The 129,045-nt window shown below is 38.9% G+C and overlaps 5 protein-coding genes and 50 non-coding genes across 59 annotated transcripts; 22 read left to right on the top strand and 33 right to left on the bottom strand.

Annotated features, from left to right (window-relative positions):
* Positions 1 to 382: 382 nt before the first annotated feature.
* On the bottom strand, positions 383 to 17,488 carry pdgfba (platelet-derived growth factor beta polypeptide a). Its single transcript, XM_062432021.1, has 7 exons — positions 16,612 to 17,488; positions 8,474 to 8,576; positions 6,525 to 6,590; positions 6,169 to 6,365; positions 3,854 to 5,003; positions 2,092 to 2,227; positions 383 to 1,402 (listed from the first exon to the last, which is right to left on the bottom strand). The coding sequence occupies exons 1-6, from the start codon at positions 16,681 to 16,683 to the stop codon at positions 2,100 to 2,102; spliced, it is 1,716 nt and encodes a 571-aa protein (XP_062288005.1). The 5' UTR covers positions 16,684 to 17,488; the 3' UTR covers positions 383 to 1,402; positions 2,092 to 2,099.
* A 12,160-nt stretch (positions 17,489 to 29,648) lies between these two features.
* trnac-gca (transfer RNA cysteine (anticodon GCA)) lies at positions 29,649 to 29,720 on the top strand. Its single transcript has one exon. It is a non-coding gene; the product is annotated as a tRNA-Cys (tRNA).
* A 544-nt stretch (positions 29,721 to 30,264) lies between these two features.
* trnac-gca (transfer RNA cysteine (anticodon GCA)) lies at positions 30,265 to 30,336 on the top strand. The gene has a single exon. It is a non-coding gene; the product is annotated as a tRNA-Cys (tRNA).
* Positions 30,337 to 30,638: 302 nt separating this feature from the next.
* trnac-gca (transfer RNA cysteine (anticodon GCA)) lies at positions 30,639 to 30,710 on the top strand. Its single transcript has one exon. It is a non-coding gene; the product is annotated as a tRNA-Cys (tRNA).
* A 701-nt stretch (positions 30,711 to 31,411) lies between these two features.
* On the top strand, positions 31,412 to 31,483 carry trnac-gca (transfer RNA cysteine (anticodon GCA)). Its single transcript has one exon. It is a non-coding gene; the product is annotated as a tRNA-Cys (tRNA).
* Positions 31,484 to 32,143: 660 nt separating this feature from the next.
* trnac-gca (transfer RNA cysteine (anticodon GCA)) lies at positions 32,144 to 32,215 on the top strand. Its single transcript has one exon. It is a non-coding gene; the product is annotated as a tRNA-Cys (tRNA).
* A 289-nt stretch (positions 32,216 to 32,504) lies between these two features.
* trnac-gca (transfer RNA cysteine (anticodon GCA)) lies at positions 32,505 to 32,576 on the top strand. Its single transcript has one exon. It is a non-coding gene; the product is annotated as a tRNA-Cys (tRNA).
* Positions 32,577 to 33,127: 551 nt separating this feature from the next.
* On the top strand, positions 33,128 to 33,199 carry trnac-gca (transfer RNA cysteine (anticodon GCA)). Its single transcript has one exon. It is a non-coding gene; the product is annotated as a tRNA-Cys (tRNA).
* Positions 33,200 to 33,472: 273 nt separating this feature from the next.
* On the top strand, positions 33,473 to 33,544 carry trnac-gca (transfer RNA cysteine (anticodon GCA)). Its single transcript has one exon. It is a non-coding gene; the product is annotated as a tRNA-Cys (tRNA).
* Positions 33,545 to 34,051: 507 nt separating this feature from the next.
* trnac-gca (transfer RNA cysteine (anticodon GCA)) lies at positions 34,052 to 34,123 on the top strand. The gene has a single exon. It is a non-coding gene; the product is annotated as a tRNA-Cys (tRNA).
* A 352-nt stretch (positions 34,124 to 34,475) lies between these two features.
* trnac-gca (transfer RNA cysteine (anticodon GCA)) lies at positions 34,476 to 34,547 on the top strand. Its single transcript has one exon. It is a non-coding gene; the product is annotated as a tRNA-Cys (tRNA).
* A 953-nt stretch (positions 34,548 to 35,500) lies between these two features.
* Positions 35,501 to 35,572, top strand: trnac-gca (transfer RNA cysteine (anticodon GCA)). The gene has a single exon. It is a non-coding gene; the product is annotated as a tRNA-Cys (tRNA).
* A 265-nt stretch (positions 35,573 to 35,837) lies between these two features.
* trnac-gca (transfer RNA cysteine (anticodon GCA)) lies at positions 35,838 to 35,909 on the top strand. The gene has a single exon. It is a non-coding gene; the product is annotated as a tRNA-Cys (tRNA).
* A 285-nt stretch (positions 35,910 to 36,194) lies between these two features.
* On the top strand, positions 36,195 to 36,266 carry trnac-gca (transfer RNA cysteine (anticodon GCA)). The gene has a single exon. It is a non-coding gene; the product is annotated as a tRNA-Cys (tRNA).
* Positions 36,267 to 37,700: 1,434 nt separating this feature from the next.
* trnac-gca (transfer RNA cysteine (anticodon GCA)) lies at positions 37,701 to 37,772 on the top strand. Its single transcript has one exon. It is a non-coding gene; the product is annotated as a tRNA-Cys (tRNA).
* A 524-nt stretch (positions 37,773 to 38,296) lies between these two features.
* Positions 38,297 to 38,368, top strand: trnac-gca (transfer RNA cysteine (anticodon GCA)). Its single transcript has one exon. It is a non-coding gene; the product is annotated as a tRNA-Cys (tRNA).
* A 681-nt stretch (positions 38,369 to 39,049) lies between these two features.
* trnac-gca (transfer RNA cysteine (anticodon GCA)) lies at positions 39,050 to 39,121 on the top strand. Its single transcript has one exon. It is a non-coding gene; the product is annotated as a tRNA-Cys (tRNA).
* Positions 39,122 to 39,506: 385 nt separating this feature from the next.
* Positions 39,507 to 39,578, top strand: trnac-gca (transfer RNA cysteine (anticodon GCA)). The gene has a single exon. It is a non-coding gene; the product is annotated as a tRNA-Cys (tRNA).
* Positions 39,579 to 39,878: 300 nt separating this feature from the next.
* trnac-gca (transfer RNA cysteine (anticodon GCA)) lies at positions 39,879 to 39,950 on the top strand. Its single transcript has one exon. It is a non-coding gene; the product is annotated as a tRNA-Cys (tRNA).
* A 341-nt stretch (positions 39,951 to 40,291) lies between these two features.
* trnac-gca (transfer RNA cysteine (anticodon GCA)) lies at positions 40,292 to 40,363 on the top strand. The gene has a single exon. It is a non-coding gene; the product is annotated as a tRNA-Cys (tRNA).
* A 1,280-nt stretch (positions 40,364 to 41,643) lies between these two features.
* Positions 41,644 to 41,715, bottom strand: trnac-gca (transfer RNA cysteine (anticodon GCA)). Its single transcript has one exon. It is a non-coding gene; the product is annotated as a tRNA-Cys (tRNA).
* Positions 41,716 to 42,919: 1,204 nt separating this feature from the next.
* On the bottom strand, positions 42,920 to 42,991 carry trnac-gca (transfer RNA cysteine (anticodon GCA)). Its single transcript has one exon. It is a non-coding gene; the product is annotated as a tRNA-Cys (tRNA).
* Positions 42,992 to 44,400: 1,409 nt separating this feature from the next.
* Positions 44,401 to 44,472, bottom strand: trnac-gca (transfer RNA cysteine (anticodon GCA)). The gene has a single exon. It is a non-coding gene; the product is annotated as a tRNA-Cys (tRNA).
* A 285-nt stretch (positions 44,473 to 44,757) lies between these two features.
* Positions 44,758 to 44,829, bottom strand: trnac-gca (transfer RNA cysteine (anticodon GCA)). Its single transcript has one exon. It is a non-coding gene; the product is annotated as a tRNA-Cys (tRNA).
* Positions 44,830 to 45,252: 423 nt separating this feature from the next.
* Positions 45,253 to 45,324, bottom strand: trnac-gca (transfer RNA cysteine (anticodon GCA)). Its single transcript has one exon. It is a non-coding gene; the product is annotated as a tRNA-Cys (tRNA).
* Positions 45,325 to 46,153: 829 nt separating this feature from the next.
* trnac-gca (transfer RNA cysteine (anticodon GCA)) lies at positions 46,154 to 46,225 on the bottom strand. Its single transcript has one exon. It is a non-coding gene; the product is annotated as a tRNA-Cys (tRNA).
* A 528-nt stretch (positions 46,226 to 46,753) lies between these two features.
* On the bottom strand, positions 46,754 to 46,825 carry trnac-gca (transfer RNA cysteine (anticodon GCA)). Its single transcript has one exon. It is a non-coding gene; the product is annotated as a tRNA-Cys (tRNA).
* A 283-nt stretch (positions 46,826 to 47,108) lies between these two features.
* On the bottom strand, positions 47,109 to 47,180 carry trnac-gca (transfer RNA cysteine (anticodon GCA)). The gene has a single exon. It is a non-coding gene; the product is annotated as a tRNA-Cys (tRNA).
* Positions 47,181 to 47,605: 425 nt separating this feature from the next.
* On the bottom strand, positions 47,606 to 47,677 carry trnac-gca (transfer RNA cysteine (anticodon GCA)). The gene has a single exon. It is a non-coding gene; the product is annotated as a tRNA-Cys (tRNA).
* Positions 47,678 to 49,787: 2,110 nt separating this feature from the next.
* Positions 49,788 to 49,859, bottom strand: trnac-gca (transfer RNA cysteine (anticodon GCA)). The gene has a single exon. It is a non-coding gene; the product is annotated as a tRNA-Cys (tRNA).
* Positions 49,860 to 50,385: 526 nt separating this feature from the next.
* On the bottom strand, positions 50,386 to 50,457 carry trnac-gca (transfer RNA cysteine (anticodon GCA)). Its single transcript has one exon. It is a non-coding gene; the product is annotated as a tRNA-Cys (tRNA).
* Positions 50,458 to 50,740: 283 nt separating this feature from the next.
* Positions 50,741 to 50,812, bottom strand: trnac-gca (transfer RNA cysteine (anticodon GCA)). Its single transcript has one exon. It is a non-coding gene; the product is annotated as a tRNA-Cys (tRNA).
* A 426-nt stretch (positions 50,813 to 51,238) lies between these two features.
* Positions 51,239 to 51,310, bottom strand: trnac-gca (transfer RNA cysteine (anticodon GCA)). Its single transcript has one exon. It is a non-coding gene; the product is annotated as a tRNA-Cys (tRNA).
* A 302-nt stretch (positions 51,311 to 51,612) lies between these two features.
* On the bottom strand, positions 51,613 to 51,684 carry trnac-gca (transfer RNA cysteine (anticodon GCA)). The gene has a single exon. It is a non-coding gene; the product is annotated as a tRNA-Cys (tRNA).
* A 215-nt stretch (positions 51,685 to 51,899) lies between these two features.
* trnac-gca (transfer RNA cysteine (anticodon GCA)) lies at positions 51,900 to 51,971 on the bottom strand. Its single transcript has one exon. It is a non-coding gene; the product is annotated as a tRNA-Cys (tRNA).
* Positions 51,972 to 52,673: 702 nt separating this feature from the next.
* On the bottom strand, positions 52,674 to 52,745 carry trnac-gca (transfer RNA cysteine (anticodon GCA)). The gene has a single exon. It is a non-coding gene; the product is annotated as a tRNA-Cys (tRNA).
* Positions 52,746 to 53,185: 440 nt separating this feature from the next.
* On the bottom strand, positions 53,186 to 53,264 carry trnac-gca (transfer RNA cysteine (anticodon GCA)). Its single transcript has one exon. It is a non-coding gene; the product is annotated as a tRNA-Cys (tRNA).
* A 298-nt stretch (positions 53,265 to 53,562) lies between these two features.
* Positions 53,563 to 53,634, bottom strand: trnac-gca (transfer RNA cysteine (anticodon GCA)). The gene has a single exon. It is a non-coding gene; the product is annotated as a tRNA-Cys (tRNA).
* Positions 53,635 to 54,020: 386 nt separating this feature from the next.
* trnac-gca (transfer RNA cysteine (anticodon GCA)) lies at positions 54,021 to 54,092 on the bottom strand. The gene has a single exon. It is a non-coding gene; the product is annotated as a tRNA-Cys (tRNA).
* A 298-nt stretch (positions 54,093 to 54,390) lies between these two features.
* Positions 54,391 to 54,462, bottom strand: trnac-gca (transfer RNA cysteine (anticodon GCA)). The gene has a single exon. It is a non-coding gene; the product is annotated as a tRNA-Cys (tRNA).
* A 288-nt stretch (positions 54,463 to 54,750) lies between these two features.
* trnac-gca (transfer RNA cysteine (anticodon GCA)) lies at positions 54,751 to 54,822 on the bottom strand. Its single transcript has one exon. It is a non-coding gene; the product is annotated as a tRNA-Cys (tRNA).
* A 684-nt stretch (positions 54,823 to 55,506) lies between these two features.
* On the bottom strand, positions 55,507 to 55,578 carry trnac-gca (transfer RNA cysteine (anticodon GCA)). Its single transcript has one exon. It is a non-coding gene; the product is annotated as a tRNA-Cys (tRNA).
* Positions 55,579 to 55,991: 413 nt separating this feature from the next.
* Positions 55,992 to 56,063, bottom strand: trnac-gca (transfer RNA cysteine (anticodon GCA)). Its single transcript has one exon. It is a non-coding gene; the product is annotated as a tRNA-Cys (tRNA).
* Positions 56,064 to 56,367: 304 nt separating this feature from the next.
* Positions 56,368 to 56,439, bottom strand: trnac-gca (transfer RNA cysteine (anticodon GCA)). Its single transcript has one exon. It is a non-coding gene; the product is annotated as a tRNA-Cys (tRNA).
* A 288-nt stretch (positions 56,440 to 56,727) lies between these two features.
* trnac-gca (transfer RNA cysteine (anticodon GCA)) lies at positions 56,728 to 56,799 on the bottom strand. Its single transcript has one exon. It is a non-coding gene; the product is annotated as a tRNA-Cys (tRNA).
* A 600-nt stretch (positions 56,800 to 57,399) lies between these two features.
* trnac-gca (transfer RNA cysteine (anticodon GCA)) lies at positions 57,400 to 57,471 on the bottom strand. Its single transcript has one exon. It is a non-coding gene; the product is annotated as a tRNA-Cys (tRNA).
* A 414-nt stretch (positions 57,472 to 57,885) lies between these two features.
* Positions 57,886 to 57,957, bottom strand: trnac-gca (transfer RNA cysteine (anticodon GCA)). The gene has a single exon. It is a non-coding gene; the product is annotated as a tRNA-Cys (tRNA).
* A 1,036-nt stretch (positions 57,958 to 58,993) lies between these two features.
* Positions 58,994 to 59,065, bottom strand: trnac-gca (transfer RNA cysteine (anticodon GCA)). The gene has a single exon. It is a non-coding gene; the product is annotated as a tRNA-Cys (tRNA).
* A 346-nt stretch (positions 59,066 to 59,411) lies between these two features.
* trnac-gca (transfer RNA cysteine (anticodon GCA)) lies at positions 59,412 to 59,483 on the bottom strand. Its single transcript has one exon. It is a non-coding gene; the product is annotated as a tRNA-Cys (tRNA).
* Positions 59,484 to 59,976: 493 nt separating this feature from the next.
* On the bottom strand, positions 59,977 to 60,048 carry trnac-gca (transfer RNA cysteine (anticodon GCA)). The gene has a single exon. It is a non-coding gene; the product is annotated as a tRNA-Cys (tRNA).
* Positions 60,049 to 60,390: 342 nt separating this feature from the next.
* On the bottom strand, positions 60,391 to 60,462 carry trnac-gca (transfer RNA cysteine (anticodon GCA)). Its single transcript has one exon. It is a non-coding gene; the product is annotated as a tRNA-Cys (tRNA).
* A 26,862-nt stretch (positions 60,463 to 87,324) lies between these two features.
* Positions 87,325 to 107,626, top strand: LOC133996235 (uncharacterized). Of its 4 annotated transcripts, none has more exons than XM_062435822.1 (17): positions 87,325 to 87,625; positions 98,635 to 98,727; positions 98,942 to 99,050; positions 99,170 to 99,273; positions 99,862 to 100,245; positions 100,411 to 100,470; positions 100,673 to 100,747; positions 100,916 to 101,055; positions 101,584 to 101,634; positions 101,826 to 101,864; positions 102,657 to 102,851; positions 103,016 to 103,144; positions 103,334 to 103,427; positions 103,754 to 103,869; positions 104,289 to 104,462; positions 104,701 to 104,793; positions 105,042 to 107,626. In XM_062435822.1, the coding sequence occupies exons 2-17, from the start codon at positions 98,667 to 98,669 to the stop codon at positions 105,156 to 105,158; spliced, it is 1,941 nt and encodes a 646-aa protein (XP_062291806.1). In that variant the 5' UTR covers positions 87,325 to 87,625; positions 98,635 to 98,666; the 3' UTR covers positions 105,159 to 107,626. The 4 variants fall into 4 exon arrangements, with proteins under 4 accessions (XP_062291806.1, XP_062291822.1, XP_062291829.1 ...); XM_062435830.1 differs by lacking the exon at positions 87,325 to 87,625 and adding an exon at positions 96,557 to 96,688; XM_062435838.1 differs by lacking the exon at positions 98,635 to 98,727.
* Positions 107,627 to 109,469: 1,843 nt separating this feature from the next.
* Positions 109,470 to 111,334, top strand: LOC133986644 (G-protein coupled receptor 4-like). Its single transcript, XM_062426331.1, has 2 exons — positions 109,470 to 109,844; positions 110,807 to 111,334. Exons 1-2 carry the CDS (start codon positions 109,470 to 109,472, stop codon positions 111,332 to 111,334), a joined length of 903 nt encoding a protein of 300 aa, XP_062282315.1.
* A 1,079-nt stretch (positions 111,335 to 112,413) lies between these two features.
* On the bottom strand, positions 112,414 to 116,051 carry LOC133996613 (uncharacterized). 2 transcript variants are annotated; one of them, XM_062436235.1, is made up of 3 exons: positions 115,871 to 116,051; positions 114,392 to 114,656; positions 112,414 to 114,006 (listed from the first exon to the last, which is right to left on the bottom strand). In XM_062436235.1, exons 1-3 carry the CDS (start codon positions 115,897 to 115,899, stop codon positions 113,341 to 113,343), a joined length of 960 nt encoding a protein of 319 aa, XP_062292219.1. In that variant the 5' UTR covers positions 115,900 to 116,051; the 3' UTR covers positions 112,414 to 113,340. The 2 variants fall into 2 exon arrangements, with proteins under 2 accessions (XP_062292219.1, XP_062292212.1); XM_062436228.1 differs by having other exon boundaries at positions 115,928 to 116,047.
* A 1,686-nt stretch (positions 116,052 to 117,737) lies between these two features.
* On the top strand, positions 117,738 to 121,488 carry LOC133986660 (B-cell receptor CD22-like). The gene is made up of 5 exons (XM_062426332.1): positions 117,738 to 117,807; positions 117,947 to 118,180; positions 118,803 to 119,021; positions 121,014 to 121,321; positions 121,459 to 121,488. The coding sequence occupies exons 1-5, from the start codon at positions 117,738 to 117,740 to the stop codon at positions 121,486 to 121,488; spliced, it is 861 nt and encodes a 286-aa protein (XP_062282316.1).
* Positions 121,489 to 129,045: the final 7,557 nt, after the last annotated feature.

The following is a 129,045-nucleotide window of genomic DNA, read 5'->3' on the forward strand; positions in this document are numbered from 1 at the left end:
CTGTCGTTTATCTTCTGTCCATTCCTGGACTCACACCCCCCCTCTCCCTCGTCTCTCTTTCACCATACGATACTTCTCTGTTGACGTGTCCGTCGACTAGTTGCTATAGCAACCAGACATTTCTGCTGACCCCTGCCTTGCCTAGCGTGACAGAGCTGCAGGACATGCAGTCATAGGGCAAAGATTAGCAGATGACTTTACTGTATGAGTGCATTTATACAACTAAACACACATGCACATGCACTGTAAATGCACATGCACGCATATGCATGTAGCCATTAACATAAAATGACATGATATATGATATATACGTGTACATGCACACATACAGAATCTATTACAGACTGAATCACAAGCAGATGACTGTAAACGATTTGTATTTGTTGAACATTTTTATTTTATATTAAAAATAACATTCATTAACAGTGTACAACCAATAATTATAATCTGCAACAATAATTACACTTGAGAACTGGAGGACTTCATATCGTCCTTTTAAATAAGTTAAGAAATAAAGTTTTTTTCTTTTTTCCCCCAGAAATCATTCTCTAAAAGCATTTATACATACAGTGTTGGCTATAACTGGCTCACAGCGATCTCTAAAAGCCAGGTCTTTAAGACTTGTTTTAATGTGGATATTCATAGCATGTTATCTAGGCAGGCATTTGGTTGTTATTCCATTTGATCTGGCAGTAGAACAATATGAGTAGGTTATCAATATTTTCCAGTACGTTAAGCTACAGTACACCATAGAGCACATTTCTAAAGTCAATGTAGTATGATCAGTGAATGGCTACTCCAGTGTTAGATACAGATTTGCAGAATAACAGTAATGTTTGGCATTAAGGTCTGAGCTGCACTTTTCAGTTTCCAGTAATCGTCCCAATGTAGAAATCTAGTTCTCCATATCTCCAGTCTCACTCTCAAGTCAACTTGAGCTCCATATTATGACTTACAAGTCCAAGTCATAATCATGTTCACCAATCAGTAGTTGAGGTGGAAGTCAAAAGTGTTCAAGCAGCCAATCAATGGCTGTCAAAGAGACCACCAGTCTAGCCTTGGGCATCTGATTGACGTCCATCGATCCACAGTAATGGGACTTGTGGTTCATACATATGAATTCCAGTGTTTAGTGTGGCAAATATCCTCCAGTCCAAGGAGTTTATAAGATTACACTCATATTATATCCATGAAGTTGGACAATCGGCGAAAGCCAAACAACATCCGGTCCTCATGAGTGGAGCGGAAGAGGTGATTTGTGCAACTGTCTGTTGAAAACAGCAGCAGTGTCCACCAGGTGTATCGGGTCTTTCCACAGTGAAAAATCCCATTATTCCAGTATCTCCATATCCCTTTGGAGCAGTTTGTTTGGCCTCAAGCTTTTGGTTAGCTTTACAGCTTCCTGTCAGAGAAAGAGAGATTTGTATACATGTTATTTTTCATTTTTTGTCCACATTGACAAATGACTAAATTCTATAGCATGTTACATCTTTCCTCATTCTCTACTCCCAGTGCTTTCATTATTTTCCTTGTCTTAGTGTAATGCCTGTAATGTCTTATTACAAATATCACATTCAAACTTATTGACAACTACTGTAAAGTATCTTTATACTATTATGCACACAATAAATGTGTGTGTGTGCATTTTTTTTGTTCTAAATTGAGGATAGCCACAAAAAGATAAATAAATGTATATTTTTTGCATTCAGTCACAAAGTTTGACAGCAAGATAAAAGCTTTTTGTTTGATCCTGGTATCCAACCTGATCTTGGACTCAGTTTATCATTTCATTGCCGAGGTAAATACTTTAGACAGCTGTAACATCATTCAGGGGTTGGTGATGTTTTTCTTAGTTTCATTTCACTGGTAATAAAATTTAAAATAATATGTTGACCTCTAGAAGGTTTGAGACTCAGCTACATACCAGTGTCCCTGCAGCTTGGTAGAGATTCAAAGGATCAAAGATGCCTCAGCAGGACTTATTTTAATCATCATCCTTCAGATGAAAGTAAACTCCCTCCCTCTGTCTATGTATGCCCCCCTAATGCCTCAGGTTACCAAACCAAATGTATCATCTCTCCCTCCTCTCACCTGCAGCTCTACATGATCATGGCTCTCATGGCTGCTTTGCTGATGCGTTTGCGGTGTTTCCTCCTGCGGCGAGGCGAGGCCGGTCGGAACGGAGCCTGACGGGCTGACAGTGACACAGGAGCCGCAGTAGAGACGACTGGGAGAAAGAGAGAGAGAGAGAGAGAGAGAAAGGGACACAGTGAATACAAATATAAACACCAAATGAGAACCATGTTTGCTCTGATAAATGCCTATCAGTATTTAATATATCACCTGCTTGGATCCTGATATTTTAAGTGTGAGTCATACTTTCTCACATTACTATAAAAATCCAATCAGAGCTGTGCAAGATTAACAAATGACATCATCGATCAATTGTTTAAACAGCTTGAACCAGGTTAATGTTCAACAAAAAAAGCTGAAAGTACTCTGACATAATTACACTGCTATGGAAAGTCTTACAGAGGATGTCAGGGTGGATGGAGGGCCAAACAAAGCATTTCACTTTAACACCGGAGCCTGGGGCTTGTGTCCCATCTGATAGCGACAACCCAAAGTACTTTTAGTTGTCTAAACAACAAATGGCTGGTACAAATCATCAACAAATGCTGGACCTGGCATGGATTGTTTTGGAATACAGTCAGAAACTAATTTGGTATGAGAACTTGATATAATCCTATAAAGACCATAAACACACAGCAAACACAGAGAAAACAATAAAACAAATGAATAACCTGAACAACAATTTCATCATGAAATGAACTGAATATAGCACTGCTGAAGAATAAAACAGGGCGTGGAGCTCTCGTAGTGGCTCTGACTGTACTCCGAAGGGCAACTGATAACCTTGAAGCCTGTGTAACAAAGCCTGCGGGTTTCTGTCAAACATGAAGCAATGGGAAGTCCAGTTCTCTGAGGGGGGTCCGGGAAGAATAGCAGGACACATGTGGGCATGTTGTTTAGTCATACATGTGTAGTGAGCTGTTTCCTGCCTGAGAAACTCTCACACTGATTCTCTACTACATTAGAAACTGGAATTACAATGCATGCCCTAGCACACAGACACTGGATATAGATCCTTATATCTGTCCTGCATTAGATTTGACATTGGCAGCAGAGGTAATACAAGTCCCTCACTCCTGCATTGATGTAACCTGCATGGCTTGAAGTGACAGTAGTGCATCTAGTTTTCTTATTCTGAAATACCGCTTCACCGCTTTTACACATATAGATCACGTTACTTGTCATGAGTGGTGCTAGTTAAGCTGTGAAAACATTTGTATAATATCTTTTTGTTCTGTGGCTCTGAAGGGGAGATTTCTTAAGCCTGAGAAAATGCCGAAGTGATGTCATCAAGGTTATCTCAGACCTCAAATGTTGTACAGAAAGTATTTATTACTAACTTATGATGTGGGTGTTTACTCAGGCAGGGTCGAACAAAAGATGCTATTCAGTTGTGGGTTATGAGAAATGTAGCTCAAAAGAACACTATCTTTTGAGCTAGACCCATATTAGTGACTACAAGTTGTGATATTTTAGCCTCTGCTTCATTTTGAATATTCTTTTTTTTTAAAAGTCTGTGCATTATTAGACTCCAAAACAACAACAACAAAATTAAGAGCAAAGCTGAATCAGTGGAGTGCTCCTTTAACAGCTTCAAGGCCCAGTCATTTCATTTATAGGTATACATGCAATGAGAAAGTGACCACAGACCTAACCAACTAACTTTCATTTACACTAACACACACACACTGTCACACACACATACACACATGACTAGTACCTGTTTTAAATGTGGTTGGCTTTGGTCTTTGCTGAGGATGATGTGGATGAAGATGAGTCTGTGGGTCTGGTTCCCTCTGTACCATCTCCAGAAGTTTCAGCCTCCTCTCCTCTTCTGTTAAATGACCGTCCCCACTGGTCACTTTAGAGTCTTTTTTCTGTCCCTGATTGGCCAGCTCCGCCCCGGCCGAGTCCCCGCTATTGGCTGACCCGCTTTCCTCCCTCTCGTTCCCTTGTTTATGACTAGCTGTTTCAGTCTTCGTCTGTTTTTGATTTGTGACCTCTATATTTTTTTGGCTGGTCACTGAGTCTTTCTGTTTGGTGGGTTCAGGAGAGGTGGGGTTTTGTTCTAATTTGGGCGACTGGGTTGGTTTAACAAGTGCAGAGGCGCTGTCTGATTGGGGAGTATTGAGGTGATAATCCTCTGATCCTCCGCGGTTATATGGCTGAAACGGCGTCTGATGATTGGGCTGTTGGTGATGATATTTCTGCTGATGCTGTAACAACTGCTGCTGCCTCTGTGCATGATCGGGATGATGCACGCCACTGCCGCTGTTTGCTACGCCCACGCTGCCCTCCTCCCTGCTCCCTTCATATCCGCTCCCTTGCCCAACCGGCTGAGCACCTGCCTTAATACTGTGCTCCCCCCTCGCTTCAGATGGCCAGCTGCTGACCGGCCTGAGCACCCCAGTAATTGGCTGGTGCACCCCCGCCTGCACGTGCGTTGGTGCCTGGTGCACCCTAGGTTGCGTCCAGTGCACCAGCTGGGTGTAGCTCCCCTGCTGCCACTGCCTCGCCACCGGCTCACGCTCCTCAGTGCGGTAGTGCTGCTGGTTGTGCTTCAGGTCGTCGTGGCGATGGAGGTCAGCCTTGGAGGTGTGAGTCTTGGTTGGAGCAGGATGGGCGGTCCGTGGGAGGTGGGAGGACGGGGGAGGCTGCTGTGGTGGAGGTGGAGGAGGAGGAGGGGGGTTGGGGTTGCTCTGAGCTGTGGTGTGAGAGATGGGAACACTGGAGGAGGAAGAGGACGAAGAAGATGAAGAAGACGAGGAGGACGATGAAGAAGCTTGACACCTGCAGCTGACGTGGTCTTCCACCGAGATGATGGCTTTGTCGTAGTGGACTTTCCTGTTTATGTACTGGATCTTAAACACCTTGAAAAGAGGCAGATACAAACCAGGAAAATGTTAAACACATAAAAACAAGAAACTCCATTAAACTGTTCTGTTTGACTAAACTAAACATACAGTAGCTGCTCATGTGCAGTGAGGCATGTTATGCAACACATAGCAAAGCTACCAGAGATATATCCAGGCAAGCTAATCATTTCAACAAAATTTGGTGGTTCATGCCAAGACTTCCCAAGCTGTGTCATTTCCTAAAAATAGATATGTCAGCATACCTGTTCAAAGTTCAAAGTTATATCATGCATGGATTCAGGTTCTGCATGTCATCCTGCAACATCATGCAATTCATCACTTGATGCAATGAAATGAAACTACAACCCAAAGCCTTTTGGAGACTCAGAGTCTTTGTGTTCCTCTGACCTGACTGTCAAAATGTATGAAAAGTTGACATTTTAATATGAATATTTTACTGGATTCAATATGCAGCGATGGATAAATAGATATTACATAAAACTGATGTTAATTTTATTTATTTAAGATGAATTTGGTAGGGACAGTACACATCCATCAACATTTAAGTTCACACCACAATGTACAGCAATGAACTGTGTGTCAGTCTGTATCAGAAACGACTCTTCACATGAATAGAACAAAAAACTCAATTACTCATCTTGATAGTTTTTTAATTATAATTTGCTCTGAATCATAAAAGGAGCAGAAGCTCTATGTAAAGTTAATAAACTTTGCCTTCCAGCACCCCTAAAAGGCAAGCTCACTGATTAACATGATTTTTTTTTTACAAGGCTTCATGTGCCTGACTTTTTCTTACCCAGCAGTGTTAACAAATTACATTTTAAAACTTTGGAAAGAGCCAGGTTAGTTGTTTTTTTCTTCTTTATGCTAAAATAAGTTGGCTCACGCTACGCATTTACCAATATGATCATATCATTATGATATAATTCTAGTGAAAATCTATATATGTCAAGTAATACTGCAAATAAACAGGAAACTAAAAATAAAGCATGACGAATGACTCTAGATTTAGTTGCCAAAGGGGAAGTTTACCAGCATTTATATTTCATATAGTACGTTGCTAATTTAATTTTAGTCATCGCCACAGAGAGGAAATGCCCCACAGTTATTTCTAAACCATGACATCGTTTTTGTTATGGTAACTGTATGCACTGTGTACCTGTAGGTATCTGCTGGAGGTGACAGTGGGGACGCACTGCAGCAGCCTGCTGTTGCAGCAGCCCGAACATCGTTGCACCTCCACGCAGAGCGGCCACAGCAGGAAGTTGGCGTTACGGCGGTCCAGCATGGACCTCGTCACCTCCATCACCTCGGTCCTAACTTTACACGCCGCCTGCTGAGCTTGCGGTGCATCCACTGGTGGAGGAAGTGAGAGAGAAATAATGAGAATAAGAGGGGGATTTTTTTAGTAAGAATAGCATAAAATGTGATACGAGATGCAGATGGAAGAAAGAGGTGATAGAAAAAGACACAAAATGCAGAGAGGAAGAGACACAAATAGACGTGGAAACCTACCAAGACTTCTAGTGTATCGGCCGTGGGTGTGGTTTGTGAGAATATCATGCTCGTCTTCTTCCTCTTCTATAGAAAAAGAGGAGGAAGGAGGTGAGATATAAAGGGAGAGAAGGAGACAAAAACACAAACATTGAGTTAAGATAAGTCGACTTGATATTTTCCAGCTTTTATATTAAAACAAGGCAACATAGTGCCAGCCCTTTTCAAGCGATGACAGAAATCTGTAAAACATGTGAGGCTGTAAGGGCTCATTGTTCAGAGCACAAAGGAAACCATTTTTTCTCCTCCCCTAAAACAATTAGGCTATTTTCTGCCTTCAATTTGTCTCCCCGCCGTCAAGAAATACTGTTGAGAAGCGATATGAATCGTTAAATATAGCTCATGTGTAGATGTGTTACTGTGTGTGTTTGCACTCTCACATATGTCGTCACACTGTAGCCCCTTAGTCCTAATTATATCCCTGGTGTAGATTGCTTTTGGTCACTGTCCATGTGTGTGTGTGTGTGTGTGTGTGTGTGTGTGTGTGTGTGTGTGTGTGTGTGTGTGTGTGTGTGTGTGTGTGTGTGTGTGTGTTAGTGTCTTGTTTGGTTGCCTGTTAACCATAATTAACTGCCTGGTACAGAAAGAGAACAGTTTCTTATTTTTCTAAGAAACTGCTTTCTAAATTTATCCGTGCAATTATCTGCGTGTAAATGTTTTGTAAGACTGATTTCTTTCTTCCCCTTTCATGTGCAAACATGTGACCCATTTAATTCTGTTAAAGCCAGAAGGCCAATCAGAATCAGCGTACACCGTCTGCATGCTGATGCTGATATAATAGTGATATATTAAAGCTTTCTTTTTCCCACATGGTGCTCAAAGTTTAGATGGTCATTGTCTTATTTGCATGGTGATAAAGCCACTGTGCATCCCCTCCCACCCAGAAATTAACCCATGGCTGCAGGGGGGAATGGACGTCAAATGGAAGAAACAAACTGAACTGAAAACCCAAAAATTGACGTGAAGCAACAAAATCTGAATTGAAAAACAAACATAAGATGTATGAAATTAATCTTTTGTTTACACCAACAACACCAAAATTCAACTCAGGCCTTTGCTAAACTCGCTATAACTCTATAGACTAAAACTGATGCTGAAACAGTTCACAGGCTTCAGTGAAAGAGAAAAGTTAATTCCAGATAAAAACACGCACTTTGAGTCACTTCCTCGTGCCCCGTTTCAGAGCATCCTTCCCTCTCTTGGTTCCTCTCTGTGGTTGCTTGTTATGTCACTGTTTTTATTTATGCATTATGGAATGATCAAAGGATTGTCTATTAATATATGTATGTGTGACTTGGTTTCTCCGAAGGATAAGATTTAATTAATATTTCACCCGCCGAGCTGCGTGCGCACTTGTGTCTGTGACTGTGTGTACGAGTTTGTTTGGACTGTGGAGGCATAGAGGAGGGGAAGGTGGTCTGTTTCTGTCACACAAACACACAGATTCATATTTCAAAACCTGCAGGAATCCAGCGCAGGAGAACAATGCGGTGACCTTGTGCTGTAAGTTTCTCTCTCTGTCGCTCTCTCTCTCTCTCTCTCTCTGTCTCTCTCTGTGTCTCAGTTTGTCCAACACACACCCAGCAAGGTCACTCTTGGTCTCTATCTCTCTTTCTCTCTCTCTCTCTCATCAAGCTGGCTCATCAGTTTTGCTGCTGTCGAGTAAATATTGTCTTAACATGGTGCTTGGCATGAACACTGATACTCTCTCTGTCTCTCTTTCACTGCATTCCTATGTCTTCAGGCCTCTGTAGACACACCCACACGCTTACCTCCTCCGTGTCTGCGTTATTAGAGTGCTGTGTGTGTGTGCATGCCTGTCTGTGTGTGTGTGTGTGTGTGTGTGTGTGTGTGTGTGTGTGTGTGTGTGTGTGTGTGTGTGTGTGTGTGTGTGTTGTGGTCATTAGTACCTATTGCATTAGTCTCCTGCTGCAGCAACAGCTTGAGGTCATCCACAGAGGAGATGGGAGAGTTCCTCACCAGGTCGACCAGCGACGTAGGGAGCGGATCGCCCTGTACAAACACACAAGAGATGGTTGTGAGGTATGCCAACAAAGATTTGGATGTTAGATTATTTTAAATTCAGGAGTTAGTTCCTCAGAAATCCACATTTCTACACCTGATCAGGCATAACAGACTGACAAAGCCTGCCATAAGTGGGCCAACAAATGCAGCCCTTTTCTGGCTGAATCTCAACACAACCAATCGTTGAAGTTCATCCATTTACAAGTCTCGAGGATCAATAGAGAAAGAGTGAGTATGAGTGAGAGAAAAGTGTCATATTGTAGACCAACAGAAAGAGGTACAGAAAAAGAGAAACATGCTGATGTATAATATCTCATTCCCTCATCTCCAGTCAACACTCGCTCCAGTTTCACTTCCTCCTGCAGAGGAAATGATGGTTGTGATGGTGTTTGTTGCTGCTGTTGTCACTCTCCCTGTCTGTTTACCCACAAACACTGTAGTTGCTCCCAGTGTAACAAAGGAAATTAGCCTCCCTATTTCTCTTGTTTAACACTACAGCACCAAAATATCAAGTAGTTCCAGGATTTGTTCTTAAATGTCAAGGAAAGTTGTACAACGCTAAAACATGTAGTCCTTACAATGTTATGTATGTAATTGAATTACCACTGAAGACAAGAAGATGAATGTGATATTTAATGAAATTTTAATGAACGTCATTCCAGGATTTTATTATGGATTGTGGCTGTCTTTAAGGAAAGACTCCTGCGGTTCCTTTATCAAGATCAAAGACTGATTACTCAGTGTTCTATGTCACATTTTGCTTTGGTTGGCTGTAAGTCGATAGTATCTCAGAGCAGTTGGAACAACATTTGATACAGCCACATGCCAGAAAGATGCCAAAACAAATTAAGCAGTGTTAAGAATATGAGATGAAAATATTTAAGATAACTCCCTGAGATACCAGCAGAGAAAATGTAAAGATATTTATCTTCTCGCTGTTTTTTTAATGATACAAAATGTACGACTGTGTTTATACCGTGTTTATAGAATCTACAAGTAAACATGTCGCCTCCACTAATGGTGTAGCAGGGCACACTCCCAAATTATGGGGATAAAACGGGTCTGTGTAAACATGGCTGCTCAGAGGAATTACGCAGTGTTTTCTTTGCCTTTTTATCAAAGTTGTGTAGAAACGTGTGATATTCTAACAGTATGTGTCAGGGCTCGTCTACTCCTCTTACTCCTCTTGAGGCTTTATGAGCCATATTCATGAATACAAATGTCCCAGCACTGTGGATGCTCCTATAAAGTTTGATATGTAAGGCTTGCACTCTATTGATTGACATGAGTTAGCATTAAAATGATAAGGAGTCAGTTTTCTGGTACGTGCATGTAATTTGTATTTTGCCTGTTTTCCTCATTCAACTCAACATCTACAGCATCTATGATACCAAACCCAAACTCCTCCTATTCTCTAACATTCAACACAGGTTTCTACCTCAATCACTCATCCTGATGTGATACCACGAACCATAGTTACTGTTTATCTTGTGTGGGTTGCGCTACAGGTTGACCTCAACTGAACTCATTTTGCCTAGGCTGTTACACTGACATTAATCTTTGAAAGGTAAATCGAGGTATAAAGAGGTATAAAGCGGAGCGTGATGACAAGAAGTAGGTGAGGATGAGATTAAAGAGATCTGCAGCACCTGCATTCAATACTGTATTAAAAAAACCTTAAAGAGCTACTCAACAGTCTAAAATAAGGGAAGAAACATCTTAGTATAATGTAAAGGACAGTTTCATTGTCTTATGTTGTTACTAATACTTAAAAAGATTTTACAAGCTACATAACAGCTTTTCTGGGAGAAGAGACACTGATGCAGCACATTTTTTGTCATGAAGGTACCAAGAATATCACACAGTAGTAAAAGTTTCTCAACTATTTTGGATGCTTTCTTAATGTACAAACTTTGACTTTAAGTGCATTTCTGGCTCCATCAGTTGTAGTGTGACTTGATGAATGTCCTTTATTAACATTTTCTACAGTTCAGTTCATTTTCCATCTATCTTTCTCTCACTCTCCCTCTCTTTCCCTCTCTCTGTCTGCTTTGTGGGCGGTGGCGGCGGCGGCTCAGGACACCTGGATGACTTTCACGAGCCATTGGCTGACCTAGTTGAGCAAACACACACACATATACACACGCACACTCGCCCCCACTTTTCCAGTTCACATACAGATGCTTAACCACTTAACTGTCTGCCCAATTTGTCCAGTGAGCCTCACACACACACACACACACACACACACACACACACACACACACACACACACAGTCTCTCTCTCTCTCTGTCTGACACACACAGTCTCTCTCTCTCTGTCTCACACACACACACACACACACACACACACACACACACACACACACACACACACACACACACACACACACACACACACACACACACACACACACACGGACAGTTTTCTCTGTAAGTGACAAGCTATCATTACAATGACAGTGTTAATCACAAACATACATGCTCAAACACACACACACAGATTAGAGAGTGGAAATAGACAGAGACAGGCAGGAAATAGCGCTTCATGGCCAAACAACAAACCACTGGTTAAAAAAAGGCCATGAAGTGGACAACAAGCTAATAATAGCAATTTTAGCAAAGGACCTAAATTAACCAGAGTGGGCATGACTCAAGTTCCTTATTTGCCATCTAACACACACACACACACACACACACACACACACACACGCATGCATGCATACACACAAAAATAGCACTATCTCATTGTTTTTCAGTTTTCTATGAAGTCCGTACATGCCTTTTCTTGTCATTTTTCATATTTTAGATTGCATGAATGTTTATCTGAGTTCATGGGTCAAGAAGATCGTCAGATCATAAGATGGCATGATCTAAAAGCAGGTCGTACACTCACTCAACGAAAACATAACACACACACACACACAGAGAGCACGGGGCCTTAGAGGAAGCCTGCAAGGCAAAGGGATTGTATGGAATGTTTGAGGAGAAAGGTGAGGTGTAATGGAATGTAATTATGGGGCCAGCTGACGGCACGCACACACACATACACACAAATACACACACACACAAACATGCAATCAAACAAAAAAGTAAACACACACACGCACACACATAAAACCACTGAATCAGAAAGTGTATGATGAGTGACTCAAAATCAGTCGCGCTGTCTCACCACATGCCTTCCACTAACAGAGATATGGCAAATGGCCAACATACTGTCGCATAAATTCAATAGACACACAGTACTCAGTGGGTACTCTCTCTCTTACACACACGCATACATGCCAGCAGACAGACTACCCCACCCCCCGTTAGCTGCGGACATGAAGGTACAGATGATGGATGGATTGATGACAGAGGAGAAGAGCATGAGACAGAGGAGAGAAGAAAGGATAGCAGTTTGAGGGCTGGATAAACTGTTACGACAACTATTTGATCATCACATTAACAAGTTACTACAGCTCTGATGTTAGAGCCCCTCCAGCAAAGCAGCAAACCCTCAGAAATGCTCTAAAAACCCGCCAGAATTCTTATGCAGGTGTATCATTAACTGCAATCTGAATTTCCACAGTGAACTAGAGCTGAAATGATTATTCCATTAGTTATTTAGCAGAAATTAAATCTGTAAATATTTTAATAATTAATAAATTAAAGTCACTTAAAGCAAAAAATCTCCACTTAAAGCTTCTAAATTTTGAGGATCTGCTGCTTTTATTTGTGTTTTGACAGTAAACTGCATATCATTGGACTGTTAGTCAAACAAAACAAGCAAATTAGATGGGATCACCTTGGGCTCACAGAGAGTATGCTGCACCTTTTTTCGATAGTTTACAGACCTAACCAATCAATTAATAAATTGCAGTAGTGCAACATTACAATCTACAAATGGTTTCCGCTCACCGTGTTAAAATCTTGTCCACCTGTACAAATTTTTAAACTGATGCTCAATCAAAAAAGTACTAAAAAAGGTGAATTAACAACAGTCCTTTGAGTAACTAGTTAGTATTACACGCTAGCTGATACTGTTAGCTGTACGACTGCAGCTGCTTTAAAGTAAAAATCTTCCAGCTGCGAGTTGAGTTCGCTGGACTGCTTTAAGTGTGAAGCAGATGCAGCTGAGTTAGCCTTGGGTGCTGTCTCACTGCGTGATCAAAGGACTAGTGTGCAGGATTGACTCGCATCTAGCGGTGAGGTTGCAGTTTGCAAACAACTAAATACCTATTCCCTTCCAAGCACGAAGGAGAACTTACACTGGCTGTAAAACACATGAAAAGGCCCTCTTTAGAGCCACTGTTTGTCCATTCTGGGCTATTGTAGAAACATGGCGGTGCAACATGGCAGCCTCTGTGGAAGGGAACCTGCTCCATATGTAGATATAAAGGGCTCAATCAAAAGTAACAGAAGCACAATGATTCTTATTTTCAGGCGATTGCACACTAATGGAAACATACTTCTCTTTACCTCTAGATGCCACTACAGTTTGCACACTGCACCTTTAAAGTTAGTCTAAATTTAATTTATATTTGCAGTTTTTTGTGCTTTCTTCACATAATTTTTATTCTTGCTGTTACTAAGCGTTACAGAAAGAAGAAAACAAGTTAATATTATATTGATTCCAGCAGTCATTTTAATTTGGGGTCTACATTAGCAGCATGTACAAGCAAAGACACAATCACATACACACTGCATACATTTTGGATTTACCCCATCTCACTTCATCAACACAATATCTAAAAGGTTTGACACAAATTGCACATTTTCTCCTCTTCTATATATTGATTCTAACATAATGTTTATATCTCTAACCTTTTCCCTGATGAGTTCACCTACTATGATCCTTTAAAACATTTTGTAACTGTGACTTTTCTCATTCGTTGTTGCTATTCATCTTATTTCCAACTATCCATGACTCTACGTGTAGATTTTTCCTGTAATACTGCACCACTCAGGGCTTACAAACAAATACTCTTATGTGCCACTGCGCTTTTCCATCTGACACACATGCACGCACAGAGGCACAACCCCCCCCCTCACCCCCCGACACACACACACAAACACGAGCACATATGTCCACTGACACATGTGCAGTTACACCCGGTCATGCACCCAGATGTGCATCCACACACACACACATACAAATACACACACTGCTACACGGCACACAAAGTCTGTGAAATCCCTGGCAGATTAGTTGTTGTTCTTATGTAAAATGGATCAAGCCAGGCAGCAGCAAATCATCCAAGCTAGCCCTCAGAGACAATAGTCAGACAACAACCTGTTCAAAGGCCACCAATCAGCTATGTGTGTGTGTGAGTGTCACTGTGAGTGTTACTGTTGATGTAACAGTTGTGATTTGAACAGCAGATGATAAAGGAATTGCGATATGACCTGGTGCATGAGTGCATTTGTGTTTCCATCTGACTCCACTCCTGTTTAAATGGATTTAAAAATGAACCGTAACAACTCTGTGCATGTGCGTGTGTGTGTGTGCGTGTGTGACAATATATTGTATAAGCAGCTACGTTTGATTGGATTGCTCATAGACAAAGAAGCAACCCAGTAAATCAAAAATGATCTTTCCCTCATAAGTGATGATAATATTTTCTGCAGGTACTAATCACTTCAGCCTCAGTGAACCTGTAGTGACTTTGCTGAATAATCTGTGTGTGTGTGCGTGTGACTGCGCCTATGTGACTGGGTGACGGTGCAAACTGAAGTATTTTCCACAGACAGATGTGGCAGACCTAAGACGTCAAAGATGTCTCCATTTTTTCCATCGCTGGACTAAACATTGTGACAAGATAAGGATTAAAGTGTCACAGAGTCTGGGTTGGACACACGTCAACCTGATGCCACCTCACACTCAGATCACATGGCAGTTTAGTGATCATTTGAACAGGAAAAAAAAGTCAGATGCCTAAAGAGATCCATAAGCTGTACTCATCATGCACATGATATGGAGCATGCTAATAGTTTCAGTGATTATCCAATATTAAAGGGTCGCAGGCTTAACCCCAATAACAGCCAGTTTCCACCCAATCACCAAAGTACCCTTCTGCCAAGCATGGAGCCTCTTTCTGATAAAGCTCATTGAAATCTGTGGAGTTTTGCAGCTTTTACTGTCTGAATTATGATATTCTGAATGTCAAGTATCAGGATGCTGTGAATTTGACGAGGACATGCTGTGAGAATCCTGCTTTGTTACCATGATATAAAGTGGTAATTAACAAAAGTGCAAAAAGCTAAATGTGCAACGGAGCACATGTGTTCACAAACAAAGGTTAACTGGTTCTGCCTTTGCAAACTGGCGTCACATCGATGGAAAAGAAAGAGAAACATTTACATGTTCAACCATTAAAGCCACAAATCAGCAAAAGCAGAAGTGGTGTGCCAAGGCCGAGTGTAAAAAATGTGAAACACTGCAGAATGTGGATCGCATCCATCCAGACCTTCACCACCACAGAGGTGGGGCATCAGAAAATGCTCAGAGATGTCTTCGGCTTCGGAAACATCAACAATATTTTGTGATATTTCCTTTAGATGTGAGGACAGCTCGCTATGCAACAAGCTATCACTGTTTTACACAGATCATCTGACAGCTCATCCACATGACTGAACAGTGTTGGAGAGAGAACACGACCAAATGAAGGAGGGGAGCAGGACTTCTGAAACATTTTGATGCCTCAGGAAAAAGTTACATATTTAAGCTTTTGAAAATTTGAGCATGTGAAATGTTTAATATACATGTGAAGATTATGTGGTGAAGTAGAATCGGCATGAGTAAAACCCAAGTAGTTGCACATCCATTCAAAATGATGCTGTCTGGACATTTCGACCAGTTTTTATATGACAGATTGCCATAGGGGTTATGTGCAGACTCTTTCTTCTCTATTGTAATGTTTATTTGAATACCTGAAAGCTTGTGTTTACTGGCTGCCAGCTGAAGAAACAGGTGTTTGAATAAGTTAACAACTCAAACAGCACTGGAGGAATGCATTAAAGAGAAAATGATTTCAGCAGTTAAGTGACAACAGGACCTCGTTTTTTTTGGTGTGACCGTGACAACAGCAGCTGGGCTGACGGATGGATTCTGGCTCAAGCTTCGTACTGTAGGTTATCTCCTGCTGCTGGGCCATGAGCCAAGGCCCTGCCTCACCCTCTCTCTGCCTCTCTCTCTATGACTCTGTGAGTCTTGCATGCAACACTGGCAGAATCACGCATGAAAAGGAACCACAGAGACTGGATGCACACACACAACAGTGCATTGTTTCATTTTTTTCACCTAATAATTAAATAAATTAAACTGTTACAGAAAACATTCATCAGAGGACGATGATGATGATGATGATGATGGTGGTGGTGGTGGTGGTGGTGGTGGTGACAATGTAGCCAATGCTCCATACAAGTGAAGAAAAAACCTCACCAGTCAAGGTCTAATCTTGTCTCATGTATCCAAGTCAGAAAATGAACTCATCCTTTTCTCCTGTTCAGTTTGTTGGATATCAGAGCTACTCGTTTTCAGTATAATGACAAGATAAGAGCAGGGATCCTAGTAAAATAATACGATAAGGAGAGACCAACAACCCCTCAATCAAGAGCATTTAGATGGTAACTTAATGGCCCCAATATAATGATCTTTCTGTGTGAGCCTGTATCACTCAAACTGATATCCCCTTCGAAATTAGGTTGTGCCAAGGATGTAACGAACCTTATGGGGAGCTTAATAGAGTTGACACAGATATAAATCTCTTTAAATTGCTCGCTATGAATCACAATGGACAAAAGTTGCCTGAAAAGAGCATAAAAATGCATGTCTGATACTTAACTCTATTTTCTGGTGGTCTTATAGTGATGACCACATCTGTAATTACTACAACATAATGAATCATTTAGCCTAAAATCTGTCACTAAGTAGGCCTACAACTCTGCATTTGTGTATGACAGTAATCCAATTTAGTTTGGTTAGTATCACCTTTCACTAGAGGTCAAAATCTGTTAACCGGTACATCACCGGTCTTACCTCAGCGCTGCCAAGCCGCAGACGGGCCGCTGAAAGCGCAGCCAGTAGCAGCAGCAGGACCCAGGATCTCATGTTGCCGCCCAGCCTGAAGAGCCGCAAGCGACCGGCTGGGCATTTAGCACCTCGGTGTCCAATCCCCCGGCAGCACCGAGCCTCGTCCCGGTGTTGTTGTGAGCTGCCCGCTTGTGCAAGGCACGCACTGTTATATATCCCAAATGTGTCACTGCCTATGTGCGCCGCTTGTCCAAATGTTTGCTCACGCTGACTCACACGCAGGCTAGACGTCTGAATCTGTCTATACTCGTGTTTTGAAAACTCTCAAAAGGAGACGTCAAGGGTACTCTAGGACAGGTGCGTAATGCAAGGTGTTATGATACACGAAAGCTTCAGCCACTCAGTTCCTATTATATCAATCTGCGGTGTAAGAGACAGTCCCAATAAGCTCCTGCTGCGAATCCAAAAACGTCTCCAAATGTATAATTAAAGATAAATTGACATGTGTCCACTCTTCAGTCAAAGCTCCACTCAAAGATGATCAGACTCCGAGCTCTGGTCCTTAAATCGCAGTCAAATTGTTCAACAATGCAGCAGTCTCCTCATAAGTGACACCCCTCATCTCCAAAGATCCGTGCGTAAAAGTTGGTTCACCCTCGAATGCGTAATTCTCTGGACGCTCAACTGTCAAAATTCAGATTATTCTCACTACAGCGCGATTCACTTGACTGGAAATATGGATTTTTTATCTTAAGCGTGTCTCTATTCTCATGCACCTCCCTGTCGGTCTCTCTGTTCTCTCTCTTGGCGTTTCTCCGTTTTCAGCCTCCCTGGATCAGGTTGTTCTCGCCTCACGCGCTTCTGCTCTCTGGTTGCGTCTTGAGCGGTGGGCAGCTTTTGCAAATAGCAGCAGGGCCTCTCCTCCTGAAGTTTTAGCGCGTCAAGTTTGAGATATCCACAACGACGACGGAAACGGGGCGACCATACTTTCAAAATAAAATAATATAATCGCTTTGTTAAAGTCTGTTTTATGGCATCAGCAGAGATATTAGATATGTGTGATGAATAAATACATCTGATGATAATAATAACAAGTAATTATACTAAATGGACTTAGTTTAAATCTTTACTTAAGAGGAAAAAGTACTGTAAAAGTAGCTCTTAGTATAAGTTGTAAAAGTCATGTTGTATGTGTGAAAAGATAATAACAGTACTCCAGTTTATCGCCTACTGCTCCTCAGATATTTGAGTATTTTCTCCTTGGTTTGTGTAGTTTGGTTTCAGCAATGACATAGACAATCCGAGTGACTGTGGGGTTTTACTTTGAAAGTTCGAGACCGGAAGTCTTAAATAATGTGGCTGTGGTCCTCAAGTTTGCTTCAGGGGCCCTGTTCCTCACCTCATGAAGGCAGGGTTTACCACCACCTTATTAGGAGCAAGCAGACCTGGGAGTCTGCTGGTGCTCTTAAAGGGAAAGTTTGGTGGCGTCATATCAGAGCAGTGATTCCCAACCTGTATGTCTTGTGACCCCATAAAATACACATTAGATTATAATGAAAGAGGAGTTATTTTGTTTTCATTTTAATAACTTTTACAGGCTTTTTAGAGGAGATAAAATACACTAATTATCTTTTTTGTGTCAGAAATGTTCTTTTTTGTTTTGTTCCTATTGTCCTATCATCTCATGACCCCTTAGATTAATCCAACAACCCCTTGTTAGGGTCTCCACCCTTAGATTGAGAACCACTGTATTAGAGGATTACTAATCTCTGCTTTATAAAGATGAAATAAACTCATAGAACATGCAGACCTAAATATTTCACCAGGATAAAAGAGACGAACAGGAGAGACTATTAACATATATAATCAAATAGTTTGAGTTACAATATAAATAATTCTGTTAAATTCCACAAACATTGGTTAAGTATACCTGACCACACTTCTTTAGAGAAATATACTGGTGTCTGTGTGATACACGTCAATTGAGCATCGGTCATTTTGTGGTTCTGTGTCCATGATTAAACTGTATGATGATGAACTGTTCCCTGTAGAGCTTCTGCTACCAAGAATCTGCTCCCTACAGACATGATACACTTTAAAAGTAGATTTCCTTTAAATAAAAAAAACACCACATCTAAATCTGATGAATCTTGTCATTCTTACATAGATGTAACTTTACTTATTGTGGTTTTGGGATCATTTTTACTTTATTTCCTATTTTTGTATTGTCCTTTTCAGGCTCGACCTGAGGTATTTAACGTATTTTGTGATCCCTATATTTGGCTTGTTTTGCTTTTTCTTGTTTTATAGATTAACATAATTTTAAATTGCTGTTTGTTTTATTGTTGGTCGTGTTATGTGGACCCCATGAAGACTAGCGATCCCTTTGTAGAAACCAACAGGGATCTAAATAAAGAATAAAGAATCCAAACTTTTCACAGCACCAGAAACCTTTTAAAATGAGATCTAGTCTAATTTTTTAAAGACCAATTCCAGTCTGTTTGATTTACATTTGGATCAAGGGTTGCACATTTAAAATATGATGTCATCACTGTACTGTTACAATGAGCAACAGGACCTGGAGAATTAATATTTATTCAGGACTCGGGACTCAGTAACCAAGAGCGCAGGCAAAGTAAAGCAGATCAGATGATTCATCAAAGCCTGAACTGAACAACAGGACTGAAATACAAACTGTACAAATAAGGTAATGATAGGGAACAGGTGACTGGACAGGAGAGCAGGCAAGGAGCTGATTGGCTGGGGGCAGGGCAGGGCTGACGAGGCTGAGGCAGGGCAGGTGTGGTGAGAAAAGCATGCCATTAATCTTAATTTAATTATAATACAATATTACTAGGCATAAGAACTTTCAGCGCCTAATGGAAAAACAATTGGGCACATTTTTTTGTTTCTCTCCCTCTAATGTAACAAACAGAAAGCGCATTACATCATCGTGAGTAAATTCCCACTAGGTCTTTTTTTAAATCATGGGTCAGATATGGTGCAAATGGTTTTCCATAAAAACTCTTAGCGTTTGTTGTAATCTGCTTGGATTATTGTTTGGATGGACAGACGGGGTTTGTCAAACAGGGCAAAAACAAAGAGGACCAGAAAGTTTGGACTATCCGGGGAATATGTTTTAAAATCACTCTGAAATTTCCTCTGCAGCTGCTTCAGTTCAACAAGATATTCTCCAAATGTCACAAGCCCAAAATAGATGATTTGGCTGTTTGATGTCAAATACATTAGGATGCCACACATAAGTAATACCCAAAGAGTTTAGGATAATGAGAAACAAAGAATTGCTTTAAAAACACAATCTAGGTTACCATATAAACACATCTAAAGGATACAGATGGCCATTTTCTGTATCTCATGTGCAGTTCCAGACCAACAACTGATCTACCTACAAGTATTGTGTGTGTATCCAAAGTCTGATATTTCAATCAGGAGACAAGTGAATGATGAGTTGGATGAGCGTGATTGGACTGTTGATCCTGCGGAGTCTGGGCGGAGATGGGGAGGTGGGGGGGGCACACATAACAGCTGTATGGCAGACTAGAGCAGAGAGAGAGAGAGAGACATTTTAAAAAGACCACAGCTAGATGATAGGCTAACGATGAAGCTGTAACATTGTGCTGTTGGTTAGTGTGAGTGACAGGTGACAACTGAAACTCAGAATACACCCCTTAACGTTGACAACCAGGAAATAAGTGAGCCTGTATGAGAGAGAGCTGTAATACTGAAAGGAGTTAGTACCACCTTCACTAAGCTTCATATCTTTTTCCTCTGTCCTCTATCTTATTTAACAACGTGAATGACACGTCTGAATAACACTTCAACAGCGTATTGATGACCATGTAGCAGGCCAACGCTTGGCCAGTCTGTAGCTTTGTCGCTCCTAGTGTTGACACTCCATTATCCTTTAAGACAAGCAACAATCCTCTGCACTGAAGGCAAGGCAAGGCAAATTTATTTGTAAAGCACATTTCAACAACAAGCCAATTCAAAGTGCAAAGGACAGAATGCAAAAGCGACACCTGGCAAAATAAAAAGACATTTAAACATGAGTAAAAGTGTTAGATTGGAAATTGAATTAAGTTAAAATAGAGTTACACAGATAAAAAAAACAAGAGAATAAAAAGTTACAGTGCAGTGTAAGATATTAATCCTAGAATGTGGATTCAATAAAAAGCAGTCGCGAACGGAAAAGTCTTCAAAAGAACGGAGAGTTGGAGCAGACCTGCAATCTTCTGGAACTGAAGCATAAAAACTGAACGCTGCCTCTTCATGTTTAGTTTTGACTCTGTGAACAGAAAGCAGACCTGTCCCAGATGACCTGAGAGTTCTGGGTGGTTCATAACATCACCGCAGATCAGAAATGAATTTTTTGGCTCTAAACCATTCAGCACTTTAATAACCAACAGCAGTATTTTAAAGTCTGCTCTTTGACAGACAGGAAGCCGGTGAAAAGATCTGAGAACTGGAGTGATATGAAAAATATTTTGTCCAATATGAGTTTTCAATGTTCAAAAAGCTACGAAGTTCAAAAACAGACCTCCTGCTTCATAGAGAATTTCAGAATATGTAAATATGGATGCCTCGCGTTGCAACCGCCGCCGCCGCTGCTGATCTCATAACACGATAACTAATACAAACACTACATCAAGCTGTTTCTGTTTCATGTCATGCTCTGAAATAATTTGGATTGCAAAGGGAATGGCTGGTGTTGGACGCAAAGTACGCTCACACAGTTTGAAAGTACTTTTATGGTATTATTAGATTCACTAGTATAATATTTTAACTATAACATCTTAAAAATACATGTCAAATGAAATCTGTGTAAAGCCTTCTCCTGAGTAGCTAACTGCACATGTAGTACATCAGTCTGTATCCTAAAAGTAAAACATGCCACACAAGTAAACACTGACAAGAGATGATCGCTGACAAGAGGACGGGCCAGCTTGAGACTGTTTTCCAGGAAGCTCAGTGTTTCGTTTAGGGGTCAGGGCTGGATGGGTCGCCATGGAAGCCAGGGGTCATGGTAGATTCTTCCTCCCTGCAGAAGGAAGACACAGGAAGCAGGCATCCCCGTGTGGCTATTCCTGGACTACATACACACATGCACGCGCGCACACACACACACACACACACACACACACACATATCTACCAGTGTAAATGCTAACCTTTCACCTTTATGCACCGTGTACAGAGTGACTGACATACTGAGGGGACATGCTGCTCTCCATGACAGGATGAAGTACTACCCCTCATCTAGTTAATGCCCACAGTGTACATGTACAGTATCTATATGTGTGTGTGTGTGTGTGTGTGTGTGTGTGTGTGTGTGTGTGTGTGTGTGTGTGTGTGTGTGTGTGTGTGTGTGTGTGTGTGTGTGTGTGCGTGCGTGTGTGTGTGTGTGTGTGTGTCTGCATGTGTGTGACAACTTGAAAGGGTATCAGGTTTACCGTGTTGCTTGCCCTCAATGTTCAACATGGAATTCCCGGTACAGTATGTCAGACAGGAAGGAGATTTACTGTGTACGTATGTGCGAGTGAGTGTTTGAGCAGGTGAAATAATGTCAAACATATCCGCAGCTTGCACAGCTGTCTGTGACACTGGAAGTCACAGGTGTGTGATATCACTACACGTGAAAACTCTATTTTTGTGTCATTGCGAAGTTAGCGGTAGCACAGAGGCAACACAGCTGCAATGCCATGTTCACCAGGTGTAAGTCATGACTTTTCTGTTACAAACTTAAACAAAAAAGGTACACATAGAACATCACTGCCATACGAAAACTAGTATCCGTGTTTGTTTGGCAGTGATTTGAGAAACTCTGTTTTGTGTGATTGCAAGTAGATTCTTCAAATAAAGAGGAATACCAGCACAACATATTTGTACCTTCTGGGTTGGAGGGAAGAAAAAGTCACTATGGTATGTATTGTGCAACTGAAAATTGTTGGCATTCCTCTTTAACCTATAACCTAATTCTCACTTTGATATTAACCCTTAACTCATGGCCCTTGAGTAAAAAATGTCTGTTTAAAAAAAAAAAAAAAAGTGTGCTTAGAAACATAGGTCTTTCTCGTTGTAATCATTCCTCTTGTTCATGCTGATAATTCCCCTCTGAATGTACAATGTAAGTGATGGGGGACAAAATCTACCATCCTTATTTTGGGCAAAAATGTATTTAAAAGTTTATCTGAGAATAATATGAGGCTACAGGCATCTGAGTCAGTCAACTAAAATGGATATATTTCACAGTTACAGGCTTTTAAGTAAACATTTTCACTCCTTGGGAGCACTTGGGTAGTTGAGTGGTTGGGGCGCGTGCTGCATGATGGCAGTATCCCTGGTTCAAAGCCGCCAAGGGACCTTTGCTGCAGGTGTTTCCCTGCTTCCTGTCGGCCTCTGTGCCATTACTGTAATTATAAATAAATGCAAAAATGGCCCTGCTTGTATCTCAATGGACAGTGTTTTTTACTGTTCGGGTACAGATCATAAAAAACGAGGGACTTGATTTGACTAATTTGAATGGCTGGAGCCCTTATATCAGCTTTTAAATAATTTGTGGATTTAGTCTCCCATCACTTGATTTACTTACCTCTCTTTCTACATTTGAATATATCACCCAATGTGAATCTTTTTATGTGACTCTGTGCACGTGTTAACATGGGACACAGATAATAGTTTTAATTTGTTCCAGACTCACCTCATTTCAAAATCTATAATGAGTTTAGAACGACAAAGACAAACTGTTTGCCCCAGACCAGACACCAAATACAGGAGTAATGAAAGGAGGTTTCAGACAGTCACGTTTAGTTAAAAGAGTTAAATTCAGACTATGGGTCCGTCTGCCTCAGATCCTTTTCATTTCACTTATGTGGTTCAGCGTTTTCACTCATGTCTTCTTTCTCTTTCTTCTCTTCAATTCCCCTAACTTGCTGTGCATGTGTGTCTGTGTGAGAGTGTTAATTAACTTCCAGTCCAATATCCTGATCTAATTAATGGAGTAAATTTCTTTCCTCCTCTCCTCTTGCCAACTTCCTCTGTCACCACAGCCTGTTGCAGGATGAGGCAAACAGCCGCTGTACTCCCACCAGAGTTCAAACTCAGGTCATAGACTCAACATACGACCTCCGCAGCTCGTTCTGCTGGTGTCTCGCCAATCTGTCTGTATCAAGACATGTTGGATCGGCAGTGAATCTTCTAGCAAAGATTATCCCGGATAAATCTGACAGGATCAATAGCAGAGAAACAAGGGTTTATTTTTACACTCTGGCAGCCTATTTGGCAGGAAAACTGTTGTCATTTTTTAAAATCTATCAAATTTACACCGAGTATTTTTAGCCCAGTAGTGTCATAGTACATAAAATCACGGGGAAAATGAAGAAATATGACCCAAACAACCATCTTAGCTGTATTTAAAAAGTCAGAAACACATTTTCCGTTAATTTTCAAACATTATAAATATTATGTACTCATTGTTTATGATGATATTGTTCCAGTGGAGGTGAATTCAGTCACTGTAAACTACTTAGGACAAAAACATCTGCCAAATGACTGTAATGTAATGTAATAATTTATTGATGCTGACGGAGGGTTACTGAAAGAATCATGAAAGTTTGGCTTTATTTATAATTCTGATCATCTGAGAAAGAACCAGCAGTACATCAGTCAATCTTAGTTCCTACTGATGATATTTCAGTCAGTAACCCTTTATCAGGTAAAAATCACTGAATGTTGGTGAGACGCACCTTTCATTAAGGCTTTATGGTATGCAAGAACTTAATTGAAATTCTGATGTTTATGACATTGCATTTATTTGGAAAATGCTTTGGTCCAATTTCCTTTTTCCATTTTTGGAACAATTTGGGGTTGGGTGTCTCTCTTGAGGTAATTTTGACATGAAAAGCCAGTAATGATGAAACCACCATTCTTAAAATAAACCATTTTAACAAGTTAAAAATATCTAGTACCTCTAGTGAACCTGCCCCAGTTCTACAACTTTGACTTCATTTTTTACATTTCTTCCTCATCCTGAACCCCTTCCGTGAGATTTAACCAAGCCCTTACAGGTTGTTTACACTGTTTGCACATGAGCCACATTCTCAGCAGTTTTCACATTAGTCTGACAGAACAGATACGCTTCATTTTTAATCAATACAGCTGCAGGCCCCAAAAAAGGCTCCTCAGGCATTTTAATATCACCTGAAGTGTCTTTTTATACTTCAGGTCTATTTTCCTCTTACTTGCATGCGTAACTAAGTGATTGTGTACTGGACTGTGTGTGCTGTCAAAACACATATGAAAGCACAGCAGTGTTGAGGTTGACTGCATCCATTGTAGTGTAGAAACTGACAGAAAATTGAAGTCACTGCTCATGTGTTGCTTTTGATTTGTGGACAGTGTGGACAAGGTGTTGCACTAAAATATGCACAGACTACCTTTCACACTATCTTTAACTTGTAGTCATGGTCTACAGTAAGAGTATAAGCAATGCATTGTCCATATTATGTGACAAGAAAAATCTATTGTACTGTATTTACACTGTGTGGCTTTTACACTTGTCATGTCATTTTAGTTGATGTCTTTGAAGGCTGCAACTGCTAAAACATTTAGACTGCAGTAATGAGTTTGGGGCCAAAAATTCAACATCTTTCGAGCAAACAATGTTCATGAAACGCCATGTATTCTCTTCAGTCTCGTAGGGAATGTGAAGCGACATTTAAAGGACAATAGTGTACACACACGCTGAAACCCATACTACCAAAATTCTTAGACGGTTAACAGCTGAAAATTGCAGACACCAACGCTAATTGAAACACAAACACTGAATAGCCAGTGTTTGAAATACAGTTGGCCTTTACAGCGAAAGGTTAACACATTCATGAGAAAGAAAACATGATTTTATTATGAATAGCTGAACAAAGAAAAGACAAACTTTCCGTCCCAGAGTCTGGACTGTTGGAGAGGAACTTTATCATCATCACGGCAGCAAAGACGACTCTCACAACTGTTTTGGTTTATTTAAAGTAAGACATCAATAATAATATATCCTGTATAATCTATAAATAATGTATTGCATGAATTTATGCCACAAAGTTATGTAAGTTGGGTAAACTTAGATCAAACATACTTTTTTACTTCCATCATCCCATTTAATCCCTGGCAGGTCTCTGATAAATCACATAAGGACTATCCTGGAGAGGCTGTGTGATGTTGAGAGATCCCCAAAACCCACTGATCCAACATCAATCAGCAATTTTAACATGTGTGTATGAAGTTTTAAAGATAATAAGTGAGCACTAAGCTCCTCCAGCAAATAGGACCAAAGGAAAAAAATAGCTGTACTAGAACCTGAATGAAACAATGGCACCATAAAAGTAGAGTACAAGCAAAAAACTTCAATTTCTTGTAATGTTTCCCTCCCACGTCTTTATTTAGATTTTATAGGCTCATATTCCATTTTGGTCATTCGTATTGTATTTGAACTGGTGTTGACCAAATGTTAAGTGTGATCCGGAAAAACATGGCTGCCCCTCGGCATTGTTGTGGCTCTGTGAATCACATTGCAGTTTCTTTCTCAACAAAACCTTTGATTAAAAAAAACAGAGAGCTAGTAGGGGAGCACCGAATCAAGGGAAGGCGTGAGGGAGGAAAAGGGGAGGAGGGGGAAAGGATGCTGAGAAGAAGAGGAAAGGAGAGGGAGGGGTGGGTGCAGAATCACGGCTGTATTGTTGTGTGTTTTCCCAACGTGGAAGAAAGAGGAAGTGGAACGGTGCAGCTAAATATACAAACAGCACAATGAGGCAGCGAGCGTGGAGCAGCTGTGGAACATGGCTGTCACCAGGATCAGGAGTGTGAAACAGTGAGGGTTGTTTTTTATTCATACAGGAGGAGCTGACTGTGTGCGCGCGCCTTTTTTCTGATACACCCCCGAATCAAGACATTCAACACAGGCTCATAAACATCTACACAGCATGAGCATGAGTCACATACAATACTGTCTACCACCTCAGTTCACTATGAAAATAAACAAGTCCAAAAGTTCCAGTAGTCCAATCCAATAGTGGAAGATAACATTACAAACATCTTTAAACAACAGCTAACATTCACACAGGCAAATACAATATAGGGCACTCAATACATCTCTAAACTATTTTCACATTATCGTCCATCTAGCTGATGAAGTAGAGTGGCACCTGTAATCTCATATTTTGTTAAATATAATGACAATAAAGCTTTCAATTTTATTCTATTGTATTCTATTGTATTCTATTCTATTCTATTCTATTCTATTCTATTCCATTCCATTCTATTATATTCTATTCTATTCTATTCTAAGTGAGTTATGCAAGTAAGTGAATTTGTTGTTGTTGGGAAAAACTGCATTATGATTGTTTGGTAATGGACCACCTGTTATAAAATATCTTCCTTGTCTAGTGCTGAAATACAACATTCATAAAACATCTGCCAAAGATAGGGCTATAACTAATGATTTTTTTCATTATTGGTTAATCCGTTGATTATTATCTGATGATACTTTTTATCAATATGATTGATTGATTAGTCAGACAATGCTGAAAAAAATAAGTCTTCTAATATTAAGTCGAAAAGCTAAACAGACTTGTAAACTGACATCACTATAAACTGTTGAGAAAAGTCTTCAAAGCCCAGAGTTCAACACACAAATTGTGGAGTAACAGGGAGCTGATGAGCTCAGATGAGATAAACTAGCTGGTCTGGTCTAATAGCCTCCTAGCTTACTGGTCTTGTGTGGCTGGACAGTGATAGCATGTTTACGGTTAGCTCACCACAGCAAGTAGTCACTACGTCGCCACAATTCCAACACCACCTATTTCAAAGGTTTATGTGCAAGGTTCTTGTAAGACGAGATACTTAGCAACTATACTATCTAAAATCAAACCCTTATTAACCCCAAACTAATTCGACAGGATGTACAATAACACAGATCCTCAGTTTGACACATTTCCATTCTGTTCATGATTCAGATACATCCAGAAACCTTCAGTATTTACTGTGATGTTACATGTGAAAAAATAACTTACAATGTGCATGTGAAACATCATTTTACATGTCATGCATTCATCTATTAGTTTATGTGTTGTTTAAAAAATGTAATGAAAGACACACTCAGTTTTCAGGGACATGCGTGCCACTTTTTTATAGATACACTTGTTCTACTCGACGTGAATCCCTGTGAAGACGAGAGAGGATGCTTTGCACCGTATGACAGCTGGATACGTCTAGACTTCATGTAAAGTACCTACACTGATGTGACGTTATGTAGCACTGGTATGTTATATGCGTGCGTGTCTCTGTGTGTGTGTGCGTGTCCGGTTTCCCCCCTGTTCAGGTCATGTGGGAATTGAACCACTTGGCCACAGGGAAGAAAACAGGAAGATATGCAGCAGACGTTTTTTCCTCATTACTGTGGCAATAGCGGATGTAGTTGTTATGACTTTATATGGACCTGCTGCATGACATGAATTAGTGATAAACACATGACAACCTGACTGGACAGCATCATCATCTTCTGTATTGACTTATATTTGCCATGACAACCTGACTGGACAGCATCATCATCTTCTGTATTGACTTATATTTGCCATTCAGGGCAAATATTATTATACTTCTTTTCCAGAGCACCTGACTGCAGCATGAGTGCTTACAGTTTCCAAAACAGGAGGCTTAGGACAATCGGTCCACTTCACCATCAGCACATAATCACCATAATCATCATCCAGGTTTAAAAACAATCTAAAGTCTACTTCACCACCAGGGACATGGAACATCATGGCACCTCTTTTAAAATTTTAAATTCTACATTAAATTATAATTGAACAGTTAGTTGAAGAAATGAAATGTTTTAAAAGTGGAAGTAAGAGATCTTCGCGTTGGCTTCTAGGCAAATAATTTTGTGGTGTGTGGTGAGGGTGGTTTTTTGTTCGACTACTCATGACCTCAGTATTTCGGAAAGTCACGCCATGACCCTGCTCACTCTTCCTCTTTCTCTCCATCCAAATCTCTCTCTCCTCCACTTCCTCTTCTGCATCACTTGCTTCTTGCTTCTCCTCTTCTTCCTCTTAAAACCATTGAACAGGAAAAAAGCAGGACAGGATGACAACAACAATGGACACTCATTCAGAATAGGCTGAAAGAAGACAGGAAAGTACAAAAGTATCAATATTTAAGTATGAGTAAAATACTCCAGATAGCTGACCTGCAGTGACTTAGTTTTTACATATGCTTCATATACTGTATTTTCGCTCTTTATCAGTTTACTTGGCATGTTGACACTGTCAGCATTATATTAAAACTAATATTACTCCTACTATTATTTTACCGTCTATCTACATTACTGTTGTGTTAGCTCCATGCTACATTGGGGTATCGTTACTGAGATAACAAATGACCTCCAACTCAGTTTCCTCTCTGAAGCCTGTTATCGGTGTAAAAACCTAATGCCGTTATTGGAATCATATGAGTCTGAATCACAAACAATCATGAGGTGACGTCATGTGGTGATAACTTGTCAAATGTCGTATCTTTTCTGCTCCTCCTGCTCCTTATAAAAACCAAAACCTGCCTGATGACCAAATTACTCCCAGCAGGATTATCAGTGGATACATGTGTCACTTAATTTGCTCACTGCTGATGTTTCCACTGTGCTGAGCTAATGAGCTATTGTGCTAATCTTCACATAATAGTTCTGCCTGTTTGTATAATCATATTCACTTTAGCTGAACATAGTCTTCTTTAGGGCTACCACAAAAATGCATGTGAGCCTTTACAAGCATCCATTCAAAGAAATTGTTGACATTTTTGTCTTAATTTCATTTTAAATAGTCAAGGAACAGATTCTGTGATGAATGTTTTGCTGACAAGTCCCTTGGCCTTGAAATGTAGCTTGATTTACCCAAACAGAGAACACATTTATTTTATTGTGTTAACCATCACACTGTAACTGATGTTTTGTTGTTCAATAATAGTCATTATGGGACCCTTGTTGATGGGGGTATAGCTCAGTGGTAGAGCATTTGACTGCAGATCAAGAGGTCCCCAGTTCAAATCTGGGTGCCCCCTTCAGTTGGTGTTATCCTATAAGCAATAGTGTCTCTACAAGTTTGTGTGTGTTGAGGGAAAATGGCACCTGTGGTACTTTTATAAGAGGTGCTATTGAGCATTTCACTTCAGATCAAAAGACTCCCAGTTCAACTCTGGGTGCCCCCTTAAAATGGTCCATGTAAACAGTTGTGTCTTAACAAGTTGACTCCATTGCTTTAAAAGGAAATGATCATCTGTGACATGCTGACCCTTTTCTATGAAGAGTGTTTCACTTCAGATCATGAGCGCCCCCGGATCATATTTGAGTGCCTCTTAAATATGTGAGTCGAATTTCTTCATTGGTATGGTTTTCAATAGAATTCACACTTCTCACAAAAAGGTTCGCTTTCATCCATAAGCACAATGATGGCTCTTGAGCTTCCCTGATTGACAAGCAATATTACCATATAGTGTGATTGTATGGAACATTTTATGACATTTCCCCTGATCAAATCTGGCTTAACCGTCACTCAGTGAATGATTTGTTGTTCAATAATGGTCATTATTACAGTCTTGTCATAAAGGGGGTATAGCTCAGTGGTAGAGCATTTGACTGCAGATCAAGAGGTCCCCAGTTCAAATCTGAGTGCCCCCTCTCCTATAATTATAGCCTTACTTACTTAATACTTGCTGACATAGAGAACAGGAAAAAAGCACTAATGTACAGGTTAATCCAAAGGTTGAGATTGGCAGCATAATGTACATTTGGAGCACTGTCACCGAAATGGCCACATCCTTGATAACATTTCTCCCAGTATTGTCATGATTGCAACCTGCCAAAACTACAAATGCAGACATTTGAATCACATATGATAAGGGACCTTAATTGTGTGTTAACATAACAGCCATCTATGTATCGTTAAGTCCTTTCATTGGTGTTATGGAGCATTTCTTGTTCGGGGTATAGCTCAGTGGTAGAGCATTTGACTGCAAATCAAGAGGTCCCCAGTTCAAATCTGGGTGCCCCCTCTAGTTGGTGCTGTCCTATAAGCAATAGTGCATATACAAGTGTGTCTCTTTGTTGAGGGAAAATGGCACCCGTGGCACTTTTATAAGAGGTGCTATTGAGCATTTCCCGTCAGATCAAAAGTTCCCAAAGTTTAAATCTGGGTGCCTCTTCAATGTGTCATTGAAATGTATCTCCTTATTTGAAATGGTCATGAATTCAACCTGCCAACAACTTCTGTTAAACTACAAATGCAGCCACCTTGCAGATCTGAGTCAGATTTCGAAAGGCACCTTAATTGTCAGATAAATGAACTGCCATCTATTTATCATTCACACCTTTCATTAGTGTTATGCTGATCAATAATTGTGATAATAGACTGCAGATTAAGAGGTCCCCAGTTCAACTCTGGGTGCCCCCTTAAAATGGTCCATGCAAACAGTTGTGTCTTAACAAGTTGACTCGATTGCTTCAAAAGGATATGATCAGTTGTGATATGCTGGCCTTTTTCTATGAAGGTTTACTAAGTGTTTCACTTCAGATCATGACTCCCTCATTCATATTTTCCATGCCTGATATTACCATATAGTGTGATTGCATGGAACATTTTATGACATTTCCGCTCATCAAATCGCGCTTTTACTGTGTTAACCATCATTCAAACAGTCAGTAAGTAATGAACGATTTGTTGTTCAATAATAGTCATTATTACAGTTTAGTGAAAGGGGGTATAGCTCAGTGGTAGAGCATTTGACTGCAGATCAAGAGGTCTCCAGTTCAAATCTGGGTGCCCCCTTTCCTATAATTATAGCCTTACTTACTTAATACTTGCTGACATAGAAAAAAGGAAAGAAGCACTGATGTACAGGTTAGTCCAATGGTTGAGATTGGCAGGATAAGGTATATTTGGAGCACTGTCACCGAAACGGCCACATCCTTGATGACATTTCTCCCAGTATTGTCATGAATGCAACCTGCCAAAACTATAAACGCGGACACCTGAATCACATATGATAAGGGATCTTAACATAACAGCCGTCTATGTATCATTCAGTCCTTCCATTAGTGTTATGCTGATCAGTAATTGTTCAGGCAATCTGAAAAAAGGGGTTATATCTCAGTGGTAGAACTGGGGATCAAGAGGTCCCCTCTTCAAATCTGGGTGCCTCCTTAAACAGTTGTGCTTTAACAAATTAATGTGGATGCTATAAAAAGAAATGATCAGTTGTGATATGCTGGCACTTTCATATGAAGAGTCATTGAGTGTTTCACCTCAGATCATGAGACCCTTTGTTCAAATCAAACCTTGGCCTTGAAATGTGGCTTGATTTACCCACATAGAGAACAGGGAACACCTTTATTTCATTGTGTTAACCATCACTCAAATACATGAAATACACATTCTGTAACTGATGTTTGGATGTTGAATAATGGCCATCATGTTGCACTTGTTGCAGGGGGTGTAGCTCAGTGGTAGAGCATTTGACTGCAGATCAAGAGGTCCCCAGTTCAAATCTGGGTGCCCCCTTCTGTTGGTGTTGTCCTGTAAGCAATAGTGTCTCTACAAGTGTGTTGAGGGGAAATGCAGGCCCTTTTCTAATAAGTGCTATTGAGCATTTCCCTTCATATCAAAAGACCCCCAGTTCAACTCTGGGTACCCCCTATACAATACTCTCTGACAAGGCCATTCAACCTCCTGGTGGAAGTGATGTAGGCAGCAACAAAACCTTGACACAAGTGGTCAGCTTGTGACTGCTGGAGGATGTATAATATATACAGGTGTTAACAGCAATGGTCTTTGTTGAAAGTTCAACAATGGGGGTATAGCTCAATGGTAGAGCATTTGACTGCAGATCAAGAGGTCCCCAGTTCAAATCTGGGTGCCCCCTCGACTGGTGGTGTGTCTGTTAACAAGTTGGCATAGCTGCTTCTAGCACATGTGAAATTGTCATGAATGCAACCTGCCAAAACTACAAACACAGACACCTGAATCACATATGATGAAGGACCATAAATGTGGGTTAACTTAACTGCCATCTATGTATCATTCAGTCCTTTCCGTAGTGTTATGCTGATCAGTAATTGTTCAGGCTATCTGAAAAGAGAGGGTACAGTTCAATGGTAGAGCATTTGAACTGGGGATCAAGAGGTCTTTAACAAATTAACATGGATGCTATAAAAGGAAATGATCAGTTGTGATATGCTGGCACATTCATATGAAGAATCATTGAGTGTTTCACCTCAGATCATGAGACCCTCTGTTCAAATCTTGGTGTACCTTGGCTGTGAAACGTGGCTTTATTCACCCATGATTTACCCACATAGAGAACAAGGAACACATTTATTTCATTATGTTAACCATCACTCAAATACCTGAAATACACATTCTGTAACTGATGTTTGGATGTTCAATAATGGCCATTATGGTACACTTGTTATAGGGGGTATAGCTCAGTGGTAGAGCATTTGACTGCAGATCAAGAGGTCCCCAGTTCAAATCTGGGTGCCCCCTCTATTTCAGTTGTCCCTGTAGCCTTAACAGGTTCATATGGCAACTGTAGGAAAAGCATCTTCTGTTATATGCTGACCATTTTATATGAGGGGTTTCTGTTCAGATCCAGACGCCCCCTGTTCTTCTGTCAAAACAGATGCAGTCACCTGGCAGAAATGAGTCAGAAGTGTAAAGGGCTCTTAAGTCTGGGTTAAATCAACAGCCAACAATCTATTATTGGATCCTATTATTAGTGTTATGCCTATCAATAATTGTGATACCAAGTCTAAAAGTGGGGGTATAGCTCAGTGGTAGAGCATTTGACTGCAGATCAAGAGGTCCCCAGTTCAAATCTGGGTGCCCCCTCAACTGGTGGTGTGTCTGTTAACAGGGTTATTTTAACAAGTTGGTAAAGCTGCTTCTAGCACATGTGAAATTGTCATGAATGCAACCTGCCAAAACTACAAACGCAGACATCTGAATCACATATGATGAGGGAACTTAATAGTTGGTTCACTTAACAGCCATCTATGTATCATGTATTCAGTCCTTTCTTTAGTGTTATGCTGATCAATAATTGTGATAATAGACTGCAGATTAAGAGGTCCCTAGTTCAACTCTGGGTGCCCCCTTAAAATGGTACATTTAAACAGTTGTGTCTTAACAAGTTGACTCGGTTGCTTTAAAAGGATATGATCAGTTGTGACATGCTGGCCTTTGCCTGATATTACCATATAGTGTGATTGCATGGAACATTTTATGACATTTCCGCTGATCAAATCTGGCTTTTACTGTGTTAACCATCACTCAAACAGTCAGTAAGTAATGAACGATTTGTTGTTCAATAATAGTCATTATTACAGTCTAGTGAAAGGGGGTATAGCTCAGTGGTAGAGCATTTGACTGCAGATCAAGAGGTCCCCAGTTCAAATCTGGGTGCCCCCTTTCCTATAATTATAGCCTTACTTACTTAATACTTGCTGACATAGGGAACAGGAAAGAAGCACAGATTAAATATGTGAAACGTACAGGCTACTCCAAAGGTTGAGATTGGCATGATGAAGTACATTTGGAGCACTGTCACCAAAACTACCACATCATTAATGACATTTCTCCCAGTAATGTCTTTGTCTGAGATGCATCACCTTTTACACTACAAATGATACATGGCCAAATGTATGTTGAGTGTTGTGAGTAATTGGATTACAATGTTTACACTTGTATTAGGTGCTTTCATTTTGGGCGCCAATCCAGAGACATTTTATAACCATCTGGTCTTTGATAATGTCACATAGAAGGGGGTATAGCTCAGTGGTAGAGCATTTGACTGCAGATCAAGAGGTCCCCAGTTCAATTCTGGGTGCCCCCTCTTCTATAATTATAGCCTTACTTACTTAATACTTGCTGACATAGAGAAGAGGAAAGAAGCACAGGTTAAAAATGTGAAATGTAGAGGTTACTCCAAAGGTTGAGATTGGTAGGGTGAAGTACATTTGGAGCACTGTCACCAAAACTGCCATATCCCCGATGACATTTCTCCCAGTTATGTCCTCGTCTTAGAAGCATTACCATTTGACTGCAGATCAAGGGGTCCCCAATTCAACTCTGGATTCCCCCTTAATATGGTCCATGCAAACAGTTGTTTCTTAACAAGTTGACTCGAATGCTTTAACATGAAATGATCATTTGTGACATGCTGGCCTTTTTCTATGAAGGGTTACTGAGTGTTTCACTTCAGATCATGAGCCCCCCCAGATCATATTTGGGTGCCTCTTAAATATGTGAGTCGAATTTCTTTATTGGTATGGTTTTCAATAGAATTTGCACTTCTCACAAAAAGGTTTGCTTTCATCCATAAGTACAAGGATGGCTATTGAGCTTCCCAGATTGACAGGCAATATTACCATATAATGTGATTGTATGGAACATTTGATGACATTTCACCTGATCAAATCTGGCTTTTACTGTGTTAACCATCACTCAAACAGTCAATATTTAATTAAAGATTTGTTGTTCAATAATGATCATTATTACAGTTTTGTCAAAGGGGGTATAGCTCAGTGGTAGAGCATTTGACTGCAGATCAAGAGGTCCCCAGTTAAACTCCTTAAACAGTTGTGCTTCAACAAATGAACACGGATGCTATAAAAAGAAATGATCAGTTGTGATATGCTGGCACTTTCATATGAAGAGTCATTGATTTACCCACATAGAGAACAGGGAACACCTTTATTTCATTGTGTTAACCATCACTCAAATACATGAAATACACATTCTGTAACTGATGTTTTCAATAATGGCCATTATGGTGCACCTGTTGTAGGGGGTATAGCTCAGTGGTAGAGCATTTGACTGCAGATCAAGAGGTCCCCAGTTCAACTCTGGGTGCCCCCTATACAATACTCTCTGACAAGGCCATTCAACCTCCTGGTGCAAGTGATGTACATGTAACTTGACGCAAGTCGTCAGCTTGTGACTGCTGGAGGATGTATAATACAGCAATTTGTCCAGCTTTGAAGCCTTATATTTGCCCACATTGAGAACAAGAGAAAACACTTATAATGACAGTTTTTAAACTGCCTTAATTATCAGCTAAATTCGTTAAGAAACAGAGTCTTTGTTTCTTTGTTTGTTGACCCTTTATGATATCTACATGTAAGGGGGTATAGCTCAGTGGTAGAGCATTTGACTGCAGATCAAGAGGCCCCCAGTTCAAATCTGGGTACCCCCTGATTGGTGTGGTTCCCTAAGTACAAGGATGACTCATTAAGAAGCCTGACTTGCAGGGAATCTTGCCATGTGCTGTGATTGTATGGAACATTTTCATGACATTTACCTTGTTCAAATCTGGATGTACCCTGGCTTCCAATTGGCATTCTTCACCCATGATTTCCCCACATAGAGAACAGAAAGCACCTTATCTTTTATTGTGAGCCATCAGTCAAATACATCACAGACATAGTCTGTAATGAATGATTTCTTGTTCAATAATGGTCATTTTGAACAGTCATTATGAGGGGGTATAGCTCAGTGGTAGAGCATTTGACTGCAGATCAAGAGGTCCCCAGTTCAAATCCGGGTGCCCCCTCAACTAGTGGTGTGTCTGTTAACAGGGTTATTTTAACAAGTTGTTATAGCAACTTCTAGCACATGTGAATTGTCAGTGAAATTGTCATGAATGCAACCTGCCAAAACTACAAACACAGACACCTGAATCACATATGATAAAGGACCATAATTCTACATCCTTGATGACATTTCTTCCAGTTATGTATTTTTCTGAGATGCATTACCTTTTACACTACAAAAGATACATGGCCAAATGTGTGTTGAGTGTTGTGAGTAATTGGATTACAATGTTTACATTTGTATTAGGAACTTTCTTCTTGGGAGCCAATCCAGCGACATTTTATAACCATCTGGTCTTTGATAATGAAACACAAAAGGGGTTCTAGTTCAGTGGTAGAGCATTTGACTGCAGATTAAGAGGTCCTTAATTCAACTCTGAATGCCCCCTTAAAATGGTCCATGTAAACAGTTGTGTCTTAACAATTTCCCTCAATTGCTTTAAAAGGATATAATCAGTTGTGACATGCTGGCCTTTTTCTATGAAGGGTTTCATAGAAGCTGACACAAGTGGTCAGCTTGTGACTGCTGGAGGATATATAATATGTGGGGTCAATGACGTATAAGGATTTAGAACAACTCAATTGTAGAATAATAAAAACAAGCATATCTAATGCAGTAGTTCAAACATTCAGAATGTTGTGTACCTGAAGCTCCATATTATACATTTGAAATTAAGTGATTTTAGTGGTTTTTTTCAAGATTAATTGGCACTGGCCTTAAAAAGAGTCATGTGGTGCGACCATGATTCATCTTGAAATAAATCAATTTACTTAACACGCTTCACATCTTTTTTTTACAAGTTTTCAGTAATATAAAGTGTTTGGAAACAAAGTATTCAAATTTTTTTTAAATTTTTGTAAATGATGATCTTTTATTTAGATAAGATATTTCAAGATGAATCATGGTCGCACCAAATGACTTTTTTTTCCAGGCCAGTGCCAATTAATCTTGAAAAACCCACTAAAATCACTTTCAAATGTATAATATGAATTGTCAGGTACACAACATTCTGAATGTTTGAACTACTGCATTAGATATGCTTGTTTTTTTATTCTAAAATTGAGTTGTTGAAAATCCTTATACGTCATTGACCCACATACAGGTGTTAACAGCAATGTGTCCAGCTGTGAAGCCTTATATTTGCCCACATGGAGAACAAAAGAAAATTTACACTCACAAAAAGGTTTGCTTTGATCGACTTTCATTCAAGTACAATGATGGCTCTTGAGTTTCCCTGACAGGCAATATTACCATATAGTGTGATTGTATGGAACATTTTATGACATTTCCGCTGATCATATCTGGCTTTTACTGTGTTAACCTTCACTCAGTCTGTTAGTAAGTAATGAACGATTTGTTGTTCAATAATGGTCATTATTACAGTCTAGTGAAAGGGGGTATAGCTCAGTGGTAGAGCATTTGACTGCAGATCAAGAGGTCCCCAGTTCAAATCTGGGTGCCCCCTTCAGTTGGTGTTGTCCTGTAAGCAATAGTGTCTCTACGAGTGTGTCTGTGTGTTGAGGGAAAATGCCACCTGTGAAATCCTGGCACTTTTATAATAGGTGCTATTGAGCATTTCCCTTCATATCAAAAGACCCCCAGTTCAACTCTGGGTGCCCCCTTAAAATGGTCCATGCAAACAGTCTTAACAAATTGACACCATTGCTTTAAAAGGAAATGATCAGCTATGACATGCTGACCCTTTTCTATGAAGAGTGTTTCACTTCAGATCATGAGCCCCCCCGGATCATATTTGGGTGCCTCTTAAATATGTGAGTCGAATTTCTTTATTGGTATGGTTTTCCATAGAATTCACACTTCTCACAAAAAGCTTTGCTTTCATCCATAAGTACAATGATGGCTGTTGAGCTTCCCTGATTGACAGGCAATATTACCATATAGTGTGATTGTATGGAACATTTTATGACATTTCCCCTGATCAAATCTGGCTTACCGTCACTCAGTGAACGATTTGTCTGTCTTTTCTAAGGGGGTATAGCTCAGTGGTAGAGCATTTGACTGCAGATCAAGAGGTCCCCAGTTCAAATCTGGGTGCCCCCTCTCCTATAATTATACTTACTTATTTAATACTTAATACTTGCTGACATAGAGAACAGGAAATAAGCACTAATGTACAGGTTACTCCATAGGTTGAGATTGGCAGGATAAAGTACATTTGGAGTACTGTCACCGAAACGGCCACATCCTTGATGACATTTCTCCCAGTATTGTCATGAATGCAACCTGCCATAACTACAAACGCACACAGCTGAATCACATATGATAAGGGACCTTAATTGTGGGTTAACATAACAGCCATCTATGTATCATTCAGTCCTTTCATTAGTGTTATGCTGATTAGTAATTGTTCAGGCAATCTGAAAAAAGGGGGTATATCTCAGTGGTAGAACTGGGGATCTAGAGGGGATCAAGAGGTCCCCTCTTAAAATCTTGTAGCCTCCTTAAACAGTTGTGCTTCAACAAATGAACATGGATGCTATAAAAATAAATGATCAGTTGTGATATGCTGGCACTTTCATATAAAGAGTCATTGAGTGTTTCACCTCAGATCATGAGACCCTCTGTTCAAATCAAACCTTGGCCTTGGAATGTGGCTTGATTTACCCACATAGAGAACAGGGAACACCTTTATTTCATTGTGTTAACCATCACTCAAATACATGAAATACACATTCTGTAACTGATGTTTTCAATAATGGCCATTATGGTTCACTTGTTGTAGGGGGTATAGCTCAGTGGTAGAGCATTTGACTGCAGATCAAGAGGTCCCCAGTTCAACTCTGGGTGCCCCCTTCTTTTGGTGTGGTCCTGTAAGCAATAGTGTCTCAACAAGTGTGTCTCTGTGTTGAGGGAAATGGCACCTGTGGCACTTTTATAAGAGGTGAATGGTCCATGTAAACAGTTTTGTCTTAACAAGTTGACTCGATTGCTTTAAAAGGAAATGATCAGTTGTGACATGCTGACCCTTTTTAATGAAGGGTTACTGAGTGTTTCACTTGAGATCATGAGCCCCTCATTCATATTATCCATTCCTGATATTACCATAGTGTGATTGCATAGAGAATGTAATGACATTTCCGCTGATCAAATCTTGCTTTAACTGTGTTAACCCTCACTCAGTCGGTAAGTAATGAACGATTTGTTGTTCAATAATGGTCATTTTTACAGTTTTGTCAAAGGGGGTGTAGCTCAGTGGTAGAGCATTTGACTGCAGATCAAGAGGTCCCCAGTTCAACTCTGGGTGCCCCCTTTGTTAGTATATCAGACAAAGGTAGCTTGCATTCAAGGATGACTCTAAAACTAGTCAGGTATGGACACAATCGTACGTGGTATGATTGGGGAGTTTTCATGGCGTTACTTTCATCCATAAGTACAAGGATGGTTCTTTAGCTTCCCAGATTGACAGGCAATATTACCATATTGTATGAAACATTTTATGACATTTCTGCTGATCAAATCTGGCGTTTACTGTGTTAACCATCACTCAAACAGTCAATATTTAATTAAAGATTTGTTGTTCAATAATGATCATTATTACAGTTTTGTCAAAGGGGGTATAGCTCAGTGGTAGAGCATTTGACTGCAGATCAAGAGGTCCCCAGTTCAAATCTGGGTGCCCCCTCTCCTATAATTATACAGTTACTTACTTAATACTTGCTGACATAGAGAACAGGAAAGAAGCACTAATGTACAGGTTACTCCAAAGGTTGAGATTGGCAGGATAATGTATATTGCAGCACTGTCACCAAAACTGCCATATCCTTGATGACATTTCTCCCAGTTATGTTTTTGTCTGCGATGCATCACCTTTTACACTACAAAAGATTCACGGTCAAATGTGTCCCTTGCAAGTTTTTTGAGTAATTGGATAACAGTGTTTACACTTGTATTAGGCGCTTTCTGCTTATGATCAAATCCAAAGACATTTTATAACCAACTGGTCTTTAGTGAAGATTCAACGAAGGGGGTATAGCTCAGTGGTAGAGCATTTAACTGCAGATCAAGAGGTCCTCAGTTCAACTCTGGGTGCCCCCTTCAAATAAGAATGTTTATTTATATATTTTTACATATAATTTGCCTAATCAGACAATGGTAGCTTTGATCCATAGGTGCAAGGATAGCTCTTACACTGGTCTAATTAGAAGGCAATGTCCCCATAATAATCTGGTACACATTAATCCAATAATGACCCCTTATAACATGCTTATATGAGGGGGTATAGCTCAAGGATGACTCTTAAACTAATTTGATTAGGAGGCAAAATTACAAAACGGTGTGATTGTTTGGAACATGTTGAACCACAACAGCTAAAAGCTGTGTGAAGTGGATGTTTTTGCCTAGAGAAGAAGAAACTGAACAGCGTACTGTAAATGTAGTCAATCCCAGTCTGTCATCAATGCTTTGCTTATTGATTAAACAATGTCACTCTTGTGACTGGCTCTAGCTTAGTGGTAGAACATTTGACTACAGATCAATAGGTCCTCACTTCATCTCTAAGTGCCCCTTAGGGTGCTGGTGTTGTTGACTTGCTTTTTTGTTGGTCAGGAAGTGTCAGCTTTGATCCCAATATTCAAGCATGCATTTTGAACTCAGCTGACTTGCCCAGATGTGTCCATGGGCCTCCTGCTCTGTGGGTTTCACAAAAGCATAACTGAATACACAGAATTTACTAGTTCATACCAACTCCTCTGCAGCTAGTTGAAGTGAGCTGGACTTGAATGATGGCTTTATAGGTTTATCTGTTTGTCCTTTCAGAAAAATAACAGCTGTTGGCAGCTGGAATTAACAACTACAATGGACTCCTTTGATAGTTTTTCAGAAAGTAAAATGTCATCATTATAACACTGTCAGAGGTGATTCACAGAAAACAATTTTAACACCAACTATTTGATGATGAAAAGTTAAATCAAACAGATTTTTGACTATAGGATTCAAATATATTATATACTGAGAAATAGTCTAATAACCCATATGGGGGTGTTCAGATTTGGAGAATTGGGGACCTCTTGATCTACAGTCAAATGCTCTACCATTGAGCTATACCCCGGCATGTAAAGAGGCCAAAGGGTCATTTTTGAACAACAAAGAAATGCATTTTGCACTTTTCTAGTCATTAAACAGACTTGTACTGTGGTAATAGAGGTCCTGTTTATTGGATCAACCCAGACACATTCATGCCAGGTGTAAGCAGGATGAGAGTAACAAAAAGTATTTTTTCCTTAATTCTGTCTAGGCAACAGCACCCACTATGTGGTTAAAATTCTGACCTGTTACCATATATGGTCAAAGGTTTATTTTTTGGTCATTGTAGATGTAGGGGACACCCAGATTTGAACTGGGGACCTCTTGATCTGCAGTCAAATGCTCTACCACTGAGCTATACCCCCTTGTTCAGTGTCTATTGTTGCGCATAACCATAGACCGCAGAGCCAGACAAATTGTTACACAACTCATTTAACCAGCAATAAAGATAGTAACAGAGTAACCTGACTGTTTGCAAAAGCATCGACCTGGTGATTAAAACTGAAGCATTCTTAAAGCATGAGTCACTTCTCTGTTTTTTATGTCTATGAGCAATATGTTTATGTCATAGTTTCCCCAGATCTCATTTTCAAGGGGGTCCTCTGAAACAAGAAATAATTAAACGTATACATTCAAAAGCGTTAAACAAACAATGCAAAACAAACAGGGCTCTCACAAAATCCCATTCCACTGAGTCATCTGTACAGGCTAAGAAGAAATTAATGTTTAATGTTTATGTTAAGTTATGCTGAATTCATGGCACTTTCCCTTGAGTAAAGAAAGATTAATGTTGAGCTACAGTCAAACATTCTTCCACTGAAGCCCTCATATAGAAAAATAAATACACTTATTAAACCATTAAACATTGAGCTTGGCAAGCAATTTCACTATTCATTTAACCAGCGATAAATTTGTGCTCTGAACAGAACTGATTCAACTGCCGTCTGTCAAAAGGAAGCCAAAGAGTTTTTTTGCCCATCCTGCTTCTTATTTATAACCTTTATTAAATCATCCCATTGAGCTCAAGCTCCCTTTTGTGAGAGCGACCTGAGTACCGCACAGACAAAGAAAACAAGCATAGCCAACTATAACAAAAGGACAAAAGCATACAGTACACAAAGCCAGACGAACAAACGCACATTCAGCATTTAGCTCAGTATGTGCCCCAGCTTGCATAATAAACATTCTTTCTAACAAACTCTGGTTGGTCTAACACAGAAGTCATTGGATTAGAAAATGTGGGTATACCTTTTTTGAACAAGGAAAATAAAAAGATCACTGGAATCTTCTCAAAGTTTCGACACCAATTCTGGAGGCACCAAGGTTTGAGCTGGGTACCTTCTGATCTGCAGTAAAGTCCTCTGCCACTGAGCTATAATTCCCAAATGTGTACTGTTGTTTAACCAATTTAAGTATTTTAGCTGTTTTATGTCAACACATTCCTTTTGTATTCTTCAGGCAACAACACCATGAAATCTACCCAATCATACCATGTACCATTGTGTCCATACCTGACCAGTTTTAGAGTCATCCTTGAGTGCAAGCTACCTTTGTCTGATACACTAATAAAGGGGGCACCCAGATTTGAACTGGGGACCTCTTGATCTGCAGTCAAATGCTCTACCACTGAGCTATACCCCCTCATGTATACAACCCATAAGGGGTTATTTTTGAACAACAAATCATTCATTTCAATATCTATCTGGCTTCTCATCAGAGCAGTTAATAAAAAAGTGAACATAGCCATTATTTGAGGACAGGGGGCTATCATAGTTGCTCAGTTTGCTGCTCTATTGGCAAAACATTGATCATGGTGCCACCATGCAAGTAAAACTGATTTGAACCGAGGACCTCTAAATCAGAAGTGAAATGGTCAATAACCCCTCATACAAAAGTGTCAACACCATTTTCACACAAAACAAGGATCACTTAAGCTTGATTTATGTTTCTGCGTCGGAACGACAGCGAGCTATGCTGGTGCCCCAATGACGTCGTGCACCTTTCGAAGTTCTGCGTCGAGCGAACGCGTTGCTCTGCAATTCACCGCCATGCCGCTAGTGGGTGTGACTGTGTGTGTGTGGTATCCGTATCCTTGTTTATCCTCCGGTCACAACAGACAATGGCGACCGAGGTACAGCCGGTGTGTTTGGAGTTGGAGCTCATCAATATTGAAGAACAAATGATTTTATTGCAAATGTTGAAGAGCAGGCGGCAAAAAAGACGTTTGCGGAGGTGGTCTGTAGAAAAAAAATGTCAAAAGCAACTGCCGGAGGAACTGACGTTTTGAGCGGACCAATCACAGCCCTTGCGGTCTGCGCTGCCATGACCCATAGTTAGGATTTTTTGGAGGTGCATGTCAGGCTACGGCGTAGGGGTCCACGTCGACGCAGAGGGCTAAAGGTAGCTACGCAGTCGACATGACACAGAAGTATAAATCAAGATTTACACATCACACATTTACGAGGCAACCATATTTGAAAAGGGGGGCCTCTTGATCTGCAGTCAAATGCTCTACCACTGAGCTATACCCCCACTCACAAACCTGTTATCACAATTATTGATATGCATAACACTAATAATATGATCCAAAAATATTGATTTAAGCCACAATTAAGAGCCCTTTCCATGCGTGACTCAGGTCTGCAAGGTGGCTGCATCTGTTTTTACAGAAGAACAGGGGGCCTCTTGTTCTGAACAGAAACACTCATATAAAATGGTCAGCATGTCACAGAAGATGCTTTTCCTACAGTTGCCATATGAACATGTTAAGGTTACAGGAACAACTGAAACTGAGGGGGGCACTCAGAGTTGAACTGGGTACCCTTTGATCTGCTGTAAAGTCCTCTGCCACTGAGCTATACTTCCCAAATGTGTACTGTTGTTTAACCAATTTAAGTATTTTAGCTGTTTTATGTCAACACATTCCCTTTGTATTCTTTAGGCAACAACACCATGAAAACTACCCAATCATTCCATGTACCACTGTTTCCATACCTGAGCAGTTTTAGAGTCATCCTTGAATGCAAGCTACCTTTGTCTGATATTAATAAAGGGGGCACCCAGATTTGAACTGGGGACCTCTTGATCTGCAGTCAAATGCTCTACCACTGAGCTATACCCCCTCATGTACACATCCCATAAGGGGTCATTTTTGAACAACATAATTAATTCCAATATCTATCTGGCTTCTCATCAGAGCAGTTAATAAAAAAGTGAACACAGCCATTATTTGAGGACAGGGGACGGTCATAGTTGCTCAGTTTTCTGCTCTATGGGCAAAACATTGATCAAGGTGCCACCATGCAAGTAAAACTGATTTGAACCGAGGACCTCTCAATCAGAAGTGAAATGGTCAATAACCCCTCATACAAAAGTGTCAACACCATTTTCACACAAAACAACAATAAAGGGAGCACCCAGATTTGAACTGGGGACCTCTTGATCTGCAGTCAAATGCTCTACCACTGAGCTATACCCCCTTATTTAATATGCAAATGTATTAAGACAATAAACCAAAATATTTCACTACTCATTTAACTAGAAATGAATGTATCAAAAGCATTTCTAGAAAAGGCATCAGCAAATGACTACAACCCAGTGGTCTAACCACATCTTATTCAGTGAAAAATGGGATAAATAGCTTTGGTTTCTTCTTGGTTCTTAGATAATTAAATGTGTATAATAAAAATCTTTTTATTGTTCAAAACACTGACTATGTAATTCATCTCATTTGAAATGAGTAACGAGGGCAAAATTGTTGGGTGCTATTAGGTTCGTTTATTTCATGTTGGGTACATTTTTTTCCATTACAGTTATCTGAGAAATTAAGAAAATGATATCAATGTTTGCCCATATGTTTAGTAAAAAACACATGGAAAATATACACAATTTCATGTGCTTGAAGGGGGCACCCAGAATTGAACTAGGGACCTCTTGATCTGCAGTCAAATGCTCTACCACTGAGCTACACCCCCTCTGGTTGAACGGTTATCACAATTATTGATCAACATAAAACTAGTGCTAGGACTGCATGCTAGATAGGCGGCTGCAAGTTGGTTGAATTTGCGGTTTTGTCAGAAGTTGTGTACAAGTTGCATATCGACTTCAAATGAGGATCACTTAAGCTTGATTTATGTTTCTGCGTCGGAACGACAGCGTAGCTATGCCGGTGCCCCTATGCCGTCGTGCACCTTTCGAAGTTCTGCGTCGAGCGAACGCGTTGCTCTGCAATTCACCGCCATGCCGCTAGTGGGTGTGACTGTGTGTGTGTGGTATCCGTATCCTTATTTATCCTCTGTTCACAACAGACAATGGCGACCGAGGTACAGCGGGTGTGTTTGGAGTTAGAGCTCATCAATATTGAAGAACAAATGATTTTATTGCAAATGTTGAAGAGCAGGCGGCAAAAAAGACGTTTGCGGAGGTGGTGTGTAGAAAAAAATTGTCAAAAGCAACTGCCGGAGGAACTGACGTTTTGAGCGGACCAATCACAGCCCTTGCGGTCTGCGCTGCCATGACCCATAGTTAGGATTTTTTGGAGGTGCATGTCAGGCTACGGCGTAGGGGTCCACGTCGACGCAGAGGGCTAAAGGTAGCTACGCAGTCGACATGACGCAGAAGTATAAATCAAGATTTACACATTACACATTTACGAGGCACCCATATTTGAACAGGGGGGACTCTTGATCTTAAGTAAAGAGCTCAATAATCCCTCAGATCAGAAGCATCAGCAGGTCTTTTCCTCTTACAGCTACCACAGTAATGTGCTAAGGCACTGCTACCTTCAGGTATAAGACCACTTTTAGGGGGCACCCAGATTTGAACTGGGGACCTCTTGATCTGCAGTCAAATGCTCTACCACTGAGCTATACCCCCACTCTCAAACCTGTTATCACAATTATTGATATGCATAACACTAATAATATGATCCAAAAATATTGATTTAAGCCACAATTAAGAGCCCTTTCCACGTGTGACTCAGGTCTGCAAGGTGGCTGCATCTGTTTTGACAGAAGAACAGGGGCCTCTTGTTCTGAACAGAAACACTCAAAAAACCCTCATATAAAATGGTCAGCATGTCACAGAAGATGCTTTTCCTACAGTTGCCATATGAACATGTTAAGGTTACAGGAACAACTCAAACTGAGGGGGGCACTCAGAGTTGAACTGGGTACCCTTTGATGTGCGGTAAAGTCCTCTGCCACTGAGCTATACTTCCCAAATGTGTACTGTTGTTTAACCAATTTAAGTATTTTAGCTGTTTTATGTCAACACATTCCCTTTGTATTCTTTAGGCAACAACACCATGAAAACTACCCAATCATACCATGTACCACTGTTTCCATACCTGAGCAGTTTTAGAGTCATCCTTGAATGCAAGCTACCTTTGTCTGATACTAATAAAGGGGGCACCCAGATTTGAACTGGGGACCTCTTGATCTGCAGTCAAATGCTCTACCACTGAGCTATACCCCCTCATGTACACATCCCATAAGGGGTCATTTTTGAACAACAGAATTAATTCCAATATCTATCTGGCTTCATCAGAGCAGTTAATAAAAAAGTGAACATAGCCATTATTTGAGGACAGGGGGCATTCATAGTTGCTCAGTTTGCTGCTCTGTGGGCAAAACATTGATCATGGTGCGACCATGCAAGTAAAACTGATTTGAACCGAGGACCTCTCAATCAGAAGTGAAATGGTCAATAACCCCTCATACAAAAGTGTCAACACCATTTTCAAACAAAACAACAACAAAGGGAGCACCCAGATTTGAACTGGGGACCTCTTGATCTGCAGTCAAATGCTTTACCACTGAGCTATACCCCCTTATTTAATATGCAAATGTATTAAGACAATAAACCAAAATATTTCACTACTCATTTAACTAGAAATGAATGTATCAAAAGCAACATTTCTAGAAAAGGCATCAGCAAATGACTACAACCCAGTGGTCTAACCACATCTTATTCAGTGAAAAATGGGATGAATAGCTTTGGTTTCTTCTTGGTTCTTAGATAATTAAGTGTGTATAATAAAAACCTTTTTATTGTTCAAACACTAACTATGTAATTCATCTCATTTTAAATGAGTAATGAGGGCAAAATTGTTGGCTGCTATAAGGTTCGTTTATTTCATGTTGGGTACAATTTTTTCCATTACAGTTATCTGAGAAATTAAGAAAATGATATCAATGTTTGCCCATATGTTTAGTAAAAAACACATAGAAAATATACACAATTTCATATGCTTGAAGGGGGCACCCAGAATTGAACTAGGGACCTCTTGATCTGCAGTCAAATGCTCTACCACTGAGCTACACCCCCTCTGGTTGAACTGTTATCACAATTATTGATCAGCATACAACTAGTGCTAGGACTGCATGCTAGATAGGCAGCTGCAAGTTGGTTGAATTTGTAGTTTTGTCAGAAGTTGTGTACAAGTTGCATATCGACTTCAAATGAGGATCACTTAAGCTTGATTTATGTTTCTGCGTCGGAACGACAGCGTAGCTATGCCGGTGCCCCGATGCCGTCATGCACCTTTCGAAGTTCTGCGCCGGGCGAACGCGTTGCTCTGCAATTCACCGCCATGCCGCTAGTGGGTGTGACTGTGTGTGTGTGGTATTCGTATCCTTGTTTATCCTCCGGTCACAACAGACAATGGCGACCGAGGTACAGCGGGTGTGTTTGGAGTTGGAGCTCATCGATATTGAAGAACAAATGATTTTATTGCAAATGTTCAGGAGCAGGCGGCAGAAAAGACGTTTGCGGAGGTGGTGTGTAGAAAAAAAATGGCAAAAGCAACTGCCGCAGTAACTGACGTTTTGAGCGGACCAATCACAGCCCTTGCGGTCTGCGCTGCCATGACCCATAGTTAGGATTTTTTGGAGGTGCATGTCAGGCTACGGCGTAGGGGTCCGCGTCGACGCAGAGGGCTACAGCTAGCTACGCAGTCGACATGACACAGAAGTATAAATCAAGATTTACACATCACACATTTACGAGGCAACCATATTTGAAAAGGGGGCCCTCTTGATCTGAAGTGAATCAATCAATCAATCAATCAATCTTTATTTGTATAGCGCCAAATCACAACAAAGTTATCTCAAGGCACTTTACACATAGAGCAGGTTCTAAACCGTACTCTTCAAGTTTTAATTTATAAAGAGACCCAACATTCCCACATGAGCAAGCATTTAGCGACAATGGCAAGAAAAAACTCCCTTTTAACAGGAAGAAACCTCAGGCAGAACCAGTCTCAAAGTGGGCGGCCATCTGCCTCGACCGGTTGGGGTAGAGGGGAGAGAGAGGAAGAATAGGAGAGAGAGAGAAGCACATAGAAAATAAACATTGAAGCTAGAAGGTCCGGGACTGGAATCTGTCATCCGGACGTCTACAGGCCCAGATTGCCTGTGAGATGAGAAAGCACAGACAACTCCGGGGAAGAAGTGTAGGTTACTGAATGCATTAATAGTACATGAATGTTATTGGATATAGATGGATGGATAGAGAGAGAGAGAGGAGGAGAGAGGAGCTCAGTGCATCATGGAGGTAGGAGTCCCCCGGCAGTCTATGCCTATAGCAGCATAAACTAGGAGCTTGCTAACTATAAGCTCTATCAAAAAGGAAAGTTTTAAGCCTACTCTTAAAAGTAGAGAGGGTGTCTGCCCTCCGGACCGAATCTGGGAGATGGTTCCACAGGAGAGGAGCCTGATAACTGAAGGCTCTGCCTCCCATTCTACTTTTAGAGATACTAGGTACCACAAGTAGGCCTGCGTTCTGGGAGCGCAGTGTTCTGGTAGGTACATAAGGTACTATGAGCTCTTTAAGGTATGATGGAGCCTGACCAGTAAGAGCTTTAAAAGTGAGGAGAAGGATTTTAAATTCTATTCTTGATTTTATGGGAAGCCAATGCAGTGAAGCTAAAATAGGAGTAATGTGATCTCTCTTTCTAGTTTTTGTCAGAACGCGTGCAGCTGCATTCTGGACCAGTTGGAGAGTCTTTAGAGACTTGTTAGGGCAGCCTGATAATAATGAATTACAATAATCCAGCCTAGAAGTAACAAATGCATGGATTAGTTTTTCAGCATCATTTTGTGACAGAATATGTCTGATTTTTGAAATGTTACGCAGATGAAAATAGGCAGACCTTGAAATTTGTTTTATGTGGGAATTAAAGGACAGATCCTGGTCAAATATAACTCCTAGGTTCCTTACAGTAGTACTGGAGGCCAAAGTAATGCCATCCAGAGTAGTTATATCATTGGATAATGTGTTTCTAAGGTGTTTAGGGCCAAGCACAATAACTTCAGTTTTTTCTGAAGTGAAGAGCTCAATAACCCCTTAGATCAAAAGCATCAGCAGGTCTTTTCCTTTTACAGCTACCACATTAATGTGCTATGGCACTGCTACCTTCAGGGATAAGACAACTTTTAGGGGGCACCCAGATTTGAACTGGGGACCTCTTGATCTGCAGTCAAATGCTCTACCACTGAGCTATACCCCCACTCACAAACCAGTTATCACAATTATTGATATGCATAACACTAATAATATCATCCAAAAATATTGATGTAAGCCACAATTAAGAGCCCTTTCCACGTGTGACTCAGATCTACAAGGTGGCTGCATCTGTTTTGACAGAAGAACAGCCTCTTGTTCTGAACAGAAACACTCAAAAAACCCTCATATAAAATGGTCAGCATGTCACAGAAGATGCTTTTCCTACAGTTAGCCATATGAACATGTTAAAGTTACAGGAACAACTCAAGCTGAAGGGGCACCCAGAGTTGAACTGGGTACCCTTGTGATCTGCGGAAAAGTCCTCTGCCACTGAGCTATACTTCCCAAATGTGTACTGTTGTTTAACCAATTTAAGTATTTTAGCTGTTTTATGTCAACACATTCCCTTTGTATTCTTTAGGCAACAACACCATGAAAACTACCCAATCATACCATGTACCACTGTTTCCATAACTGAGCAGTTTTAGAGTCATCCTTGAATGCAAGCTACCTTTGTCTGATACTAATAAAGGGGCCACCCAGATTTGAACTGGGGACCTCTTGATCTGCAGTCAAATGCTCTACCACTGAGCTATACCCCCTCATGTACACATCCCATAAGGGGTCATTTTTGAACAACAGAATTAATTCCAATATCTATCTGGCTTCATCAGAGCAGTTAATAAAAAAGTGAACATAGCCATTATTTGAGGACAGGGGGCATTCATAGTTGCTCAGTTTGCTGCTCTGTGGGCAAAACATTGATCATGGTGCGACCATGCAAGTAAAACTGATTTGAACCGAGGACCTCTCAATCAGAAGTGAAATGGTCAATAACCCCTCATACAAAAGTGTCAACACCATTTTCACACAAAACAACAATAAAGGGAGCACCCAGATTTGAACTGGGGACCTCTTGATCTGCAGTCAAATGCTCTACCACTGAGCTATACCCCCTTATTTAATATGTAAATGTATTAGGACAATAAACCAAAATATTTCACTACTCATTTAACTAGAAATGAATGTATCAAAAGCAACATTTCTAGAAAAGGCATCAGCAAATGACTACAACCCAGTGGTCTATCCACATCTTATTCAGTGAAAAATGGGATAAATAGCTTTGGTTTCTTCTTGGTTCTTAGATAATTAAGTGTGTATAATAAAAATATTTTTATTGTTCAAACACTAACTATGTAATTCATCTCATTTGAAATGAGTAACGAGGGCAAAATTGTTGGGTGCTATAAGGTTCCTTTATTTCATGTTGGGTACAATTTTTTCCATTACAGTTATCTGAGAAATTAAGAAAACTATATCAATGTTTGCCAATATGTTTAGTAAAAAAACACAGAGAAAATATACACAATTTCATGTGCTTGAAGGGGGCACCCAGAATTGAACTAGGGACCTCTTGATCTGCAGTCAAATGCTCTACCACTGAGCTACACCCCCTCTGGTTGAATTGTTATCACAATTATTAATCAACATAAAACTAGTGATAGGTTGGCGGCTGCAAGTTGGTTGAATTTGTAGTTTTGTCAGAAGTTGTGTATAAGTTGCATATCGACTTCAAATGAGGACAACTTACACATCACATATTTACGAGGCACTCATATTTGAACAGGGGGGCCTCTTGATCTGAAGTGAAAAGCTCAATAACCCCTCAGATAAAAAGAATCAGCAGGTGTTTTTCTTTTACAGCTACTACACTAACGTGTTACAGTACTGCTACCTTCAGGGATAAGACCACTTTTAGGGGGCACCCAGAGTTGAACTGGGGACCTCTTGATCTGCAGTCAAATGCTCTACCACTGAGCTATACCCCCACTTTCAAACTTGTTATCACAATTATCGATATGCATAACACTAATAATTAAGGGCCCTTTCCACATCTGACTCAGGTCTGCATCTGTTTTGACAGAACAGGGGGCCTCTTGATCTGAACATAAACACTCAAATAAAGTGGTCAGCATGTCACAGAATATGCTTTACCTACAGTTGCCATATGAATCGGTTAAGGATACAGGGACAACTGAAACTAAGGGGGCACCCAGAGTTGAACTGGGGACCTCTTGATCTGCAGTCAAATGCTCTACCACTGAGCTATACCCCCTACAACAAGTGCAACATAATGGCCATTATTGAACATCAAAACATCAGTTACAGAATGTGTCTTTCATGTATTTGAGTGATGGTTAACACAATGAAATAAAGGTGTTCCCTGTTCTCTATGTGGGTAAATAAAGGTTGAATAAAGCAACATTTCAAGGCCTAAGGACCCCAAGATTTGAACAGAGGGTCTCATGATCTGAGGTGAAACACTCAATGATTCTTCATATGAAAGTGCCAGCATATCACAACTGATCATTTCCTTTTATAGCAACCATGTTAATGTGTTAAAGACCTCTTGATCCCCAGTTCAAATGCTCTACCACTGAGCTATAGACCCTGTTTTCAGATTGTCTGAATAATTACTGATCAGCATAACACTAATGAAAGGACTGAATGATACATGGATGGAAGTTAAGTTAACCCACAATTAAGGTGCCTTCTCATATGTCATTCAGGTGTCTGCGTTTGTAGTTTTGGCCGGTTGCATTCATGACAATTTCACTGACACTTCATATGTGCTAGAAGCAGCTTCACCAACTTGTTAAAGTAACTTGTTAACAGACACACCACCAGTTGAGGGGGCACCCAGGTTGTTAGGTTAATTCGATTCATGTTGTGTACAATTATTTCCATTACAGTTATCTGTCAAAATGAAGTTGAGACAATTCATGTTACAGATTTACTCAATTTTCTTTGTGGTTTCAGGGGGCACCCAGATTTGAACTGGGGACCTCTTGATCTGCAGTCAAATGCTCTACCACTGAGCTATACCCCCTCTTTTAGGCCACTTATCACAATTATTGATCATCGTTTCCAAATCTGATTCAGGCAAGGTGGCTGCACTTGTAGTTTGACAGAAGTTGTTGGCAGGTTGAATTCATGACAATTTCAAATCTTTTCTGGCAAAAAACATCAGCAAATGATTACAACCCAAGGCGCTGACCACATTTAATTTGGTGAAAAGGGGGTTTAGGTGCCTTGGTCTCATTTTGGTTCTCAGTTAATTGTGCTTAAACAATAAACACCATTTATTGTTCAAACAATAACTATAATAACTGTGTGTCTGGATGTTTTTGGCCTTTTAATTGTTACTGGGTACAATTCATTCTGTTACAAATATCTGTTAAAGTAAATTCTCACAAAGTTTTAATTATCACATTAATGATTACTCTGTTCATCAATATGTTTAGTGAAGATGCAGGTTATGGAGACATGTGGTTGAAGGGGGCACCCAGAATTGAACTAGGGACCTCTTGATCTGCAGTCAAATGCTCTACCACTGAGCTACACAGCCTCACTTAGTCTATTATCACAACTACTGATCACCATAACACTAATGATTGGACTGAATGATAAATGGATGGCTGTTAATTTAAAGGTTCTTTCCAAATCTGATTTAAGTGTCCAAAGTGGCTACATTTGTAGTTTGACAGAAGTTGTTAGTAGGTTACAAATTCACATCACATATTTAAGATGTACCCAGATTTGAACAGGGTTCATCTGAAGTGAAACACTCAGTTACCCCTCAGATAAAACTGATGTTTTCCTTTAACAACAACCATGTGAACTTGTTATGGAACCACAGGAATTGAAGGGGGCACCCAGATTTGAACTGGGGACCTCTTGATCTGCAGTCAAATGCTCTACCACTGAGCTATACCCCCTACATCAAGTGAACCATAATGGCCATTATTGAACATCAAAACATCAGTTACAGAATGTGTCTTTTCTGGCAAAAACATCAGCAAATCAGCAAAAATGTAATTGGTGAATAGGGGGTTTAGGTGCTTTGGTCTCATCTTGGTTCTCAGTTAATTATGCTTAAACAATAAACACATTTTATTGTTCAAACAATAACTAAAATAACTGTGTGATGTGGTATAGTTTGTGGATGTTTTTGTTAGGCCCTTTAATTGGTACTGGGTACAATTATTTCTGTTACAGTTATCTGTTAAAATAAATTTAAGTTACATTAATGATTACTCTGTTCATCAATATGTTTAGTAAAAATGCAGTTTATGGAGACATGGCCATCATGCAATGTGGTTGAAGGGGGCACCAAGAATTGAACTAGGGACCTCTTGATCTGCAGTCAAATGCTCTACCACTGAGCTACACCCCCTCTGTTTGGTCTATTATTACAACTACTGATCACCATAACACTAATGATTGGACTAAACCATAATGGATGGCTGTTCATTTAAAGGTTCTTTCTTAATCTCATTCTGACTGCATTTGTAGTTTGACAGAAGTTGTTGGCAGGTTACAAATTCACATCACATATTTAATATATACCCAGGTTTGAACAGGGTGCCACTTGATCTGAAGTGAAACACTCAGTTAAAAGAGTCAGCATGTCACAACTGATGTTTTCCTTTAACAACAACCATGTCAACTTATTACAGAACCACAGGAATTGAAGGGAGCACCCAGATTTGAACTGGGGACCTCTTGATCTGCAGTCAAATGCTCTACCACTGAGCTATACCCCCTGTTATTAAGGCATTGTTGGTCAGCATAATATTAATGATAGGACTGACTGACGGCTATTTATTCAAAGGACAACTAAGGGGACTTTCAACAACGGATTCAGGTCTGCAAAGTGGCTTCATATGTAGTTTTGACAGAAGTTGTCGACAGGTGCATTCATGACATAAAGGTGAAAAGATTTGCAAAAACATCACATATTTTAGAAGCACTAATGCTTTTATAATATTTGATATCCACTTGTTGAAATACCCCTTATTACAGAGACAACACCACTGTTTAAATGTCAATTGAGGGGGCACCCAGATTTGAACGGGGGACCTCTTGATCTGCAGTCAAATGCTCTACCACTGAGCTATACCCCCTACAGTAAAACATGAAAGTATTGATAACTGCAAATCTTCCTCTGAAGAGTTGAGTTGTTATCAAAATCAACTAAATTCTCAGCCATGCCTTTGAAAATCTCTTTCGATAACATGAAGGTAAACTTTCTCCCAACCAAAACAACAAACACCTCCAAGCACTCCTCTCAACAACTCTGTCACAGCTGAATACTTATAACCCTAACCCTAACCCTAACCCTGACCCTAACCCTAACCCTAACCCTAACCCGTCAACAACACTCAACTACCCAACTACCATAAGATGTCAGAATGAGACTCTTTAGCAAGCCTTGGTTAGATACAGTATCAAACACACCGGATCAAGAGAAAGGAAGAGAACAACTTGTTTTTCTTTGTATGACCCTCTTCATATTGTTGTCAGACAATTATTATAATGATGTGGTGCTCTCACTCAATACTGGACATATTTCAAAACTTGTTGTCCCCCTTAGTGTCTTAGACACAAAATGATGTGAAAGTACGGACCAGGTTGAAAACTAACAGAGTTTCTACTTAAAGGACCTTTCCACAACTGATTCAAGGTATCTGCATTGTGTAGTTCTGACAGCAGTTGTGGGCAGGATGCATTAATGACAATTTAGGAGTATCAAAGTGAACAAATAGAGACAATTAATGTGACAGATTCACTCAACTTCTTGTGGTTGCAGGGGGCACCCAGATTTGAACTGGGGACCTCTTGATCTGCAGTCAAATGCTCTACCACTGAGCTATACCCCCTCTTTTAGGTCCTTTATCACAATTATTGATGATCCTTTCCAAATCTGATTCAGGCAAGGTGGCTGCACTTGTAGTTTGACAGAAGTTGTTGGCAGGTTGAATTTATGACAATTTCAAATCTTTTCTGGCAAAAAACATCAGCAAATGATTACAACCAAAGGCTCTGACCACATTTAATTTGGTAAAAAGGGGGTTTAGGTGCTTGGTCTCATCTTGGTTCTCAGTTAATTATGCTTAAACAATAAACACCTTTTATTTTTCAAACAATAACTATAATAATGGTGTGATGTGGTATAGTTTCTGGATGTTTTTGTTAGGCCCTTTTAATTATCACATTAATGATTACTCTGTTCATCGATATGTTTAGTAAAAATGCAGTTTATGGAGACATGGCCATCATGTATTGTGGTTGAAGGGGGCACCCAGAATTGAACTAGGGACCTCTTGATCTGCAGTCAAATGCTCTACCACTGAGCTACACCCCCTCTGTTTGGTCTATTATTACAACTACTGATCACCATAACACTAATGATTGGACTAAACCATAAATGGATGGCTGTTCATTTAAAGGTTCTTTCTTAATCTGATTCTGGGTGCATTTGTAGTTTAACAGAAGTTGTTGGCAGGTTACAAATTCACATCACATATTTAAGATGTACCCAGATTTGAACAGGGTACCACTTGATCTGAAGTGAAGTGAAACACTCAGTTCAAAGAGTCAGCATGTCACAACTGATGTTTTCCTTTAACAACAACCACGTCAACTTATTATGGAACCACAGGAATTGAAGGGGGCACCCAGATTTGAACTGGGGACCTCTTGATCTGCAGTCAAATGCTCTACCACTGAGCTATACCCCCTGTTATTAAGGCATTGTTGGTCAGCATAACATTAATGATAGGACTGACTTATGGCTATTTATTCAAAGGACAACTAAGGGGCCTTTCAACAACAGATTCAGGTCTGCAAAGTGGCTTCATATGTAGTTTTGACAGAAGTTGTCGACAGGTGCATTCATGACATAAAGGTGAAAAGTTTTGCAAACACATCACATATTTTAGAAGCACTAATGCTTTTATAATATTTGATATCCACTTGTTGAAATACCCCTCATTACAGAGACAACACCACTGTTTAAATGTCAATTGAGGGGGCACCCAGATTTGAACGAGGGACCTCTTGATCTGCAGTCAAATGCTCTACCACTGAGCTATACCCCCTACAGTAAAACATGAAAGTATTGATAACTGCAAATCTTCCTCTGAAGAGTTGAGTTGTTATCAAAATCAACTAAATTCTCAGCCATGCCTTTGAAAATCTCTTTTGATGACATGAAGGTAAACTTTCTCCCAACCAAAACAAAAAAACACCTCCAAGCACTCCTCTCAACAACTCTGTCACAGCTGAATACTTATAACCCTAACCCTGACCCTAACCCTAACCCTAACCCTTCAGCAACAACTCAACTACCCAACTACCATAAGATGTCAGAATGAGACTCTTTAGCAAGCCTTGGTTAGATACAGTATCAAACACACCGGATCAAGAGAAAGGAAGAGAACAACTTTTTTTTCTTTGTATGACCCAAACTTGTTGTCCCCCTTAGTGTCTTAGACACAAAATGATGTGAAAGTACGGACCAGGTTGAAAACTAACAGAGTTTCTCCTTAAAGGACCTTTACACAACTGATTCAAGGTATCTGCATTGTGTAGTTCTGACAGCAGTTGTGGGCAGGATGCATTAATGACAATTTAGGAGTATCAAAGTGAACAAATAGAGACAATTAATGTGACAGATTCACTCAACTTCTTGTGGTTGCAGGGGGCACCCAGATTTGAACTGGGGACCTCTTGATCTGCAGTCAAATGCTCTACCACTGAGCTATACCCCCTCTTTTAGGTCCTTTATCACAATTATTGATCATCCTTTCCAAATCTGATTCAGGCAAGGTGGCTGCACTTGTAGTTTGACAGAAGTTGTTGGCAGGTTGAATTCATGACAATTTCAAATCTTTTCTGGCAAAAAACATCAGCAAATGATTACAACCAAAGGCTCTGACCACATTTAATTTGGTAAAAAGGGGGTTTAGGTGCTTTGGTCTCATCTTGGTTCTCAGTTAATTATGCTTAAACAATAAACACCTTTTATTTTTCAAACAATAACTATAATAATGGTGTGATGTGGTATAGTTTCTGGATGTTTTTGTTAGGCCCTTTTAATTATCACATTAATGATTACTCTGTTCATCAATATGTTTAGTAAAAATGCAGTTTATGGAGACATGGCCATCATTTCATGTGGTTGAAGGGAGCACCCAGAATTGAACTGGGGACCTCTTGATCTGCAGTCAAATGCTCTACCACTGAGCTACACCCCCTGTGGTTGAACTGTTATCACAATTATTGATCAGCATAACACTAATGATTGGACTGTTCATTTAAAGGTTCTTTCTTAATCTCATTCTGACTGCATTTGTAGTTTGACAGAAGTTGTTGGCAGGTTACAAATTCACATCACATATTTAAGATATACCCAGATTTGAACAGGGTGCCACTTGATCTGCAGTCAAATGCTCTACCACTGAGCTATACCCCCTACAGTAAAACATGAAAGTATTGATAACTGCAAATCTTCCTCTGAGGAGTTGAGTTGTTATCAAAATCAACTAAATTCTCAGCCATGCCTTTGAAAATCTCTTTCGATAACATGAAGGTAAACTTTCTCCCAACCAAAACAACAAACACCTCCAAGCACTCCTCTCAACAACTCTGTCACAGCTGAATACTTATAACCCTAACCCTAACCCTAACCCTAACCCCAACCCTAACCCTAACCCTTCAACAACAACTCAACTACCCAACTACCATAAGATGTCAGAATGAGACTCTTTAGCAAGCCTTGGTTAGATACAGTATCAAACACACCGGATTAAGAGAAAGGAAGAGAAAAACTTTTTTTCTTTGTATGACCCTCTTCATATTGTTGCCAGACAATTATTATAATGATGTGGTGCTCTCACTCAATACTGGACCAATTTAAAAACTTGTTGTCCCCCTTAGTGTATTAGACACAAAATGATGTGAAAGTAGGGACCAGGTTGAAAACTAACAGAGTTTCTCCTTAAAGGACCTTTCCACAACTGATTCAAGGTATCTGCATTTTGTAGTTCTGACAGCAGTTGTGGGCAGGATGCATTAATGACAATTTAGGAGTATCAAAGTGAACAAATAGAGATGTCAGCACTCTCACATCACTGTACACAGCAGGATAAACAATGGACACATTGCATAGTTAAGAGACATCTAGATTTGAACAAGGGGCCTCTTAAAGTACCTGCCTATCACAGTTCTTCTCTGGTAAACACAACACCTTTAGCTGAAGCGACACTACTGCTTATAGGACAACACCAACTGAGGGGGCACCCAGATTTGAACTGGGGACCTCTTGATCTGCAGTCAAATGCTCTACCACTGAGCTATACCCCCTGTGTAAAGCCACATTGTATTGATCATTGATCCTGGCAAAATGCTTCATTACTCAATTTACTAGGAGTTAATATATCAAAAAAGGCCTCTTTTCTATCAACAATCCGTAAATGACAAACATTGGTCTTATCTTGGCTCTCAGTTAATTATGTTTGTACAATAAATACCATTTGTTGTTCAAACATGTTAAATTGGTAATTAATCTCATTTGAAATTAGTAATGTTGGTATGGTTGTTGGGCGTTCAATTCAATTCATGTTGTGTACAATTATTTCCATTACAGTTATCTGTCAAAATGGAGTTGAGACAATTAATGTGAAGGATTCACTCAAGTTTTTGTGGTTGCAGGGGACACCCAGATTTGAACTGGGGACCTCTTGATCTGCAGTCAAATGCTCTACCACTGAGCTATACCCCCTCTTTTATGTCATTTATCACAATTATTGATCATCCTTTCCAAATCTGATTCAGGCAAGGTGGCTGCACTTGTAGTTTGACAGAAGTTGTTGGCAGGTTGAATTCATGACAATTTCAAATATTTTCTGGCAAAAAACATCAGCAAATGATTACAACCCAAGGCGCTGACCACATTTAATTTGGTGAAAAGGGGGTTTAGGTGCTTTGGTCTCATTTTGGTTCTCAGTTAATTGTGCTTAAACAATAAACACCTTTTATTGTTAAAACAATAACTATAATAATGGTGTGATTTGGTATAGTTTTTGGATGTTTTTGTTACAATTATTTCTTTTACAGTTATCTGTTAAAGTAAATTGTAAGTTGTAATTCTCACATTAATGATTAACACATTAATAACTTAATAACTTCTTCTCTGGTAACCACAACACCTTTAGCTGAAGCGACACTGTGACACACTTGCAGAGATACTATTGCTTATAGGACAACACCAACTGAGGGGGCACCCAGAATTGAACTGGGGACCTCTTGATCTGCAGTCAAATGCTCTACCACTGAGCTACACCCCCTCTGGTTGAAGTGTTCAATTTAACCCACAACAAAGGTTGCTTTTCACGTCTGATTCAGGTCTGCAAGGTGGCTGCATTTGTAGTTTTGACAGAAGTTATGGGCAGGATGCATTCATGACAATTTCAAATGAGGAGAAAAAGTATACCAACACATCACATATTTAAGAGACAACCAGATTAGAACAGGGAAGAGTCGTGATCTGAAATGAAATGCTGAATACTGTCTCATATGAAAGTGTCAACCATATCACATCTGGTTAAATCATAATAAGTATTGCATAAATGGAGGAGAGACATTTCCAACTCTGTTGTTGAACTTCTGTTCTCATACAACAATGCATGAGGGGGCACCCAGAGTTGAACTGGGGACCTCTTGATCTGCAGTCAAATGCTCTACCACTGAGCTATACCCCCTTTGAAATACCTAATTGTTATGCACATTCATCAACAAAGCGTTGAACTTAGAACTTGGAAAAAGTGAGTGTAACCTACAGACATCAATTTAGGGACCTCTGGCTGTTTTATGGCTGCACCGTTGGAGGAAAAAGAGAAACTGACAACAATATGTGTGAGAAAGAGACATTTGACTTTTGACCTCCTTTAGTGTCTGACGTGAGAGAGGAAAAGGACCTGACACACATTACAATGTCAGCAACTCCCACAACAACCACATACAACACAACACAAAAAACTACCAGTAACAAGTGTGTGGTGTACTAAAACAGATACAATGCTAGTATTACTCTCACCCGCAATGCTCATATTTGAATACACATAATGCATGAAGATCTGCAGGGAAAGCATGTGATGCTGACAAACTATGTTGTGTTAAACTGCTTACAGGGTGAGTGTGGGAGTAACAGCGCAGTGTTAGTGCTCCTGAGTCTAGTTAATTAGGTGAAGGTGGGTACTTTCTGTTGTTATATGGGTCAATGATGTTTTTTTGTGTCCATGTGGTTAAGTCAAATGTAAAGGGGTTACAATTTGAAAATAAATGTATGAATAACTTGCACACATTCTTTTTTTTGTGGACCCAGCATAACATTTCTGCTTTTAATCCATTTTGAGAGAATATATTAGAGGATTATGGCAAAAAATGTCTAAGTGGTGTAACCATAGAAACTTTGTACCAAATAATTAAACTTGCCTAAAAATGCTAAATTCTCAATAAAACACCACACCAACTAGTTTGGCATGATCTTACATTATAACTTTTTTATATTAAATAAAGTTAATTTTCAGGAGTATTCAGTCTTACTTTTGGTAAAAAAAAAAATGGCGCAAATGTCATTTCAAACGACATAAAACCAACAAAAATACAAAATGATGCATGCTTTTAAAACTATTTTTTAAGACATTTTTTAAATGCTCATTTGCCAACTCTTATTTGTCACTGACCAATAAAGAGTTAGTGAGAGCATGAAAGAGTTAGTTATTGAATGTGAGAAGTATAATCAGAAATAAAGATGCAACACAAAAGGTTTGCCTCACGTGATTTAATTTGATGCAGTATGATACAATGCATGATATGATTTTGTACAATATAATGCTACACAGCACATGATGGTACTATACAGTATGGTGTGATACAATGTGATATGATAGGATAAGATAATTCATGTAACACAATACTATTTGATGTGATCGGTGGATGTTGAGTATTTCACACAAGAGAGTAAGAAAATGGTCGGGCACCAAGAGATTACCTATTAATCAGTGTGTATGTGAGGGAGTTCTGCCAAGTATAGAGGTGCTAATCCATGGAGAGAACAGCAAATTGTAGTCTGACCTGGATGAAACGAGGAGTCGTTGACATGAGGACAGAATCTATGTGTTCAGATTGTTCAGAGTGTTGGTTCTAGTATATACTGCATTTTTTAGGTGGAGTTTTTTAATGCTGCAGATTATAAAGCCAGAGAAGAGCAGGTTACTACATGCATGAACGAGAATTTCTGTATCTGACTGTGTAACAAATAGGTCAAGGCAGAAGAAAACTGATTTGTTGTTGATGTGCTTCTTGAAAGCAAGAGAGGAGTAAAAGGTTGGTTTTTAAAAAAATAATACTTCTCCAAGGCTGACGGTGGTATTTCACAAATTTGATTTTTTTGGACAATAATCATGATTTCAGGTGAGCCTTTTTCAAGTTGAGAAATGTTCTTACAGCCAAGATCTATGCTTGAAACCAAGCAATGTAAGACAATGCAATAGTAATATACCATGTAATGCAATACAATATAGTGAAACATGATTAAATTCAGTGCATACAGTGTGATGCAATACTATGATTATGATAATATTGTGCAGAGATACACACAGCACAAAAATAGTCTGACTGTTTTCTGCACAGACACTGCTTTAGTATTGAATTACAGTCTGCTGTAACAGGTGTATACAGTATGTCAGCATGTGTGTTATTACTGTGAAAACAAACAGTGTTCAGGTCTGTTAGGTTATGCTGCAACAGGTCAGTGTCATATTTCCAAGCAGTTTTTAAAGCCTGCATTCCTCCCTCACCTTTAAACTCCTCTTCTCCTACTCATCTCTTAAGGTGCGGGTGGCTGTCTTCACACACACACACACACACACACACACACACACACACACACACACACACACACACACACACACACACACACACACACACACACACACACATGCGCACACACACACTTTGATCTTAAGTGTGGTGTTCAATTGATGGGAATTTCCCCTTGTATTGCTGTAGGAGGATCCCCTTCATTTACTCCCAAAAAGAGAAAAAAACCTTCTATTTCTTCTTCCTCCAACTCTTCTGAAGCTTCTTAAGGGCTGCCCTTTGGGGTTGGAAGCCTTGCACACTCCCCCTCCTCTTCCCTGCTACCCTTTTTTCCCTCCTTTCCTCCTCCTCTACCTTCTCCTCCTCTTCCAGCCACACTCAATCCTCCCGTTGTTCGTCGCCCTGTGATCCCATCACAACCAGGCCAACGAGCATTTTCCATAGGTCTCCTATAAGGTCTTGGTGTCACACATCAAACAAATCCTGCATGCACTTTCATAACATGTTCACTGTGTTGACGACAAGAGCTTATAGAAAGAAAGAGAGCTGACAAGTCTGAATGAGGGTCCTTGTCTGTCTGCTCCATCTTTCAAGTGATCGGCAAAAATGAAGAGGGAAAAAAAATTAATAACTGAGGTTTCATTGAAAGAGAGAAGGAAGGGGAACAGCTCAGGTCTAACTTGTCTGCAAATTAGCATAGTGAAGCTTTGACAGAATTTTCCGTTGTAAAAACAAATGATGGCCTTGAAATGGGGAAGCACCTCCTTCTGCCAAGCCCTCCACCCCTCTCCTTCCCTCGGGGAGGAAAGTTCGAATTTTCTGCTCTCATTTCAGACTTTCCTCACACTGAAATGGGGACTGGATGATACAGAAGGAAGAAACAAATTAGATTTCTATAAAAATAAAGCCCCTTTCAAAATGGTGCACACTCCAGCTGCGCTAGCGTCCTTTTTTTTTCAAGTTAATTAGATAAAAGTTCATAGAACAAAGACAGTAATTGTGCATGGAAACATTTGGGAAATGCAAACCCTCATATTTGGATTAAATTGATATCCTGTCGAACATCTCGCCAAGCACTTCCAGAGCAAGACTGCGGGTTAAGATAAGGTGACAGGCTTGTGGTTAGAGAGACTGTTGTGTAACTGAAATGTCACAGGTGCAATCTCTGCAGCAGCCATACAGAGCCAAACTGTCCTGATAAAGACACTATGCATTCATCTGCAAGGTGGTAAAACTTCATTTCAAAGGCGTGAATAGATTTGCATTCGTTGAAATTGGCTGCTAATTGCAGTTAAGTTAATTTCCTCTCCTTATTCTTCACAAAAACGAAATATAAAATCAGAGGGAAAAAAGACTGCAGGCTCAGAGATCTGAAATAACTCAGAACTTTCCTGCACCTGTGTTTCCCATCTCTCCAGCAGTTAACCTTTTGAGATGAACGACTTTCAGTGAAGCACAACCACAGCTCTTTCCAGACGGGGTTATTTTCCTGACACGAGGGCAAACAGACAAAAACGAACTCGGACTCAAGCTCTTAATTTTGGAACAAAGCGTCATAAGTAAAAAAGAAAAGAGAAAAAGCAAGCTGGTGTGAATGATGAGCACACGCGTGCACACGTCAGCCGCTCAAAAAAACAGCATATGCCAGACGCAAATACACATATCACTCATGCTCGAAGGAAAGCCACTTCCCTAAATGTACCATCTTGGGAAGTTTTGGTGGTTTTCTGTGTAAATTTGCACACTTGTGGTTTTGTAGAGCTGCTAAGAAAATGCGTCAGCAGAGGAGGAATACTTCACCTCTTAGGACAAGCTCATCCATTCACACACAGACCATGTTGAGTATGTGTGTGCATGTGTATGTGGGCCACTGTACAGTCATGGATTTTTTATCTTAACGCTTTGAATGTAGACTCAGAAAAAAAGCTGGTAAAGTAGGTTGTCAAAAAATATACTGAACAATCTGAGACTTGACTCCCTGAAGACATAACTCAAATAAACAGCTCCACACTTGGAGAACAGCAAAGGAAAAAGTTTTAGTCATGTCTGAATTTTGACGGGGGATGTGGAACGTTAAGGAGTAACTGATCAGAGGAGGGGTCTAGAAAGTAGAGACTAAGGAGACTGGATATGCAGAGCTTTAGAAACCATATAATCTTTGGGTCATTTCATTCATATGTTGCATTGAAAGGACAGCGTCTAAACTGTGTAGGATTAAAATAGTTGACACAGTTTTGTTAAATTAATGTATCATTTCATACCTGACAGATCTGCATCTTGATTTGCAATTTTCCTGTGAACACTGAAGGAATTGAGAATGTGCTGTGATGTGTCTTAAATAACTTTATATCTGCAAAAATCCCACTAACCCTCCCAACATCCCGTGTCGGTTGTGGCCACAGTTAGCGACTAATCCTTCTGTTTTTAAGTGATCCCCTGACTCTTTATTTGCACCCAACCACCAAGGTTCACAATCTAATGTAAAATATGCATCAATCTACTAGATCTACTGGCACAAATTTTAATTCACATATTCATGTTCCCTACAGGATGACTTTTGTGATCCACTGTCTTTATTATTTTTGTTAAATACTTTGGTTTATGACCAGTTTCCTGCAAAACTAATGACATTTCTATCAGCCTCAGCTTTATTTTGTGTATAGTGCCTTTTAGCTAAATGTCAGCATGCTAACCTATTGAATATCAGCATGTTATCAACAGAGTTTATCTTAAAGCTCTGTTGTTTTGTATGTAGTGTGTAACAGTGAATATATGTGATTTGCTATATTGTGATATGTATCAATACTGGACAAATACCTCTATGAATATCATGATGATTACAAGCATTATGTCCAGCACAATATGCATGTATCTCCAACACTTGTGTATTTTAAATAAAATCCACTGAGTAAGTCTTTCATATCACCAAACTCAGGGAACTCTTACAATTCCTGGAAGGAAGTCGGGAGAGAGAAAAAAAAGTGTCAAAACTGGAAAATGGGCAGGTGAGGGGTTTAATGAAAGATGTACAAAGAGAGCGACAGAGGGATGGAGGAAGGAATGAGAGAAAGAAAGAAAGAAAGAAAGAAAGAAAGAAAGAAAGAAAGAAAGAAAGAAAGAAAGAAAGAAAGAAAGAAAGAAAGACTGAGGGAGAAAATGACTGTGAAGTAGAACTATTTCTGGAATGCACCTTCTCTTAAAGTCTAACCAGGCAACACACACACACAAACACACACACACACACACACACACACACACACGCACGCACACGCACACACACACACACACACACACACACACACACACACACACACACACACACACACACAACCTAACCCATTTCTACAATATATAATAAGGTAATAGGGGGCATTAGGTTTCCACTTCTCTTTCTCCACAAACACTATCTGATTTAGGGGACTTCCTGCTTTTTCTCCCCTCCCTACTCTCTTCATTCTTTGATATTAATACTTCACAGTGCGTGCTGCTTCATGTGTGTGTACTCATGCCAAACAACCATTTACACCTTTTAAATGTGATCCTGCAGTAAGGTGAGTCTGTTTGTGTTTGTGTGTGTAACTCTATGAATGTGTTTGTGTGTATATTTCTGTTTTTTCTCATTCAGATCACAATTTATTTGAAATGCTGTTCATATTGTTTTGTGTATAATGTTATGATTTATATTTATAGTTTTAACATGGAAATAAAAACAAACTCAGTAACTGAGAAGGAGGAGAGATGAGTAAGAAAGCAGGGATGTACAGGAATGAGAGTGGTGTTTTCTAGTTGGATGTGTTTGAGCGTGTTTTTGATGATAGATGTTGGATTGACTTCCATTCCCCACCGTCGCTGTCACATCCACTGTCCTCACCGTTTCCTGTTTACATGAAACGACTTCCTCTGAACTTCGGCGAGACACCAAACATCCACAGGCTCGTCTTCTCTTGCTCTCTCTCTCAAGATAAATCCATAAACAGTGCCAGAAGTATAGAAGATTGTCCTTCTGAAGAAATTGATCAATGGTAGGAAGTAATAGCAGGAAGTTGAAAGTTGAAGCAGCACATTTTCTTTCATCTTTCTCCCTTTCAAGGCGGTTTAGTGCATGATACGTGTAAACACACACCTACAAACTCAAACACACACACACGCCGTCCTCAGAGCTGACTTAAGTCCTTCCATGCAGGTGTGTGTTAATCTTCTAAATCCGATAATAAGGGCCATCTTGATCTTCATACGATATCCACGTAGATCAATGGAGCAGCTGTATGGTGTGTGTACGTGTTAATGGACAGGTACACAAACACAAACACACAAATACACACATACACACACACACACACACACACACACAAATGACATACTGTACATAAATGATATCTGCTACATTTATTGCAGTGAGAGACGTGAGGCTATTGTTTTCCCATTTTTATTTAATTGTTGGCTGATTTGGTGCTATTATGTTCCAATTTAATTGAGCTAAAACACATGTGCAGAGTTCTGGTAATTAAACACTCATTTGTACTATTGAGATGTTACTATTTCCCACACACTTGGCAGCAAGTCTTTGTTGAATTTGGCAGTTTTCCTTCTGCTCAAACCAGTCCATCTTCCTTTTCCTATTGATTTCTAATTAGACTGCGATTAATGTTTTTTTGTTTAACCACTGACTTGTTGGAAGTGATGTTTTAACTATTTTCTACAGTACAAAGTGTAACATTTCTGTTTATTAGAAGTCAACTAAAAGATGCAATTTGATGCAAATTCGCCTGAGGTGGCAAAGACTCTTCTGAAAAGTTTCAACTTGAGCAAACAGATTGCATGAATCTTGGGGCTTCGTGAATCTGCAGAGACAAGAAGAAAAAGGAAAAAGACTGGAGGGAAATAACAGATCTGAATGCATTTAGTGGCTGAGCTGAGAACAAATACATAGACACACTCCCAAAGAACAATCGGTGTGTCTGTTGTTAGTACAGCTTAAAGCTAATAACACAGTTGGTACTTTTGCTGTTTCGCTTTTTGTTCTAAGTCACCATGATGGTCTTATTTATACTTTTTTTGCCATTTTTCTACTGTTATTTCTCACTAATTGCTGAGAACATGGCAACACAGGACAGTAAAGGAATAAACAGGGAAGAAATAAAAGCAGCTCGATGACCAAACAGGCTTTGAGCAAGTCTCTTTGGTCTAATAGCGCCTGCATAAAATGAACGAACAAATCCAAAGTGCTGATTCATTTGCCACGATACATACTGGGTATGCACTGGTATGTACTGCCTCCAGGAAGTAGGCATTTACTCGCACTATAAAGTCCAAAACTAACAAAAGCCCTCGCTACATTGTTTTATATGTCACCAGACAAGCTGGCAGCGATAAAAATAGAAGCATTTCAATCAAGAGAGACAAGTGAATAAGGTTAATTGTTTATTGTGCAGATAATATTAAGAATTAGTCTTGTCAAAAGTTTATCGTGCATAGAGTCTGCAGGGAGAGGGGAGAGAGGTTGTAATCGAGGGACCAGTCCTGAGCAGCAGCAAGATAAACTCCCCCCAATGGAGTCCAGACGCTGGTGGTGGCTAATTAGGTTGTTGAAGTGATGAAGTGATGGAAGCAAAGACTGGTGGTGGTGGTGGTGGTGGTAGGGGCCACATAATGGCAGCATGAAAGCACCAAAGCAGAGAGGGTGACCAACATATTTTTAAAAAAAACAGCCACACAGTGAGAGGCTGACAATGGAGGTGTGTCACCGTGCTATTGGATAAACGTGACCAGCTGATGTGAACAGCTGATAGCTCAGTTGACAGATAATGACAGCAAAGGAAATTATGAGTGAGCATGCGTGAGAGACGTGAAAGGCATTGGAAATAAAACTACAGGCTTAAGCATGCAAAGATAGTTTTTCTGACTGAACTTTCACTATAGCTCCATTACAAAAAAACTTACTTGAACACTGTGTGACAATGTTTAGCTGCTTCAAGAAGTGCAGGTTTATCCCTCCAGTATATCTGTAACTGTATGTACTTGTCTCACTGCTGTGCCAAGACCGTCCAGTATACTATAAACCTGTAAACTAGACTCAACTCAACCGCTGATACTGATACCAGCTCTCATACAGACTTGCTGCACTCGACACGTCCCGTACATGCTGATTTGCTGCCCATATGCCAAAGAATACCAAACACCACCTGAGGCGACTTGTACCAGAGAGCAATGCCCAAAAAGTGAAAACTCAAAATACTCAATACATTTAGAAGTCAGGACTTGAGTTTATTGAGTCAACTCAAATGCCACTTTTTTTGGAGGTAAAACAGTGAGTGCATGGCCAGGAAACTATGTCACTGTACAATTATGAAGTACAATGTGTAATACTATTGTTTGATTCATTTTTTAGTGCTTTGTTTTTCTTTTAAAACATCCACATGTTTTCTTATCTTCCTCGCTCGTCTGTTTCAGTTGTGCCTTGTTACTTTCCAATGGTTGACAAATACTCGTGGCTTTTTCCAGAAAAAATTCCACTTCTGACACCAAGTTGACATGTTCTTAATATAACCATAAACATGAGGTCCATCGTAACTAAACTTTACTGAAGAACTTACCACCAATTAATCCCTGTCAACCATGTACATTTGACGACATGATATCATTATGCTATGTGTCACTTTATCATAACACAGTGGGTCATGATGTGTGAATTACATCCATACTGCATAAATCTGCATGTCATGATTGCCTGGTGTCACTGTTCTGTGCCAGTACATTATTATTTTTGTAGTGAGGTTGAAAGTAAAGGTGTGGAGGTCAGGGTGTTGGGTGTAGTGAGTCCAGTTTTCATGCAGAAGACCAAAGTTCAGTTACTTTGTATTACCCATGATCTAACCCCCATGTTAAGCAAGTCTTTTGGTTGCCATATCTACCTTAACATAATATACTTATTTCCAATAAAAACAATCTTTCCCTTATCTTACTCATAACGTAGCTGGTATGAGAATTTTAAAAATGTTGGCATCAGATGTCAGAAAACATTGAATGTAATACAGGGTCTTGCAGAATTGTACAATACTGATGTTCTTGTCTGGGGAAGACTTGGATTGTTACAATTCAGTTTGGGTAATAATATTTTTTATTTTTTATACATTTTCTATACTTTAAAATCGGCATATTCATATTCTTTTAAATTGTGTTGTTTCCAGATCTCAGCAATTAACTTAGGTGAGTATAATGGCATTATTACTGATAGAAAATAACCTAAAAAAAGATCCAGTTATATGAAGTCATACTTCACCTATAAGAGTTGTGATAGTATTGTTTTATGATTAAAGACTCAAACTCACACAGCTCAGTTTTTTCAACATTGGATCTTAATGGAATTCTTGCAAATTATGATGACCTTAGAGGAAATTGCATTTTCATAGGTGCATTTTTAATGTGAATATTTCATGCCTCAGTGGAAATAATTGAAAAAACATAGGCAAGGTGAAAAACAGCCTGTACTGATTGTGCATTTATCACCATAATTTCCAGTGTTAATGGCGTATAATAAAGTAGCAAGGACATGTTTACCCGCAAGACAGTTAATATCTGACTTTAGTGTAGACACACACAAACACACTGTGTCTGTCTGACACACACACATACATCTTAAAATAGTCTTTTTTCAGTAGATGGATGAGGCAAATGATCCTAAATACACACACACACACACACACACACACACACACACACACACACACACACACACACACACACACACACACACACACACACAAATACAGACACAAATGTTTAATGGTCCATTGTAGGTTATGGAAAAGACTATTCCAATATAACAGATGGGGGGGAATTTGCAGCACTGAGACAATGGAAGAAAAGAAGGGATTCAAATGCCGTGACATCACTAATTAAACCCCCGAGAAGTGTGTGAACGTGTGAAAGAAGTAGGGAAGGAGGAGGAGGGAAGGTGGAGGAGGAGTGGAGTGCTGGGAAAAAGATGGTGAAAATGAGTGACATCATAAGTCTAGCCAGATAATTTGATAATTCCTTTAATTGGATTATAGTGGTTTAGATTTCTAGAAGAAACATGACTGGTTGTTGAGTTAAGACACAAGATATATGGATGAACTGAGGAGGGAAGAATAGAAAAATGGATTGACTGAGGATAAAAAAAAGGGAACGGGAGGATGAAGGCATGACAGGAGAGTAGACAGAAGACAGGATGACAGGACAAGAGAGAGGAGAGGGGAGATGTAGAGATAAAAAGGAGGAAAGGTAGAAAGGGAGTGAAGAAAAATCTGTCAAAGGGAACAAAGGCTGGGAAGAAAGAAGAAGCGAGTGATGAGGAATGACAGAAGGCAGATGGGGCAAGGAAAGAAGCAGCAAAGAATGTAATGAGGATGAAAGAAGGAAAAGAAAAACTGAAGGGATGGAAGGAGAAAGGAATGAGGGAAGGAGGAAAGGAAGAAATGACAAAAGAGGACAAGGAAAGTGGATGGTAGGGGGTATGCAGACGGCAAGCAGGGAGCAGTGAGGAGGACTCAGGTAAACAGAAAAGAGAAAAAAGAGAGGAAAAGCGGAACAATGGGGACAAAAAGAGAAAGAGATGGAGTAAAAAGGGGAAAATCCAATCCAATAAACCACAGTTAAGAAAGTAACGCCGCAGGTCTTTCATCAATGGTTTGGAGGAGTGTGTAAAAGTGTGTATGTAGCTCTGTAGCTGCATGCCTGAAGTGACGCGTGTGTGTATGTGTCTGGTCGCAGCCCGAGGGTATGACTGACTGAATGACTAATTGTGCCGTCTGCTCACCATAACACACACACACACACACACACACTGAGATTACGCAATCATCATCAAGATAATCTCCTCGCCCGTTTTTTCCCCCGTTTTTTCTCCACCCCCCCTTCCCAGAGGATGAATATCGACACGTCTAGATTACTCTCCCGTCTGGAAATCCTTCACTCTGCTGCTTACCTAATCCCTGACCTCTGCTTACATTACTCCATCCATGCATCCAACCCTCCATTCCCATGCTTACCCAGCACGGAGTAACTAATCCGACACTTCTTGGAAAATTCCCATTTCTCCTGCCATCACTGAGCTGTTTTGATTTAAACTACATTACAAGAGATTTTGTAATGTTTTAATGTTTTAAACCTGCCCTCACCTACATGTTTTCTGATGAAGTTGAATGTTTGGGTCAACAGCGGGTCATTTTGCACCAAATGCTCACAAAGTAGGCCTACATTTGTGCTAGCCTTCCATGGTTCAGGGTTCACTTTGGTTACCTTTTTTTTTACTAATGGAAAACTGTCTTAACTTAACTTTTGAGGGGGTGAATCGTGGATGTGTGATGGGAACGAAATAGTGGACTCAAGGATGGCACCTATTCATATTAATGATATTGCTTGCTGGGCACATTAGCCCTCATAGTTTCCGCTTGGCACATTAACATTATTTTTTATTAGGATATATCCCTTTTTCTGGGCTCTGTTAAATGGCGCTTTTCCACTACACAGTTCCAGCACGACTCACCTCGACTCGGCTCACCTCGACTCGGTACGGTTCCAGAACAGACCTTTTCCATTACAAAAAAGTACCTACTCAACGTGGGCGGGGTCGTCATAGCACAGCTCCGAGAAACTGCCGTGACTTCGTTTTATACGCGACACAAAACACATAAACAATGGAGGACATTGAGGCAGTGGTGTACTTTCTGCTGTATGTGGCTTTTTGTCACACACAAAGCAAGAAAATTGAGCCGTATGGCTGGACCGCTGTTGCCGGTATTTAAAAATGCCGGGTTTGATTCTTGTGTGGGACGGCTCATGACTCTTCCAGCGACAACTCTTCTGACCAATCAGTGGACGGCAGTCTGGTGACGTCACATTTAGTATCGGCTTGGCTCGCTTGGAACCTCACCAGAGCAGGTACTAAAAAAAGTACCAGGTACCAGATTCTATCCCTAGTGGAAACGCAAAAAAACCGAGGCGAGTCGAGTCGTGCTGGAACTGTGTGGTGGAAAAGCGCCAAAAGTTTTATAAATATAAGATTAATGATTGACCTTGTTTCCACTTTGCGATGATCTTGATCTTTATCATCACGTCATGATCTGAGACAGGACGGTTGTATGTGAAGCCAATTATGTTCATACAGTTTGGTCATCTGGCCGAACCAATCATGCATTTGAAATTGAAACTATGTAGAAATCTTGTTGAATTTACTGTATCTGAAAACCACAACTACATATGCTTTGTTATGACTGTTGACAACAGAGTTACATAAGTGTAATCCACATTAAGAATACAATTAAGAAATGGAGCTTAGCATCAGAGAGAAAGAAAGAAAGAAAGAATGCAAGAAAGAAAGAAAAGAAGAAAGAGGATATACTGTCCTTAATCTGTTGTAATGTTGTAACTGGTATATGTTGAAATTACCTACTCTTGCTGTGGTCTTACGTCTTATCATAATATTCTGATGTACTTTGATGTTTCATGATTCTGTTTGCTGTTGCGACAGCCTAATTCCCTTATGGGAATCATTAAAGTTTCGTCTTACATCTTAATGCCATAAATAAAGGCTTTACGGGAAGTTCATGTAGTTTTCTGCGGTGGCCAGAGTCAGTGCGGTGACTCTGTTTGATGTAAAGCAAGAATCTTATTATCATTCCTCACATAAACAGATATAGGCACAAAAAAAAAGTAATATCCGTTTGCTAGTCATTCCTGGGGCTAGAGGAACAGTGTGATCTGTGGCACACTCACATGCACACACACACACACACGCACACACACACACACACACACACACACACACACACACACAAAGAGAGAGAGAGAAAGAACTGGACCATATCCCGTAAATCAAGGATTTACCCCTTCCTCCCCACCTGCTTCCTTCCACCTACAAAGCTGTTTATTTGTTCTTCTTTCTTTCTTTTATTGTTCTCACCAAATATTATTAAATGATAGCTGTGTTTGACATAAGCATTTCTACCCACTAAAAATATGGACATATAGCCACTATGATGTCACCCACTGGTTTGTGGACTTCTTCTTTGATTTCTGCCATAAGTAACCATATTTGGACGAGGTGGTGGTAATTTAATTCTCTCACAAAATGTTTTATGTACATTGTCTTGTAAATTTGACTTTTTTTAATTGAAAAAAATATTTTTTTAAAGAAGTTTGTGATGTATTTTTGCTGATGAGTCATCCAGGAGTGTTTCACATCCTTGCAACTTATGAAAATACTTGAAGTCACTTTCTCAAGGGATTAAATGACTAGGAAAACGTGGGCGACTTACACATCCCTGGCTACACTTTACCAACAACTTAATGAAATAGTTAGATAATGTGGTCATGTTAAACAATGGTGTTAGAAATTCTTTACACAAATTGTGATTTAGCCTCAGAAAACCTTTTAAGTTTATCTGGAGCACACATCTCTATTACAATTAAGTGCAAATAACTGCACTTTTATGAGCACAGTTTATATAATGAACACATTCACATAATACGGAAATACTTTTGCTATTAAATGACTTTCTAGATTAAGAGCAGATAAAACACACACATGCTCAGACAAATAAAGAGAAATCTCAGCTGACATATGATTTAGTCTTATCTTTTATGTGGCATGTCAGTAATGCGTGTGTTTGTGTGTGTGTGTGTGTGTGTGTGTGTGTGTGTGTGTGTGTGTGTGTGTGTGTGTGTGTGTGTGTGTGTGTGTGTGTGTGTGTGTGTGTGTGTGTGTGTGTGTGTGTGTGCGTGTGTGTGTGTGTGTGTGTCTTTTGTGCAGAGGTGTTCCGGATGAAAATGGAGTGTCAGCCACAGTTCAGGTAGCAATGAAACACGGTGCAACAAGTGAAAATCAAAACACAGACAGCTGTTCCCATACACAGACTGGAGCGTTTTACTGTGGAAGAGTTAGCACAGACAAATACAAAGTTAAAAGGAACCCTGATGATGACGGATCTGAAAAGGTGACAGACAGGGCAGGACAAGAAAGTGAAAAGAAGAAAGACAGTACATAGTCAATCCTGAATTTTCAAACTGGTTTCACAAAAAGGAATATTCATCATTGCTAATTGTACAGTAAAATAGCTGTAAACACGCAAAGTCACTCTCTTGCTCATTATGCCCTTTAAATGGGAACTTCCCATTTCATCATCATTTTGGTGACTAATGGTTGCAAACATTTTTGGAATTGATCCAGTATTGAGCAAGAATGCTTCAGCTGGCAGCTGTAAAATGCGTCAGCTGCACCCATCGAAGTACATCCACTAAAAGTGCTCATGTTTGCCACATATAAGCGTCTGACAATGAAAGTAAACACAGGAACTAGCTGCCTGTAGCAGCATTATGGCTAACTTTTTTATTTTTCTTTACAATCCAACCACAGTGAAAGTCAGCTTCATGCATGTAGATAAACATGTGGGTGACTTATATACTGTAATTCCTCACAGTTACATGTTGAAATCACCATTTACTCTTTAGTGAACTATCATCATTTTGCACCATTACTAACACTAATGCTATATCTGTCTTTACACATCAAACAAATGTGAAGCATGGTATAAATGCTATGAAGACTACATTTTTCATTCAATGTTTTCAGTTTTGAGGGCCTTAAATAGTGCATAAGTTACACATTTACTACTCAGACACTAAAATAATATGACATATGTGAAATGTTATGTGCTAGCCAGCAAATAGTCCTGGTATGCATGAAGTAACCTGTGGGTGTTTATGTTTCTGGCAGCAGAGAGGGTGTTAACATTAACGTAGCATTAAGCATTTATTTTTAATGATTCATGAATCATTCTGTTAATGATTTAATTAAATGCATTTAAAACACAAGACAGTTTTTGATGGTAAATGAATGTTCACTGCCTGTTGTCTCTGAGAGTATGAGATGATCACACTTGTGCATGTAGAATAGAATATAATGTCTTTATTGTCATTGTACAGAGCACAACGAAATTGAGATGCAGTCCTTAAAACACTTCTAAAAAAAGCCATTATTTACTGCAGTTTAGTACATGTATGGCTTTAGCATAAAAGCTGTTTTTTAATCTGTTGGTGTGTACTTTCAATGCCTGAAGGATTTGCCTTAGGGCAGCAGTTCAAAGAGCAATTGTCCTGGGTCCCACAGAAGCAGTAGAAAACGATGAGAACGAGTGCTCATGTGCCCAAAACATGATCTCTGCCTCCCAATGACTCACTGTTGAATGCATTCTTTTAAAAACATTACACGATTTAGAAAAAAATACAATTTCTATCAAATCAATGTATTTAAAACTTTTGCAAAGCCTCCAGTACATCACAGTGTGTTTCAGAGATGCGTAACACTGAATCAAAACACAACAATCTGTGTCGGTCTCTGTTTATGCAGGATTCAGTGGAGCACTGGTGAATACATGAAGTTGATTGTCCCATTGAGTAACTTCAATAAGAAATGAACCACAAAATAAAGGCATGAAAGATAAAAGAGGGATCAGAGAAAAGAGAGACAGTCAAATGGTTTTAGCAGCAGGAAAACATGTGTCTAATGTCTGCAGGTCATGGAAAAATCAAACTCTCGCCGAGGTCATGACCCGGGCAAACATGAACGTCTGAAGCTTGCCTCACACTCTACATCTGGGGGATTTGTTCTCATAAATCTCCTCCTCTCATACCCTCTGACACACACTCACTCTCACACACTCCCTCCATCCATCGTGGCCTTTCATGTATCAATGGATCCATTGATAGGCTTGCGTGAGTCTCTCTGGGTGGATCCTGTTTTCTGGGTTCAGCCCTACTTCAGACATCCTCATCCTAAGTTTTCACATGCACACATTCAAATACACACATGCACATAACATGGATACAAAAAATAATTAGTCTGTCATTATAAATTAAGAAATTTCATTTTCCTATTGTGGTATTTTTAAGCATTTAGGTGATATGGCGTTACTCCTAATGCCAGACACACCTGTACAATAAACAACCCTGAGAGTTAAAATCCTATTGCTGTAATTACACTTTAGAGCCATTTTTAAATAAATGAGGGTGGCCATTGTTTTAGGGGTGAAGAAACAGTAAGGATTTAATGTTAAGTTATATAATTCGGAGATTAGTAAGACTACTTTTCCAAAAGGCATTGGGCTCTATTAGTAAGTTCACTCTCAGCTAATTGCCCACAAATTAGAACTTAATGAAGAATAATGAGTTAATTATTTAATAGAGGCCGTCTATAAACAGATAAAAGCATTGTTGCTGTATTATCCTTTTACAGACAGGAGGTGGGCAAAGCTCCAGACATGAGCTCAGAGGGAGACTCTGTTCGGTGCGGTGAGGAGGTGAGGAGTGAAGATTTGTGGTGTCTGCAGCACCCAGGTGGGGATACAAATGCATGCATGGTTTTGTAAATGTGTATACCATCATACTTGTACTCATATGCTGAGAAACACACCCAATCACATTTATGCATGCACACACTTGCACATGTCTATTCATCCACCAACAAATACTTAAACACAAATAACCGGCACATACAAAAGAACAGCTGTTGATAGTTTGAGAAGCAGACTTGCAACTGAAAGGATGCTGGTTCAAATCCCTTAACAAGTTAAATAAGTGGAGGGAAAAGTGACCTCCACTTGCTGAAAGACTCTGCTGCTATTGAGCAAGGCACCAAATCCTGCAGCTGCCCATCAGCTGATAGCAGAAGGCTGTGGTTTTACCAGGCAGATTCCAAGAATGTAAGTTATCTTTTCCCTCGGGTCATGACTATAAAACAGAAAAATCTTCCCTTAGTCAGCTTGTCTGGTTTAAATGAAGTACACATCATGTCACATTTTCCCTTTAATTTTCTAAACTTGCCTCTTTATTACCCACTGCTCCCTGTGCGGATATGTCTAAATCATCGTCTGTGTGTACGTCTATTGACACGTCTGTATCCATCGTTACACACTGGACAGCCCTCATATCATTTACAGACTATAACAGCTTTATTATGATGCAACCCTGGCACACAGCATGTCATTATCTGCTATGATTCATAAAGTTCCCCCCACTGAAATGTTAAATTAAGGCGATAAGATGTGACTTTCACCTTTCAATGTTTACAAGGAAGTGATTTGAGTCCCCAAACATAACCTTAGAAAAGTTGGTCATGCACTATTGGCTACAAGGTTGTAGAGAAAACAAAATGTCAGATTGAGATAATAATCCAGCCCTCCAAAAACCCATATCTGTCTGTAAATAATGACCTACTGGAGTTGCATGTCACCTCAGTTTAAAAATAAGAAAATCAGGAAGCTCCGCAGTTCAAATCAGATTAAAAAATTTGGTAAGTTAAATGTCAGATTTGCAATTTTTCAGGTCTGTCCTAGAACAATAGGCAGGTGCCCAAATAAACATTGGCAAATCTAATCACTTGTCTTGTTCATACTGGCCATTAAAAGATCCCCTCATAATGCACTTACAATGTAAGTAACAGGAGACAAAGTCCACAGTCCTCCTGCTGTACAAAAATGCATGTCAAAGTTTATTTAAAGCTAATATGAGACTAAATTATTCAAATCAATTCAATAGCTTACAAAGTTACAGTCTTTTTAGTTTCAAATGTTTTTTGATTATTCCTGAACAGGAAAAGACTGACCATTGAAACACAAAGAGAAATTTTGTTAGTAAAAAGAATGTATAACTATGGACTGTATCCACTTACAGGTTAATAACTATATATATAAACTTTTAAAGACATCTCTTCTCGAAATGATGACTGTGGTTTTTGTGGAGATCTTTGGAGAGGATCATCTACTGGTCAGTAAGAACAGGAGGAATGATTACTGTGATCAAAATGTGTTTCAATTAAAAAAAAAAAACTATAAACCCATCCTTTAAACCAAAACGTATGATTTTATTACTATTATTAGGTTTAGTAAAACTTAACATTGACATTGATGCTAAAATTAATTTAATGATTAAGCTTTTCTATTCTTGACAGTGTAGGTTGAGGATGTGGTGGCCGCTAAAAGAAGACTTGACACCCACTCACTTGAAAAATAACACTCTTGCATTATGTGGTTAATTACTCTCACAGTCAATGGCTGTGGAATAACAATGCAATAACCTGCCCTCGCCTACCGGCCAACTCATCCTCAGGACAATCTGAGGAAGTGGAGATGATGTTGTTTGACGGTGGTGGACCGAAACGAAAAACAACACAGCTCTCCTTTTAAGGAGTCTTTCCGCTGGCTGCCTGAAACTGTCTGTGGACCACCTGTGATGTCACCGATAAAGAATTCGCCACAGGCGAGACTGCAGGGAAGCTTTGGTTAATAAGTGACAATATGTGACAGCAACTTACTGGCCTTACTGCGGCACATACAAAAACACACATGCACACACTGTCTGCTTTTGTATATCAGTCTGTCTGTGAGACATAAAACCACATAACTATGTGTAATGTCTGATATTTTATGTCAGAATCTGTCTGTACCTCTGCCCACACATACGCTCACTTAGGAGAATGTTAAATACACTTAAATGTATTCCCTGCAGCCTTACACTTACCTAATCTTAAACAATAAAGCTTGTGATATCCTAGATTTTTTTTCTTGCTAATGAATCTCACATAACAGTAATGTGTTATTCTATCTCTCAGTGCTTTCTGACTTTCCCACCCTAAATGTGGCTACAAGCCTGAAGCCAGGTGGTTCCTACTGAAGATACAAATCTTTAAAAACAGACCACAGACGTATAGTTTCATTTTTAAGAAAGAGTTAACGATTTCCTAAAACTGTTGTGTATTATAGTTTTGGGCAAAGTGCTTTTGACTCTTTTCAGGACTTGTTGCACTAGCAAGTAATTGCCACAGCAGGGTGGTGTATGATTGATTTGAAATAAACTATAGTGTCCGTGATCATGGTAATGAAAGAACATGTCAGTGTGAGTCACTGATGTGTTTTTCAGTAGTTTAGACAACAATAGAGGTTCATGACACAGTGGAATAATTTATAAGAGGCTTTGGTTCCACAGAAAATAACTGTCATTATTAGTCATGTTGCTTTTGGTCTTTTTATGAGAGTATTTGGTGACCATGTGCACCTAATAGTTGGTGAGTCCCTCAACGAATGTATGTTTCCACAGGATGACAACAAAGGTATGTGGTGTCTATGGCAATGCAGCTTGCCACAGGTGCACGTCTCCTCCGAACCGCAGCCCTCACTCTTACAGACATCTGTGACTCACCTTGATGACATCACTGCAATGAGCTCAGTGTCCTGCTGGACTGAGAGAGGATTAAACCTGTGGTATGCTGCTGTCACACTGGTCTCAGAGTAGCTTAAGATTGACCCCACGGGGCCACACTGTGTGGCTCAACAGATTAAAATGTGTGCTGTGCTGTTGGTGATGTCATAAAGTTGAGCTCTGCTTGTGACCTATATTGTGCATCATCTTACTTTCTTTGCTTTTCACCTACATTTGCTTTTCAGTAAAAGTGTGTGAATAAATGTTTAAAAAAATATACATCTTTGATATGAATAGATTTGGGATGAAGAGAGGGTTGTAAAAAATGAAAAATCGCACTTTTATACAATTACAGCAACGTCCCAATTTAGAAATAGTGAACAAAATGTTGCCAACACTTTTAATGGGGACTATTTCTTTATTCAAGAGTAAAAGCAGGGACATAAATAGTCATTAAATGTAGTGAGAAAATGATTTATTTTATGTAATTTGGGCGAACCAACCCTTTAAGTATACTGTGTTGTATAAATGTGAGTTGGCTGTTATGGAGGAAAATCCATCCTGTTTATGCACATTCCAAAAACTACAAAGGTCATACGTTGTCATCTTCCTCTCAGGAAAACAGACTTGATGCTGGAAATGCCCCTAAAGCTTTCTCATGAAAGTCTGGACAGTTCTTTAGAAAATAAAACAAAGTTATCGGTTACCATGGCAAATGTATCAACAATTAATTGTACGTTTCTTCATTGACCTCATTAGGGAAACTCCAATGACGCTTCACGGTCATTATCAAATCATAAAAGCTCTCATCATAGGAAATGTATGTTGTTTTTTCAAAAGAGGCACAAGGTGAACAGGAAAAAAATACTGCTATGATATCAGTTAATCGTCTTTTTCTGTTTTTGTTCCCATAGATTTATATTGTCAAAGTACTGACCTCTTGACTTCCTCTGATAATAACCAATAAGGGAAAATGATTGTTAAGCACAACTTTGCAGGTGGAGTGGTTTGTGTTGGCCTCTTCATTTTAAAAGATCAAGTGACAAAAAGTTTTTAAAAAGTTCTCAACTCTTAATCTTATCTCCTGGTAGATTCATCATAAAGTGAGAGTGGGCTCAGTTGTGGCTTCTTGCTCACAAACATTCCAGCAGGACGGCATGATTGTTACACCATAAACACTCAGGTGGTAACCGTAGATGTCTGGACCCCATCCCAGATTTAACCAGCTAAATTTAAGCTTATCACCAGACTTGCACCATAAAATATTTAGTGAATGTGACCTAGAATAAATGAAGCGAAGCCAGATCAGGCAGACAGTGAGGTTGAGTGCTTCACTTACACGACATACTCTATGCAGTGCAACATATCCAACGCACCCCTTTGCAATAAGTCTGTCTAAGAGGTCACTGCTTTGCTCTTTTGTGCTACTACACTACTGCAAATATTTACTGCTACCACTGCCGGTGCTCATAAAGCATTTTTAAAATCTCACTTCCTCCTTTCAATCAACTTTAGGTTATGTTCCTGTTCCAATACATTCCTTACCACACACACGTTTGAGTAAGCGGTTTGTTAAAGTGAGTTACATTCCATGTAATGCTGTTTCCCCACAGTGTAATGCATAAAGGAAATAGAGGAGCTTCCTGCAAAAACATTAATTCAAAATAGATCCAAGAAAGTCACGTGAAGCCAAAAAAACAAGTGTTCAATCTTCTGGAAAAGCATCTTGCTTTCTCTTTGTGAGGGTTAATTGGCAAGAAAGGATTAACATTGACGCACACATTGCATCACTTCCCAGTAGTACAAAGTGGGCAAACTGGTTTAAGCTATAAATGCTGAATGTGGCATTATTTGATGCTATACTTGTCTCTGTCTCTTCACAATGACTATATAATGTACATAGATAGATAGATAGATAGATAGATAGATAGATAGATAGATAGATAGATAGATAGATAGATAGATAGATAGATAGATAGATAGATAGATAGATGGATAGATGGATAGATGGATAGATGGATAGATGGATAGATAGATAGATAGATAGATAGATAGATAGATAGATAGATAGATAGATAGATAGATAGATAGATAGATAGATAGATAGATAGATAGATAGATAGATAGATAGATAGATAGACAGATAGATAGATAGATAGATAGATAGATAGATAGATAGATAGATAGATAGATAGATGGATAGATGGATAGATATATAGATAGATAGATAGATAGATAGATAGATAGATAGATAGATAGATAGATAGATAGATAGATAGATAGATATAGATAGATAGATAGATAGATAGATAGATAGATGGATAGATGGATAGATGGATAGATGGATAGATAGATAGATAGATAGATAGATAGATAGATAGATAGATAGATAGATAGATAGATAGATAGATAGATAGATAGATAGATAGATAGATAGAAGAAGAAGAATAGTCTTTATTGTCATTGTACATGTACAATGCAATTGAAAGCAATCCTTATTGGTGCCATAAGTTAAAGTCTAAAAAGTGCTAATAAAAGAGAGCATAACTATATATAAAAAGTAAATAAATATTTAGTACTAAAGTAAAAGGAAGGTGAAACACATAAAACACACACACAAGACTAAGATAGATAGACGATAGAAGTAAATGTAGATGATTTGTTCAAATATATGTATAAATTCATGTTGAATGCCACACACATGAGCTGGCTGAATGAATGTCCCCGTTCAGCAACAACACCTATAAATCCAGGTATCGGACTTTTAAAAAGAAAAAAAAAAGTTGTGTAAATAATTCAACATTGCATAATGTGAAGTGTATGTACACACCTGCAGTACAGTGTATGCATACAGTGGTTGATTTAGAGCTGTCTAGGCGTTGATAATAGCTGGTGACTAAGAGAGAGTGTGTGTGTGTGTACGTCTGTGAGTGTGGACAGTGTGTGTCACCGTCTGTGGGTAACCATGTCTGTTTAAAGAGTTCACTCTCTCTTGCCCTCCTTCTCCCTCCTTTTTCTGTGTGTTACTCTCCTCCAAACAGCCCCCCACGTACACACACATTTCACTCTCACTCTATTTTTGATCACATTCCAACTCAGTGACTTCAGGCCAGAAATGGGAAAGCCTTTGTGTGTGCGTGTGTGTGTGCGTGTGTGTGTGTGTGTGTGTGTGTGTGTGTGTGTGTGTGTGTGTGTGTGTGTGTGTGTGTGTGTGTGTGTGTGTGTGTGTGTGTGTGTGTGTGCGCGTGCCCATGACGTCAGCTGTTTGTTTGTGTACTGTGGTTGTGTCTGGGGCACCAGCTTGGTAGATAAGCAGGGTGGGAGTCTGCGTGTGTGTGAGTGTGAGTGTGTGTGTTGCGGGTGTTAAACTGAAGAGAGGAGGGAAATGCCAGACATGAAAGAGTGCAAAAAAAAAATTCTGTTGAAAGTCATGGAATTGGCCTCAGGAGTGATGCGCTTGTCAACTTTATAGACTCCTCATTGTTGAGCAACTGATGATTGAGTGTATTCCTATTTCTCTGTCCCCTTCTCCCTCACCCCAGCCGGAGGAAACTGCTGCATAATGATAACAGACTCGGAGACAATGGGTTCAACAGGCGTAAATACACACACATACATGCACAATACATACACACACATTATGCCGGTGAGGCTCGGAGGTCAGGGGTTCTGCCTGTGCTGCTGATAGTCTCCAGACCTTCTGAAATTATTTATCAAATATGGAAGAATCCGGACATACCAGCTGCATTTCTGAGCTCTTTTTTCCCCTAAAATGACCCATTGGAAAAAAAGAATTATCCCTCTCCCTCCCTCCCCCCCCTTGCCTGGACCTTGTCTGCCCAGTGATAAGGTCAGATTGGGTTTATTTTGGGCTGCTTGCAATCCTACAAAGAGTAAGTCTTGAGGGTTTCTTTTAAAAGCATTTTGTTGTGTTTTGGGGGGGTTGATCCCTCACATGTGGTGAACAGACTGAGACAACACTTCTAAAACCTGCCTTCTTTGTCTGAGAGCTTTGACGTTGACTGGTAGCTTTACCTGTATATATATGTGTGTGTGTCCATTTGCAATTATTATTACTCATCAACTTGTGGACCTCTACTAACCTATATATTTCAACTGTATAAATGACATGGCTAATTTTCCAGATTCTCTTCCAAAGATTTTCCAGAAGTCATACATCCAGCAGACACAGACATTCACAGCAATACTTACAGCTACTTGCCAGATGCTGATATATGCTTATGAGTCATAACCATATATCAGCATGGTTATGAAGTTACGTTAAGCTATAGCTATGTTCATAAGTCATGATCATAGCCATAGATATCAGACAAGAGAGGTAAATAATGTGCACTGATACAAGGATTTAAGGTTTAATATAAAAGGGAGTCATGGATCATGATGAATAAGCAGTACAGAGGTTTTCATCCCAAAAAGTTGTATGTCCATCTCTCCTCATGCTCATCTGCCATGTTAATCATAATCTAAAAGGTCACATCAATAACTGAGGCAGTAAGTCATTTGTTATCATTGTATTATTCCTGTTCTCGTTGTTATTTATAATTATTTCTTATTGAAGTGAATGAAGGGTCTGGGCACAAAACATACAACCTTTCAACATAGTTATCGTTCCATCTACAAATTAAATTATACAAATTGAATCTGCTTAAATTGCCCATCCACAAAGTTATGTACAATCACATTCAGTTGTTATCACAGATATTACATTATCCTCCTCACCCAACCAACACTTTACACAGACCCCTAAACCCTTAGATACACACACACACACACACACACACACACACACACACACACACACACACACACACACACACACACACACACACACACACACACACACACACACACATATATATACCAGCAATGACACACTCACACACACATGCAAACACAGACACTCAAAAGCAGATATGCACATATACACTCAACGTTTTATCTGGCATGAAATTATGGGATTAGATATTTCACATGCTCGATATTACACTAGGAAAGAGCTGAGCACACAAAGTTAATATCACCATATCACTGCTATATTCGTATTGTTTGCATCACTTCTTCATCCACCCTTATCCGTGTTTGTTTCCATATTTGTTTTGTTTGTTTGTTTTTTGGTAGCAGCCCAATTTCTCTTACCTCCAGGTATCACCATCTGTAAAAGGCTTGGGAGGGTTTTTCTCTCTGAAATGGAGCAATTCTGTGATGTCCGAAAGTTTTTGACTGTGGATATAATAAAACCTCTGCTGAATCTTTGGAGAGCAACATCATTTTTTAAATCCTGGGTGTCTGAGCAGCTTTAGTGTTACAGGCAATCCTGCAGGATTTGCTGACTTGGTTGAGAGTTTTGGGTTAAGCGTGTCATCCATTTATTCACCTTTCATCCTGTAATTTGGATAATAATAGAATTTCAAGTCTCAAATTTCACAGAAAAGTATTTAGAGTTATGATTTTACCTAGAAGCTAAATTGCCAATTAAATGGTGCTTGGGGATCTTTAAACTGTGTGATGGGCCTTTTCAGCTGTCCGGTTTGTTATTCATGGACAGGTGGCTCCACCTTGTGTCAGCAGGCTTGAATAGCAGTTGAGAGGAATAACCCAAATGTTCACCACTTGGGGCGCACCGTGTTTCATTATTGTCAGATGTACCGAGGAACGAGACCGGAAACAGGTTAAAAGTGTCCAACATCACATCTGTGATCGTGTACAAAAAACAACTATTTCCTGGTTAAAAAAATGTTAGTCCTAAAAAAATAATATTTTAATCATTTAAACTAGAGAGGCATATTTTGTGAGAAAACTCATTAGGTCTACATTGTCTTCCTGTTGTAATAATAATAATAATAATAATAATTATAATAATAATAATTTAAATATATGTGGACATATTGTGTACTTTATGTATGATTGAGCAAAAGAGAGAGTGTGTGTGGGTCAGTGTGTTATAATCATGTATATGGTGTGTAGCCTATGCAATTGTGTATGTGTGCTGTAAACCATGCAATAATATTTTGGGATAATAAAAAATGACTCTTGCAAGAATAACCTTGAGCTAAAGAGACACGAGTAAATAAACATAAATAAAAATCATAATCGTAATAATATGATTAATTAAATATTCACCAATAATAAGAACAACATAAATAAAAAGAGTCAGAATCAATAAGAATAAGATACCACCTAAACCAGTAAAAACAATTAATAAGAAAAAAAAAGAAAAAAACTACTTTCTGTCCAACTGCAACAGCACATTTTTTGGTGCTGTTGCTGGTGTTACGCCGTATTTGGTGATCCATCAGAATGTGTGACCTGCAGTGCTGAAAAAGGCACTCACATCCTAAAAAGTGTCAGTACCACAATGTAAAAATACCTAATTTCAAGTAAAAAGGGGTAAAAAATATTGCATTTACAATCATACTTAAGTAAAAGTATACAAGTATTACCAGCTAAAATGACTTAAAGAGCTACAGTAGGTTATAAGCAGCCTACTAATTGTACAGAAAATCAGGCTGTATCTGCGTATGCATTGACTCATCAGTATTAATGATGTACTTCAATTTTATTCAAGCTATCAGATGATTTTACTTAAATAGGCTAAAGGATGCGGGTACTTCCAACACTGCAGGTCACATAATCTCCAAATATAGGCCAAACACCAGCATTGGTACAAAACTAAGTTCGGCATTGCTGTTGGACAGAAAGTAGTTTTTTTTTTTATTATTTATTGTTTTTTAAAATTGATTTAGGAAGTATCTCATTTTTTTCATACTCCTTCCAGGGACTGCAGGTCACAGAATTTAACGGGTCACCAAATACGGCGTAACACTCGTATTGGTACAAAACAAGCAAATTCTGCATTGCTGTTGGACAGAAAGTAATTATTATTATTTATTTATTGTTTTTTTTAAATTGATTTAGGTTGGGGCGTAATTTCCACTGGGGACAGAGGGAACTAGTCCCCACCCAAGCCAACCCCCACTTTTCAAAATCCCTATCTCTAAAGTTATCTACATATGAAAAAAACAAAAACAAAACAGTGCAATCTACCTTTATTGAATTTTCACAATTCTGAAACTGTGTTTTAAAGAGATTTTGACCTCTCTGAGATAATCCAGTCCAGATTTTACCAGTCTAGATAGGTGGTACTAGCCAGAATATATCATTATGACCGATTTGACTTCATTATTTCCTGGATTTTGTATCACCATAATCCCTAAATATATGTATAGTTAAAATACATAAAATGGGATTTAAATCGAAACCATTTTTAATGGTGGAGGACCCCCCCTAAACCCCTTGTTTTTTGTTGTAACACCCTTGGATTTAGGGAGTAGTTTTATCTTATTCTCCTTCCAACGGTGCAGGTCACAGAATCTAACGGGTCACCAAATGTACCGTAACACCGGAAGTCCTCACCACGTATTGTGACGCTAGCTTGACGCTGCTGCTGTCAGCGTCTCTGTGCCGACGGAGCTGTCACAGCAGCAAAGCGTCTCTCTGTCTCGCTTCCTCAGCTCCACACAGCGATGCCTCCCACCACCAACACCAGCTGCTACATACTTTTTACTTAAGGGGTAAACACATACATTGTTTTTTTAGTCGTTGTGAACCAGAGAGAGTTTGCGAAAGAGCTGAACATAGAGTGGAGATGTTTGTTTAAAGTGTGTAGGAGGAGGATCTGCTATCATTGACGGAGTTTGACAGATAACCCTCCCCGGCTGCAGCTCGGTCGGACCGCTGTGTTGTTTTGTTTTTTGCTCAGTGTCGAAAGACCTCACACTAAATACCGAGGTAAGTGGAAAGACTCATGCATGCACCATTTTTGTGAGCTTTTAGCAACTTTTAGCCACAATTTTGTGTGTGTGTGTTTCTGTCGCCACCGTTAACTATTTGCTTAAATTAACGTTATCTTACATTTTAAAACATGCACACATGCTTAAATTAGTATAGGCTGCTAAAATAAAGCATGTTACACTGCTTTTACTAACTTAATATAGGCTTTAGTGTATTTTAGTATTTTGCAAAGCTGCTACTTTATACATATTGTATTAACTATTTGTTTAAAGTAACATTATCTTACATTTTAAAACAGTACACACATGGTTACTGCTTATATAAACTTAATATAGGCTTTAACATTAGGGTATTGAGTGCATTTTACTATATATGTTTGCAAAGCTGGTTTAGCTGCAGCTACTTTTTACATATTTTATTAAAGTATCCCTAAAGTTGTTTATGTATAAGGAAAACAGACGCAGGTATTGAGTATTAGGAGCAGTATTCAACAAGTTTATGGTGGAATATGTTTTATTTTTGCTGTATTTTAACGCTATGCTAACTATATGTCTCAACATGCTGTGTCATTATGCTTCACTATCAGGTGTGACTGCCTCTTAGCCAACTAGTTTTGCACTGCTGTTTCATGCTATAACTTCTTAAAAAATAGGTTAAACTGAACAAAGGACTGTTTGCTGTGCACATTTTGACAATATAGGTCATTTGGGGGAGTGTTAATGACATCCAGGGACTACCTGGGGGTTATTGAAGGGCCTGAAGTAAAGCTAAACTAAAAGATGAGGTTAACTATTTTCAATTTTCAGGCTCCCCACTGTTGCATTGACCTGTGGTTGAACGTTATTTCACAAGAATTGTGTTTGTACTTGCCTACATTTTACCACCTGTCAGATTAGATGGATGTTGGTGGCATGGAGATAGTTATGCATAAGGTTTTGTGATAATGCAGTGTTGTTTATTGTGTTATTAATTGAGCCATATCATAATGAGAGGAGTTGATCTGAGTTGAATTTATCGGTGAGTTTATAGTGGAACTGGACGACATTCAATACAGCACACTAATAAAAACTACCATATTAATTACACATTAAAATACACAAAATCATTTCAACAAATACTCAAACAACTTTGTGTCAAGGATCACACAGTAAAACAATAAAGTCCAAGACTTGCTTTGTAGTCTTTGAAATAATGATGCAGGATGCAGTTAGCACAATTAATACTTATATATTATCATCATTGTCGTCATCATCTGCAAAATAACGTATAAAACTAATTAAACGTAAAGACAGTTCAGGGAGGCCATATGATAACAAGACTGACATTATATCGATATAATATATGATATTTTATAGATGCCGTCTTAGATTTTGAATATTGTGATATTGTGATATGGTGAAGTGTCTTTTCCTGCTTTTAAAGGCTGCATTACAGTAAAGATGTAATTTTCTGAGCTTAACAGGCTCTTCTATAATCTGCTTTTATCCGTTTAGTCTTTATTTCCACTTTACTGATGATTATTTATCAGGTATTTGGTCAAAAGTATTGTGATATTTGATTCTGCCCATATCGCCCAGCCCTACTAACAGCTCATGTGCAGTGATGATTAGAGCTAATTGCTAAGTTCAGCGTGCTAATATGCTCAAAATGACAATGCTAACATGCTGATGTTAAGCAAATGTAATATTTACCATGTTGACTATGTTAGTTTAGCATGTTAATGGAGCTGCAACATTGAGACTGTGTGCGAAATTGCTCTGTTATTCACTCATTCACTCCTCCCTTTATATTAAACACTAAATAGTTCTCTCAATAGTGAGATTTCAGACAATGGTCATTTTGTGTCATCACCATCAGCTGTAGAGTCACATGACGGTCTTTAAAATGTGGATGCATGGTGGGATTGTTAGCAGAAAGTAGTAAACATGACAAGGACGCTACTTTTATAGTTTTATTGCGGAACATGTGAGGGCTCTGATGTTATATAGTGGACATATTTACACACTCAGCAGCATTCAGACACTCAATTAAAATGTCAGAGGGTGAATGTAGAAGCACTATAAAGAAGGTAGGGAGTGATTTCGGACACAGAATCAGTTCATATATCGATTAGTTGTCAGAAAATGAATTGCCAGCTACCAAAATTATCTGGTTTCAGATTCTTAAATGTGAATATTTCATGGTACCTTTAGCCCTCTATGGGGCTGGGTATCGTTTACAAAATGATGATAACAGTACCAATCCAAGTACCTTTAAAATGATACTGATACCAACTGAGTACTCCACATCTAAATGATTACATTTTTACACAAATTCATTTTAAAAGTCTTCAGATTATTAATATTTATTAATCGAAGAACGCTTGCATTGATTGGCTGTGAGGGAGTCCGTACAAATAGTCATATTTTCTATCTCTGGGTGCAAAAAGGATCGATTACAGGTATCATTTGACGGGAGATGTTTCGATACTACTCGGCATCGATACCTTAAAAAGGTACCGAGTACCAATACCCAACCCTAAATGCTAGCAGTGTAATCTGCCACTGTTACCACATGTGTTGTTGCCTCAGGTATTGTATTACCTACTGTTGCTGATACTACTAAGATAAGGTAAGATAAGATATTCCTTTATTAGTACCATAATGAAGATATTTACAGTGTTACAGTAGCAATTGGATAAAAATAGAAAAACAGTAAAGAACAATAAACAATAAGTAAATACACAAACAATAAAACAATAGTGGTAAAAAATATATTTAAAAAATACTAACATTATGTCAATAGTAATATTACGTAAGTGTTGTGAGAATGATAATATACCTGAGTCTGATAGTAAAACTGCATTTGTTGGTTGTTAAAAAAAAAAAACCCAACACTGTCAAAACAATCTTTAGTTGCAGCCTTTTATGTTAGGATTCTACAATGTTTTATGAAAGCTGATTAGAATATGATTACTTTTGCAGCCAATTGGTCAAAAGCAAAGTATTGGACAACAATAATTTAATAACCTGATGATAGTACTAGATATAGCTGGGTAACGATACTAAGTAGTATCGAAACCCGTCAAACGATACCTGCAATCGATCTGTTTTGTACCCAGAGCTAGAAAATACAACTATTCATATGGACTTGCTCACAACCAATCAATGCCTGTTACACTGAATAAAAGCAAGAGCACAAAATGTGTAATGGGTATCGAATGAAGTACTCAAATGGTATCAGTATCACTCTAAGGGTACTTGGATTGGTACTGGTATCATAATTTGTTTAATGATACCCAGCCCTAGTGCTAGAAGTCAGTAGGATTCATACAGTGGGAACAATAAATCACTGTAGGAAATTTCATGTCAATCTATTCATGAGATTTTTTATTCTGGATCAAACTGGTGGACTGACCGACCAAAACACACTGTCATCTCTAGAGCCACACCAAAAGCAACATGATTTAACCCTCACATACTGTTCATATTCTGACTCATAATTAGGTTTTTACTCATAGATTCTCCCTTTGTCATTAATAAATGTCTGATTAATCCTTAATGAAGCTGTAAGAGAGCAAGCACAGTGTTTATCTATGGAAAGAAGACACTCACTATCACTGTTTTATGGTCAAAGGGGGAACCTTTTATAGAATATGAAGAATACAACATGTTTGAATGGTGATTTTTGAATTTTAACAGGTTAAATTTGGACATTCACATATACAGAAATGTGTATCAGCTGCACAAAAATAAAGATGTTTTGGTATATTCAGGGTCACATTAGGAAAAGTCCCCCTAAAAGAAATGTGTATAGGGTGTTTTTACAGCTCTCAAATGTAAAAATGGGTTATATTTGACCCTTAACAGTATGTAAGGGTTAAGACGACTGATATAAAAGAGGGCAGTGACTCAGAGTTTTTGTTAGCCTGAGGCCTCTTAGCCGTGGAGCTCCTTGCCCGAGGATATACCGACATCTGCAGCTGTACTGTACATCAATGACAGAGAGAAAGAGGAAGAGAGAGTGAAAGCATCTGGTTCACATTGATATAAACAGACCTTATTAGGTAGCTAAATGTCTGTATAGTAACTGTTTCATCCTCTACTTTAAAAGAGCTCGGGGGTTATTTGTTTTAAACTAATGCAGCACACTCATGACTCATCCGCTCTGTATGCCTGAGTCACATTTCACCCTCCTAAAGTTAGCCACAACTTCATACTTTTTGGTTTTGATGGAGACTAATTTTCTGCATTCCTCTTCTTTGCCCACTCTTGTTTTACTTCCTCTCCCTCTCTCAGCCCCGATCCTTCCTGCACTTTTTTTTTTTGCGTTCCCTTCTTTTTCTTGCTTTTCCATGCATTTAGAAACCGAAACTTAAATTCCATCGTTTTGCTTTTAGAGAAACCACACACATCCCCCCACCCCCCCGTATCATCTGTCGTCCTCTCTTTTGTCAGTCCGTCCTTTTGTACACCGTTCTTTCTTTCATCCTTTCACCTTTCTCTCTACCCTTCCACTGCTTTTGTCCCAATCTGCTCTAGCCCATTCTCCCTTTTTTTCACACATTACCTCACTGCTCTTATGCTTTGTCTTTGTCCTGTTAGAGTCAGTTGTCACTGTACTGGACCAGTAGCAGCACCCCGCCCCTCCCTGCCCCACTATTGGGTAAACACCAAAAAAACAAAAACCCAGAGACATGATATAGTTGAAATTGCATCTAAGACATCTAAGGCTGTTTATAGTTATTATACATATATCATTGTTTCCTCAGTCTGACCCTCTAGGGGCGGGTCTGGCTCCCCTGGAAGAACATTTTAATACATTTTTGCATCATTCCGGTGCACTCTGAGAGGCAAATTAAGAGGTTATGTAATTCTGTAAAAAAATAAAATAAATAGATAAAAAATTGTGCTCTTAACAATTTAGTGCTTTAGTAATTTAACTGCTGGTTGTATAGGTATAAATGGCGATGACCCATTCACAAAACACGGGGAAGAACTTTAACCGGTTAATAAATGTTCCAAAAAAGACTAATGCTCATATTTCAGCTCTGAAACAAAGAAAGCGAATTACACTAGAAAGTGATTACTAGTTCATTACTGAGGAACATATAAAAAACTGTTGGATTTTGACATTGTTCAGTAAATATCTCTTTCTACGTTGTTTCATGTTCGTGTTGCGTTTCCTCAAATAACTAAACTACAAATTAGCGGCAAAAATTTGACTATGGTTGGCTTCCACAATCTGTATAATGCTGTATTATTTGTTACCTGTCTGGCACTCGATAGATCAAATAGGGCCCTTGAACTAAAATGAGTTTGACACTCCTGATGTAAGGATGTGAAATACCAAAATACATGACTGAGATGAGTCACTGCTGTTCAGGAGACAGTTTCACTCTCAAGTTTTGCTTCTCATTCAACTTCCTGTTGGGCAAAACGGTGACAATACCTGGCACGCACAGTTTGATTTAAGGCAGATATTCTTAAATCAGTCCTTTGTTAAGATAACGGTTGCTAAGATAGGTGTATATATCTCCATGGGAATCATTTCAAGTGTAGCTTTACTGTCACATGGTTTAAATGTGATTTTAAAAAGGATCAGTGCACCTTTTGTCTCCTGCTACACATGATTCCCACAGGAATATTTAAAGGTTTTCTCTCTTTATACTGGGAGGAGAAGGGGGATGTTCCTGTCTCACTCAGATTCGCTTAGTCATGACTTTACAGACGACAGCCGTGGAGGTTTCATAGCTCAAGTACCCATAAGGTAAAGCACAAAGGAGCAATGTGAAACAGGCTTTTCTCTACAGACCTTTAGTGTTGAAATAAGGCTCTTAAATCTCGCTAAACATTTTGAAATCTGGGCTAAATTCTACTAAATGAAAGAGCGATTGTGTAATGTAATTTGGGTTCAGAGCGAGTGAATAGGATGAGTAGGAAGAGACAAAAGAGGAAGTGGGATGCACATAAACATTTCTACAGTATTTCAGTGGGATTAATTGTCCAGGAAAGAGAAAAAAAAGATGAGGAATAGCTTTATGCAGTGGGTGTCCTCAGCTCCAATAAGGAGGGGGGTTGGTATGTTCGGGAGAAGAGAGGGAGGGAGGGGGGGAGAAAAAAAGAGCTGAGCTAGGCTGAACCAAGACGGCATTTAAAGTATGAAGGGAGGATTTGAGGGAATTATTGTGCAAACTGCTCCCTTCTCTATGCTCTCGGCTAAAGCCTCCGGATACATGACAAGGACAAAAATAAATAAATTAAAAAAGGCTAATTGTGTGAAAGAGCGACAGCTACAGAGGGAGGAGGCCGGCGTTGCTATGGTGTCAAAATATTTGTGACCCTAGTTGCTGTTTGCTTGTTTTTGTGTTTATGATAGGATCGGAAAAATGTGGGGGTTTTTAAAGCTTGTTGTAATTTTAGAAAAAACACATTTTTGTTCAGTGGTTTTAAAAAGCTAAATTTGAGATGTGAGGTTTAATAAAAAAATAAAAAAATAAATAATACATTTTAATTTTAAGGCACTTTACATTTTAAGAAAATCTAAAAGTGCTACAAGGTAAAAGCATCAATATTATAACCTTTATTTATTCAGGGGAAATACACTGAGAGCAATGCTCACTTTTCCAGGAACGCCCTGATTACATTCACACCTGGAAGCTGCCCAGTACAACCAGTAAAACCCAGATCCACTGGAGCAGGTGGGGGTTAAGGGCCTTTCTCAAGGGCACCTCAGTGGTGGTAATTAAGGGAGGGAGAAGTGCTGCATCGTCACTTTTCCACATCAAGATTCATCCTGCCGGTCGGGGGTCAAAAGCTTGCTCCTCTAACCTTTACAACACAACTGCCCCTAAATATATAATGTAAAAGACACATTTAAAAAACAACAACATAAAACATAAAAACAAGAGACTGAAAGCAGCAACCAGCGAGGTTCATTGTCTTCTTTGTCTCTGATGGAAGTTTTAAACATGTTATTTGCCACATTTCTGCAGCCACGTCCTATTTTAAGCTTTATTTAATCAAACAAACCAAGAAGATGTTTTAAAAAGTGAATAAGTTATATGTGTAGTTAATTAACTCTTTAATATTAGCTTCTAGTAATGCTGCTGGTTGAGTCATTTGAGCTAATGCTATCACTTCCTGTATGTGTGTTAGAGGATGATATACAAAAAGAAAAAAAAAGAAAGAACTAATTTACATAAAACAGACACAAGGCTTTACATAAATACACGTTCACACTTCACCGTATGGTTTATCTTCCTTATTTACAGTAAACGGATGAGGCCTGTCTCCGTGGTAACCATAGCAACGTGCTGCTGCTATTAGGCGTAGTCATGTGTGATGCTGTTTTTTGTCTGTTCACCGTGCACACCGACACAGCTCGGTGATATTTTATTTAATCTTATTTTCTCATTTTAGTCCGTCAACTAAACAAAATCTCCTCACTTAGTTTATTCAGTTATGTTTCACATGTTTACCTTGAACGCCACTAATTATATTAATGCTGTTTTTAAAAAGACTCAACGCCCTTTTCTGAGGTCTGGAGGTCTCTCTCTCTCTGTCTCTGCGTGTGTCTGTGTGCTTTCAAACTGACTTCCTGTCTCTATCTTTTTTGGTACGCGCGGCCGCAGCTTCCTATTCTGTCACCTTTCTGCTGCGACTTCAGACGACGCTGCAAACTAGTTCCTGCTCCTCTGTCACCATACTGTTAGACTACTGTTAACAGAGGGCGTATTCTGACATTTACGAGGTTATTTCCCTGCTGAAACTGAACACAGTAGGCTGCAGAACCTACTTTAAAAAGTTTGAAAACTGGATCCCGGAGCAAAATCTAAAGGTTGGTTGATTTTCTGATGATGACGACGAGTAGAGACTAAAGCAGAGGTGGTAAAACACACCCAGTACAGCAGACAGATTTATGATGTTAACTTTTAATAGTTTAAGATGTTAAAAATGTTTCTAACTCTTCCAATGAGTGATGAGTTTATGCATTGTGCATCAAACTACTATAAAAGCAAAAAGCACGATGGACCAAAAGTTGAAATAGCCTAAACAACCTGTCAGTGCAATATTGTACATTCCACCACATAGAGTAAAGCAGAAAATAGCTTTGTTTACTGTCAGTTTTACCACAGAGTCGGAAAGTGTATATCTCACTTTGACATAAACTAGAAATGCAGTTTCAGTGCTACGATCAAGTGAAATCATTCAGGAGTTGACTTTTAATACTTTAAGATGTGAATGTGACGTTAAATATAAAGGAAAACTAATCTAATCAGTGGCATTCAACAGGAAATATACCATCTGATCCTCTGCTTACAGCCCTGTTGCTATAGTAATATGGATATAGGGATAAAATAAGGATGATAGTTTTATTTTCCATTACAAGAATATATGAAAGACTTATGATGTTGACTTTTAATAGTTTAACATGTTAAAAATGTTTCTAACTCTTCCAATGAGTGATGAGTTCTGGTGTTTTCACTGATTTCACAACTTTCGAGCCAAAACTTTAAGCTCAAGTGCATCAAACTACTATAAAAAATAACCTGTTTCCTTCACATGGACGTCAGATATAAAGGAAAACTACAGACCTGCATCTCTAGAGCCGTCATTTGTTTATAATTAGTGACATTTAAGCAAGAAAGTACAGCAGACAGACTTATGATGTTAACTTTTTTATAAGTTTAAGATGATAAAAATATATATATGTCATATGTTTTTTGGTTATTATGGAAAAGGTGAAACCTGCATTGTCTTCAGACTAATTGAAGTGGTGAAAGCAGCTCACACACTCAGACACCACATCATGCAGTAAAAGCCTGCGAGCTGCGGTTTCTGCTAATTATCTGCACTGTTAAGATCACATTCGTCGACCAATTAGACGGACGGCTCATGCCTTAAGGCGCCTTGTTACATAATCGTCGTCATGGCAGCGCCTTGGTGGGTACTTTCTAACAAAACTAGTACTACTTAGACATAGAGCGTCTCTCGGGTCTCGTTTTTTTCATTGCTTACTGTTAAAATGTGATGCTTGATTTATATTTTTCCTCAATTTAAGTGTGCTGGGTGAGTTCAGGTATGTGTCATATATGTGTTTTTAGTCACTCTTAGTATATTGTATTCATAGTATACTGTATATGCTATGAATGTGCTGCTCTGCTGTGCTCTTTAAGCTTCTTTTGTTTCAATATATTTGCTTGTTTTTGTTCTGTTTCTTTAACACATGACCTGTAAATGTGTGGAGTGTTTCAGCAGCAGGACTCACAGATTAGCCGGATTATAGACGGCCGAGATTAACCGTGAGAGCATCTGTCAAGAGATTTACAGCTCGTAATTATCACCACCTTCACTACATCAGCTCCCACCGCAGCTATTACTGCTAATTTACTTTTCAACATTACAAATGCTGCTACTGCTGTGACAACTGTGACCTGCCACAACTATTACAACTGCTGCTATTAATAAATACTCCAGCAGTAACTTCTTCATCTGTTACTGCAGCTGCTACTTTAACAATTTAGGATATTAAAGGTGCAGCTTTAACTAAACTTTTCGTCATAAGTACTGCTAGTAACGTTATCTACCACTTTTACTACATGTATTGTGACCTCAGGTACTGCATTACCTACTGCTGCTGCTACTAAGATCAGATAAGATAAGATAAGATGATCCTTTATGAGTCTCGCAATGGGGAAATTTGAATTGTTACAGCAGCAAGTGGATAAAAATAGAAAGAACATCAATAAAAAGAGATGAGATAAGATGCATCTTTATTGATCCCCCTTGGGAGAAATTCAAATTGAACCAGCAGTACAGTGGGAAAAAAGTAGCAGCGCAAGAGTGAAAGTTCGCTAAAATGGAATCAACAATAAATAAGACAAAAATATGATGAGATGAATAAAATACTATTTACAGTAAACTGGATCTTTGTATAAACAAATCTGCAATATATTAATGTGCAATATGCATATAAGTAAAGAACAATAAATAGTAAAAAATATAATAAAAGTCCATCACAGGGTTAACATAACATACAGAAAACCGTTCACAATCATTCACAACTACAGGTTATTTAGAGCAACCAATTAACCTAAACTGCATGTTTTTGATCATTACAGTACATTAAAGAGTGCGGTTCATCAGTCCAAGTCAGGAATGTGTGGTTAACTTGAATTACTATTATACATTTTTATCATCAATCTTGATTATTTTCTCGGTCAAATGATCAATTATTTTGTCCATAAAATCTCAGAAAGTAGTAAAAAAAATACCCTCAAATGTTTTGTTTTGTCCGTCAATATTCCCAAATCCCAAAATATGTAAAGAAGTCATCATTGTGTGTGACACAAAGAACTTAAAATCCTCATATTTCAGAAGCTGCAACTGGCACATTTTTGGCTTTTTTTTGGTTCAAATTTTTCGATATTCGATTATCAAAATCGTTGTCGATCGCCTAATCGTTGTAGCTTTAATTATTACTTTAACTTTAAACTATAAGTTATTACTATAACTAACTATAACTGCTGCTAACTTAAGCTGCTAAGTGCTTTGCTGCTATTACAACAGCTGTGTTGAAAACTGCTGCACCTTATATACTAAGTAAGAAAAGTTGAGTGGCACAATTTGTAGTCATAGAGTAAAGTATATTATATTATATTAACGATAAGTGTGTTTATGGGTAGGGAAAGAAACCTGAATATACAACTATTACACTTTAAGTATGGTTTAAAGGAGCAGTATGTTATATATTTACTGTAATGACTCATACAATGACCATAATATGTTATCAGAGATTAAGGAAATGTGATAAATTGGAATAACAGCTTCTGCGGCTATTAGTCATTTGAATTCCTTTGAAGTTTCGGGTGCAGAAAGTCTGTTTTTGGTGTTTTGCTTCCGCTGACTGCTCATTCAATCTGATCATGATGCTGGCACATAATTTGAACACATTACGTACCACCACCACCACTACGTAATGTGATATTAAGAGGTTGTGGTCATTTCACGTATTTCTGAGATCAGGTTGACACACAAACACAGAGCGTGCTGCAGCCATGGAAGCAAACAAACAAACCGGATCCACTGAGAAAGATTTCGTCCGACCTAAAACCCCGCGTGAGTTTTGAGTGTGGGGGACGAGGGGACGGGGGGAGACAATGTGACAGTTTGACTTGTACACTTCAACCCATAAAACTGATATAATTTAAAATGTGTAAACATGGGGCCGTACTGAACACCTCTGGCTGTCACGTACTGGTCAAAGGGATTATGTTACGTCTTTATTTGAGTATTGATGAACACAGTCTCAGTTATTGTCTCCGTCTCTCAGCCATGTCTCGTAGGAGTTCTCGCCTGGTGTCCGGTGGCTACTACAACTCAGATGAAGAATCGGACTCCAGTAGCGTGACGAACATATCGTACCGGGAAAACCCCGTCAAGTACGTAACTCTGTGTGTGTGTCTGTGTCTCATTGACTTGAAAAATCTGTCACTTTTCTGTATCCTTCGCCTTTTTTTGTCACCCTGTTTACCTCTTTCTTTTGTTTTGTTATTTTTAGAGTTTTCAAGAAGAAGGCAGGAACCCGAAAGTCAGGCTCCCGTACCTCCAGTAGAGCCAACAGCAATGATAGTTCACCCAGCATCGAGTCGCCTGTCACTGCAGGTCAGCACGATGCTAAAAAAAAAAAATGCAACATCCTGTCAGGAGGTTATAATAATAGCAACATTGAAACAATGTTAGCCGAAGCTGCTTGCGACTCCACTCGTCAACGGATGCTTCAGCTGGGTTTAAAAGGAGCGCTAACATTTCAGGCTCGCCCAAAAATTCCTAAAAAAGAGTTTAACGCTGTAATTCCACAAATGATTACTAAATAGTTCTTTTCACATGTTTTTTTTAGCAATTATTTTCTATTGCTTAGTTGGTAGAGTTTTTTATCAGGGCCTTGATGAAGCAAAACAGCCTTTTCCAGCTTCTCAGATATAAGAACCTCCAGTATTTTATGTTATTTATTGTTATAAATGGAATATATATGACTTTTTGTCTTTTGATTGAAGAAAACAATTTGAAGGTGTTGCCTTCGGCTACGGGAAATTGTGACGGCCATTTCAACAGTCAATTGAAAAGAGATATTAAGGGAGTCATTGATAATACAAATTATTATTTCAGCCTCTGGATTAGGATCGGGAATTTTGAGTTCACAAAAATGAATTAAAGTAAATGTAAATTGGGTCTGCTCTTCTGCCCTCTCAGGTCCGGGTCTTTCTCCCTTGGCCAGCCAGACGCAGTCAACCCCGAGGACCGTATCCTACGTCTCTCCAGTGGTCACCCCTCGCCCCGCCGTGACTCCATCATCATCATCCCGGAGTCAGACACCCACTCACTGCCCGTCGGTACCTCCAGAGAAGAGCTACTACGCTGGGCTCTGCAGCTCCAGCAGGCCCGGATTACACCTCAGACCCAACCACAAGGAGCTGAATCAGAACAGCATAGACAGTTCGGGGTACTCGTCATCTGAGGGCAATTACAAGAATCCCACCACCCCCACCAGTACTGCCAGTAAGATCAGCAGTAACAGTGCGGCTCCCAGTAATGGATACAAAACCAGAATCAGAAGTGCCTTCTTTAATCTGACGGGTGAGTGCTGGACTGTGTGTGTGTGTGTGTGTGTGTGTGTGTGTGTGTGTGTGTGTGTGTGTGTGTGTGTGTGTGTGTGTGTGTGTGTGTGTGTGTGTGTGTGTGTGTGTGTGTGTGTGTGTGTGTGACTTTACAATAATCTATCGTTTCCTATGTCTTATGCAGACTCAACCTCACTGATGGTCGCTGCAGCACAGTCAAAAATAACAAATCTGACAGCTTCAGGTATGAAAATTTGCACTTAAATGAACTTGCTTGTGCTTGTTTTACTAGCATTGTTAAGTATATGTCCACATTTCCACGTGTGCATGTACACGTACGGCTCTCACATACCAGTAGATTTGTGTTCTCACGGTCGTTGCATGTGATTCGACTTCAGTTTACCAAAATCCCTGCAAATGAACTTTTTTCTTCTCTTTTCCTGCAGCTAGTAATCCGTCGTTCAGAAAGCACGTGAAGAAGGCTTGTGGCCTTTTACTCCTCCTCCTCCTCATAATTCTCTGTAAGTGACACAAACATTTCACTAATTCAAGTTTGCACGTTCCCATGACAAGTGTCTCAGACACATTTTAGAGACACCTTATCATTTCATGGTCAGGCTACACCTTAAAATGCGTCACTATAATCAAAGTGTTTTTCTAAGAGCACCATTCCTCCTCTTCTCCTCCAGGTGTTTGGTTCCTCCTTCCATTGTTGACCTCTTTCATCTCCCGCATGGCTGTCACAAAGAGCCAATCACAGACAAAACCTGTTGCCCCTGCCACTATCCCTCCTCCTCGACCCAACATCGTACCTCCTACACCTGCGGTGGTACGGCTCAACTACACACAATCTGCATCGCACTAGCTATTTATCTGCAGGATGTAGTTTTCATGATCTAATCCACATTTGGGACTTCAATGCAGACTTGAAACATTGTAAAAGCATCTCTCACACTGAAAACACAGCAGAATAAGTAGTGCACAGGGAATCGGCATCAAAAATAACTAAATTAAATTAAACTAAAAGTAGAAAGTGTTCATCCACTTATTTTGGAATAGGTTTCAGCCTAGGCAGACACTCCTTCAGCTGGTCATGTGAAGGATTTTAGAGAGCCACAAATACATGTCAAATGTAATAACTTCCTTCATAATATTCTGAGGCTTTCTCAGTACACATACTGTAAGCATAATGATTGTAAATGAGAGACTACAATAGGTGATAGTTCTACAAAAGGTTATGAAAGCCTGCTCTGAGTCAGAAATAAAAAAAGAAAACAGAAGCACTCCCTTAAGTCTAATACCAATTTACTTTGGGGTTTGCTGACATGAACATTTTGGGTCTTATTTGTCCCTCCAGGATCCAGCTGTTGTGTCCGCTGCTGTGGAAGCGAAGATGCAGGGTATTCTGGTAAGAGGCTAATTAGTTTATCTGCAATGTAGTGGAAAATATGAGAAAATCCTGTGATCTGTTGTTTTAGCTCCATCACTTTACTGACAAAAAGCCAGCAAAGAAGTGATGAAAGTAACTGGCTTGAATAGCACAAGTTGATCTACATTAAAATATTTTAATTATAACTACAGTATGTGTGTTTTTTGTAGGAGGAGCTGCAGCTGAAGCAGGAACACCTTCTCTCCCAGGTGAGAAACTATCTGTAATTCTCTTTAGTTGATGTTATTGTTATCTCCTCTCATTGCTTTCCATTCATAATTAACAAATTACCTCTGTGAGAAGTTCTGCATAGTGAGGTCAGGATGGATGATAGACTGCTAAAGGATACAAGCCGTCCTATAGTAACACCTAGTGGTGGAAATGGAGAACTGCAGTAAAACAAAGGATGATGATTAATTTGCCAAATATTCTACGATAACCACATGTGAGGGATGTTGATGAAATACAGAAGCAGGTTTAACTAGGAGAATGTAGGAAGTGTAAATCATTGCCAGCACCGAACAGTTCTCCAACTTGTTGTTACAGCCAAAGGCACTTTAACCTTAATTTAATGATTTTCACGGCCTTGTTAATCGTTGGATTTCTTCAGGTAGTCACCAAAATATTACAATAGGTCCTTGGTTCATGATAAAACTGTAATTCAATAGGAATCCATATATACAGTAGGACTTTTTTCAGATTGACACACCAATATTACTTTTATTTCTTGTGCACTTACTTATTATTCATTGGTCTTTATTCTTTTTATCGATGCTCTTTCTATTTTTGATATCCACTTTCTGTTGTAACACTAAATTTCCCCACTGTGGTACTAATAAAGGAATATCTTATCTTGAGTTCTTGCTGAGATATTGACAAACTAGATAATAAAATGGCAGCGTATCGTCAGTGGAGGAATAACTTCTTTCTTTTTTTGGGTCAAATATTTGCTTAAAACTTTTCCCTCTAACTTGAAGCCTCACCATTTCTTCCTTTCTCAGATGAAGCAGGGCATAGAGGTGGACATGCAGGGTATGAAAGCCAAGCTCGAGGCCGTGGGTTCGGACAGTCGGCTGCATCTGAACGAGGAGGTTGCTGGGCTACAGAGGCAGATAGCTGCTTTCCAGACAGAAAGCCATTCCTCTGCCAGCAGTCTTAGGCTCAAGATCCAAGCTTTAGAGGCCCAAAATGCCAAGGTAACAGAGCTAACACAGATGTACCCAACTGATGGATTCAAGATTTTTTAAACAATTTTTTAATGCAAGACAGAGACGATCATTAATCCTGTGTCTTAACTTCCAACCTGAGCTTTCTTCTAGAGATTGTATGATTTTTAACATGCCCTACCTATTTTTTGTAGCTGTCTCAGGAGTTAACGTCCATCCAGCTGGTGCCTCCTCCTGCCCCCTGTCCTGAACCCAGCACAGCCCCCGTCTTCACCCCAGAGCTCCAACAGGCCATGGAGAAGTGGCTCACAGACTATATCAGGGTATGTGGACACATAGATACTACAGATAGTCTCTAAGACCCTAAAACCCAAAATCCTAGTACAGTAGTACCCATTAGTTCTGGATTAGACATCTGGAAAAGATGGTTAATGATCTAATTTTATTGTTGACACATTGCTTGGTGCATGCATCAGTTCTCACCATTTGTCCTGTATGTGAACATGAATCAGGAACAAGATGCAATCAGGCTCGATGCAGGTGGCTGCACAGACTGTGGACGCCCCATGGCCGACAAAATGCCCGACTTCGCCCTGGAGACTCAAGGTTGGTAACATCTGTCACTGTCGCTCTGCTTTAGTTTTACCAGTATGTGGAGAACTGGTTTAATTCTCACTGGGGTAACCCTTGCAAAAAAGATTATCATACTGGTTTTACTTGAAATATATGGACATTCTTTGTGGCTGTGAAAAAACTATTTGTCCGTTATTGTGTAGTTTCTATTTGTTTATGGAGACTGCAACACATCCTGTCATAGTTTTTGTTTACAAAGCTTAATAATGAGCTTGTTTAAGATGGATGAAAGGCCATCGACACAGTAGCTTTAAACTATTTTACATTGTGTGTGTGTGTGTGTGTGTGTGTGCGTGCAGGTGCCAGTGTGATCAGCACCAGGTGTTCTGAGACTTATCGTATTCGTTCAGCGTGTGTGACCCTGTTTGGATTCCCTCTGTGGTATCCGTCTGAAAGCCCACGCACTGTCATTCAGGTACAATCATCATTTCTCTCTCTCTCTCTCTCTCTTTCTCTCTCTCTGTATTTTCTTTCTATCTTCTCTCTAAAGTCATCTGTCCTTTCTATAAATGGTCTGTACTGATACTTTTCTTGTCTTTTGACCACTCAAACCACTTTTAGACTACATTCCACATTCACCCACTGATGGTGGGGTTTAACACACAGGGTGCCAACTGCAGAAGGAAAATAACATTCCCTCTCACATTCATGGGAGCGATTTTGGATAGATTGACAGAGGGGAATTGAACCGCAGATCTTCCGATTAGTGGACGACTGCTCTACCTCCTGAGCCACAGCCGTTTCTGTCCCTCCATCGCTTTCTTCTCCTCAGTGTTTCAAATCTTAATCAACTTTGTAATCGACTAACAGCTACTTCCCCTCCCTTCCTTCCAGGGTTACCCGGTGCTGCTTCCAGGGAAATGTTGGGCGTTTCATGGGGTCCAGGGGACTCTTGTCATCTCCCTGTCTCACCCCATCAGGATAACTCATGTGACTCTGGATCACCTGCCGCGCTATAACTCCCCAACCGGCCGCATCGACTCTGCACCCAAAGACTTTGAGGTCTATGTAAGTGGTCCCAAACTACAGCACATTATTTTCAAACATATTGCTATCAAAGCTGTGATTACAGCTAATAGCGGCTTTAAAAAAGCAATCATCACATTTTTTTTATTGCAGTCGTGATGATTCTGGTTTGAAATTGCAAAACTGTTTGTTATCTTCCAGTTTTATTGGTTATAACATTAAAACCTCAGAGAAAAAACTGTTGTTCATCTAACTGATATAACTGTAATCTCTTTCTCAGGGGATGAAACAAGAAGACGAAGAAGAAGGAGCACTGTTGGGGACGTTCACTTACGATGAGCATGGAGAGTCAACGCAGATGTTTAAGCTTCTTGTAAGTTGAAACTGAAAACTATGAATAGATGTTTACGGTATTAAATGACAGGATGTGACCTATTACTCTCTGTCCTATATAAAAAGTGTGAGGTTAATGTCAGCTCTTGTTTTTATCTTGAATGTTATGATGCACACAGTCTGACATCCGTTTCTTCACTGCTTTCCTCTGCACCCTGTCTCTCTCTCCCTCTCTCTCTCTCTTTCTGCTCTTCTCTTCCCTGTCTTTTCTTCTCCTTCCTCTTGCAGAACCCCAGTGACGAGGTGTATCGATTTGTGGAGATGCGCGTCCTCTCTAATTGGGGTCACGTCGAATATACGTGTGTTTACCGCTTCCGTGTGCATGGAGCGATCGGCTCCACATGAGACTCACCGACAGCGACGTGACAGCTCATTCCCACATATCATAAAGTGCATTTGCAATGTGTATATATGTATTTTTTTAAGTAAAATGCAGTTTCATAGTCTTGAGGTGAGTTCAGGGTTGAAATGCTACTGAAAAGAAAATGACAAAGACAAATGTCACGACTGTGTGTCAGCTTTTTATGGAATCAATTCCATGGTTTTGCTGTGTTTTCAATTGCTTGTTGTTGAAGTGACAAAACTAATGAGTGGTATTTGTGCACAATTTAAAGTGCACACAGAATGAAGTGTTGAATTTGTTTCGAAAAACCAAAAAACTACCTAGTAAAACCATTTGAGAGCGTAAAGTTCTGGAAACTATACGCTCTCATAAACGTGCCACAAAATAGTGTTGTAACTTTTGTTCATTATTATTGCTATTTATTAGGTGTTTCCTGCTTCATGTTTTCACAGCGTACAATCCCAGTATAAGAACATTTCGTTACATTTTGCCTCTGGGCAGTTGCAGTGGAGGAGTTAGACGTTAGGTACCTTACTCGAGGGTATTTTATTAAATTTTTTGACCACTTTTTGAGTGGTAACAATTGCTTACAAACTTGTATGTGTAACCGAAATCTAGAGGTTATAAAGTGTCATTAATGAAATTCAAAAGCTTATGTCTGCTATGACATGCTAACATCCATTTTTGGTGAAAGTCAAAGCTCCAGCAACACTTTTAATATAGAAGAATTAACCTAATTATTAGAACAACATGTTTCAACTTTCAAAACGTGTCAGTCTATTAATAAAGTTCCCGTCTCCATGCACCTTTGGAAGTAGGTGAAGTTGTGCCAGAAACCTTCAATCTGTTTCTACAAGATCTATTTTTGGGCGATAAAATCCCAACATTCCAGTATTTCATCTTTACAAAATAAAGACTTTGTTTGTCCAGTCAGGACAGGACACGGACAGGATGCACAAATCCTGTAAACAATGGTAGAAATTATTCAGAGGGCAGCAGTGAATGTTTTTGATTTGATATTCTTTACAAAAAGAAAAAATATATGCAGCTTTCTATTATGTATTATGTTTCTTCTTTTAGAGAGTCGTCAGTTTTGAGTTTATGAGTTTATGACCGCTACTTGAATACTTGAAACCTTTTTTTTTTGAAAGCGTCGTGTTGATTTCATGACGTTTGTGTTTCTACTTCTTTGTACATTACACTTCAATTTTTTTACGAATTACAAAGTCAGGAAAGAAAATATGTTATTTATTTGGTAAAAATGAAAATATTAATGTAGTGATTTAATGTGTTATGTGTCAATGTTGTAGGATTGTTTTGTTCATATTTTTTTGATTACTTTTCCAAAATTGTTAGACACATGCAAAATTATTCAAAGTTTACCATTTACTCTCTCTAAAATGTTGATTACCTCTTCTATTTGAGTGTCACTACAGGACTAAAGTAACTAAATATCCTCGGAAAATTGTTGTTTTCAAAGGTTCCCTAAAAAATAATTCCTGTCTTTTAGTTTTAAGAGGAGACCAGAACTCAGCCACTCTGAAAGCGTCAAAAATGTACTTTTTATTCTTTGTTCAAAACATTTTGTTCTCGTTATTATAAAGTGCACTAAAGGCAAATGCAGGTAAAATCAATCTTTTGTTGCTGATTTCCTTTATTAAATAAACTATATTCTAGTCTTACAGAAGAGGCAAATGAGATAAAGAAGGATTTATTTGTTCTAGATCATGAACAAAAGGTCAACTGCAGCCCAGAATCAGTAATTATATTTGTGTTTGGTTTGTGAAAAATGAAAGTGGCTGTTTGAGTCTCTGCCACTTTCATTCTTTTGGGTGATCACAGTATCATTTACATGCATTTTTTAAATGAGTGTTGCCAAATTAAAGTTAATTTTGGGAAAATGTTGTATTTATTTTCTGTTGTATAAAACATTAGTGAGAATGAAATCCTTCATTTTACTTTTTTTTTCCAAAAGTGCAAGTAAAATATTTTGTCTAATTTGTGCAGGTTGCATGAATTCATTATTAGTGCATTTCATTTTTTTTTAAATTTAAGCTGATAATTGTAGTTAATACAATGATGCTGGTACAGTTCTACCATTTTTAATTTATAATAGTATTCATTAAACATTGTTGTTATGTATTACCATTTATTTTGATTTGCAGCTTTTACAAATCTGTACGACTTCCTCTTGACGGAAGAATTTTTATAAATGCATTGAATAAAAACTGGCTTTTGAGATGAGATTGTGTATTATTATATGCAGTACAGTGTATCTCCATCTTATCCACTTATATTAACTAAAACAGGTGAAACATTGTCAAACAGCCTGTATCACTCTTCTGCCTGTAAGTGAACTTAATAAATGTAGAGGGTAAATGCTGTTGGGGCAATCACATGTCAGATTGCCCAAGACGTTCTCAAGAGTATTTGACTGTCAATGTCTGATTAAATAAAGAACAAATTGTGACATTGCGTGTTTTTTGTGTGTTTGCACAATGTTTTGGCCACAACTTCATTATTACAGAGCATATTCACATTTATGATGATGATATACAGAAAGTCGAGCTACATTTTAACCCTCCTGTTGTCTTCAACAGTCAACATGGACCCAAAGACAACAGGCCTTAACTCAAAAATAAGGCATACTTTCATTTAAATGAGGCCTATTGAGCATAATTTCCAAAATGATATGTGAAACCTGTGATAATAAATTGGAATGAAGTTGGCTAAAAGGTCTAACACAGAATTGGGTAGCTAGATAGATAGATAGATAGATAGAGAGAGAGAAAGAGAGAGAGAGAGAGATAGATAGATAGATAGATAGATAGATAGATAGATAGATAGAGAGAGAGAGAGAGAGAGAGAGAGAGAGAGAGAGAGAGAGAGAGAGAGAGAGAGAGAGATAGATAGATGGATGCCTTATGCTTTATAGGCAATCAAACCAAACTGGGTACATTTTGACCCGGGAGGAAAAAAGTTGCACAGTTGAAGGGAAAACGGTTGGAGGGGTAGGCATAAGTAAAATTCCAGGTGCGTTTTTTTGGGGCCCAGCTGTGTTTCAGTGTCATGTTTTATATAAAAGCTACTTGTTAGATCATCAGTGTCATTTAACTTTTTTTATGTCTGAACTTTTAAAATCAGCTGCACAAGTCACACATATCACACATCCAGTTGCTTTTATTGTTCATGCATGTGCTCATTATGTAACCATGTTAGAAACACGGTACAACCACATCAACCTCTACATTAAGCTGACTTGAGTGATGTAAAATGTTACGAAACACTCAGCATCATTTATGTAAGTGGATGTTTGTCATTACTTTGCAAGCTTGTATTCCCAGCAGGGATTTACTAAACACTTTACACAGTCTGGGCACGTTAGTAACACCTTGCATTAGATTTCTCATTTCTGCATACCTTGCATCACCTGTTTACTGAACATTATACAGTTGCATCAGTAAGATAAAAAAGAACCTAAGGCACAAACCTGAGATCTGCTTACTGATTATTCCCTAACTTAAAGCCATAAATGACAAAAATTAAAAAGTTACAGCAGGGGAGCAGCTTGGGGGAAAAAATAAAATAAAAAGCGACAACTGGGAACTTTAATTTGACCCGAACTACATTTATGCAACACTATTTTCTTCAGACAGCTATACATCTGTACATATCTCTAACTCTACATCTAAAACACGCTCACATTGCCAACCACGTCCATCTCAAACTTAACACGCCCCCTTTACACGTATCCAAACTGTCCAATTGCTGAAGACCTCTCTGCAGGTCTATTTTGCATCGATGATACTACGTTGAGCTTTAATTGCCATCGTCCCACAAACTGGCCCAATCCTAAAATTGCATTAGTCCCCGTGGAGGAGTAGGGGTGGGGAAGGGGGCGTTGGGGGGTATTTAAGATGCCCCTGGACAAAATGATCTGCTGCTACATGCATGAAAGTTTGGGTTTCTGCAGTTAGTGGAGACAGCCGAGGACCACAGGACGCTCTGTTAAGGTAAGATGGGTTGATGTGATGTCTGGTTCCACTGTGTTTTCTATGGAGCTTTTATGTATAATTAAATTATATATATATAGTTTGGGCTTTAAACTTGAGAAATTATTTTTAGATCAGGAATAAAAGCATACACATTGCTATGATGGACTTAGTTTGGTATAGATTTTTACACGTAACAACCCTTTGGCTGGTGACAAGCATTTTTTAGGTGATCGAAATGAGCAAAAATGAATTGTGAATAATCAAAATTAACCTTTCATGCCTCCTTTCTTCATCCAGTATCGACACTCCTTCCCCAAAATGTTCAACACCACTCTGAGTCCATCCACCAACCTCTACATGAACTCTACCAGTGACCCCAGTGGACGACCACCATGGTACCAGTTCCCAGTGTGCGCCGTGGCCCCTTATGGCTTCATTTTCTACTTTGGGGTCAAAGTGTTCAACCTGGCGGTGGGGACGCCCTGTAACGTCCTGGTCATCTGGCAGATCGCCAGCAAGAAGAGCGACGCGGCTACGTCGGACATCTTCATCTTCAGTCTGGCCATCCTGGATGCCTACTTCTGCCTGATGACGCCCATAGAGATGGTCAACCGGTTGCTGCTGGACGACAGTCGCATCTGGTACTTCCAAAGGTTCGCATATGGCCTCAAAGATGTAGCACCACTCTTCTTGGTGAGTTTTTGTATTTTATATTTAACACCAGAGTAAGAAACAATGTGACTTTTATTCATAATAAACTGATTAAAGTGATACAGTGATAGCTCTCTGCCTCCATAAAGAAAGAACAAAGTCTTTGCCACAGTGTTTTTGATGTTGAGGACTTCTTTGAACCTTTGATTGAGTGGAAATGACAAACAGACTTTTGACGTTTGAATGTGAATGCAGAGCGGTCAGAGATGAAGTTCAACTTTTGTAGCTCTACTTTGGGTGTAATAATGCTCATACTTCTGTCAGCTTATGTACAATACATTAGATAAACTGCAACTATTGTGATATTCAATTATCTCAGCCTCTTTTCAAACAAAAGTGCCAAAAGTTTGCTGGTATCAGTTTTTTAAATGTACTGCTGGTTAGTGAACAGTTTAAATGTGTCACTTTAGCGAGTAGTCAAATTGAGAAAATAATCAGCAGCTTAATCGATGATGAATATAATTGTTAGTAGTTGTCCTTATCATATTTTAGACTCATTGAAATCCCATGAAGGCATTATAACAGCTTCCTCCTGCTGCGTTCAAACATAGTGGCATTAACGCTGCCAGGGTGAGGGAGTTCACCTCCATGTGTTGCTCAGTTGAAGAGGAAAACAATCAAGCTTAGTTCATTTCAAATTTTGATTTTCTTACATAAGACATATAAAACAGGTCAGAGTGCTGATCTTTATTTTATGTATTTGTGTGATATATGTGAGGGTTCGTCTTTATTAATCAGTTGGTTCAGTGTCTGAAGAAAGTTTAATCAAAGCCACTAGAAAGTTTTTGAATGGACAAAAGGTTTCTCCAGGACTTTTTCAGTCAAGTTCATTTTCAAACTTTTAGTCAATGTGATTCAATTTTTTTCAGATATCCAAATAGATTTTCTACCACGGAAATCATTAAAGCAAACTCTAACCTGATCTTCTCTCCCTGCTGCTACAGGTGTGCATCTGCCTCGACCGGTACGTAGCCGTGGTTCACCCCATACTGTTCACCGGTATCCGAGACAACAAGATCCGCTTCGGCATCTCTGTGGTGGTCTGGGGGCTCATCCTGGCTTACGGCCTCACCAAGAGCATCCTGGGAGTCATGAGCGTCAACGAAGTCTTCAGTGGCGTCATCCTCTTTGCCTTCGCAGTCATGGTCTTCTGCAACATGTCCATCATCTGGGTGCTCCGTCGCTCCGTGGTGGGAAAAGAGGAGATGCACCCGGTGAAGAAGAAGGCCTTCAAGATGGTGCTGATCATCCTGGCCATCATCGTGGCGAACTACCTGCCCCCTGTGGCGCTCATGCCCTTCGTGCCCTACTACACGTTTGTGCAGTTCCGCTGCCAGATCAGCATAAGCGTATTCTCCATCATGGATCTGAGCTGCAGCATCGAGCCTCTCCTCTACATCACCAAGATGGAGCGCGTAGACAGCAAGTGCTGCGGACGGAGCTTTGCTAAGGCAGAAGATGTCAAGGTGTGATGGCGAGGGGAGCTCCGATCATAAATAAACATCTTGGATGGAAGAGAAACTTGCATGTACCACATCCTGTTGATGGACAAAATCTGACATTAAATCAAGAGAATTCAGTGAAACTACCTTAACAGAATCTGTAAAGATCAGGTTTTAGTGCCGTCAATCAAAATCAAAGGTATAAGAGCTTCTTTCTCAACTCACTATTTCACATTTTTATGTCAGAAATTGAAAGAAAAGGCTGAAAAATTAAAAAAAATTCATCTCCAAAAGTAGCTTCGGTACATCAGAATTGAAGCTTTCGAGACAAGTTGAGTCAGGGAACAACTCGCACTTTTCTTGTCCTGGAAATTCTCTCTCCTGCTCTCACCTCACCGCTGTTTCTTTCTCCATCTTTTCTAACACCTGTAACCAGCGGCTGAAATCCAGCAGGTTTGTGGAAGCTTCTTGGAGGCGTTGTGGGAAACAGAAAATCATTGACAACAACATAAGTCGTTGAGGCAGAAGTAAAACTTTTCGTCCACTCTAATGACGGCCTGGAGCGATGCCTGGTTTACACATAACCGCTGAAGCACTTAACCAGTCATTAATTAACCCTCCTAATCAAAAACACACTGTGGGACCAATTAGCAGTAGTGTAATGAGTGAGCACATAGATTATGTAAGTGGTTACCAAACAAAATGAAACCAACTAATTAATTATTAACAAACACCAATACAAAGAGTTATGACTGTATAAATGTAATTTAAACTCTCCAAACGATAAATGACAATAGACAGAAACCAGTTATATTAAAAAACATCAATTTTAACTGATGTCTGAGGTTGAATCTGTCTTTAAAAAATATCTCTAAAAGACAATTTCTTTCCTCAGAACAAATCTAACATTTTAAATCTCAACATCTGAAATGTAAATACCATGTGAGGAATGAAATAAGTTTATTTTGATCAAAAGTTTATAAATTGTCATTTTTTATAGTATATGTGTGAAAGGATTTGCATTTCATATTAATTATTAAAACTGAATTTTACAGATTTATTTTGCATTTATATCAAATTTAAAGGAAAATGTATAATGTGTACACAATCATTTATTTGTGATGATCTTGACAATTGATTATATTGATGTTATCTTGTATTCTGAGCTAGAGAACATGCTTATTTTAGAATAAACAATCTTTTTCCTAATAAAAAAATCAGCTTTAAATAACACATCACCAGTTAATTTCAGTTTCAACTTGTATTTTATTCTGTCTCCTTCTAAACTGATAAAGGCAAATTAAAGCTGGTATATAAAGTACGAGTCATTAACTGATTTCTTAATCAGATCTCCGACCGTAGTGGAAACAAGGCACTTGGCATCACTTTACTCACCAGGTTACATACTAGAGCTGGTACTAAATCACATCTTTGTCCTGTGATGATTAACCAACGATAAGACAGGTTTACAAAAATGATTCTGTATTGAAAAAAAAAAGTATAGTCAACAATCTTAGAGGAATGAAAATTAATGGGACATTTTGTGTGAGTTTTGTTAACATTGTGTTAATCTTTGAATCACCTGCAGCATATTAATAAAGAAAAATAATTATAATACACAATATTGGCAACAAAAATGCCAATTTCTACCCAATCAACATTGTATTAAGTGATGAAAACCTCATTTGGAAAAATCATATAACATTTGTTTTCAACAAGAAAGCAAAAAATATTGGAATCATCAGATTATCAAAAGAGAAATTTGCAGGAGGAGCTGATAAAACCCAGTGTGTAACCCTAATCTAAAAAATGCTGCATGTATTTTTTTTTTAATGTGCAATACATTTTTTTTTTTTTAAAGTGCTCCCACTGAACGATGACTCTTCGCATTTGCATCAGGACATTTTCCAGGTGTTTGTTATTTCTCACAGCTGTTATTAATCATTAAAGTCTGAGAGGGATTCAAACTGTTAGTGGTCATGCTGAGACTGAGAATTTAACACACGAGTAAGAATCAAACTCAATCAGTAACAGCTTTAAGCAGTCATTTTGGCGTGTATCTCCTTCAGACTTTCCGGGCTGGCTTCAAAACCGTCTTCTGAGCTCACATATCCAGGATAGGTGGGGTAGAACTGGGGTGGTGGTTTAGTTTTATTGTCTCCTTCCCCTGAAGATGAGGGTGAGAGCAGCGGTATCAACTTGGCGTGAGCGTAGTCAATCTCAAAACCCTCAAAAATAAGCCCCACCCCCCAGGCGTTAAACGCCTCCTCGAGAAGCCTCGACACCTTCCGGGTCGCCAGCACCAGCCGCTCATAATCATCCTTTTCTAGTCTGAATATATCTGAGGTCAAAGGTCGGCGTGGTACCAGCACGGTAAATCCAGGGGAATTTGGGAAAGGAGTGAGAAAGGCCACGTGACCCTCGTCGTCCCACACCCGCCACTGCTGCTCCTCCCCACGAACGATGCGCGAGAACAGACCGGGGTGAGCCGGATCATCCCCGAGGAACGTCAGATTGTGCGGGGCATCGGGGGCCGGTAGCTTGGCACGAATCTTGTTCTGGATATCAGTCAGGCGGGAGTCACTCCATCGGGGAGCAGTCCTTGAGGTGCAGTATCCCGGGTCGTGGGCGTTGTGCTCCTCGTCTCCTGCCAGGTGAGGGCGCCACTCTGCATCCAGGCCGTGCAGTGGGAGGACTCGGATCTGTGATCACCAAGATTAAAGTAAATTTATGCACAGTAGGGCTGGGTAATAAATCAATATTTTATCAATATAATGATATGAGATGATATTGGAATAATGGAAAAAATGATATTGGAATATTGTGATATGGCGGAAGTGTCTTTTTCTGCTTTTAAAGGCTGCATTACAGTAAATTCAATTGATATAACTTTATTAATTTAACAGACTGTAAAAGCTGTTCTATTATCTGCCTCCATCCACTTACTCATTATATCCACATTACTGAAGATTATTGATCAAAAATCTCAGTGTGTGAATATTTTGTGAAAGCACAGATAGTTATCCCTACAATATTGCTGCAATATCGATATCAGTAAACCAGTCTACCAGTCATAGAAATCCTCACCTGGGCGGGTCTGTCTCGGTGAGGTCTGGACACCAGAGCACACCTGCGAACCCCGAGCCTGTCGCACAGCAGCTCTGAGACGGTTCTCGCCCCTAACAGCCAGGATAAGTATTCGGGCTCCTCCAGGTGGAAGATGCTGCCTCCCAGCCTGCCAGGAGTGCTGCGCTCCAGGATAACAGAGCCTGGAGTCCAGGGCCGGGGATGAAGGTAAGCCACCAGCCCCTCTGACTCCCAGATGACGTGACGGTGAAGGCTGGAGGACATTCTGCAGAGACAGGAGGGACGAGGGCAGGATGGAGGATGTGGAAGAGACAAATTTTTTTTTTTTTTTTCATTAAGATCCACTGAGAAGACTTTGAAAGACTTTCTGGTCTAGATTTTGTCGTATTTGATATGAAACTATGTTGTAGTGTTAACATATGCATTTAAATGTACACTTTAGTGAATATTAATTTTTTATTTTTCAAAAATAGCTGTAGTTCATCTGCAAAAAAGGGAGATAATACTTCCTTTGGTCTCTGTGTAAACACCTGACATCAATAATAAACATAAAGCACAATAATCACCTTTCTGACAATGTCAACAAAAATTGAAAATGTATAAACTTCATAAATGTAGAATTTAAAGCAGAGCTGATGTATTGGATTGAGTTAGATTACACATGTGTACCTAATGAAGAGGCCACTGAATATATATTTTACCAAAAAAATCACCCACTTGATGTTAGCGGCTGAGGTTTATGGTGAGAATAAAATGCAAAAATAAAATATTTTCTTATACTGTACTCTAAAACATGAAGGTTCACTATTTTCTTCACTTTCAATGAATGACAAATGATTTATTTTTGTTAATCTACGATCAACTAAATCCAACATGTGTTTGTTTTATCTATTAATTCTTGTAAATAACATTCAGGATGATCGCATTATTTTTTTTAAACATTTTTAGACACAAAGTCTCAAAGTTTATACACATTTTTTAAATTTTTGGGTAAAAAAAAAAAAAAGAGGTAGTGAAATAAATGCCTGGATAGAAAGAGGAACCACTGAGTCAAGATCATAAGATTGGTTTAAAGTTAAATGAATTTCATGTTAACGCTGCATGTTGATATATGTTTGTTTAAAGATGAAAAAAATTAAATTAAAATTGCATCATCTCAGCTCAGTTTAATCTGTGCAAAACGAAACCGAAAGTAGTCTAATGCTTGATTTTCACTAATATTTATTACTCCTTTTTTCTTTTTTTTTAAGTCAAAGTTGTGCAGAAATACAAACAACTACATGCCGATTGAACCTGTGGATGCAGCTGATTCACAGAAAGGTTTGAGTGACTCTGTAGCTTCAAGTTTTATATTTAAAAAGTATTTCTGGTATAAACATGTACTTTTTTAATGGAGTTCAGTATAACAGCTTGGCCACGGGAGCAGGGTTTTTCTTAATGATACAATTAATTAACATAAATGTAACTGTCCTATCTTACCTTGTGATAAAACACCTCGTAAACAGCATTAAAGTAGAAAGTTGGACTCAAACCGACCTGTCTTCTTTTCCTGTGTCTTCGTGGAGAAAAGTGAAATAATAATGAGCACAAACAGCGATAAGCACGGTGATAAACGCTCCTCCTTTCCACATGAAAGCAGCGCTAAATGAACAGAAACTGATGTAACATTACATTAAATCAACCACTGGCTCTAAAGTCTGTCATCTCCAGTATTTCTCCTGTGGATTAAAAACCAGCTCAAATATGATTTACCACCACCTGCTGGGCTGGAGTGTGAGTCAAGATTACCATTTATCTTTTTAATTTATCATTTTTTGCTGTTTTGCTTTATTTTATTTTGCAGTGTTTGCATGTAATATTTATCAGGTTAAGTTAATGATATTTATGTTTTTTTTATTTTTATTTTTTTTACTTTGCATTGTTATTGTGTTTTATCTCTTATAGGTGAGGTTTTAAGATAAGCCTATATTGGGTGTCTACCTCACCTACATGTGTTTTATTTTTATTTTACTATTTTTCTCTGACTTTTATTTTACAAATTTACAAATAAACAAATGAACCAATATACATCTTATATATCTTGTAATGGCCTATAGCATGGAACAGCACTCAGGTTCAACTATAGGCACGGTAAAAAAAAAAAAAAAACCTCATATGTTTAAAAAAAAAAATGTTTCTATGTTAAAATATGACTCAATAACTGCAGCATAACATCGATTGTTTATCTGTGGTTTCATTTAACTGATTATTATAAAGAGGAAGGAGGTTCATATCAGAGCTAAATGCAGCATGTCTTAGTTTCACTCTGAATGCTCTGCAGTGTATTAAGTAATCATAAACTTCTGCATTTTCCACCAAGAAAACATCCACAGACAGCTTTATATTTCTCTGTTCTCAGTTAATCAACTTTCACAACTTTACAATAATAATATAAAGTAGTTGAACACTATGATGTCTGGCATGAAGAGCCAATACAGGATTAAAACTGAAAATAGCAATAATAATTGTGATGAAATACAGACTAAGCAACGTGATGACACCCTCAAGTTGAAGTCAAAGGTTTCCTGTTAAACTGTGACATGAATAACTATTGATAGATTCTTTATTTGAAGTTTCATTGGGTTAAAAAGAGGAAGGAAGTGAATTTGACAGAGCTGCATGATGTGTATCTGCCACCACTCTCACAGTGACCAACAGTCTATTCTGTCGTCTTAAGCCTTTACTCTGTAAGACGACTGCAGGTGATTTTGACCATTTATTTATATTGTTAATATTTTCTGAGCTTTCATAATCACAGCAGGTGTGGTAAAAATAAATAATCAACTTTCTGTTTTGAAGCGGAGAGACTACAGCAGCCATGTTGTTGGCAGAAGCTGGCTGTGTGTTTATGGGTTTCATTCTGTGCATCTCAGGTATGAATTATTGTTTATTCTCTTCTTAAATGATGACTGTAAACATTATGTATACAATATGAGATTATTAACTGTAATCTGTTAAAAATAATGTTTGACTTGATTATAGGAGTTAAATTATGAATAACTTGAGGAAACCTGCAGCAACAAATGTCCTTCATTAACAATATGTAATTTTTCAAATATTCAGTGATTAGTATTTGAAGAATATTAAATTATATTTTAATTATATTGAATCAATCCAGATGTTTGTTTCTGTTAAAGGGGTTCAGGGACGAGCAAACAGCATCTGTGCCTTAAAAGGTTCATCAGTGGATCTGCCCTGCTCAGCTCAACATCACACTTCAAGCATGAAATGGTTCACTAGACACTGGAATGGCTACAATTATGTTCTCAAAGAGCTCTCTGCAGATGGAAATCATGTAAAGTACAACATGTCTGAAGAGACTCATCCAACTCTAACAATCAAAGATCTGACAGAGAGTGATAAAAAGTTTTACTGCTGTAAAGAGAGCGCAAAAAAACCACAAGACTGCAAACAAAGTTTCCTCCTCCATGTTACAGGTACAGTGTTTGTCACTAATGTGTTACTTTAAGAATGAAATCAGTATATGAACTCTCACGTTATTCACCATCATCTCAGACCTGCAGGTGAAGGTGATTCCTGCCACAGAGGGACAGACAGTATCACTGATTTGCAACACCAGCTGTCCTCTGACTGAAAACCCTGCAGCCTACATCTGGTACAAGAACAGAGAGTTTCTCTATCAGGACTGGTCTCCCTGGTACCAACAGCTGGTCAGCAGTGAGGAAGCAGTCAGATACTCCTGTGCTGTCAAAGGCTACGAGCATCTCAGAGCTCCTGAAGTCTCAGTGGGTGAGTGACAACATTTGGCTCCTCATCATGTTATAAAACCTCTAATTAAACACTATCAAAAACAACTTTTTTTACTATTCAAGCTTTACATTTAAATTATAAAGTATATTAAATACTATAAGTGTTCACCAGTTAAATTATTAAATACTATTTGTTTTTGTTCAGATTCTGTCACATCGACCTGCTTTACTGTGACCTACGCTAAAGGAAGAATGTGCTCTGAAAAGCAGACATCAGTGGATGAGTCCTGCTCCATCACATATCCCAGAGGTTAACTTTCTATAAATGTCCACAAACATTTACACAAATTACCGTAATTGACCAATCATTTATTTTCATATCAATATTTTCATGTCTGATCTTTGTTTTCTTTGTTTTCTCATTATTATTATTATTATTATTATTATTATTATTATTATTATTATTATTATTATTATTATTATTATTATTATTATTATTATTATTATGTTGCATTCATGCCTAATGAAGTTTTATATAATCTGATTTTCTGAACTAACAACACTTACATAACGTTGTAATATATATGTTATTTTTATTTAATTCAACATAGCATTTATAACTGTTTATAATGTGTTTAATTTTATTTGTATTCTCCTAACAGAAGTAAGCCTTCAAAGTACTCCTGCATATGGGGACTACGCTACACTGACCTGTAACACCAGCTGTCCACTGGCTGACAAAAAAACTGCCTACAGGTGGTACAAGAACATAAACGTAATGAAAGTTGAGAAGAAACAGCAGCTTTCAGTTTCCCGCTACTCTCCTGATATCTTCTCCTGTGCTGTCAAAGATCACGAGGATCTGCACTCTGCTGAAGTCTGTGAGTATAAACCAACTTACAGTCTGTTATAACTTACACAAACATGACAGTTTACATGATTAATGGGCAATATAAAATATGATGACTTTAATAATGTCTAAACATCAAACACCAAAATAACAGAAATTCATTATAAAAATACAAATTTTTCCTTTTGTATTAAGTTATAAACATCGGTCTTGAAAGTGTGTAATGTTTTAGTTTTTCTTTATACTGTCAGAGGTTTTGATTCAACCTAATTTTCATTTTTAGGCTGTACTTGGGAGTGTTAATGATCTATTATCTGAATTATGATTTAGTCAGTGATGGAGATGATCAGCTGGTAACCAGTGTTCCTTATTAAAGGTGACATTAACTGCTGATTGGTGTTTGGGTTGATATGACTGTGAAGCTGTAAATCACAGTCTGTATAAATAGTATCAATAATTACAAATTAATTTTTAAAAATACTTAACAATGATTTAAATTTAAATTTTTTAGAGATTTTTCCATGAAGTAAAAATGAATTCAGCTTTCAGTATAAATCCAAACAATGATTAACTTTTTTTGCCTAGAGTATAAAGTATTTAAACAGCTGTTTCACATTGTGTGATATTTCCTGATGAAGAATCTTCCTGAACTTCTGTTACAGATTTATTTAAGTATTAGACAATGCTACTTTAGCAGTTATTTAGGAGACCCTACTTTATGTATTTAATTTATATTTCAGGTACTGTTGACTGGAACTGCTGGAGTGTAAATTATATCAGAAGGAGAATCTGCGCCCTGGAAGGCTCTTCAGTGGACATTTCAGCTCAATATTTGTATCCTAACAATAAGAAGCCCAGGTCTAAAGTTTGGTATAGAATGAATAGAAGTGGTAAAGAGGAAGCTGTCGAGCAGACTGAGGATGCAGGCCGCATGCAGTATGTTGACAACATGAAAAACCAGCACATCCTGAGAATCAACAACCTGAAGAAGACTGACTCAGCAGAATACACATTCAATCTCATAAAAGATGATGGAAGATGGAAGAGTAGTCGACTTGGAGTGACTCTAATTGTCTCAGGTAATTTCTGTCTGTGTACTTTTCAATAGAGACTTTGCTGCTTCCTCACCATGTACTGACAGCAGTCAGCAGACTTTACTCATTAATGACTGTACAATAGATTAAAGGCTGGTCCATGTTTAATATGATAACAGCTGCAAAAGAGTAGACAGTCAGAATAATGTACAAGTTGTTTAATTAAGTGCACACAATACACTGTATGCAGGATCAGGCAACACCTGAAACTCATAACAATACAGTGTAAAAATGTATCTTTGTTTTGTCAAAATCAGACCAGTGATTTCTTAGATGTCTCACAATAAATCATGGATGGTGGAATTTCTCAAATTTGTCTAAATTAGGAGCCTCCATTCTTTCCATGGTCTAATTAAAACATGACGACTACTTAAAAGATGTCAAATAATTGTAGAAGTCGTATCTCTGAAAACAAAGTTTTAGCAAAAAAACTTCCAAGTGTACAAAAAAAAAGCAAATGAAGATAACATGCTCAACACTCTGACATAAAGAAATATGCTTTCTTTATGTAAGATAAGAAATGAAGGCCTGCATCTGTTTGGTTTTCATAACTTGCATTGAGCTCTCTCAGCCACCATAGTTAGAGAGGAGGTCAGAATGGATGGATGGACGTACAACGGCTGTGACTCTGACTCAGGAGTCTGTGGTTAATGTCCCATCTTCTACAAAACACTGCCTGTTTTTAGCATGCATTTTAAGCAGTAGTTTTAGTTTTAGCATTGTCTGTTTGAAGCACAATGGTGATTTTATTGTATTTTTAATGCCTTAACCTGTCTGCACATTAAACACTAAAATTAATCTTTTTATTGAGGGAAAGCCATCTGGGTTTATTTTAAAGACTGTAATAAACCTAGTTTGTACGTTCAGTATGAGGACTTTAGAGATGATTGTCTCTTTTACATTTACTGTCCAATCTAATCATCTTTCAGGCTTGGAGGTTAAGTTGCATCCTGCTGTGGTGACAGAGGGCCAGAGAGTCACACTGACCTGCAGTACCAGCTGTCCTCTGACTGACAACACAAACTACATTTGGTACCTGAACAGTCAACGTCTGACGGAGCCAGAGAGCCAAAACAAACACCTGCTTCTAGACCCAGTCACCATTCAACATGCAGGAAACTACTCCTGTGCTGTCAAAACCCACCAAAACATCATCTCTGGTGAAAAGACTCTAACTGTCCAAAGTATTACAGGAACATCAACAGCAGCAGCTGCAGGAGTTGTTGCTGCTCTCCTGGTTATAATGCCACTCGCTGTCTTGTTCTGGATTAGGTGAGAAAAACACTGAGCTTTGTTTCAGAGTCATGATATTTACACACTAACCTGATATCATCTATTTGTTTTTATATTCTCATTTCTCATTTCACTAAACAGGAGAAAGAGGTCCTCCAGACATTCTCCTAGACCTGAAACATCAGACAACATGGAGCATGTAAATAAAATAATTGAAATTATTACATAACACTATTACACATAATGCTTTTAAATGCTTTTCTTTTACTTTATCTTCAAACTGGAATGTAAAGATACCAAATATCTGCCGTACTCACTAAATACAACTTCCAAAACTATTGTGTTCTACTTTGAATTTTTTCCTATTGCTTTTCTTTGGAGCATCAGCAAAAATGTCAATACAACATATTATAAATTAATATTTATTCTTCACCAGCTAAACCCTGGTCCTGTGTATGAAGACATCTCAGCTCAAGGCACAGAGCAGGCTGACCTTCACTATAGCAGTATTAACTTCTCTAAGGACCAGACAGATCGTCTCTACTCCACCGTCCAGCCACATCAGCCTGGAGAACAGGAGCATGACCCGTATTCTGTTGTCAATTTAAGATCCAACACAACCCCTGAGTAAGCATCTCTTCATTACAACTCATTATATTTGATAGAAATAAGAGTTGTGTAGCTTATCACTGGTTGGGCTATATGACATCTCAGAACTTACTTGATAATCATTGAACACACCACTGATTAGATTTCTGTGAAACTTGCTTACAAGGTTACCAGAATGTAGTTAAAGACTGTGAGCTGTATGATGAAACTGCAAAAAACTGCTTCTCTCCACATTATACTTATACAGCACATTATTTACTTTTTTCAGGTATGATGGCCCGGTGGTGGATCCCTAAAGTTCAAACAACACAGCAAACAAAGGCTTAAAGAGAGTGATAATAACCTTCCAATAATGTACAGAGGAATATGTTTCTGATTTTTAACCCTTGCATTGACACTTAGGTGATTCAGTTGATAACCTTGGCCCAATCCCAAACCGGCCCTTATCCCCTAATCCCTATCCACTCCCCCTTCGTATGCACATTCTTGAAGGGGTCGCCATATTAAGGGCTGTCCCAGTCAAAGTAGTGCAGAGTGTAAAGTGGAATTAAATTAAATAGAGAGTCTCCATCGGTGCAGGCTTACGATCACCCTAACAGGAAGTGCATGTACAACAGGAGAACGGAGGAAACAACGTAAGAGTTCCGTCTTTCTACTTTGTCGAGGATTTTAGATCAAATATACGCACATTTGTTTTCCTCACACTTCAACCTTCAACCGTTTACAACAAAATCTCACAATGAATGAAGATAAAACTAAAATAAGGAGAATATAATATAACTTTGTCCCTAATGTCGCTTGACTTGTATCAAACTCACAAATGCCTGTATGCAGCATAGCCAACATAAAAGTAAATTAAAATATGTCAAATTTACCTCACATCTCATTCTCATGGTGTTAGATGTCATCTGTTCATGGGGACCCTGGAAAAGACAAGACAGCTCATAAGGCTGCGTGAAGTATGGAATAACATAACAACTGTGAAGCACGATGTCTATCTGTCACCATGGTGATGACCACGTCCTTGTAGAGCAGCAACAGCATCCCATAATTTGGCTATCCATTCATACACTCCCCCTTCATTAGTGGTGCCCTCCACAGCTGTTAGTATTGCTTGATTTGGAGTGACACCTGGTGGTTAAGTGGTAGTGTGTAGGGACTGGTTTGGGATTGGGCCCTTCTCTACAGCACATTACTGTGAATGAGCAAGCACCTCGTTGGCAGTGATGTACATCAACTGTCTGCTTTGAGAAGAGAAACAAGGACCTTTTACAATCCATCCTGTCTAACTCATAGAGCAGCCCATCTTGTTAAACCATCAATACAGTAATTTCACTATAGCCATGAAATGTTGAGCAGACTTTCACAAAGGTCAAATAAACAAGGGTTGGACTCCATGATTCTCTTCAATACACAGAAAAAATCCTTCACCCCGGTCCTTAAGACATAATAAAGATGTTATGAAAATATTTCAGTCAGTTTTGTCCAGTAAAACATAATCAGAGGTGATAAGGCCTTATTGAAGCATTTTGTATTTTTGTTCTTTTTTCTGGTGAGCTTCATGTTGTATTACTTTCTGGTTGTTTTGCAGCTGTAACTGTAAAAAAGCTTTTGTAAAATGGAATTTTTTCTCTCAGAAACATGTTCCACTCTGCATGTGTGTATGATATGATTATAAAACTATGTGTGCAGCTTCCTCTTCACAAATGTTTTAGACTGATCTGACTGTACACAATACTTATATGTCTCGAGTAGATTGAGCAGTCAATGTGACTGCTCAAACTACTGACCGAATCTACAGACCTCAATGCAAAGCCAGATAACCTTGTAATTGTAAAAAAAGCTTTTATAAAAACGATTTTTCTCTCAGAAACATGTTCCACTCTGCATGTTCTGCAGTGTATGATATAATTATAAAACTATGTGTCCAACTTCCTCTTCTTGTTTATTTTGTTTTTCTCACTGTGAACTTCATCACCCTTTTATAATAACAATTTGATGCAGTTTAACTCTGTTGTATGTTGCATGATAAGCCAATACATTACATAAAAATGAGAAACAATGTCACCTTAAAGTAAATATGAAGGTTTTCTAAGTTAAAATATGACATCAAATAACTAAACAACTGCTGCACTACATTGATTCCCATCACAATCATGATTTTTATTTTCAGTTTTTTATAGTGTAGCACCTCTTCATGCCAGATATTGTAATGTAATGATCATTACATTAGAGAGGATGAACATTTATAACACACCTGAGATGTACAGGATGAAACCAATAAACACACATCCAGCTTCTGCCAATAACACAGTTGTTGTTGTCCTTACATCTTCTAATCAGTGGACCTTTTTCACAGCAGATTTTTTTGTGGGGAGAGTGCCTTTAAAATAAGGACACACCCCACATATTTGTTTATTGTATAGTCTACGATTCAAATTTTTGTGTCATTCAGGTTAACATTTACCGCTGATGTTTGATTTATAAGCAGTTATTGTGCTCCAACTAGATTAAACAGGCATTGTACATTGTTGATGTAGTAACTGAGTTTCGCCACAAGATGGAGGTATATTATTGTGCAGTGCTGAGATGAAACATGGACAGAAATATGTTGCTGGGGTCACAGTTGATAAGGCAAAGGTGGCCGTTTCTTCAAGTGTGAGCTACATTTTGACTTGTTAAAGCAGTAAAAGTGCATGTGTAAATAATAATATAAAAGTTGGCATCCATACTGAATCTAATGAGTTTTTAGAATTTACATTGATAATTACTGAACACACCAATAATCAGATTTCCATAAAACTTGTTAAAAGGTTACCGTAATGCACTTAAGGATTTCAAGCCGTATGATGAAACTTCACCAACTGAGAAACATAGCTTGTTATGTTTTATAAATATTGTACTTTGAAACACAATCAACCCACATTATACTTATACAACAAAATTCTTTTCTTTTTTTCAGTTATGACGGCCAGGTATGGATCCCTAAAGTTCATACAACACAGCAAACAAAAGCTTAAAGAGAGTAATATTAACCTTTCTTTGTGATGTACAGAGGAATTAGTTTCTGGTTATTACTCCTTGCATTTACATTTAGGAAATCCAATCGATAACTTTCTCTACAACACCTTACTGTGAATGAGTGAGCACCTCAGGAGCCACATTGGCATTGATGGACATCCACTGTCTGCTTTGGGAAGAGAAACAAGGACCTTTTACAATCCATCCTGTCTAACTCATGGAGCAGCCCATCAAATCACAGAAAAAACCCTTCAACACAGTCCAGTAAAACATAATCAGAGGTGATAAGGCCACAGATTTATGTTCATCATTAACTGTTTCACTGCTGAATCAGAGTGAAAGCTCCAGTAGAGGCAGATGAAGCAGCATCTCAAGTGATGACTGAACAGACTGATCTAACTTTACACAATACTTATATGTCTCAAGTATATTGAGTAGTGACATTGTCAGACCACAATGCAATGCGAAGTAAGCTTATTGAAGCATTTTGTGTTTTGTTTAGTTTTCTTCTGGTGAGTTTCATGTTGTATTACTTTCTGGTTGATTTGCAGCTGTAACTGTTAAAAAGCTTTTATACAACTGATTTTGCTCTCAGAAACATATTCCACTCTGTATGTTCTGCAGTGTTTGATATGATTATAAAACTATGTCTGCGGTTTCCTCTTCACAAGTGTCTGTTGTTTTGGTTTTTGCACTGTGAACCACACTCAGACAGTCTCACACCTCTCTGGTCCTTATGATCAAAATTTAATGAAGTTTAAATTTTTGGTATCAGAGCTACATGCAGCATGTCTGCCAGCTACAAAAAAGGCTCTCAAGGTTTTTACTTCTGCCTGAATGAGCTCTTCAGATGTTTTTCATGAACAACAAGTTATACTATCATTCATTCTGTTGTGAATTCTTTGTAGTGTATTAAGTGATCATAAACTTCTGCAGTTTCTACCAAAAGAACATCCTTTATATTTCTCTGTTCTCAGTTAATCAACTTTTATACCTTTTGATGACACCCTCAAGTTGAAGTCAAAGGTTTCCTGTTAAACTGTGACATCAAATTACTGCTTGATTCTGTATTTGAAGTTTCATTGGGTTACAATCAGGAAGGAAGTTAATTTGCCAGAGCTGCATGATGTGTGTCTGCCCACCATCCTCACGGTGACCAACAGTCTATTCTGCCATCTTAAGCCTTTACTCTGTAAGAGGACTGCTGTTGATTTTGACCATTTATTTATATTGTTAATATTTTCTGAGCTTTCATAATCACAGCAGGCGAGGTAAACATAAATAATCAACTTCCTGTTAAAGAGCGGAGAGACCACAGCAGCCATGTTGTTGGCAGAAGCTGGCTGTGTGTTTATGGGTTTCATTCTGTGCATCTCAGGTATGAATTATTGTTTATTCTCTTCTTAAATGATGACTGTAAAGATGATATATACAATATGAGATTATTAACTGTAATCTGTTAAAAATAATGTTTGACTTGATTATAGGAGTTAAATTATGAATAACTTGAGGAAACCTGCAGCAACAAATGTCCTTCATTAACAATATGTACATTTTCAAATATTCAGTGATTAGTATTAGAAGAATATTAAATTATATTTTAATTATTTTGAATCAATCCAGATGTTTGTTTCTGTTAAAGGGGTTCAGGTACGAGCAAAATACATCTGTGCCTTAAAAGGTTCATCAGTGGATCTGCCCTGCTCAGCTCAAAATCACACTTCAACCATGAAATGGTTCACTACACACGGGGATGGATCCAATCATGTTTTCAAAGAGCTCTCTACAGATGGAAATCATGTAAAGTACAACATGTCTGAAGAGACTCATCCAACTCTAACAATCAAAAATCTGACAGAGAGTGATTCAAAGGTTTACTGCTGTTCGGAGAGTGCAGAAAACACACAAGAATGCGAGAACTGTGAAGTCCTCCTCCATGTTACAGGTACAGTGTTTGTCACTAATGTGTTACTTTAAGAATGAAATCAGTATATGAACTCTCACGTTATTCACCATCATCTCAGACCTGCAGGTGAAGGTGATTCCTGCCACAGAGGGACAGACAGTATCACTGATTTGTAGCTCCAGCTGTCCTCTGACTGAAAACCCTGCAGCCTACATCTGGTACAAGAACAGAGAGTTTCTCTATCAGGACTGGTCTCCCTGGTACCAACAGCTGGTCAGCAGTGAGGAAGCAGTCAGATACTCCTGTGCTGTCAAAGGCTACGAGCATCTCAGAGCTCCTGAAGTCTCAGTGGGTGAGTGACAACATTTGGATCCTTATTATGTAACAAAACCTCTAGTTAAACACTTCCAAGAATATTTCTACTATTTAAGCTTTTTAAAATATGAAGTCTATGAAATACTATAAGTGTTCACCAGTTAAATTATTAAATACCATTTATTTTTGTTCAGATTCTGTCACATCGACCTGCTTTACTGTGACCTACGCTAAAGGAAGAATGTGCTCTGAAAAGCAGACATCAGTGGATGAGTCCTGCACCATCACATATCCCAGAGGTTAACTTTCTCTTAACATCCACAAACATTTACACAAAGTACTGTAATTGACCAATCATTTATTTTCATGTCAATATGTTCATGTCTGATCTTTGTTTTCTTTCTTTTCTCATTATTATTGTTATTATGTTGCATTCATGCCTAATGCAGTTTTATACAATCTTCTTTTCTGCACTTACAACACTTACATAAAGTTGTAATAAATATGTTATTTTTATTTAATTCAACATAGCATTTATAACTGTTTATAATGTGTTTAATTTTATTTGTATTCTCCAAAAAGAAGTAGTCCTACAAAGGACTCGTGCAGGTGTGAACCACGTTACACTGACCTGTAACACCAGCTGTCCACTGGCTGACAAACAAACTGCCTACAGGTGGTACAAGAACAGAAACTTAATGATTGATGAGAAGAAACAGCAGCTTTCAGTTTTCCGCTCCTCTCCTGATACCTTCTCCTGTGCTGTCAAAGATCACGAGGATCTGCACTCTGCTGAAGTCTGTGAGTATAAACCAACTTACAGTCTGTTATAACTTACACAAACATGACAGTTTACATGATTAATGGTCAATATGAAATATGATGACTTTAATAATGTCTAAACATCAAACACCAAAATAACAGAAATTCATTATAAAATTACACATTTTTCCTTTTGTATTAAGTAATAAACATTGGTCTTGAAAGTGTGTAATGTTTTTGTTTTTCTTTATACTGTCAGAGGTTTTGAATGAACCTAATTTTAATTTTTAGGCTTTACTTGGGAGTGTTAATGATCTATTATCTGAATTATGATTTAGTCAGTAATGGAGGTGATCAGCTGGTAACCAGTGTTCCTTATTAAAGGTGATATTAACGGTTGATTGGTGTTTGGGTTGATATGACTGTGAAGCTGTAAATCACAGTCTGTATAAATAGTAACAATAATTAAAAATTAATTGCACACTGACATTTTAAAAATACTTAACAATGATTTCAATTTTAATTTTTTAGAGATTTTTCCATGAAGTAAAAATGAATTCAGCTTTCAGTATAAATCCAAACAATGATTAACTTTTTTTGCCTAGAGTATAAAGTATTTAAACAGCTGTTTTCACATTGTGTGATATTTCCTGATGAAGAATTTTCCTGAACTTCTGTTACAGATGTATTTAAGTATTAGACAATGCTACTTTAGCAGTTATTTGGGAGACCTTACTTTATGTATTTAATCTATATTTCAGGTACTATTGATTGGAACTGCTGGAGTGTAAATTATATCAGAAGGAGAATCTGCGCCCTGGAAGGCTCTTCAGTGGACATTTCAGCTCAATATTTGTATATTTTGAACCCCAGCTCTAAAGTTTTGTATAAAATAAAGAGAAGTGGTCAGGTGGAAGCTGTCGAGCCGACTGAGGATGCAGGCCGCATGCAGTATGTTGACAACATGAACAACCAGCACATCCTGAGAATCAACAACCTGAAGAAGAATGACTCAGCAGAATACACATTCTATCTCATAAAAGATAATGAAGTATGGAACAGTAATCGACTTGGAGTGACTCTGATTGTCTCAGGTAATTTCTGTCTGTGTAATT

This window comes from Scomber scombrus, chromosome 2, assembly GCF_963691925.1.
Source record: "Scomber scombrus chromosome 2, fScoSco1.1, whole genome shotgun sequence".
Lineage (NCBI taxonomy): Eukaryota > Metazoa > Chordata > Actinopteri > Scombriformes > Scombridae > Scomber > Scomber scombrus.

What these genes read in the sequence shown, in the direction of transcription:
- pdgfba (XM_062432021.1), bottom strand. Translation starts at nt 16,683, where the DNA reads ATGAGATCCTGGGTCCTGCTGCTGCTACTGGCTGCGCTTTCAGCGGCC. An exon ending in TGCGGCTTGGCAGCGCTGAG is followed by an intron (nt 8,577 to 16,611) that starts GTAAGACCGGTG and finishes GTGTTTGTACAG; the next exon opens with GGCGATCCGCTCCCTACGTC. An exon ending in GCAGGAGACTAATGCAATAG is followed by an intron (nt 6,591 to 8,473) that starts GTACTAATGACC and finishes CTTTTTCTATAG; the next exon opens with AAGAGGAAGAAGACGAGCAT.
- LOC133996613 (XM_062436228.1), bottom strand. Translation starts at nt 116,022, where the DNA reads ATGTGGAAAGGAGGAGCGTTTATCACCGTGCTTATCGCTGTTTGTGCT. An exon ending in GACACAGGAAAAGAAGACAG is followed by an intron (nt 114,657 to 115,927) that starts GTCGGTTTGAGT and finishes CTGTCTCTGCAG; the next exon opens with AATGTCCTCCAGCCTTCACC. An exon ending in ACCGAGACAGACCCGCCCAG is followed by an intron (nt 114,007 to 114,391) that starts GTGAGGATTTCT and finishes TGGTGATCACAG; the next exon opens with ATCCGAGTCCTCCCACTGCA.
- LOC133986660 (XM_062426332.1), top strand. Translation starts at nt 117,738, where the DNA reads ATGTCTGAAGAGACTCATCCAACTCTAACAATCAAAGATCTGACAGAG. An exon ending in AGCTCCTGAAGTCTCAGTGG is followed by an intron (nt 118,181 to 118,802) that starts GTGAGTGACAAC and finishes TTCTCCTAACAG; the next exon opens with AAGTAAGCCTTCAAAGTACT. An exon ending in TCTGCACTCTGCTGAAGTCT is followed by an intron (nt 119,022 to 121,013) that starts GTGAGTATAAAC and finishes ATCATCTTTCAG; the next exon opens with GCTTGGAGGTTAAGTTGCAT.
- LOC133996235 (XM_062435822.1), top strand. Translation starts at nt 98,667, where the DNA reads ATGGAAGCAAACAAACAAACCGGATCCACTGAGAAAGATTTCGTCCGA. An exon ending in GCCCACGCACTGTCATTCAG is followed by an intron (nt 103,870 to 104,288) that starts GTACAATCATCA and finishes CCTTCCTTCCAG; the next exon opens with GGTTACCCGGTGCTGCTTCC. An exon ending in CCAAAGACTTTGAGGTCTAT is followed by an intron (nt 104,463 to 104,700) that starts GTAAGTGGTCCC and finishes TCTCTTTCTCAG; the next exon opens with GGGATGAAACAAGAAGACGA.
- LOC133986644 (XM_062426331.1), top strand. Translation starts at nt 109,470, where the DNA reads ATGTTCAACACCACTCTGAGTCCATCCACCAACCTCTACATGAACTCT. An exon ending in ATGTAGCACCACTCTTCTTG is followed by an intron (nt 109,845 to 110,806) that starts GTGAGTTTTTGT and finishes CTGCTGCTACAG; the next exon opens with GTGTGCATCTGCCTCGACCG.